General features: G+C 32.9%; 8 protein-coding genes, 2 long non-coding RNA genes and 1 other non-coding gene across 29 annotated transcripts; 4 read left to right on the top strand and 7 right to left on the bottom strand.

Annotated features, from left to right (window-relative positions):
* The first annotated feature begins 12,792 nt into the window (after positions 1-12,792).
* On the top strand, positions 12,793-16,864 carry LOC18104423 (uncharacterized). Its single transcript, XM_006376190.3, has 5 exons — positions 12,793-13,539; positions 14,186-14,647; positions 14,907-15,284; positions 15,365-15,432; positions 16,403-16,864. Exons 1-5 carry the CDS (start codon positions 12,952-12,954, stop codon positions 16,611-16,613), a joined length of 1,707 nt encoding a protein of 568 aa, XP_006376252.3. The 5' UTR covers positions 12,793-12,951; the 3' UTR covers positions 16,614-16,864.
* Positions 16,865-21,815: 4,951 nt separating this feature from the next.
* On the bottom strand, positions 21,816-23,074 carry LOC18104424 (serine acetyltransferase 5). Its single transcript, XM_006376191.3, has 2 exons — positions 22,571-23,074; positions 21,816-22,471 (listed from the first exon to the last, which is right to left on the bottom strand). The coding sequence occupies exons 1-2, from the start codon at positions 22,961-22,963 to the stop codon at positions 21,980-21,982; spliced, it is 885 nt and encodes a 294-aa protein (XP_006376253.2). The 5' UTR covers positions 22,964-23,074; the 3' UTR covers positions 21,816-21,979.
* Positions 23,075-31,786: 8,712 nt separating this feature from the next.
* On the bottom strand, positions 31,787-61,447 carry LOC7494449 (DEAD-box ATP-dependent RNA helicase FANCM). 5 transcript variants are annotated; one of them, XM_052446606.1, is made up of 25 exons: positions 42,088-42,238; positions 41,915-41,990; positions 41,666-41,680; positions 41,352-41,495; positions 41,066-41,104; positions 40,870-40,952; positions 40,653-40,767; positions 40,290-40,381; positions 40,149-40,203; positions 39,943-40,064; positions 39,742-39,855; positions 38,709-38,902; positions 38,034-38,164; positions 36,716-36,776; positions 36,525-36,595; positions 36,276-36,325; positions 36,049-36,214; positions 35,815-35,942; positions 35,396-35,725; positions 35,246-35,312; positions 34,061-34,711; positions 33,491-33,943; positions 33,212-33,263; positions 32,824-32,973; positions 31,787-32,584 (listed from the first exon to the last, which is right to left on the bottom strand). In XM_052446606.1, the coding sequence occupies exons 1-25, from the start codon at positions 42,127-42,129 to the stop codon at positions 32,029-32,031; spliced, it is 3,957 nt and encodes a 1,318-aa protein (XP_052302566.1). In that variant the 5' UTR covers positions 42,130-42,238; the 3' UTR covers positions 31,787-32,028. The 5 variants fall into 5 exon arrangements, with proteins under 5 accessions (XP_052302566.1, XP_024439767.1, XP_024439770.1 ...); XM_024583999.2 differs by having other exon boundaries at positions 41,666-41,990; XM_024584002.2 differs by lacking the exon at positions 41,066-41,104 and having other exon boundaries at positions 41,666-41,990.
* Positions 61,448-64,997: 3,550 nt separating this feature from the next.
* On the bottom strand, positions 64,998-67,643 carry LOC18104430 (DEAD-box ATP-dependent RNA helicase FANCM). Of its 3 annotated transcripts, none has more exons than XM_052446609.1 (10): positions 67,484-67,643; positions 67,061-67,385; positions 66,748-66,891; positions 66,462-66,500; positions 66,266-66,348; positions 66,049-66,163; positions 65,682-65,777; positions 65,541-65,595; positions 65,335-65,408; positions 64,998-65,247 (listed from the first exon to the last, which is right to left on the bottom strand). In XM_052446609.1, exons 1-9 carry the CDS (start codon positions 67,523-67,525, stop codon positions 65,402-65,404), a joined length of 906 nt encoding a protein of 301 aa, XP_052302569.1. In that variant the 5' UTR covers positions 67,526-67,643; the 3' UTR covers positions 64,998-65,247; positions 65,335-65,401. The 3 variants fall into 3 exon arrangements, with proteins under 3 accessions (XP_052302569.1, XP_052302568.1, XP_052302570.1); XM_052446608.1 differs by having other exon boundaries at positions 65,335-65,456; XM_052446610.1 differs by having other exon boundaries at positions 65,504-65,595.
* Positions 67,644-70,680: 3,037 nt separating this feature from the next.
* LOC127904216 (DEAD-box ATP-dependent RNA helicase FANCM-like) lies at positions 70,681-78,010 on the bottom strand. 13 transcript variants are annotated; one of them, XR_008057135.1, is made up of 5 exons: positions 77,849-77,995; positions 77,649-77,762; positions 76,619-76,810; positions 75,975-76,070; positions 70,681-71,090 (listed from the first exon to the last, which is right to left on the bottom strand). XR_008057135.1 is itself a non-coding variant. In XM_052446612.1 (3 exons), the coding sequence occupies exons 1-3, from the start codon at positions 77,990-77,992 to the stop codon at positions 71,799-71,801; spliced, it is 288 nt and encodes a 95-aa protein (XP_052302572.1). In that variant the 5' UTR covers positions 77,993-78,010; the 3' UTR covers positions 71,331-71,798. The 13 variants fall into 13 exon arrangements, 3 of the variants coding, with proteins under 3 accessions (XP_052302572.1, XP_052302573.1, XP_052302571.1); XR_008057134.1 differs by having other exon boundaries at positions 75,960-76,070; XR_008057136.1 differs by lacking the exon at positions 70,681-71,090 and adding an exon at positions 75,583-75,863 and having other exon boundaries at positions 75,991-76,070.
* LOC18104429 (uncharacterized) lies at positions 72,541-74,323 on the bottom strand. Its single transcript, XR_002977429.2, has 4 exons — positions 74,155-74,323; positions 73,482-74,022; positions 73,071-73,215; positions 72,541-72,899 (listed from the first exon to the last, which is right to left on the bottom strand). It is a non-coding gene; the product is annotated as an uncharacterized LOC18104429 (long non-coding RNA).
* Positions 78,011-88,265: 10,255 nt separating the features above from the next.
* On the top strand, positions 88,266-91,112 carry LOC18104435 (uncharacterized). The gene is made up of 2 exons (XM_024583119.2): positions 88,266-88,434; positions 90,675-91,112. The coding sequence occupies exons 1-2, from the start codon at positions 88,362-88,364 to the stop codon at positions 90,896-90,898; spliced, it is 297 nt and encodes a 98-aa protein (XP_024438887.2). The 5' UTR covers positions 88,266-88,361; the 3' UTR covers positions 90,899-91,112.
* Positions 91,113-93,598: 2,486 nt separating this feature from the next.
* Positions 93,599-94,313, top strand: LOC112323901 (uncharacterized). The gene is made up of 2 exons (XR_008057121.1): positions 93,599-93,862; positions 94,019-94,313. It is a non-coding gene; the product is annotated as an uncharacterized LOC112323901 (long non-coding RNA).
* A 254-nt stretch (positions 94,314-94,567) lies between these two features.
* Positions 94,568-96,601, bottom strand: LOC18104436 (transcription factor TCP23). The gene has a single exon (XM_024583962.2). It carries the CDS (start codon positions 96,050-96,052, stop codon positions 94,805-94,807), a length of 1,248 nt encoding a protein of 415 aa, XP_024439730.1. The 5' UTR covers positions 96,053-96,601; the 3' UTR covers positions 94,568-94,804.
* Positions 96,602-104,683: 8,082 nt separating this feature from the next.
* On the top strand, positions 104,684-104,755 carry TRNAE-UUC (transfer RNA glutamic acid (anticodon UUC)). The gene has a single exon. It is a non-coding gene; the product is annotated as a tRNA-Glu (tRNA).
* A 981-nt stretch (positions 104,756-105,736) lies between these two features.
* On the bottom strand, positions 105,737-112,939 carry LOC18104437 (probable alkaline/neutral invertase D). The gene is made up of 5 exons (XM_006376208.3): positions 112,772-112,939; positions 111,519-111,952; positions 109,190-109,621; positions 107,383-107,941; positions 105,737-106,379 (listed from the first exon to the last, which is right to left on the bottom strand). Exons 2-5 carry the CDS (start codon positions 111,903-111,905, stop codon positions 106,084-106,086), a joined length of 1,674 nt encoding a protein of 557 aa, XP_006376270.1. The 5' UTR covers positions 111,906-111,952; positions 112,772-112,939; the 3' UTR covers positions 105,737-106,083.
* Positions 112,940-144,179: the final 31,240 nt, after the last annotated feature.

The following is a 144,179-nucleotide window of genomic DNA, read 5'->3' on the forward strand; positions in this document are numbered from 1 at the left end:
CACACACACATATTTATTAAGAAAATATTTTTCTAGTTATTTAAATATTTATCATGAATAGAACGTGAGTTGTTAGATATAACATGAGTTGTGTGCTGCTCAACTAAGCTTTTTTTTATAACAGTTATTGCATTTTTTTCTAGGAAAAAAAAAATCACGCAAATTGGTAACACTATTATAATATGACTTGTGTAAATAAATGTTGTGCAATCATGATTGGAAAAAAAAATAGTATAGTTTTGTAAGTTTGTGATATTGGAGATAATTGAAACATTTAATAAATAGTATAGTTTTATAAGTTTGGGATATTGGAGATAATTAAAACATTTAATAGAAAATCAGATGGTAAGCTAAATATTGTATTTTTTTTTATTAACATGAATGTTCGGGTTAGTTTGCGTGCATCTCGATTAAATATTATATTTTTTATTAAGTGTTTTGAAGTTCATCAAGAAAATATTCCTAGACATATAATAATTAGAAATAATGCCTTCATGAGTCTGGAATTTTTGATCTTGAATACTTAAATTGTTTACCGAATTAAAATAAAAATTTGACCACACTAACAAATTGTAATCCAACATATAAATCATCCAAAAAGGTCCAAAAACAATTTTTTTCATTGATTAACATATAGTATGTTTTTGCAAATGATAGATTCCAAATTGATCTTTATTTTTTCAAAACACTTCCTATAGCGTTTGGTGCTGATCTTAGTTAACCCATAACATGTTTTTGCAGATGATATGTTCAATGGAAATATTAGTTCTCATTTTGTTGAAGCTGCGAAAGTAGAGGTTGGAGTTCAGAACAATCCTTTTGTAGATTATACAGCACTAAATTATCCTGCTAATGATGTGAAGCAAGATATTAGCCATGGCTGCCATTTCATTGAATTTAAAGAAGTAGCAGCTATTTCTCGGGTGGTGATGTGGATGCTAAAATTGAAGTCCAGAGGCAATGGCTAAAAGTTCCCGAAGATCTTCTGTTTCTATTGACAATTCATGTAGAAAAACCTCTTGTGATTCAACTGAGAATGAATGGATCTGATATAACAATTGAAAATGGAGAACAGCTTATTGATAAAGTTGGGCTTGTAATGAGGTTTGTAAGAATAAAACTCTCAAATCTACCATGGAAGACTCTGAGATTAGTGCTTTCGATGAGCAAAATATTGCTACCGAGGAGAGGAGACTGTCTTTCTACATCGCCAAGTTTCCAAAACATGCTGAAAACAACAGAGAAGGTATAACATGCTGAATTTCAAGTTGGGAAGAAGAGGGCTTCGAGTTGAGAAAAAGAGTAAAAGTCATGGTGCTGTTCAACCTCAAATCCAAATAAAAAAGGCTGGGGACCAAAAGAATTAGCCTGCTGAAACTAAAAGGCATTCAAAACTTGATCCTTCGAAAAATCTGAAAAAAGGTTAAAGGGATTAGAATGAAGAGCTAAGCAAACTAAGATGAAAAATGAGTTGGAGAGGAAGGCCGAGGAATTGAGAAAGGAAAAGAAAGCAGTCATGTTAAAGGAGCAACGGATAAGTTAAAGTTACGTTACATCTATTTATTTTTTCGTTTTAAAAAAATATATCCTGATTTGTTCAACTATATTATTACATTGATTAATATGAAAACAAAATATTTGAATTTTTTTTTTATTAACGTGAGTGTTCGGCTAGTTTGCGTGTACCTCGATTAATCCTACGGGTCCTGAAGTTAATAATCATGTAAATTTACAATGATCCTAAAAAGACTCGAGCTCGTTATCTTTGAGGGTTAAGATATGTGATGTCTTAATCGTAGATAGGAAGGAATAAATGAACCTATTCATATCCCTATAATGGCAATAACAAGAAGTTTTCATCCAATAATAAATTAAAAAATTAATGCTAAGAAAATTGAATGAGGTGGAAAAGACGAATCATGAAAAGAGATAAGAAATATGAAAATACACATTTGATATCAATATTTACATAAAATAATTTATTTATCCTTAATGTAACATCAAGAAAAAATCTAATTAGAATTTCTAATTTCTAATGTGATATTGAGAGACGAGAAAAAATACAAATCATACCAAACATAAAAATGCAAGGGTATTTTACATAAAATTTTATTTTTGTCCTCCCAACCCACACGCTTGAATAGATCACTAATCTTATTCCATCTCCCTCAGAAGACCTTCATAGATAACTAATCTTAACGGATTTATGCTTGCCATGCAACAGTAACACTTTTAATATTTCATCCTAATTGACATAAAAATTAATAATACAATAAAAATTATTTAAAATAAACAAACATTGATTTGGGGTTAAAAAACAACCTTCAGGGGCTCCTGGAATCGGCCAAAATTTGTTGGAATTGAGTTGTGCAGTTCTAGAAAAGGATGGACAAAAAAATTAAAAAGCCGATTAAACCGAGAAAATAAAAAAAATAACTGAAAAATCAAATCGTGAAAAAAAATCGAGTAAATCGATTAAAATTTTCTAATTTTTTTCAGTAGGTAAGGGTTTTTATAATGTTCTCATTGTATATATATCCTAGAACCTAATTTATAGTGTTACATCCCTATCAAAACTAGAACAAAAACTATTAAAACATTTTTATATTCTTTCATTGTTAAATGAGGGTCTAATTTAGAAATTTATGGTAAAAATTAACTTATTTATTTTTCATGACTATACAGGATCTCTTTCTATAATTTTTTTATTTTGCTTGAATCCACATTTATTATTTTTCTCATTTGTGTGATATTTCAATGCTATATTATCTTTGTCTTCCTTTTTCTTCCTTACTTGTCATTTCATTCTCTATTTTTTTTTCATTTTTTCATTATAAAAATTTACAACATAAAAAAAGTGCCAAAAATTATGACATTACATAAAGTGATTGAATTGAATGGAAATAATTTTTTAAAAATTATATATTTTACAGTTTTGAAAATACACTGGAAATTTGAGGGGTTAAAAATAGATTATGATAAAATAAATAATTTTTTTGTGAGAGAATAAACAATGAATGTTGTTTAAGTGAAAATAATGAAACATGTATTTAATGAGTCAAGTTTTACTTAAGTGTTTTTTTTCCTTCACTTTACATGAGATGAGAGTTCCGGGAAGTTTTTTTTTTTATTTCAAATTCATTTTTTGTTTTTTGATGAGTTGTTTGAGTTTTTTAAGATTATAAATGAATTTATCAATATCTCTTAAATGTTTCGATGTATTTGGGATAAAAAAAAAACATAAGACCTGATTTTCTGACAAAGTTATTGAAGATTAGACCAAGTACGTTTTATTTGTGTGTTTTTTTTATAAATTAAAGGGCGAACAAAGCATTTTCCGAGGTAAAAAGTGCTTGAGTAGTGGGCCACATCTTTTTTAAAGGATCTACTTGCGTCAAGTCTTTTTTTTTAGGCCTAACATGTGGATGGTATTTGATTTTTTAAAAATAAAATTATTAAAACACAATCGAATGCATTGTCCATGCTGCGAGATTGTATATCTCAATACATATCTATCTTTTAATTTTTTAAATTAATCTCTAGCTATCATCAACAAAGTTTTTCTACCTTAATGATTCTTAATTTATTTAATTATATATATATATATATATATTGTTTTCAATTATAATTTTTTTTTGGAGTTAAAAAACATGTTGTGAATGCTTGCGCATTCACTATATTTCTAGAAAAAAGATTATTCATCCCGGCAAAATACATATCAAATAGCTAGAATTACCTGGTAAACAATAAATTATTTCATTATTTTTTAGTTCTCGTACAAATTGATTCCAGTATATATCAAATAAGTAAATCCATATACTTAGATTTCATAAACCTTTTGAATGGCCTCCTTTATAATTGTCTAGGGGTATAGATTAATTCATTATATAATTATCTAATTATCAGTACCCAAATAAATTTTGTGGGTGTTGTGGTCTCTACTCCCTATCATCCTTATGCAGCTTCACCCTTGTACTATCCTATTAAAAACTCAACCTGACATGAGGAGTTGAGGACTTTTTATATATAAAAAATTGATGTAAAAATCATTCTTATTAAACATTACCTGGAATGCCATATCAACTTGTGACCCCAGACTTAATCTAATTTATGGTTCAAACTAAATTGGATGCAAGTTGACCCAATTAAGTCCAATCAAACTGGTTGGTGTTACTATAACCAAATTCATCTTGTCAAAATTTAGTTTAATTTATTTTTTTTTAAAATGATGTTGTTTTAACTTTTTTGATAAAAAATATTGAAATAATATATTTTTAAAATCAATTCAAGTTAACCAACTAAATTTATAATATAATTTTTGTACCGGTTACATGGTCCTCTTGTATCGAGTCATCAGGCAAGCTAGTTTTAATAACTTTGGTATATAGAAATTACCTAATTAATTATTTGTACCAAGTTTTACACCTATAAATAGTTAACAGATTTTCATTATATTAGAGTAGAAACATGAAGTGTTTTTACTAATAAAGCTAATTAGATATAAATTAGATAACTAACACTCGTTATTAAATAATACTCTAAAATATATGGGGAAAGTACTGTAACTTTTTTTATATTTTTTTTACATGTTTTTTTTTCTTTTTTCTCCCAAGATTGTCTTCTTCTTCTTCTTTTTTTTTTGTTTTTGTGTTTTTTTTTAAATTATCTTTGTCGTTTTTTTTTAATATTGAACTGGTTGAGAATTTAGTTCTGTAATTTGTTTCTTTAAAACATTATGGATTGCTACAACGTTTCCCTACATGGTTTTTTTTCCAAAATGGTCTTTGTCAATTTTATTTTTTTCATATTGAGCTGGTTGAGAATTTTGCTTTGTAGTTTTTTTCTTTAAAACACTATGGACTACTACAATGTTTCCCCATATGATTTTTGTTTTGCTACGATGTTTCTCCACATGTTTTTTTTCAAAATTATCTTTGTCGAATTTTTTTTTAATATTGAGCTGGTTGAGAATTTAGCTTTAACTTTCCCCACGTGTTTTTTTCCCATTTTTTTCATTTTTTTTGCTTTTTTTTTTCCAAAATTATCTTCTTCTTTTTTTCATTTTTTTGTGTTTTTTTATAGAATTGTTTTTGTCAATTTTATTTTTTTAATATTGAGCTGGTTAAGAATTTAGCTTTGTAGTTTTTTTTTAAACACTGTGGATTGCTACAGTGTTTCCCCACATTGTTTTTTTCTTTTTGTTTGTTTTTTTTAGAATTGTCTTTGTCGATTTTTTTTCATATTAAGCTAGTTGAGAATTTATCTTCGTAGTTTTTTTCTTTAAAACACTGTGGATTGCTATAGTGTTCCCTACATGATTTTTTTTTGTTATGATTTTTTTCAAAATTATCTTTATCGATTTTATTATTTTTAATATTGAGCTGGTTGAGAATTACAACTATAAATTTCCTCATGAAACACTATAAATTGCTACAGTGTTTCTCTGCATGGTTGTTTTTTCCTCTTGTTTTTTTTTGTTATGATTTTTTTCAAAATTATCTTTGTCGATTTTATTTTTTTTAATATTAAGCTTGTTGATAATTTAGCTTTATAGTTTTTTCCTTGAAAACATTGTGGATTGCAACAGTTTGTCTCCATATGATTTTTTTTAATTTTTTATGATTTTTTTCACAAACCGATGAAAACGCACAAGCATGCCACAAGCTCGCGGCATCGCGCGCGCATGGTATTTAGTATTATACTATGAGTCATACTAAAAATTTCTGAACTCAAGAAAAAAAATGTACATGCTGCATAGAACCTTTGATATTGTCTTTAAACTTGGTACAGTGAGTTAAACTTAAAATCATATAGTCCAACTCTTTACCTAACTTGGATTTTGAATTAAATTATATGGGTATTACTTTTACATGACTTGGTCAACTTGACGAGTCCAAATACAATATGAATGACCAAAAATATGGTTTGGCTTTAAAAAAGTTTAAGATGATATTTTAAAAAAATATTAAAATAACAATATATTTGATTGATCTAGGCTTTGCGACTTAACCCGTCAGCCTAACGACCTAGGTTATAGACTCCACTAGTTTTAATACCTTTATTTTTTAAAATACTTTTTACTTAATTATATGATAAAGAAAAATAAATACTCATAAAATTAAGCATTAACCAAATGTTGTGATGCTTATTTGAGATCACAATAACTCGTAGATTACAAATCAAAACAAATTATGAAATTTAATTCTTAATCAACCTAAGTAAACTCGTAAAACATGTGATTTAAGCCAGAGACTTCACTGGGTTTAATAACTTTTTTTTTCCTGAAACTATTTTTTAATTAATTATATTATAACAAAAATAAACGTTATCAAAATTTAGCACAAACTAAACGTTAGGATGTTTGTTTGTAACTACGATAACATCAAAGGAAGCTAACAAAAATAAATTATAAAAACCAATTTGAAATCAACCAAATTTTGAAGGATGAATTTAAGAAAAAAAAAACAATAAAAATCTAATATTAAAAGAAAAAATTAAAAGAAAAAAATTAGGTTAGACTCTTGGGCCTAACAGCCCAGGCCCACCTATTTTTTTTCCCTTAAGGAGCGAATGACATGTCATGTGCTTCAATTTTTTTTTCTTTTTAAGCAAAAGATAGGTCACCTGCAATGGTAGGCTATCAGTTGTTGACTAGGTCTCCTGCCTAAAATCTAGACACCATTATGGGTAACAAAAAATAAAAGGTGGAGAGAGGGGGAGTGTCGTCTAAAAATCCATTTTGCACATTTTAACAAAAAAACAATTTAGTAAACATCCTCAAAACCTTCTTTCAAAACACCTCAAAATCATTCAAAAAATAAAAATCAATCAAATCAAAATAAAAAAAACCTCGATACACTATTCTCGCCATGTTTAGATAGAAAAGGCACATTTATTGAACTCCTCTCGAAAGAAAAATTCATTGATACAAAGATTTTTTTTTTGGCCTAAATACAGCCAACCAATAAATTTATTTGTTTTCAAAAAGTTTTTTTCTTTTCTCTCAAACCCAGGGGATTAAAAAACAGACAAAATGAACTATGGTCTTAAACAAGAATTCTAAATATTTTGAGATTGGCCACATATTTTATAAATATTGTGATCTTTTGTCTTTTAATTTTGTCTTTCTATTATAATTTTAAACTTTATCCCATCAAATTATGTCATTAAAAGATTAACTTTAAAAAAACATTTGGGGATAAAATTAAAAAAAAATTGACAAAAATAATAAAAAAAATATGGCTAGCTACTTCAATGCTTATATAAACATTGAATCTTATCGGGGAAAAACCAAGTTCTTTTAGTAACTTGTACTACTTTTATCATCTGCACTACATGACGAGTAGAATCTCAAGTTAATTTTGAAAATAATAAAATAATATGTTAATGTTGTAGATGCATTTTAAAATATTATGATTTTTTAAATTAAAAAACATAAAATATATTGTTTACATTGCGGGTATGACTTCAAGCCAATTTATAACGTTTGAGAAAATAATATGTTATAGATATGTTTTCTTGTGTTATGTTTTTTAAATTAATAAATAAAGTGAAGTAGTTTATGCTTGTCACACCATGATGTTGACCGCTCTCTAAACTTCTAAAATTAAAGAAAAATAAATAAAAAAATTGGAGTCACACCTAGTAATTTAAGAGAATTAAAAATCTTAAAAATTAGTACTAGTTTTAGAGATTTGGTTAAAAAATTTGTTATGCTTTGGATAAGAACAATAACATCCTTACTGTATTTTTTTAGAAAATATTACCCTTATTATGTAATTTGTTTTTCAAATTTATCATTTATCTTTTTTATTGTTTTTAATTACCCTGATTATTTTTAGTTTATTTTAAATTTATATATTGATTTATTTATAAATATTTGAGAAAAAATCAACTTCGGTCTATCTTAATAGGAATATCACTGATTTGATTATTTGAAAAAACCTGCCGAATTTAATTAAAAAAATATTTTTGGCATCGGTTTTTTTTTTAAAATGAGACTCGACGATTTGATTATTCATTAAAAATTTGACATCATATACGAAATTGAGAGGACAAAAAAGTGAGGTTGCCTCAGTTGGAGGTTGAGCTGGGTCTGTGGTGGCGGATTTAAGGGGGTTTGGCTGTCTGTGATGGAGGTTGCGATTGTCTGCGATGGATATTGGTGGGTAAAGTGGCGGTTGATATTCGGCTGAGATGGGGGGAATTGTTTGATGAGAGGTTACATGTCACATTAATGGAGGCTGAAAAATTTTGTTGTGGAGAGGGAGATTGGGGAAGAATATAGTAATGGTGGCAGTGAGGTTTTGTTGGTTGGAATGTGAAAATGATGGATTTGCCTAGGTAGTGGGTTTGGTTTGACTCGTGGAATGGAGGATACGGTATCTCGTGGGTCTGTGGTGAGGTTTTGGATCCATGGGTTGCTATTTTGATAGAGCTTTGGCCAGTGAAGGAGAAGGATGTCTGAGTTTTGGCTGAATATAGAGGATTGAGAGTAATGGACAGAAGGTCTATGCTGTGGAGATGGGACGATGACGGGGGAAGAAGGAGAAGCTTTCCTGGGTGGTGGGTTGTTAGTGATGGTTCACGGTGGGGATATGAAGGCTAATGAAGCTGGTGGAGGTTGATGAATTGAAGGCTGTGACAATGGGGTTTCTGGACAATGGTCATCTTATTAGAGAAGATGAAAGTAGTAGATGGGTCAGGTGAAGTAGAACGTGGTGCGCGTATTGTCGTTCCTGTGAATTGCTACTCGAAATGGGGGAAAAGAGAATGGATGGGCTTGTGAGAATAATTCTTGGACTTAATCTGAGGGATTGATTGAAGATTTGGGAAGATTTGTAAATGAAGAATTGGGTTTAATTACTGGATGAACTTGGCTGGAAATTGCGTTTGAGGATTTGTAATTGGATTCTGAGTTTAATTGCTTGATTTGGGTTGATTCAATTGGACTTAATTGAACTAAAATATGAATTAAATGGGCTGAATTAAATTAAGTCAATTCAATTAGACTCAATTGGAATTAATTGAACTCAATTATTTGGATTGAAAAAGAATAGGGCCGAAAAAAAGTTAATTAATTTGCCCCTGAATATTTTCTCTTTTTCATTATAGTCTTTGGATTTTGAGTTTTTCCAATATCATTCAATTAGGGTTTTAAATCTTGGGTTTTCTTTCAATTTAATCCTCAATAGCCATTTTTTAATTTTAGTCCTTGGTTTTCTAAAAATTAGGTCACCCGGTGACAAAATTATATTCATGTTTTTGGATTCTAAAAACCTAATTTTCAGTTCATTTTTTTCTAAAAACACCTTCAAAACACAATTAAAATCTCAAAAAACCACTTAACATAGCAAAAAAAAACCCCAAAATCATTCTCAAAAACAAAAAGCAATCAAATTAAAATAAAAAAAAATAGACCTTAATCTATTTTTTCCCATCATGTTGGGAAAAGACACCTCCACTTAACTCTTATTAAAAACAAAAACTTATTGACACAAAAATTGTTCTTTTTATCAACCTGAATATTTTTAATTAACAACTTTTTTGTTTTTCAATAAGGGTGTGTTTATTTCCCGGAAAGTTATTTCTGGAAAACAACTTCAAAATTTTCTTGTGTTTGTTTGCAATTAGAAAAGTTGATCAACGGAAAACATTTTCTGATCAACGAAAAACACTTTCCTATCAAAGGAAAATTTGGCTTGATTTTCAGGAAAGTGTTTTCTTTTATTTTGGACGGAAAACACTTTTCTAGAAGTTGTGAAAAATTTAGAAATATCATATTATTTATAGATTGTGTCAAATTTGGTCCTCAAACTTTTGATTGCTATATATTTTGTTTAAATCTTTTTTTTTTAATTTCATCCCTTAAAATTTGATTTTTATATTAAATTTGGTCCTTATTTTTATAATTGTTATTTACTTTTATCTTATCATTTTTTTAATTGAAATTTTTTATCTATCAAATTTGGTCCTCATTCTTTTGATTATTACTTATTTTATTTAAAATAAATTATGAAATTATTATTATTATTATTTTAATTTCATCATCTTTCAATTTTTTTATCTGTTAGATTTGATCTCTATTATTTTTTTTATTATTTATTTTATTTGAGATAATTTATGAAATTATATTTTTTTCAATTCCATTCTCATTCAACTTTCTAAATTGTAAGATTTATTCCTTATTATTTTAATAAACTTGAAAAAAAAACATTAATAACCTATTTTCCAGCTCATTTTTCATAACATAACCAGACACTGGAAAGTGTTTTTCAACTTATTTTTCTGGAATTCACTTCTCAAGAAAACCATTTTAAAAAAAAAACTACTTTCCTACAAACAAACGGGACCTAAGTTTCTCTCTTTTTTATCAAACACATAGACTAATAAATAAATAAAATAAACTTGTACACCCAAATGAAAATTCTAAAAACTTTGAGATTGACCACATATTTTCTTTGTATTTTGCATTGTGGTCCTCTCATTTTAAATTTTATTTTTCTACTATAATTTAAACTTTATCTCATGGAGTGCGGTCACAAAAGGATTATATTAAAAAAAATAAGGATGAAATTAAATTAAAAAAAGAAGAAGGAGGAAACAAATATTTTAGTGTTTCAATTGTAACCAGGTAATTGACCCGCACTTTGTTACATGTCAGATCAAAAGGAGTTTCAAGCATAAAAAATATGCAAATGTTGCTAATTTATTTTCTATTTGGAAGTAAAATTTTGAATATGAACTAAAAAAATTAATGCAGACAAAGTAAATTATTTTTCAAATATCAATACAATGACATCTTTGATCACTCAGTCCAGCCCAAACCAACTCATTAAACCAGTAACCAGAGTCATAGAATCGCCTTGGCTTCCTAGTATCATGTTTTTTAAAATATTTTTATTTAATTATATGAAAATAAAAATATATACTATCATAAAAGGCAACTAGATGGTTGTAAGACAAAAAAAAACTTGTTAATATCATAAAAAGACTATCATATTTTTATTTAAAAAACTAGGTGACAGGTTGCCTGCAATGACAAGAAACTTGTCGCCTACTAGGCTACAGTATATAATCTAGCCACCACCGTAGTGATTGAATAATCAAAGAGTTAATCTAAAAAATATTTTTTTCATCATTTTTAACCTAAAAATAGTTCAAAAAAATACAAAACATTCATATATCACCTATCAACCCCAATATACTCTAAAATCACTCAAATAAAACAAAAATCATCTAAATAAAAAAAAAATCTAAACAGATTCCAATATATATTTTTAGGCATACTTGTTGAGGACATACACCACCATTGAATTTTTTTTGTTAAATAAAACACTTTAACATCAAGATTTGTCATTTTTGTTGTTAAAATGTGACCAACATATAATTTACTCTCTCCTTTTTTAAATTTAAGGACTATAAAATAAATATAATAAAATTTTAAATTAAAATTAAAATTCTAAAAATTCTGAGATTAATCACACATTTTTTTGTGTTTTATATTATGGTCCCCTCACTTTAATTAATCTTACTATAATTTAAAACTTTGTCTCTGATAAATCCCGGACACTCAGAGATAGAATCTTCTAATAACATAGTGCAATCTTGTGCAAAACAGATAATAATAATAATAATAATAATAATATGGTGCGATCTGCTGCCCAGAATAATGTTCCCATGTTTTAAAAAGGACCACACCATTGTTGAAAAATCTGTCATTCACACTATTCGTATTCCTATTTGCTAGAAAGAAAGAGAAACCTATTACCGTATTACGTGTCATCCCCCCTTGATAAAAAAATCAGGCGTGGGGCTAGATTTCCTGGACCGAGCGCATCTAGGCTTGTTTTTTTTAATTAAATCTAGGGCATATTGAGGTGGCCCATCAACGCCATTTTGTTTTTACCTCGTTTCTATTTAAATATTTATTTATGTATTCTTTCTTATTTCTTGTTTCGTCTTTCATCTTTTTATATATTTTTTAATTGCTTGATACCCTAAAAAAATTAGTTTTATTTGTATTAATTATTTTTTTTTATTTTAAATATTTATATGAATTAGCCGTATTTCTATAAAGATTTTATAAGAACAGAAAATCATTTGTATATTAGCAATATTTAATAAATGAAAATATTTAAAATAAAAAAGATAATTGATGTAAAATATTTATAAGTGTATTTATATTGTATTTTTATTATGAAGATTAGCTTGCCGCTTTACTATTTATTTAGTGTTAATAATTTTATTTATTTATAAATTTATATATTTTTTAGTTTATTTTATGAAGCATAAATAATATCCTTTTATTTTTAATTTTAAAAAATTATGATACATGAAAACATATTCATAATTTCTTTTTTAAAAAACTTGACTTGAAATATTACTCGCAGCATAAACAACGTATTAACGCAAACAATATATTTATGTTTTTTAATTAAAAAAATTATGATATTTAATTATATTTGAAATTAACTTAAAAATTTTACCTAGATCATAAATACCAAAATAAAACAAAAAACATAACCTAATACCAAACAAACCCTAAAATCCCTATTTTTATAGGGTGTTTAGAAATGAGATAGAGATTGTTTTTTTAAAAATTCTTTTATTTAAAAATATATCAAATTTTTTTTTTTATATTTTAAAATTTATTTTTGACATTTACACATTAAAATAATATAAAAATATATATATAAAAAATTTAATTTTAAATTTTTTTATTCTTTTTTATTTGAGTAAACTTCCAAATAAGGGGGCTTCATCTTTGAAGTCAAAACCGAAAAACCCTAAAGTCAAAACCCCCGTAAACAACAACAATTTTTTTTTTTCTTATCTAAAATAACACTCACTAGCAGACCTTCCCGCCTCCCCTGACTCCTCGTCTTCCCTTCACAAATTTATTATGACATAGGAGGAAGTAGTGAACTGAAATGCTTGTTAGGAGGAGGGATGCAGAAGTTGCTACAAAGATACCCTTCAAGCCCCCCCCTCCTCTGCACTCCTGTTTCTACTAGTTTTTTTCTCTTCAAAAACAAACCCTACCCTTCTTTTTCAATGCCAACTGCTACTAATTTCTGCACCAGTACTTCCTTTTTAGCTGCCTTTGTAGCCAAGAAACTCACTATCACACCCACACTGACCTCTCGCTTCTATTCGACTACCTACTGTACTTGTCGTAGCGCTGTTGGGTATAAAACAACTAACCCATTAAGGGCATGGGTGGTGGCACGGCCGGCGTGGCATTGCACGGTGGCTAGTGGGCAGGAAGGGCCTTTTGGGACCGCTGCGGCGGCGGCGGATGCTGAAGGTGTGAGGAGTAGTGGTGATGGAGAAGAGGAAGGAAAAGGTGAAAAGAGTGAAAAGGGGGCGGAAGAAAAGACGGCGAGGTTGAGTAGGAGGCAGAAGAGGACGGGTGGTGATATGGAGGGGAATGCTGATTTGCTGACAATTCCTGGTGTAGGGCCAAAGAATTTGAGAAAATTGGTGGAGAAAGGGTTTACAGGAATGGCTGAGCTTAAGCAGTTTTATAAGGATAAGGTAATGGTATTTTTTTTTTGAGTTGTTGATTTTGGTGTTATCGTGTAAAAATGTGGTTGTTTTGTAACTATTTTCTGGGGGGTTTTCAATTTGTGGTTTGTTTGTTGTGTTTTAAGTGTTTGTTCGGTGGGCTTTTGGTTAGATTGAGGAAAGTTGGAATGGGGTCTTGGTTTTGTTGATGCAAACCAACTCCTTTGGGTGCTGATCTTGCTGAGTACCAGTAGCTTTAGAATTTTATAACTATAGGAGTGAAAGATTCATCAGAAACATGTCCTAATTGAGCTCAATGATCGTCATTGGTCCCATATTTTAACAGCTATGGAGTTGAACAAACAATTTAAGAGATTAAATTTCACTGTCATGTTTTGATGAGAACAGAGGAAATCCTGTTTGCTATATACTAACCGCTGCAAACTGCAATTTAATATTAAAGGTGATCTCTTATGCCTGTTGTATCCAAATTGGCTAGTGCCCAAAACTCTATAATCATGGATTCCAATAAATAGCTCTACAGAGAAGGTTTAATTCTATGTTTGATGTGAATGGAGGAAATTTCACTGGGTGGTTGGATATAGTGTTTCCTTTTTCTCCCCCCTGTTTTTTGTATACCAAGTTACTAACAGGAATTCTGGTTCACCTGTTGTAGTTTCTTGGAAAATCCAGTGAGACAATGGTTGAGTATTTACAGAGTTCTGTGGGAATTATTCACAAAAATCATGCTGAGAGCATAACTTCTTTCATCCAAGAGAGTGTGGATGAAGAGTTAAAGGTTTTAAATCCAGATGCAAGGCCCAAACCTAAGAAGCGACTCACATTTTGTGTCGAGGGAAATATCAGTGTTGGAAAGACAACATTTCTTAAGAGAATAGTTAGTGATACAATTGAGCTGCGAGATCTTGTTGAGGTGGTGCCTGAACCCATTGATAAGTGGCAGGATGTTGGGCCTGACCACTTTAATATACTTGATGCTTTCTATGCTGACCCATCAAGGTATGCTTATACCTTCCAGAATTATGTTTTTGTCACAAGGGTTATGCAGGAAAGAGAATCATCTGATGGGTTGAAGCCACTCAGGTTGATGGAAAGAAGTGTTTTCAGTGACAGAATGGTAAGCATCCTTTAAATCACAGCTTTAAAGTTGGCAAATAGTTATAGACTAATGTATTTCATTTTTACGCTGGTTTTCTTACATCACTAGTGATCTGATTAAAGGACTTTGGATTTTTGTTTAAGTTTGAGCATGATCAAACATGGATTTAAAACCTTGCAGCTCTTTCTCATTTGGTTGATCCCATGCGAGAGGAACAAAACCCTGATTTAAGTGTTTCAAGGCTGATGCATTTTATTCTCACTTTTACTTGATAAAGGTCTTTGTACGAGCTGTGCATGAGGCAAAGTGGATGAATGAAATGGAGATCAGCATTTACGACTCATGGTTTGATCCAGTTGTCTCAGTTTTGCCGGGGCTTATTCCTGATGCTTTCATCTACCTTAGAGCAAGCCCTGATACTTGTCACAAGAGAATGATGCATAGGAAAAGGGCAGAAGAAGGGGGAGTCAGCCTAGATTATCTTTGTGATCTGCATGAGAAACATGAGAGCTGGCTTTTCCCATTTGAAAGTGGTAATCATGGGGTGCTTTCTGTGAGTAAGCTTCCACTAAATCTGGATAATTCACTACATCCTGATATAAAAAACAGGGTGTTTTATTTGGAAGGCGATCATATGCATTCAAGTATTCAAAAGGTATCAAAAGCTTATCTTTTCCTTTGAGATTCATATGATTAAAAAGAAACCCTGGCTTAAAAAGCTTTTGTTCTGAGCAGGTCCCTGCTTTGATTCTTGATTGCGAAGCCAACATTGATTTTAGCAGGGATGTTGAAGCTAAGGAGAAGTAAGATAGCAATCACTTAAATGTCTTATCTTATGAGCAGAGAAATATGGATTTTATCTCATTTTACAACTGTCACACTCACCATTATACATATGATGTTTTAGATAGAGTATAAAAATTAATTAGAAGGAATGATGATGAATTAAAACAAGGAGAATAGACATCCCCTCTAATGTGGGAAATGTCAAAAAACCCTTTAGAGTGGGCATTTCCCCTCTAATGTGGGAAATGTCAAAAAACCCCTTAGAATGGGCATCATGCAATATAGGAACAATAATGAATTAACTTTGAAGGGCATTGGATAAAATAAAATAACTTATCCTGCAAAGTTGCTGTGAAAATAGAGTTGAGCTCCAATTAAGAAACCCCAGACAACTGCAAATTGTGGCTTACCACTACTAAGTGTTAACAATTCTTCCTTCTCTGTAAGAATACAGCAAACACACCTACACAAGTCTTCCCATACACTCAATTTCAGTTTCTTGGCCAAATCTTTTTGAAGCTGGCTGTATTAGCTTTTATCTTCCTAATTAGTTGTTGCACAAGCATGGATCCCAAAATTGTAAGTTCACTGATAATCTTCTTTCTCATATGTCGAGTCTTCAAACATATAGTACAAGCAAGAAGAGCACTTAACATTGCACTCTACAGCTAACACACACTCTTGTGCATGTATACAAAAAAATGAAGACATGTTGATTTTTCATGGGTAGAATATTGACGAGAAGTCTATAAATATAGTTGTTATAATTAGAATTATACTGTTACCTCGTGGTCTGTAGCCCATATGAAAAATGTAGGATGTACCTCCAACTTGGATGGATTCTGCAATCCGTGAGGAAAATCAAACTGCTCTTGTTTCCAGAATGAAGGGTTATCAGTAGCTGTGCTGAAAATTGTTATACATACTTCGATTCATAAAGCCCCATGTGCTGCTGGACTAATTTGTTTAACAATTTCCTTTGTGAAGCTATGCGCGCCAAGTTGCTGAGTTCTTTAAACATGTGAAGCAAATGAAGGAAGTTTCATCAACAAAAGCTGATGAAGGTGGTGTTAACCAGCAAAACGTCATACTTCCTCATGAAGGTGGGTTGATTTTACCAAATGGAACACGCTTCCCTGAGCATGCTCTCAAATCCTTAGATTTTTCTCGAGCCATGTCACTCCTGTCTGATCAGTGATTGTCTGACTGGCCTTCTTTTTTCCTGACCCAAGGATCATGTAAGGGGATACCTGTGTGCCTGTCTGACATGTCTGTGGATGCTGTGCCTGGTTCCTTTGCGTGTAAAAATGTTTTTAACCATTAGGATTTAGAGATGTAGAGATGGTTGTAAGATTGTTGAAGGCTAGAAGCTTTATTTTTCGTTAAAATGCTTCAAGTTCAGAAGGTATTATGGTTAATTTATAATGCTCAACTTCAGTCGTTCTTTAACTACAAGAAGTGAAGGTAATTCAGGCATTTGAGGAGATTGCCAAAAGAATTGTGGCTATATGCCTTTATTAACGTAGACATGTATGTGTTTTGGGTCGCCAGGTGATACGTGCCAAGATGTCCCGAAGGATGTTTTTTTCCAACTTACGTGGTATTTTGGGAGGCAATTTATCAATAATCAAATTCTACATTTTAGACATTTCTATTCTGGATAACATGGCGTCCTGAGATAGCCATGTTATATGCTCAGCCCAGATATGAAAAATCCATCTATTTAGGATGTGGATAACCATGTTATATTTTAATTTATTATTCAAATTTATTCGACATGCTGGCAAGTTTAAATTGCTGACACATTCGATCTCTGGGAAAATTATACCAGAACAGACAAGATCCCATGATCCCCGGTTCCTTGAAGACATTCAGAGGCATTGAAAAACCAAGCTGTCACTTGAACGTTAAGCACATATTCTTACGTGGGAGTATCCTTGTGTGTGCGTGTGTAACTGAGATTGGAAATTTTTTTTTAAATTTTTTTTTTGAGATTATCTTATTATCATTTAATATTTGTTTTATTGTCGAATAAAATTATTAAAACCTTTTAAAAATATTAAATGAATATCTTTTCATAATATTTACAAGGGTTTTTTTTAATTAGTTATTTTTGTTAATTTTTTTTATATAATTATATTATTAAATTAACTTAACTTATTGTGAATTCAATCGAATAATTAACTCAGGTTCCGAATTTTTTTCCTTTTTCCTGAACATCTTTTGTAATGTTAAAAAGACTCAGCACAGATCACCTCGCTGGTAGAAATTCTAGTAGAAATCCGAAGACAGGACATGTTAGCGCTTGGAAGGTGACCGTCCTCCACAACAGTTAAAGCTAAGCATACTTTGAGGCTTGAGTTACAAGGATTATTCTTGGATGGATATTGAACGTCGTCGTTGATTGGGGACTCGGGAACAATTAGTTAATCGAGGGGTTAGCTCAAAATCTTCGAAATCGTTACTGAACTCATCAGCACGCAGAGATGATGCCTGAAGTCACTTACTGGCACAATCCTACCGATTTCCCATGTTCTGTTCTTCTTTGCTTTCAAATTATCGAAGCTGACCTCCTTGTCAGGTCAGATTCATCTTTTGACAGATAATTGTTTCCATATCAGATCCAATGTTTTCTCTTGTGGAGCGAGGATCTAGATGTTGCAGAATGACATTCATTTTGTACCATGTCTCGGAAGTTGTATGGTTCATAAATAGTGTTTAGTAACTTTTTGAAACATGAAAAGGGAAGACAAAAAGGCCAAGTTATTTTTATAGCTTTTATTTTTGAAAATATGCATATTCTCTCTAGAGACACAAATTAGTTTTCTGGAATAATAACCAAACACTATCTAGACGACTCTTTGTCCTCTTGACCTGGAGTACTCCAACGGCTAGAGTTTTGATCTAAACAATTAAGCAATCCCAAAGTGACATAATTAGGACCCTATGGGCAAGCCTGGTTCACTGTCTTAAATGTATGTACATCCACATCAAGTAAAGCAGTCTCTGCAACAGTAAGATTTTCTTTGAAAACTGGTGTCTGAATGGTATTATCATCCTTCACTTTCTTTCCACGAGGAACATATTGTTCAATTGACAGCTCAACAAATTGGACTTTTGGTTTAAAAATATGAGGAATCTGAAATAAATGTAACAGAACTATAGGTTAAGAAGATAAAAGTATTAACAAGAAGGGATACAACCATAGAACTTTCCAACAGGTCTCACCATTCTTGAGCTACAATGGAAACTAAAGCTATTTATCCCCCCATTATGCATGTTCTTCTTTATTGCCCTGCTGTTTGCTTGCTTCCGTATGTAACCCTTCACCTCAGACCCTTCACAAGCTAAAACTAGTTAAACTTTGTCAAGAAAATTTTTCCAGCACTAGGAATATGCAACAAAAGATTAAGAAATATAGACTGAAGCAATACAGCAAAAATGAACACAAGAAAATCTTTTCACCTTGCACTTCCTCTAAAATTGGAGAAAATTATAGTCCTTCAGTTTTGTGGATCCTTAGCTTCTGCTACCACATATTTGGCGATCGTATTCACCAGAAGATAATTAAACTTTCAAGTGTAATGAAATACAAGGCATAAAATTGGAGATTGCAAACCTAGCAATTCATTAGAAAGTTATCAAAGATATGCTGGACAGCTGGCTGTTTTTCTGAACAATTTGCATTTAACATAAGAATTTTCAGATGTCATGGCTACAATTACAACGAACCCAATAAGATTGTCTGTAACTTACATCCTGGAGTCCCAGTCAATGCTAATATTCTCAGTTTCACTGGTATGGCCAACAACTACAAAACAAGACTATTAAATAGAGCATCTCAAACCAGTAACTTATTGCTAGTAACAACAACTAGAAAATAGAGCGATAAACTTCATGAATTGCTACACAGTACGAATAATTTCCTGATGCTTGAGGTCACAATGAACAAACTACCAGTTTCAGCACTAGCATCTGGCTTTTCAGTTACCTTAACAATACTTCTGGGTGTTCAAGTGTTTGGTGTATTTGTCCTCTTGAGTTTTCTCAGGTCTGGTGTAATAAGAAAACAAATAAATCCAGCAATTGAAGTAGTAAATAAAGAGGCTATTAGTATCAGAGAGCAGACTAAATCATGTAGGGAGTGTTTGGTTATATGCTTGCAGGCTTAATTAATCGGGGCTCCAATATGACTAGGTATGCACCTTAGTCCTCAAACTTGAGCCTGGTTTTTTGTATATCTGCCTGTGTGACTGCATGTTTCAACTTCATATTAATGGTGCGATACCTGCCATGCCAGAAAGCCTAAAGAGGTAGAAGGGAGAGGGAGATGGGATAGGACGTCATAGAATATACACTGGACATAGTAACAGAAATAGAACAGAAAAAAATAAGTTATAGCAACAACGAGGATCTATGTTATTCTACTACAATTGCATGTAGGCTTTTAGCACATGGCACACAATGGTGATCAAAGAAGAACCAGCAACAAACCATCGTAACCACAGATACTCTATTCTATGAACTGGGTAGAACCACTAACAATGAAGCATCATTGTAAACAGACTAACAACAGCAAGTTTCAGCAGCACAAACTCAAGCTGTAGCAGGTCTCAAAGCAGAATCATGAAGATCCCAGACAACATTGACACCAGAAACCACTTCAATGCAGCAGATTGAAAAGGACACAAAAAACATACTCAGTAGAGAAAAGGAACAGTATACAGCAGAAGACATGTTATGACGGATAAATCCATCAAGTGTGGAGATCGCACAGGTAGCCCACCTAAATGGCATCATCAAGCGTTGCAACTGGGGCTAATAAGACGCATATTAGAAACTGAAACGGAAACAACCATCCATAGCATCATCACTTGGTCTGTAAGAACAGCAGCAACAAAAAGATCGATGCCATAAGACTCTCTATGGCATATGGAGGCCAGAGGGTTCATGTCAGCTTCAGTATTGCAATAAGGTCAGGAGAGACATGAGCAGCATTGACTTATGCCCATTGACTTAATTCAAGAACCAGCAGCAACAATAGAAACAACCTTCCTCAGATTTTCTTGAAGAGATTCCCTGCAGCAAGGAGAGAGGCTGGTATGGAGCTAAGGAGTTGTATCTCCATAGTTGAAAGGAGATTGATGTTCAACAAGTAGGGTCAACAGCAACTCTTCGTAATTGCTCTAAGACAGGCCTTTGAAGGTCTGTATAAAGCATAAAAGAAGAGTGTGCGTTCACCTTCATTTTTAGTTTTCTATTTTAAAGATCTGTACTTTAATTAAATTTCAATTGTAACTCAAACTTAACGTGCCAATTATACAACAAATCCAAGATAAGGAGGGATGGAATTGGTGACCAGACCAAAGTGAAGGTAACCTTAAAGCCTCCAAAAAATAAAATTTGATAGCATAATCTATGAAAATTTCAAAAGGTGGACCAATTAAACTAAACTGGCTAAGGTGAGAGGGAGTTTCATATGCAAGAAAAATCCCTTGGCCCCTGCACTATACACAAGCAAGCGAACCTTCACAGAAACAAATAAAGCTCAAAGATTTGCATCCAGATCATCAACTAAGATCCTAAGATTGGTTGTAAAGAGATGGTTAGTATTAGTAGGGTCTGATCTTCATTGGATGACACAAGCCTAGGCTTCATTAGATTCCCACATTCCTTCCATGTTTTCTACCATCTGCTCAATACATTTAGATTTCAGAGCTTGTTTCATCTGTTTGAATGAGATCAATGATTTTTTGAGGTCATATTAACCATAAGCATTGGGATTCTACATCAAACCAGAAAGGAATCTTAATTACCAATAATAAAAAATCACTAAGAAAACCAACTACCTTGCCTATGTTCACTGAATAAATTTTTCTCCAGTTGGTCAGGAGACAAAAGTCACTATCCCAGGTAAAAAAAAAACATATAGTTTTTAGTAGAGAATGTAAGAGTGGCAAACACTGGGCCTGCTCAAACAATCCAAAGTCGCATCCAAAGAACTGTTTTCAGCCAGGTTGCTAAAAATATCTAAAGTATAATGAAATGAAAAACATTCAAGAAGGACATTGTATGTTTGGTACTGCAGGTCTGTAGCTAGTTTTATCCATCAAATTATTTTGTTTTGTTTAAAAAGGCCTACTCTTGGCATACTATGTTTAGCAGAACCTTATCAAGATTTTGGATAGTTTAAAGTTTTTTTTGCTGTATAAATTAAAGCTGGAAGTTACATTTCATAGTCCATAGAAGACATACTCTTAGCATGCTATGTTTGGTACTGCAGTTCTATAGCTACTTAAGAATAAAATTGTTAAAAAAATGAACCTGCAATTAGTTGTTACTGAATCTGGATATATCATAGCTAATCTAAAACCACACCAAATAATTGAAGAACTCGAAAGATAAAAATATGACAAGGTTCTTCATTATAGTCGTTGTTCAATACAAACATGCATAATTATAAATACAGAGGCATATCACGCTGCTCAAAACCAACCGAATAAGGAGCATTATTAGTAAAGTAGCTGCAGTAACAAACAAGAGACAAGTATGGAGCAAAACCAATCAAATAATATAATCTGACCAGTCAGAGATAAATGAAGTTTGATCCATGGACTCTCCAGGGCATTCCTCAAGCTTAGCTGGTTTTTCCTTCCCTCCCACTAACCTTGCAGGATTTCCAACTGTAGTGGTTCGAGGGGGCACATCAATTAGCACTACTGAGCCTGCTCCAATCTTTGCTCCTTCCCCAATCTTTACATTCCCCAAAATGGTGGCACCTGCTCCAATCAACACTCCGTCACCAATCTTGGGGTGGCGATCCCCAGAGGCTTTCCCTGTTCCTCCAAGTGTAACATGATGCAAAATGGAGACATTATTACCAATCACTGCTGTTTCACCAATCACCACACCAGTTGCATGATCAAAAAGTATACCCTTGCCAATCTTGGCTGCTGGGTGTATATCAACGGCAAAAACATCAGAGATTCGAGAGTGTAAAGCCAACGCCAGTGGCCTACGAGACTGATTCCACAACTTGTGAGCAACTCGATGAGCCTGACAAAATTATAAAACTAAAATCAATTAAAAGTGAAAGTAAAACAGTATGACTATCAAGAAAAAAGTTATTTAGCTGGTTAGTTAGGAATAGTTTACCTGGCAGGCCAAGAAACCTTTGTAATTGAGGAGGCAGTGAGAGAAAGAAACGCAAGCAGGGTCACGAGCACGTGCGGCTCGAAGGTCAGCAACAGCAGCGACGCGAAGACCAGGGTCTGAAGTGAAAGTGTTGAGGAAGAGATCGTACAAGAGAGTTGAGAGAAGCGTTGAAGAGCAGAGCTTGTTTCCTAAATGAAAGGAGAGCGACCTCTCTAATGATGAGTGAGACAGAATTGTCGAATATAGGTAGCTTGCCAAAGCTGGCTCTGACTCGGCGTCGCGCCTCGCTTCCGCTTTTATCTGGGCCCACACCCAGCCCGCCTCGTCGTCTATTGTGGTGGTGGAATCTGTTAGTGGCGGTGATGGGTATCGGAGCTCCCCTTCCGGCGGCATCTTGTCTGGAATCTGTTGGAGTTGTTGTTCAGAGAAAAAATCAGTGCAGAAATCAACGATTTTGTTTTATTAAAAGTGTATGTGGATAAAAAAAACGCCTTGTAAATTACGAAGTCACAAACCTTTGCCTGCTTAAATTAAATATGAGGCGCAGTGGTATTCAGATTTAGGATTTTTATCTTAATTGTTTTTTTATGAAAATATATTAAAATAATATTTTTATTTTTATAAAAAATATTTTTATATCAATATATTAAAATGATTTAATAACACCTAAAAATAATTTAAAATTAAAAAAATTAATATATTTTAAAAATATAGTGTAACACAATACAAAACAAGCCTTAATCATTAGATTTGTAGAGTAATACTTTCAAACATTTCTTTACGTTTTATTTTGTCTTTTAAACATTTTTTATTCCAGTCCTTAATTTTTTTAATTGCTTCCTTATACACTACATTAGCTGGTATTTTTGGGTGATAATTTGATTTAATTAGTTTTCTATGGGTTTATTGTGATGTCAAAAAAATCTCAATTTTGCAAAAACAAATCCAATTTTATTGCCGATGAAAACTGAAAATGCAGGGACCGAAAATGACAATTAGGCAAAAATACAAGCTTTTTAATATATTCTATCAGATTCCTTTTAAAGAATTTGGCCTCTGGATTTTTGTGATGGATTTGACCGAAAATGACTATATACCAACTATGCAAAAAATAAAAAATAAAAGATTGCACGTGAATATTCAATGAAAATAAAACTTATTTTAAGTTTTTTTGATGGATTTTTTATATTATTTTATAATATTTATTAATTTTTTTCTTTCAATCAAATACCAAATATTAAAAAAATGAATATTTTTTAAAAAGCTTGCTTTTAAGATTATAATATATTTTTATTTAAAAAATAGTGTTTATAATAAAAAAAAAACATGATTTTATTGAAGCAATCAAGACATCATTAACAAGAAAATGGATTCTAGATAGAAAAAATACATTTCTTCTCGATAATTTTATTCATTTTTTTCTTTCAAGTATCTATTTTTGTAATTATTTAATTAAATAAAAAATAAATTTTAAAAAACAAGGTTGTTAAATTCATTAGAGTCATGAGTCTGTCAAATTAACTTAGTTTGATGTGGGTTAATTTAAGACATTGTCATCTTAATATGTTTTTAATAAAAAAATATTAAATTAGTTTTTTTATTTAAATTTTAATCGAATAAACAGAGTCATAGTTGCACCTATAGGTAAGCTAAATTATATTAAGCAACTCTCACTTAATTTATTTTAAAACTCAAGCTAATCACGGGTCAGGAATCAATATATCAAGCTACCTAGCTTGTCAGGAAACTGACTAGGACATAGTCTATTTCTATTATGTCACCCCTATAATATTACGCGCGCGCGCGCGCGTGTGAAACTTATTTTCTCCATGTAAATTAAGCACAAAAATATGCGTTGGATTCGAAATTACCATGTCAAGCAAAATGGTTTGAGAATTCAATAACCAATAGTTTTGAATGAATATAATATAATCAGTTAAGACAAAAGTTCCAAACTTGTGACCGCATTATCTAAACAACTAACGCTAAGAATTGATTTGATTGTTAATATGAACAATAAAAAAAATTAATATTACTCTATACTAAAAGGTATAAGCTTTTTTCCTGTGTTTAGAATACTGTGCACTCTCTCATAATATATTATGTGTTGGAGGAGTGTATTTTTTTTTGATAATTTTCACTTTGATTCTCAAACTTTTATTTTGCATGTTTTGGTTTTTTTTTAATCTAAATTAACCTTCAATTGCATATTTTTATAGGAGAGAGAGCTGAATTGAAAGCTAAGGGATTGAAATGAAACTCTTAGATAACATGGAGGGCAAGAGGAAAGTTTTGTTGAAATATTCATTTTAATTCTTCATATTTTTTTGATATTAGGTGATCAGTCCCATGTATTTAAAGACAATATATTTTAGTACCTAACTTTATTTTTCTTTTTTTTCAATCCCTTTATGTTGGGAGAACTAAGAGAGAGTCGTTGAATTCAGGCTTAAAGAGAGAAAGTGGCCACTAGAGAATATTTTAGCCACCAAAATGATTGATTTTTATGTCAAAAGGTTCTATATGATGAGGGGGTTACATTTAAATGTTTGTTTACCTTGGAAACAAAAACAACATATCTGAGCTCGAGAATAATTTTTGTTTTGGGTAGATTTCGGGTTTTGGGGCAGTTAATTGGCTTTTTGGTGGCCATAAATTGGTTTAACAAGGTCTCTATGGTGTTTTCTAGGTGTTTTGATTAAAAAAGAGGTTGAAAATAAGATTTTGAGTAGAAAAAACAAAGGACCTTGTTTTTTCGGCCACCACAGTGTCCGAATTCTGGGTTTTCCAAGCGACGCGTCCTTTTTTGTTTGAAATATTTAGGGCGGATCACAATGCATCACTCGCCCCATTAAACTTTTTTTTAAATAAAGGCTCATGCTTGGGCTGACCTTGCAGGCCCATGCACAGGTCGTTGCTTTATTGGGTCAGGCCTTGAGTTTGGCTTACCAAGCCCAACAACGCCTGACCTGCTTCTTTTTTTATTTTTTTTTCATTTTCAGTTTTTTTTTTAAATAATGCATTATTTGTGTGTATTTTTTCAAATAAATATTCGGTTTATGTTTTAATTAGATTATGATTATTTCAAAATGATATTAGGTGTGTTTAATTTTTAGAAAGGTAGGTAATTAGATATGATTCATCTGTGATTTTTTCTTAATTTTATATAAATTAAATTTATTTCTTTTTAATATTGATTTTTTATAAGATTTTTCATATGTGCAGTTTTGCATTTTTTTTTTATAATTATTATTCAATAAATTTATATGTGTGTCGATTTCTATTACAAATTTTATGTGTTTTTTTATATTACAAATTTATTTTGATAGAGAAATTCATTAAATATAACCAAGTAAATTACCCGTATTGCGATATTAGATATCTTGATCTTCATTTTTTGCTTGGTTTTCTCAATTTTATTTTTGTTTAATGTTGATGATTTTTTTTTTCATTACTTTACAAAATGGTTATTGGGTTGTTTAATTAGATGTGTGCATAAATTTTTCGATTTATATCTAGGAGTTTTTTTATTGTAAAAAAAAACTTTGAAGAATTCTGTATTTTCATTTTTTTTTATTATGTTTTGATGTTTAGGATTTGATGCTTATTCCTGTGATTTTTATTTTTTTTCTTGAATATTTTATGAAAGTTTTATTATTTTTAGTTTTACCCTTCAATCCAAGTTTATAATGTATTTGTTTTTGTTCTTTTGATTTTTGTCATTTTGTTAATTTTTTTATTCTTTTCAATTAACTCTCCAATGCAAAATTTGTTGTTGCCTTTTTATTTAGTTTTTATTGAAATTTTAACATTCATTATTTTTATTGTATTTTTTTTATTTTGGATTTTTTTGTGTTGTTTTTTTGTGATTTTAACCCATATGATTTTTTTGTATATAGTGCTTTCGATCTTATAACCCGGGTCATGGTTTAAAAAGTTAACAGTAATTGATTTTTTGGTTTTATTTTTTATATTCATGTCTTTTTATTTTTCTTTCTATGAAATTATCATATTATCATTTAATTTTTACTTTGTTAATAAATAAGATCATTGAGATATTTTTGAAATATTGTGAAGATATATTTCCATAATATTAGTAAGTATTCATCTTTTGCATTGAATCGTTGTTTTTTTTTCGCTTTGTTTTTTATCAATATCTTATTTTTTAATGATATTATTAAATTAACAGAGTTTATTAAACTCACTCGAGCTAATTATTTGAATATTATATATTTTTTATTTTTTAAATAATATTTATTTTTTAAATAATTTTTATATCAAAACAAAATTTGGCCTGTAATGTAGTGGAGACCACTAACTAGTAGTATCTAAACAATGAAATTCATCGCACTAATTTTTGTTAAAAAAAACACACATATGCTTTGTCATTAGCATTTTTCTAAAGAAATAGATGAGCCAGGCGCACGCGCCTGGTCTCTTTTAGGCCTACCCCTGACTCTTTAAACCAAGCCTAGTCCAACGTGATTGGATTTTATTTTTAGTTATTTTATATTTTTGAGCTTTTTTTTAAATTTATTATTTAAAGTGGAGTTTCTATTTAATTTTATTTTTTATTGGGTTGATGATAAATTAATTTTTATATTTTTTATTATATAATAAAAAAATTAAATTGACCAACTGAATTTTTTGGCTCTTTTTTATATCTTTTGTTTTTTTTTTAATTTTATTATTAAATTTTATTATTTAATATTGAATTAATAATAAATTTATTTTGATAGTTTCTATCATATAATAAAATAGTTACAAAGTTGGCAAGCTAACTAAATACTAATTGAAAAATCGAGTAGGAATTTTTCACATTTAAACTGTTATATAAAATTTAATAACAATACCAAAAAAATCTTTAACCATCTAAATATGTTTTTTTTTAATGTTTTATGTCCAACTCGAAGAGAAAACACGAGTGAATAAAATAGTTATTTCTAATACCTTACGGGGATTTTTTTTCCTGGTCAACGTGGACAATTTATCTAATTGTATCTGTGCTCTTAATTACAATTATTAAAAAAACTCTGTATCAACTTCTCCAAAACACAATCTAAAATACAGAATTTGCCTCGCCATATTTGTTATTAAATGTTTTAATTATCTTCAATTTCTCAAACTTATAAAACTATACTATTTTTTTTTTCCAATCATGATTGCACAATATTTTTTTTATTAATATGGATGTTCGGGTTAGTTTGTGTGTATCTTAACTAATCCCATGAGTACTGAAGTTAACGACCATGTAAGCCTCTAGTGGCCCTGATGTATGTGAGACTCGAACTAGTGAATTTTAGAGAGCAAATAAAGAATCTGACCAGTTGAGCTATACCCTGATTGATCACACAACATTTATTTACACAAGTCATGTTAACTATTTACCTAATTTCTTTTATTTCTTTAGTTTATATTTTTTTCTGAATAAATTGCTTTGAATTTGTTAAAATTTGTAGAACGTGATGAAAGAGTAATAGAAAAAATAAATATAATAACAGTTATATCCAAGAATTCACGTTCTATACAAGAAAAACATTTAAATCACTAGAAAAATATATTCTAAAAAAATATGTGTATCTGTGGGGTGGGCTTCTCATTTTCTTCTTGGCTCATGTTGACTATCATTCAAGTAGACCCGGTCCAATGTATACACCATCTTTTAATGTTTTCTCGAAATAGTATATAAACTTTAATTTTTTCTGTTTAAGGAGACCAATTTTTTTTTAAAAAAAAAACAGCCAATAAAGTAGTTTTCATTTGATTTTTGTTAATCACCACTAAATTATGATTTTTCCATGGAAGGAACTTCCCATGACAAATTATTTTGTAATTTTTTAATTTTTGGATGCACGACCGTTATGTTGATTTTTGTACCCTTAACAAAAGGTCTAATGCAAAATTTTTTTAAAAAAAAAGATAAAAAAACATAAAGTATAATTTATCAAACTTTAAACATAAAGGTAAGATTGAATAATTGATAAAAAAAAAATAAGAGGTAAATTTAGTATTTTTATACTTGGAAAGATTTTAAATCCTTTAAAAAAATTACATGAATAATGGCTAATAAACCATGAAAATGAAGATTTTTCAAGAAACCTTAGAAATTTACCTCATAAAAAACTAACCCAAATTAGGGTAGACTAATTTAGTTTTTAGTTGAGGTACACTTGATTCTGAGATGGGTGTTATTTGAGGCTAATTTTAGACAAGGATGTGACTAGGTTTTGGCTGGTGAATAGAAATATCTTAACTCTAGATCATACCTTTTATTTTATTTTCACAAGAAAGAATCAAACACCTTTATCCAAACCACTCTAATTAAAGATGTTGACGGCTTCTATCCCTCCATCCTTTGCTTCTAACATTGCAAAATATTCAATTTCTTCTCCTTCATTTATGGTTGTTTCCTTCTCTCTTTGCCTTTTGCCACAATAGTGCAAAAAAAATTGAGAACCATTGATTCTTTTCTCCTAACATGCTTCTAACTTCTCTCTTCAAGTCCCTCTCTCCTCACTCCTCTCTTTTTTTCTCCGTAAAAAAAATACAAGAATAATTGTGGTGTCAAAAAGAAAATAGAGAAGAAAAGTCAGCAAATGAACAAAGTGATGCAAAAACAAAAAAAAAAAAGCCTCCTTAATGTAACCAAGTCTCCCAACAATCAAAGGAAAAAAAACATCACTATGCTATTAACATTCATAGTAGTTTTGAGTCTGCATCCATGGTAAAAATATCTCAACTATTAGTTTTTTATTAATTTTCTTGTGTGCTCTTGAATTATAGTTATTAATGTGATCATTTTATTTAGCTAAGCTAAACATAACAGTAATTTTTGTATCACTTGGTTATTTTATATGGGTCTAAAATATATAATAAATCAATGTCAGTCACAAAGACAAAAAAAAACATAAGAAATAATGCATTATTAGAATCAAAAGTAAAACAAGCATTATAAGAACCTAAATTGCCTGATACAAGACTGCTTATAATTTTTATTTCTCTCAAATAAGAAATTCTTAGTCATGGAATGCAAAGAATCAAGAAAAAAACACATATATTGCAATATATTCACATGATATTCTTAGTAACCTATCTAAGTTGTTTGCAGCTTAATACAACGATAATTTTCTACCTATTTTTTTCTCCACACTTTAAAACTAGAAACCTTTTTATTTGTGTGTGAACTGATACTTGTCAATTTTAAGAAGAGGAACACAACAATAGCTATTTTCTAATGCCAACAAAAACAACAAATATAACTGATGAGAGATAGGCTAGAATAAAATAGATATGTAATAAAATAAAGGCTTGTAAATCATGACTTAACCTAATAGAAGCAATTAAGCATAATACAGGTGGGAACAATCAAGATCCTTAAGAAGAATCATCTCATTATACAAAAACAACACAAAATCAATCAAACAAAACATCAAAATTATTAGCACATTCTATTAAATTCAACAACATCATCCTCGTAACAACGTAGATTTCCTGTCTTGAATCATGATAGAGAAAGGAAGTTGCATACATATCAGACTCATTAGTTTCCACAGATAAACCACACTTGAAAGCAAAAACTGACTCAATAAACAAAAAGACCTAGAAAGCAACTCATCATAGGATTCAAAGGGAATGGAAATGCAAATCCACCAAACTATTAGATAATCTTTATGAAACAATTATAATTAAAGTCATTGTTAGATAATGAACTATTGCAATAAAAAGTTTCTTTAACAATCATCTTATGCAAGCGAACAACAGTTTTGGACACAACAACAAAGACTATGATAATTTTTAAAGCTTTTAAAAAAATCAAAGTAGTTGCCATAAAGGAAAAGAGCCAATAATAATGTCATTTAACCAATTCAATTAACAATTAAGTAATCAAAGCAAAGGAAAATATTTGCTTTGATTAGATAGGATTTTAAAAGAAAATATTGATGTCCAGGGCACTCTTTAGATTTTCCTTTTCTTGGTTGTTAGATGATCGTAACCATCACTGTTTATTTTAGTATGTTCTTTATAGCAAAGGAACTAAATTGGCTGTAAAAAAGTGATTTTTTTAATTACTTATTCAGATTGGAAAAACGACTTTTATTTGTTGGTGCGCACCTCTCTATTGTTCTAGTCAAATTAAAAACCACATTTATCAGTTATCCTTGCAATCTATTGTTTCTCCACGGTCAAAGCCCTATGATAAGCTTTTGAAATTATCCATTTCTAACATATCATTCTTAGCCATTTGTTGATATAAATCATTAGTGTATTCATCTTCTTCCAATCATTAATCTTCTATTTACATTGTCTCTCTTAAGACCTCTTCAATTGTCTCTACCACGTAGAAGCCCAACCTTTCAATTTGATCACAATCAACTTCAGACCCTGTTCTCATAGATCTCTCTCTTCCAATTGATGAGTCAATTCTACAATTTACCTCTACATGTTCTTTATCATGAGCTCCAAGATATTTCTCTTTCAAGAGGGAACCTCTCCTTATCCTTTCCTATCTGATCACATTCTACTCCGTGTCCTTTTCCAACCATGGTTGTTTAGCAACACACAACAAACAAATAACCACTAGGATTGTTGGGTTCTAATACCAACTGACGCAAATAAAAACACAAAAAAACAACAAGATAGAAAGACAAAATTGAAATTGAATAGGATTGCTACACTAAACCCTAACTCATAATTTTATTACCAACGAGGAAAATATAATAAATCTTAAACAATAACTTCTAGATCTTATTTGAACGCATTTCCAAACTCTATGGCTATAAAATTTTAACCCTAAAAAAATAAGACTTTTAAAATCTTCTATCAAAATACTAGTCTAATTCAATAGTTAGATTAAAATTTATGTGTTAGTATAAAATTATACATCATATAAAATATCCTATTATAGATGAAAGCTACAAATAGTTGTTTTAAATTATTTGAGAAAGCTTTCACGTTTTTGGACAGCCATGTTAACTTGGTATACCAAACCATATCAGATAATGACGTCATAAAAAATTAAACGAGAAGGGAGAAAGTGTCTTTTATCTCATCTATCTTAGATGTCAAAAATTGAATGGAGCCAATTTTTAAATAAAAAAAAGTACAAGGATGACTAAGACCAACTCTTTCATGTGTCAAAAGGATAAAGCATACCAAGGGCGAATGAATATTCAGTCAAAGAGTGGTAGAGACGTTCGTCTGTAGGCAAAAACATCATTGGATTAAAATTTGAATTTTTTTATTAATATTTTTTAAAAATATTTTTGAATTGCTGTGATGATAAAAATAAATTTTTAAAAATAAAAATATATTTTAAAACGAACCTATACTACACTTCCAATCAGCCGTATCTCTCGTTGGACTATTTGACAGATCATACCTTTCCAGAGTATTTTCAAAATGCCTGCTTCCGCCAATTCTTTGAAGGTATGAGGCGAACTAGACAGATTTTCACTGCATTACAATATCCCAAGATCAAATGATGGGGAACCTTGTAGGTCTGATTTTAGAATCACATCCTGCTTTTGTACGGACAAGTCTGATCGTTGTTTGGGAAGTAATGTAGCTTGTGCTTCCACAGCATCAAGATCAAGAGTGGCAAAAAAATCATCATAGAATATGTCCTCATTGGCATCAATTTCGTCTGCCGGACCTTGCTGGAATGATGCTTTCTCTGGAACCTCTGACTGCGAAGAGAACTTTTGCTCTAAGTTCAGAACAGGAATAGATGATTGACAAAAACTAAAATTTCCTTTCCTGGTTTCTGATCTTGTCTCGTTCTCTCTCTTAAAATCAGTGGTTGTACAGGGCCTTGCTGCAGAGAACCTCTCTTGGTTGATTTGGAAGGGTCCTAAATCCCTTCCAGCAGACTGATTGGCTGAATCAGTTTGAGGTGTCTTGACCGAGGAGCTCCCACTTCCATTCATTCTACTTGTAGACGCCCCGTAATCAGGAGTAAAGGTGGCACTAGAACTAGATTCCCTTGCCATTGGTGATTGGCTGAGCAAAGAACGCCTGTGGCATGACGACATCAATTAGATTTAACACTCAGCAGTTTCATCCCAATAGAAAGTATATGAAGAGATTATTAAAATAACCATCTAGAAAACGAAATGAACATGCAACTTAGCTTGACAGATAGCTAGAACTTTCAGATTCCAATACTGCAGTTTATATATATATATATATATCTTAGATTAAGCCCTAACACACATGGACATGCGCACGAGATAGACTGACGGGGAGTCAAAAACCTGTAAACTGCCATCATGTCAGCTCTGCTAGCTTTGGAATCAGCACTTGCCACTGTTGGATTTATCCTGTCATCTATGAAACTATCATCATTTGAACTGTTTCCCAGGTCATCTGCCTCGTCATCAGATATTTCAGCTTCCGAAGATACTCTGATCACACCCAAAATGCAGAGAAGGCAGCATGAACATTCAGAAAACAGTAGTGTCTTACAATTTCTAGGAAACAATTACTTCACTCGGCATCTTTGCATGATAGAATCTATATCATAGTATCCATAAATAAATAAAAAGTTTCTGAAAAACAGATAATGGTTATAAATGAAAAATCAGAATTCTGTTCAAGAAACAAGCCTGGCAGCATAAACTTTTCATTCAAACATGAACTTACTCAGCTTCCTCCTCAATGAAGGCCCTGGCACTGCCAACTCGCTTCTTTTTACCTAAACACAGGGAAAGTTTATTAGTATTATTGATAGTAATATTGCGTTTGATTCCAAAACATTTCACAATCATAGAGCTTTAGCATACTCAGGCTTCCATTCAAGACAAACAACAGGCGGACCTACTTTGCTAGATAAATATTTTTCCATGGCCAGAATGGGTAGCTAGATGCAACAGATATGACTACAAGCCCCATCACCATGCTTAACTTGGTTAGGACTAGTACCTGAAAAGGATCTATTAAGGTTTTTGATAGGGATTGTAGAATTTTCTATTGTGCCCTTTGAATTTTTTCTCTCTCCAATATCTCCAACTTTCCGCAGCCTTTTGAACTTGCAAACTCGTTCAACATCTTCTAACTTGTTTCCAGAACTCAAAAGCCAATCTTTACTGTTGCTGCTTTTTGTAAGATTTGCCGAGGGAGAATCAGTTTCCTCAACCACTGGAGAAATTGACATAAATCTACCTTTTCTTGCAACATTCTTCACCTTTAGTAGAGGAGTTTCAATTTCATTATTACTCGGAGAAACTGAAATGTTTTTTTGACAATCATGGCTATTCATGACAGTTTCATTTTTTTGTGAAGTCTGTAATTTTGACGGCAGTTCAGTGCACAGTTTCGTGGGTGAAATGAGGTCCTGAACAATAAATTCATTTGTTCCTTCATCATTTAACAGTCCTGCAAAATCCAAGTCATTGGATAAGTTTATTCATTCTTCACAGCAGTTAAAACTAAGCAAAGTTTTCGATTGTTGAGGTTTGAAGTACAAAGATTATTCTTGGGATAGATACTGACCGTTGTCATTGATTGGAGACTCTGGAACAATACCACTTTGAATCATATTTGTTAATCGGGGGCTCAGCTCAGAATCTTTGAAATTATTATTGAACTCATCAGCCTGCAGAGACGATGCCTTGATTCCCAAAACATCAAGAGACTTGCTGGCACAATCTTCTTCATTTGGTAGATTTCTCTTCAAAATTGGAGCCTCGGGAATTGTTTCCATCAGATCCAATGTTTTCTCTTGCTGGGAAATAGAGTTAGATGATCTAGATATTGCCAGAGTGGCATTCATTTTGTACTGTGTCTCAGAAGTTGTCAGGTCCATAGAGGATTTGTGTGGGGTGGTTAATTCTTTGTCCTTTTGACCTGGAGTCTTCCAACAGCAAGAATTTTGATTTAAGGAACTTTGACCCTTAGAATGTGCTGCTTCTTCGGAAGGAAATAAAGGGACAGACATAATTAGGACCTTCCCAACAGAATCTACAGATACATAATCTGAACCAAACAGATAGGAATGAGCTGGACGACATAGTTTGTTAAGATCCAGCATACTGTGCTCGTTGTCAGTTCTCAAGGTTTGTATGGGTGATTCTTCAGAATCTACTACTTTTTCCTGTGATTTGGTGCTTGGAGGATTGTCCCATGTCACTGGACCTGCAACATCTTTTTAAGAGCTTAAGCATATATACCAGATGAAAAACAAAATTGCAGCTTAGCATGGGCCTTTTAGATATTAGGCATCACAAGTAAAGAAGTTCCCTTCCTAAATTTGAACTTTTTAGAAGTAAAAATTATTTTTAAGACTTGGTAAATTTCCATGCAGAGGAAAAAAAAGGCATATGGTCAGAAAAATGCAGAAACCAGGTAATATATGTACATCCACAGAAAAGGGAATAGTCAAAGCGTGCAAACATACAAACACATATGAGATTTAATTGTGGCCCCCGAATCCATTTCTTATGACACGGTATTGGTTTTGCATGATTAATGTAAATGTCTTGAATGAACATATAAAGATTAAAGATCTCCTTGACTGCATAAACTAAATATATACCTCCTTCGACTGATTAAATTTGTACAATTAACTGCTTCATTGTTTTCTGTACCACTTTGGCCAATATTATATGAATAACTGCAAAAAGCTAATTGACTACCACGTTTGGCGTACAAGCATTTTGAGCTGTAAAAGATGATTACCTTCATTGACATTATCCCCTTCTTGAACAGGGTTAGCTTCCAAGCACTTACGTGAAGAGGCTTCATCCTACAACCATTATACAAACATATAAACAATAGAATCCAACATTAAGGAGAAAAAATGTCAAGAAACCAAGCTTGAAAGGAAACCTCAGCAGAGAAAGCTCCGCATTCCCTAGTAAATGTTAGATCTTGCAAATGTTGCATTGAGTCAATCAGCATCTCTGTACGGTGAGAATGCATTACTCTGTGCACTCTGGATGGAAATGATTGGAAACGAGGAAAGGCAATCAGAGATGGTGTCCAAGTATTTCCGGGGTGGAAATACTTGGCAAGTAAAGCAGTCTCTGCAACAGTTAGATTTTCTTTGAAAACTGGTGTCTGAATGGTATTATCATCCTTCACTTTCTTTCCACGAGGAACATATTGTTCAATTGACAGCTCAACAAATTGGACTTCTGGTTTAAAAATATGAGGAATCTGAAACAAACATAACAGAATTCTAGCTTAAGAAGATAAAAGTATTAACAACAAGGAATACAACCAGAGAACTTTCCAACAGATCTCACCATTCTTGAGCTAGAATGGAAACTGAAGCTATTTATCCCCCCATTATGCATATGCTTCTTTATTGCCCTGCTGTTTGCTTGCTTTCGCATGTAACCCTTCAACTCAGACCCTTCACAAGCTAAAACTAGTGAAACTTTGTCAAGGATCTAATTGAAAGGAACGTAGGGAACTGCAAAAGCAAACAGTTTTACAGTCTTCAGAATGAAAATGAAAATGAAAATGACAAAGGATATCAACTCGTCCATCATGCTTCCTTCCAGTTCTTCCCATGCGTTGAATCATTCTCAATGGTGATACATTAGCATCAAAACATACTACAAGATCAACTTCCATGATATCTAGGCCTTCTTCACCAATTGATGTTGCAACAATTACATTGTATCCCCCGGCTCGAAATTTCTGTGAGCAATTGAAGTAAGTGAATGCAAGCAGCTTAGAAAATACTATGTAACATAAATACCTGCAATACAGCCTGTTGAACTTTCTGTGATTGGCCTTTCAATGCTTTTCCTGCATGACTTTATCAGTAACTAACATCTCATAAATGATTGCCACATAGATTATCATGTTCAATCCAATTCCATAAATCATAAGAAAAAGGAAAGGAACAAAATAAGGCACATTGCAACATTTAAAAGAAGACAGTAGTTCCTTTTGGAAGGAATAAATGAGAAGGAAAATAAAAATAAAAATGAATAGAGCTACAAACCTGAACTTTGACCAATAAACTCAGTTGCTTTAACCAGATCTCCAATGGTTGCTAATGTGTTCATTATATCCCTAAATAACAACATAGTTACCCCGAGGAAAACTTTTCTAAGACGAGGAATGTGCAATAAAAGATTTAGAAATATTGAATAAAGCAATACAGTAAAAATGAACTTAAGAAATTCTTTTCACCTTACACTTCCTCTAAAATTGGAGAAAATTATAACCCTTGAGTTTTGTGGATCCTTAGTTTCTGCAACCACATGTTTGACAATCATATTCACCAGAAGATAATTAAACTTTCAAGTGTAATGAAATACAAGACATAAAATTCAAGATTAAAAACTAGCAATTCATTAGAAAGTAAAATTAACAGCATAAGTATAAATTCGGAACTGAGTCTTGATGATCCTAAAATGACTGGCTCTATATCAATCAACCTTGTTGAGCTTTGGCAACAGAAGAAAAATCTACCGAAACTGTAAAACCATTTCTTCAAAATAGAGACTAACATGGAATTGAGTTGCAATTAACCAGACAATATTGCTGATCCTCCATGGAATAAATACATACAAACATGTGTGAGCATGTTGCTCTACATTTCCTATCCACCGAAGAAGAAAAAACATAAACAAGTTCCACTGCAAACAACGATCTTATTTCATTCAAAATTCCTATCCAACAAACAGGAATGATCATAAACAAGTTTCATTGAAGAAAAAAATAATTATTTTCTTCAAAATCCATATTTACAATCCAACACCAATGCATATAGACATCTAAATGTCCACTTCATCCAAATAATCCTTGCTTGCTCATTTAAGTCAAGTCGCAGCTATTTCAGCTTCAGTACGCAAATTCTTATCCAAAAGATCAAAGGTATACTGGTAGATTCCAGGTTTGCTGGAGAAAGAAGCAACAGATACCCAAAATTTAAAAAGTTAAAGTTATATGTTGTTGCGAAACCTTTCATTTCTAATCTTTGATTTGTTTGTTCAAGTAGTGCAGTTACATTTTCTAGTTAGATGTTGAAGTCAAACCAACAATTAAAAATACTATGCCTCCATGTCAATGTAATGCTTTCAAACAAATAGAATGTCAATTAACAATAATTTTCAGGATGTTTGAAGCTTGAATGAAGGTGTGACAGCCTTCTTGTCCTAGGTGTGATGGCATGAACTTCCTTTTCGTTTCCATGCAGATTTAGATTCTGCAAATGTTTGCAGCATTCGATCTATCAAACAGCAACATAGTTTTATTCCTTTAGACCCAAATTTTGTCCGTAACACCTAAAGTTCCTTTTTTCCACAAAAAACAACCTAAAAGCACAAGTTTTCCAGCTTGATCAGGGACCCCTCCTATTGTGAATCTTAACAGCTGACAATTTAAGTTTCTAAATAATATGTGAAGTTCAACATAGTAAGGCAGAAATGTCAAGGGGGAGTAAAAAGCTGGCATGCAAATCAAAACTGCAATTTTTTTTATGTTCAAGAAAGAGGATGCCACTCACTGAAATGGTCAACAAGTACTTCCAACATTTTTGACAATTTGGGACTGGGTGCACCATGAGACAAGCTTTGTTGCATTAAAAGCTTTATTTTCCTAATATCTTCATTTTTACCCATCAGTCTTGCAAATGACCTGCAGCAATAAAGTTAGATCAGCCCAAGCCATCTGGATAACAAAAGGCAACCTATCAATGACCTTTAATACTGCAGCACCATTAAATATGTTCACATTAAAAAATTTCACCCATCAGCCTAAGCACCGTTTGGTGAAGTTCAGATGATCAAAACAAATGCCATTGCCATTGTCAAATCATCATACAGGGCATCTCTTCTTGGTAACCTGAGGGTATGGGCTTTCAGTTAGAGAAGAACATTAAATATTAAAGGATCTTTTGCAAGGAGAACTCTTTAATTCAAATCCTCAGAGAACCCCAAGTCCATACAAGAAAGCTCGATGGCCTCCCCTCCAATGACAATTTTCAAAAGCTAAACAACATAATCTTCTAGCGTCGAAACATTTCATCGTTACAGATACCACACTTTTAGATTGCTAAGGTCAGAAGATGAAGAACATTTTGATGATGTTTCATATCCAATGAAAAGCAGAAACTGACCAATGGAAACTAATGTTTAAATGATCAAGGCAGTGCTGGAGTGGAGAATGCACAAGAAGATACCATTGTTTCAACTTTTCTTCCAGCATCTCATATGCTGGCCTTATTCCATGACTTGAAAGGAGCTTACGGATGTGGTAAAGAGTAATAAGACCTCCAAAACAAGCTTCAATTTCTCCATATCTGTTCTGGGGAAGGTCCAGAGGAGGTGCTCGGCGAAATTTATCTCTTGAGTTGAGTAAATCAGGTGGGCTTAACTGTCATATTTTGATGTCGAAGTAAGAAAACCAGAAGAAGTTGTGGTTTCATTAAACAATGACCAGAACAAGGTAGATAGCATTGTAGCATAAAATATCATAGGAATTTTTTATTATTAAAAATGAAATATTAGTCCAACATGGAAAAAAAATTATTAAAGTATTTGCTCATTTGGAGTGGAGCAGCAGAGAAAAAAACACAATGGCATGTTGAATTAGCTCAAAGTCAATAATGAGACTTTTTACTTAAGATAAACGAAGTTACCATAGAATCAAGCATGGCACTAAATTATGGAATCTAAACATAACTTTCACTGCATAAATTTGAATAGTTAGCTTCTTTCTGATTTTTATGATATTTGGAGGTATATATTCATGTTGAAAATGGATGTCTAGAAAACATTTGGGGTCAACACCAGTGGATAATATAGTTCATTTGTTTTCTTTTCCCCCTTAATGTACCATGTAGAACTGATCTACATTTCCAAATAGATGCTAATTTTCCCTCTTTTCTAACTGCTCCTATTCATGAAATTGTTGGGCATTTTAATTGCCTATTGTGGCACTTTCAGGGTTGAAAATTTGTTAGATCAATGGCTAAAGTAGCTAATAAAGCCTGAGCAGGCCCTAAAGAGAAACCGTCATCCATACTGTTTACTATAACTCCTTTCAGTCGATAAATAACAGTGATAATAAAGCTACCACACTCTAAAATGTACATTGAAAGAAATGTTATTATTGCCTGAGAATTTATTGAATAAAGGAAAGCAGTAACATTAGCATGCTAGAGCTAACACAATGAAGAAAATTGAACGAATTTGTAATTTATCAAGTCATACTGTTTGATAGTCTCTATTCTGGAGAAGTCCAAGTGTAGAAAGCCTTGCCACATATGGACGTATCACTTCCAATAGCCGTTTGTTAATATCAACAGCTTCTTTCCCCAATGCAACCTAGGAACATTTCATAGAATATGTCAAATTCATTGGTAAATACAAATATCCAACAATAATTTTTTAAAGAGCCACAGCAGACCATACCTCAATTAGTTCAATCTTTCTGTCATGAACATATGGAATAACATCAGGATCACTTTCATTACGATATTCAAGAGCTGATATCTGTAAGTTATCAATGATATGCTGGACAGCCGGCTGTTTTGCTAAACAATTTGCATTTAACATAAGAGTTTTCAGATGTCGTGGCTACTTTTATAATGAACCTAATTAGATTATTTGTAACTTACATCCTGGAGTCGCAGTCAATGCTAATATTCTCAGTTGCACTGGTATGGCCAACAACTACAAAACAAGATTATCAAATAGTATCTCAAACCAGTAATTTATTGCCAGTAACAACAAAAACTAAAGAAAATAGAGCAACAAACCTCGCGAATTGCTACACAGTAAGAATAATTTCCTGATGCTCTATGAGCCTCATCAATTACCAAACAAACCAAGTGTTTTGCCAGACATGTTCCTGAAAGTTGCTCCGTGTGAGAAAACTATTGATGGAATAAACGAAAGAAATACAATGCAACGACAGCTGGAAATCTCAGGACATATATTTTCACATATTCTGTATGAAAAAAAAAAAAAACAAAGTCTTCCATCTTCCTTAACAAAATTCTTATTCACTCGAAAAATTCACATATCATAACCATTTTATGTTCACATAGTTTCCATGTAAAATATATTAAGGTGTAACCTTTTTGTAGTTAGGAGTATTATGGCGTTACTAAGAATATTACCAGATTGAATATCCTTTTCCAGCACTTGTGGAGTAACAAAGAAAACTCGTTTAGTTTTCCAAAAACATGCCCTTTTTGTAGGGCATACCTGGCCGGTCATATCAATTGTCCACTCCTGCAATCAGTTTATTACAATAACCGTGACAAACTAAAGTTCCCAACCGAAAACCAATATGTAAGCAAAGCATTCCATTGACAACTAAATTCAACATCTTACTTGTGGTATCCCCACAATATTATGGCATGCTTCTATTTGTTGCATCACAAGCGGTCGAGAAGGAGCAGCAAAAACTATTTTACCTGCAATGAAATACGAATACACATCATACCTATCAAACATTCAAACCTATCAAACATAGGACGCCCACGGCATTAACTGCTTTCAAGTTAACTCATTGTACTAATTCACTCACCACTAGATTTTTTCCCTAACCCATAGCCTTCCATCAAATCTACAAGATATGATGAAACATCCATGCAATTGATAGTAAAAACCAAATTAAATTGTATTGAATTGACAAAAGATCAATCTGATAACAATTATTTTAATTATAAAATAAACCGAATTAAATTATTTTATTTTAATAATAAACCGAACCCGATTGAATCGATTAACCAACACATTTTATGGTTCAAACTATAGTTGGGTTCTAATAAAAAATTGTGCATTTACTGAAGCATCCGTGTGGAGAGATTTACCATCAGGAAACCATCTGAAGTAGTTATACATAACAACAGCAGCAATAAGCGTCTTTCCGAGCCCAGTTGGCAATGCAACCAATGTGTTTGTAAATAATGCGGTCTTTGTTATAGCTAATTGATATTCCCGGAGAGGTACATTGACTGTAATATAAGAATCGATAGCCATATTTATCATCCAGAAAATAAAATAAAAAAATCTCTAAAAACAATAAAATTATTCCTTCAAAACCCAAAATTTCACAAACACCTTTTTTGCCTAAACCCCCCTAAATTAATAGAAGAAGCATTGAAAGAGAAAAGGTGTTAAAGACCTGGGTAAATCCAAGTTTTAGCTGCCTCGGCATCAATCTCAACGCAACACGGCCTCCCATCACTGTTGAAGATGCCATTACCCTGATGATGTCGGACCTCAACCGTTGGCTTCACCGGCGGATTCGCTCTGCCAATAAACTTATCGAGCGTGGATTGCTTGGAAGTCGCAGTCTTTGTACATGAATAATAAGAAGAATTATTAAGAATATTAACGGGAGGGGTAAAATTGGAAGAAGAAGCTTGATTAATTGTAGTAGATGAAGGGTTATTTGCTCTTTCACAAGCGGAATCGATTTCTCTGACTGCTGCCTCCCAATCAAATTCCTGCAAGCAACAGAGTGAGTGAAGTTAGAGAGAGAGAATTTAGTGAAAGATTGATTGCTGGATTGGAGGTTTAAGGAAACAGAATTGAAGAAGTTACGTCGTCGTCGTCGATTATTTGGAAAGGAACTGTTGATTTCATTTTCAAATTCACAACAATCTTTGTTTTTTTTTTTGGATTTGGATTTGGCAGAGAGATGCAGAGAAAGGGAGGAAGGTGATTGATTGGCGGCAAAACTTGAAAAGTTAATTTTAGCTTCAGCTTGTAGGTGTATGTACGAGATTCTGTTTTATTATAATATTTTTATTTTTAATTTAAATTTATTAAAAAATATTTTTTTGATATTTTTTAAAAGTAAATAAATCATGTTTGAAAATATGTTAAAGTTGTGTTTTGAGTTGTTTTTTTACTCGAAAATATTTAAATAATTTTTTATTTTTTAAAATTTATTTTTTACATCAACACTTTAAAATAATAAAAAAACTAAAAAAATTAATTTTAAACAATTTTTTTTTCAAATTTTAAACTAACAACGTTTTAACTGCATTATCAAACACACCGATAAAAAACACTTTCCTGTGTTTTTGTGTTTAAAAATATTTTTGAAAAAATTTAAACTATTTTTTATTTTTTTTTCTTTGTTTCAAATTAATATTTTTTTAGTGCTTTTAGATCATTTTGATGCGCTGATGTCAAAAATAATTTTTAAAAATAAAAAAAAAATATTTTGATATATTTCCCAATAAAAGCACTTTGAAAAGCAACAGCAACCACACTCTCAAACATACTCAGTTCTAAAGATGATCTTTAGTATATTACAATCCTAAAGATGATCTTTAGTATATCACATAACAGCTAGTTATTTAAGTCCAAGATATATATTTTAATTTATAAAATAAAATTTTTTAAAAATATAAAATTATAATTTTTACGTCAAGCTATAATTTTATAATTTTTCCTATTTGATTCCAAATCACAATGACATAAACCCAAAATCACATGTAAAATATGCAAGAATGTGTGTGTGTTAAAGAGATGCTGATAACCGAAAGATAAGTCTTTTTCCTATTTGTTTTTGTGTCTCTCTCTGAATCAGGAAATATAAAAGTGTTGAAGGTAGGGTTTTGTTCATATGGTCGGCGTATTAATGGGCTTTATATTTCCTGAATAGTTGATTTCAGAACCATAATTATATTTCCTGAATAGTTGATTTAGAACCCTAATTTCTAATTTTTAACACTTTCAGCCAACAACTAGGGTTTGCCCCTATTCTACAACCCCGCCCGAGAGAATACTTTGGAGATTGCAAGTATAAATAAAGTCTGTCTTTATTGGAACTTTTGTTAACTTCTACTTTGTTTATTTAGGTGCCTGAAATCCTATTTTAAATTTACAATGGTCGTGCAGCTGTCAGACGACATGATAATTGAAATTCTATGTCGATTACCAGTAAAGATGGTGATGAGATTGAATGCTGTATCAAAAGCATGGCATCGTCTCATATCTAATGTTTGTGCCTCGCTATTCTCGGCCGCCGCGGCGGCCCATCCTTCAGGCTTTTTGTTCCTCTGTTCTTTTCAAAAAATTGGTGGGTTGGGATACTTTGCTGCGTATGCTAGCTATCCCGATGTTCATGATTGCTTGCGTGGGCCAGACCGATGGATTTGTGGATTCGTATGCTTGTATGTTGCCCTTCATGCTTTCTTCTGATCATTATTTTGATTGTTGTAATGGGTTGCTCTTGTTTGTTAGAAGAGAGCAACGAGAGGCTCTTCCGCATTATTATTTTGTTTGCAACACCACTACCAGACAATGCCTTGCAATTCCTAATCCCCGTCCACGAACTGCTCCATTCGCCGCTGCAATTGCCTATGATCCTGCCAAATCTCCTCACTACAAAGTTGTTCGCTTTATTTATTTTGAAGAAAAAAACTTCTTGCCCGGTAAAGGTGGATATATTTTCTTCCGATACCGGAAAGTGGGTTAGGCGCCGGGTCATGTTATCCACCGAACTTCCTCATGCTGCTGCTGATGCAGATGAGTATGGTTGTATCAGGCGTTCTATTTATTTGGATGGAATGATTTACAAGCTATCCTTTGTCGTCAACTACCTCATCAGGTTTGACTTAAATGCGCCGAGCGATGTGGCTATTGAACTCCCGCACAAGAATGCCGCTGACCGCCATGGATTCATTGGGATGTCTAGAGGAAGCTTGTATTATTCATATCATGACGAGTCTGGATTGATGATCTCCATTTGGCTTTTGGAAGACCGTTGCAAACGTGATCCTTTTTGGAAACTCACACATCGCATCTCAGTGGACTCCTTGACGTCCAAATATCCTGACGTGCGTAATTCAGGCTTTCATTTTCATACATATGCTATTCATCCAGCTTCTGATATTATTTTTCTTGGAAACCCTACCATGGTCATAAGTTACGATCTTAAATCCAACAAATCCGAAGAGGTTTTTACATTGTCTAGCGGATTAAAAATATCATCGGGCCAGCATTTTGTACACCTCTACTCTCCCTGTTATGCTGTTTTGAGTAATTTTGATAATAATTGTGGTTAATAGTCCAGTTGTAAGCAATCTTTTTATAAAAACTATTTATCCGTGCTCTCTGAGATGGCTAGTTATGGAATCCAAAACTTCAGGAAAGCTGTTTTACATTGATGCTCTGTATTCTATTTTTTGAATTGACGTGCTGGTTTGATTAATTTGTTGTAAACTAAAACTGCTAATTCTTTGCTTAATTTGTTGTTTAAGATACAAACTTTTTCGGCATTTGTTTTCTTCTTTCTTTCTTTCTTTGCTTTTTATTTAACAGATTGCTAATGAAAAAGATATGGGGTAAGAACAAGTGTATACTTTTTTAAGGTTGTTGCCGGGATCAGGCCAAATGGGGGATTTTGGGGTTAGTTCTACAAAATCAATGGGATTAATGGAGGCTTGGAAAAAAGTGAGTAATTCTTTAGTACATAGGAAAACAATTTTCACATCTAGTTAATTCTTTCTTGTGATTTGCATAGTCTTTAATTTTTTAATGTTTCTGTTTTTCGTTCTTATTTCCTTTTTTTTTTTAGTTCAAAAATCTTGGGTATCTTAATGGATAACACTATGTTCAAGCATCATTTGTTCCAATAAATGTAAAAAGAAAAAAAACAAGTCATTAACGATAACTAAAGACTAAACTGAAGAAATCAAGAGATATATATAGATTAAGATATTTAATTTAGTAACGCAAGATAACTAATTGAGACAGATGATTGGAATTTCACCATGTCACGTTTTAGAAACATCCTATTTACTAAATGTAGTTATTCATAAAAGCGACAACTATCTTTTCATTGTTCAGAATAGCGATATTTTGTAAATGTCATGCTTTTAAATCGTGACAGGGTGAAAATATACTATTTCATAAAATCTTTTTTGAACGGTGTTATTCGTCATGTTTTTACTATCATTGTGCTAATTGTTTTTTTTTAATAAAAAAAAAAACTTGAAAGGGAAGAAGAGAAGCATAATTGAAAATTCGAACTTCTCGGCGTTCCTTAATATTCCTAGATGCCCCCATTAATCGCCCTTATTGAATGCTATTATGCAAAAATGAATGCATTTATTGTAGCAGGCCAGCCACTCAAGTTAAGTTCCGTGGCAATGAAATTGAGAAATGTATTGGACTCTGCTTTGAAGGGAAAGGATGTTGATCCTCAAATTGTATGGACGGACTTTGAAATAGTGAATGGAAATGCAAGAATCAAAGAGAAGTCAACAGGTGCCAGTAACGAAAAGTCAATAGATGCAGCAGCCTTTTTCCTGTAATCGGCAGTAAAAGGAACTCATAAGCATCAAATAAAAAGCTAAGGGATCGAAATGAAACTCGAACTTTTAGTCTTTTTCATGAAGAGCCACGGGTTTTTAGTCCTTCTCATTTCCCCATCTCAAACTTTTATTTTGCATTGTTTGGTTTTGTTAGTCCAAATTAACCTTCCATTGCATTTTTTTGTCTAGGAGAGAGGGCTGAATTGAAAGCTAAGGGATTGAAATGAAACTCTTAGATAACATGGAGGGCAAGATGAAAATCTTGTTGAAACATTCATTTTAATTCTTTATATTTTTTAAATATTAGATGACCAACCCCTTGAATTTGAAGACAATACATTTCTGTACCTATCTTCATTTTTCTCTTTTTCCAGTCCTTTTTTGTTGGGAGAATAGTGAGAGAGAGTCGTCGGATTCAGGCTTAAACAGAGAAAGTGGTCATCGAGGAAGATTTTGGCCACCATTACGGTTGATTTTTGTGTCAAAATGTTTTATATGATAAGGAGGGTTACGTTTAGGTGTTTGTTTACCTTGAAAACAAAAACAACATATCTGAGCTCGAGAATACTATTTGTTTCGGGTGGATTTCAGGTTTTGGGGCATTTAATTGGCTTTTTGATTGGCATAAATTGGTTTAACAAGGTCTCTAGGGTGTTTTCTAGGTGTTCTGAGTAAAAAATGGGTTAAAAATAAGATTTTGAGTAGGGGTGTGCATTTTCGGTTCGGTCCGGTTTTGAGCCAAAATAAATAACCAAACCAAAATTATTTTTTTTCAAGTTTTTGAACCGAACCGAAAACCGGTTCGAACCAATCATGTTCGGTTCAGTTTGGTTCGGTTTTTTTTCCTTCCAAACCGATTCGTCTTATTTATATTTTCATAGTTTTGTGCCTATTTTCTGATAAATCTTAGCTTTCTCAACAAGCTAAACAAGATAATATCCAGAAATCCAACCCCAATTTTCTTTTTGTTAGGTCCTTGCTCAAAAATTAATCTATGCGCAAAAGATACACAAAACAAAAGGAAAGAAAAGAAGCCATTTGACTGGAAAAAAAAAGTGAAAATCAAAAGATATGAATTATTCAAATGTAAAACCAGAACGAGAGGAAACCAATTGCAAATTTTTACATAGATCCACACCATCTATTGAGTGTGTGGTGTTTTTATGCTCGATTTCTTCAATAAATAACCAAACTTGATGTCCAATCTTCAACTGGTTTGACATAACAATCTTCTCACAATACCAACATCAAGAAAATCAAAGAAAAACCTTTTACTAGTTTGACATAACAATCTTCTTTATGGGTATGAAAAATGACATAACAATTACAAGGTTAAAAACAAATGTAAAAGTAAAGAAAGACGTGCCTGAACCAAAAGAATTAAAATCAGAAGTAAAGAAAGGTGTTATAAGAGGACAGATGAGCATGGAGCAATAGGAGCCTAACAATTCCTAACAATTATGGGATGTGGAGTCCAGAGGAAAATCAGAGAGAAGAGAGAGTGAGAGACGCAGAGAGCAAAGGGAGGGGCGACTATCTTTAAAGAATGTTACTTTAGGTTTAGGGTTACAAAAAAATATCTTATTTATCCTTGTTTTTTTTTTAAGTGCTGGCCTGGTTGAACCGGTTCGGTTCAATCGATTTCAGACTTTGAAAACCGAAACCAAACCGAACCGGATTTTTTTGTGATTTTTTAATCGGTTAATTCGGTTTTTTTTTGTTTTTTCGGTTTAATCGGTTATTCGATTTTTTTGCTCACCCATAATTTTGAGTAGAAAAAACAAAGGACCTTGATTTTTCGGGCACCATAGTGTCTGAATACTGGGTTTCCCAGTCGACGCGTCCTCTTTTTTTGAAATATTTGGGGTGGATCACAATGCAATGCCCGCCCTATTAAACCTTCTTTTAAAAAATAAAGGCTCATGCTTAGGCCTAACTTTGCATGCCCGCCCACAAGCTGTTGCTTTATTGGGTTGGCCTTGGGTTTGGCTTACCAAGCCCAACAACGGCAGACATTTTTCTGTTTTTATTCTTCCTTTTTTTTTTTTAGTTTTTTTATAAAAATAATACATTATTTGTGTATATTTTTTCAAATAAATTTTGGGTTTATGTTTTATTAGACTGTGATTATTTTTAAATGATATTAGGTATGTTTAATTTTTAGAAAGGTAGGTACGATTCATCTGTGATTGTTTCTTAATTTTATATACATTAAAATTGTTTCTTTTTAATATTGATTTTTTTTATAAGATTTTTCATGTGTGCAGCATTGCATTGTTTTTTTTTATTATTATTCAATAAATTTATGTGTGTCGGTTTCTATTACAAATTTTATGTATTTTCATATTACAAATTTATTTTGATAGATAAATTCATTAAATACAACCAAGTAAATTACCCGTATTGCGATATTAGATATCTTGATCTTTATTTTTCGCTTGGTTTTCTCAATTTCATTTTTGTTTAATGTTGATGATTTTTTTTCATTGTTTTACATAAATGATTATTGGGTTGTTTAATTAGATGTGTGTATAAATTTTTCAATTTATATCTAGAAGTTTTTTTATTGTAAAAAACACATTGAGGAATTCTGTATATTCATTTTTTTTATTATGTTTTGATGTTTAGGATTTGATGTTTGTTCCTGTGATTGTTTTTATTTTTTTCCTTGAATATTTTATGAAAGTTTCATTATTTTCAGTTTCACCTTTCCATCCAAATTTATAATGTATTTTTTTTCTTTGTCCTTTTGATTTTTGTCATTTTGTTAATGTTTTTATTCTTTTCAATTTAACTCTTAATTGTAAAATTTGTTGTTGCCTTTTTATTTAGTTTTTATTGCAATTTTAACATTCATTATTTTTCTTATATTTTTTTATTTTGGATTTTTTTGTGTTGTTTTTTTTGTGATTTTAACCCTCACGATTTTTTTATATATAGTGCTTTCAGTATTATAACCTGAGTCATAGTTTAAAAAGTTAACATTAATTGGTCAATTTGTATTCTCGATAGAAATTAGAGGAAAAGATATAAAAAAAAAACCCCTAACATGGCCATCTTAGGGTTTGTATGGGAAAAAAATGGTCATATTACGAACTGAAATGAGGTTTGGTTGAGTTGATGAAGTGTCTTGTTAAAGGAGGTGAGGTGACTATGACGTAAATGAATTTTATTGCTTGAACAAATATGTTGTATTAGATAAATTGTACAAATAAGATAAATCACATATATTAATCGGAAAGATAATTGATTTTTCAAAACTAAAATTGTTAAGTTAGTGGATTATACTCTTGCATAAAAATAAGATGAAACATTGTTCATGTTGTATAAGTGGCGTAATGACTAATACTAACTTGCAAGTGATAGAGATGGGATTAAGGGGGAAAATAAAGTAATTTAAGTGGAAGAACTTAAAGGAATAAAGATAGTATGTTTCAGCCTTTAGTAAGCTTTAAAGAGAACTTGATTGAGAAATGTTATAAATGGGTTCACAAGAAAGAAAATCCACAAAATAGCTATGGTTTAAGGGTAACAAGAGATTATGAGTTGAAAAAGAATTTATATATACACACATTGATAAGTCACGACACATAATTAAAGGAGGACATAACGAAAATAATGACAAGACCTTACTTGAATTCAAATAGAAGTAGGGAACTTATGATAGTGGTTATCAAGTTCATAGATTGAGAACTTGACAGAAATTGTTACTTAACTTCCAGAGGTGATTAGGACTTGAAAATGACTAAATTAGAGATAAGGATCTTCATGAAAGTTGTAGTTTAAGATGTTAGCTTTTCAAAAAAATTGACCTTGCTTAATTTGAAGTTCTATAACTCTAGATATGGATTACAAACTATCAATGGGTGAAATCAAATCTTACTAGACAGAATTGATGACGTGCAGTGATGGGTAATTTTGAATGTGTTCATAACAGAACTAGGTCTTCCACCCTAAAGCAAAGTTGTAGATTTGTATCTTATCTTTTCAAAGAGTTAAGTCATGTTGAAAACTGAAGTCTATAACTTTACTTATGATTAAAATAGTAAGCAGGGCTCTTGAATAATAATAATAATAATAATAATAAAAAAAACAAAAACTGATCTAGAAAATGTTATGAACCAATTGAAGGAATACAATCGGGAAACGAAATTAATACATGGTGATGAATTTATGTGGATGAAATTGGAATGGTATGAGAATGCTCGTCATGGTCAACTTACGAGAGGTTACTAATGGTATCTCTTAATTCCAAACAGGAGAGGCACCTGGAACAGGGACGACTGAAGGTTCATGAACTCGGGTGATTGAAGGAGCAGGTAGGTGTATCACACCTCTTCTTTTCAATTAACATCAAATTAATGCTAGGATATAGATTTTACGAATTGCTAGTTATGACAAGTTTTGTACTTGAATATGGACATATTGTGCACAATGAAACTAGATGGATATGTGATATGCATGATTTGTTACAAAGATGTTGGTTGATGATAAAGAATTGTTAAATTGAAACTAGGAGGAGAAGTGAGAGGAAATTATCATCATAGTGTTAATGATTAAAGCTCTTCTGTGAAGATACTTAGTTCCGTAACTAAAATCGCAATAGGAATAGGGCTTGGCAACCATGGTAACGAGGTTAAAGTCAGATTATGGTTTTGATACTTAATTACTATGATGAGTAACTAAGGAAATGATATAGTTGGATACTTAGTTCCCAAAAGAGGGACAACTAAGGTTATGGTGTTAATACCAAGTCATTGTAAGATTGGTGACTATGGATTCAGCGAAATCGATGCTTCATTATCAAAATATCAATAAGTAAGGAAGTAAATATCGAACAAGAATTATTGGTAATAAAGAAAATAAGCTATGAACATGAATCATCAATGATGAAGGAATTAAATTATGAGTAGGTGTTCTACACCTACATCCTTTTTAAATGTACATAATAGTGAAAGTTTGTTTAATTTTTGGATTATATATATAAATGCTGCAAAAAAGAAAAACATTTAATGAAATAGGTAAGAAATGGAAACATACTTGATTAACTATTCTGGTTAGGAATAGTTAATAATATCAATGGATTCCATTGATATCGGCATTTTCTGGATTTGATTAGTCGGTCCCGAGTACGGGAGGCTAATGGTGTTAGTAGGGTTTACTAACATCGGCATGATCACCCTAAGACATAGGGAGATATTGAACTTGATTAACTATTTCGGGTTAAGAATAGTTAATGATATCGATGGGCTACATCGATATCGGCATTTCCTTGAAACTTGATTAGCTATTCCAAGTATGAAGGCTAATGATGTCAAGGATCCTTGACATCGACATTCCTGAGGATATTTCAAAGTACTATTAGGACTCGACCGACTATTTTATGTTAAGAATAGTTAATAATATCAATGAGTTACATTGATATCAACATTCACGATAAACTTGATTAGTTGGTCCTGGTAAGGGAGACTAATGATACTAACAGGATTCATTAGTATTGGCATTACAATCCCAATGTTTTTGGGAAGAAAAAAAGATTGATTGACTATTCAGTGAAGGATACTTAATGATGCCAATGAATTGGTATTGGCACTTGCTTGAAGAAATTGTCCTTCGATATTAATATATGATATTGGTTGAAAATTAAAACACACAAGTTGTTTTTTCGATAACTTAAGATTTCCCCGGGGAGACTTTGTCAAAATTTTAGTAGAAATTTAGGTGAATTTTTTCAAAAAAAATTATCGTGTTTTTCCCATGTTACAATTGTTATGTTGTCTCGATAATTAGAATGTTACAATTATGAAGATATATTTCTATAATATTAGCAAACATTCATCTTATGTATTGAATTGTTGTTTTTTTTCGCTTTGTTTTTTATCAACATCTTATTTTCTAATGATATTATTAAATTAATATAGTTTATTAAACTCACTCGAGCCAATTATCTTAATATTATATTTTTTTTATTTTAAAAAAATTATCTTTTTTGATATTTTATATCAAAACAAAGTTTGACCCGCATCGTAACGGACCAGCACTATCTAAACAATGAAATTCATTGCATTTTTTTTATAAAAAAAACAAACACATGCTTTGTCATCAGCCTTTTTTCTAAAGGCTATAATACATGATATATATTCATAAAAATTTTCATGCAAGTACATATGACAGCTATAATATATTTCTATGTGAAAAATAATTTTTTTTAAACATGACAATAATTATAAACTCAATACTATTAATGAGTACCCAGGCAATTTTCATTATGACATTTACTCACAAACTTTGCATCTATTAATAACAGCCGTTATATAACATAACAATCATTGTTTAATGAAATTCCAGAATCAGATCTCCTCATAGAATTCCAGCCTTCCTTCGCCCGGGAATGGTGACAGTTGTTGCCTACTTGCCTGCCTTGCGCAGCTTTGCTTTGAGTCCTTTCCTCTCTAGATCTGACCTCGCCCAAGGGAAGGTGTAGGTAGCATAGCGAGATGCTTCACGCAATTGCGCGAAAGACCACCTAAGCTCAAGCAGCAGATACTACCACATACAGGAGAAGAAGTTATAGCTCCAGCTATAGCGCTTATTAGGAATTGTCCAATTCAATGAATTCCAGGGTACAATTGTTTTGGGTCCTGACCGCTTAGAGTTGGGTCCTGCCCCCAGCAGGACCCAACATAGCTTTGGGTACGGTTGCATCCGGACCCATTATTATCGGGTCCTATTCCAGCATGATCCAATAGAGTTTGATTCTTCTCCCAGCAGAATTCAAAATAGCTTTGATCCGGCTGAGAGCAGGACCCATTCGAGTTGGGTGCTGCTGGAAGCAGACCCATTCAAGATGTACGAAGACCAAGCTGCATAGAGCACACTCGCATCAAACCACTTGTTATCCATTAATTGAAGACATGGGATAAAAAGAGAAAACCCATTTGACCATGTACAACAATTTTAAAAAAAATGAAGAACAAAACTCCATATCTCTAATACCAAAAACCAAGAAATTAAACTCACTTGTAACAAGACCTTCAAGAGCTCTGGCCCTGAGTTGCAAGAAAGGAAGAACTGAAATACCCAAAAAAAGAACAGCTCTCTTCTTGCTGAAAACAATGTCCTTTGGAACCTCTTGACCCATACAAGCAGAAACCACTCTCCTCCTCCCGGTCATTTCATTATTATTGCTGTTCTTCTTCACATGAAAAGAAAGAGGTTGGGAAGAAGAAGAAGAAGAAGAAGTGGAGGAAGGAAAGTGAGAGTGTAAAACATAAGAGATTCCCATTGAGAAGCACGTGGTCATGGCTTTGTGTTTGGTTTCTTGATTGAGAATTTGTGATAGAAAGGATCGGTGCTGTGGTTCAGTGGGTTCTCTTCTCTTGCCTCTCTACAGTGTAAGCTTTTGTCTTTCTTCCCGTATCGTGTTATTTTTACTTTCGGCACACACAATGACGTTAATGCCCTTCCAAGTTGAAAAACAATTGCCAAATGTGTATGCGATCGGCTGCCGCTGCTAGTTATGGATGGCACTTGGCAGCATCCGCTCAAAGGAAACAATGTTCGAATTAGTGATAAATAAATAAATAAATATATATATGAAAGGAAACAAAATTTATATTGAAAAAAAAAAGATATGTGTGATATTACAAGAAAAAAAATCAAAATTAATATAAAAAAATTCCTACAATAACAATTCAATTCAAATTTATTAATCTAACTCTTCCATTGTAAACAAGTTCACCAATTAACCTTCTAAACTTAAAAAAATCATAATTATAAAAATTATTACATTTATGATTGATTATTTAGTCAAATAAAAATTATTAAGTAAAAGTAATTTCAAATGTTCATTTTTTAAACTAAAAAAAATTAGAGAGTTGCTTTTAAAAAGAATATTTTCCCTTTTATATGCATGTCAACATTATGTAAAGTGAGCAGTAAAATCCAATAATTAGTACCACTCTATTTGATGAAAGGATATGGCATGATAAAAATATATTATGATCTAATATTAAAAAAAATACATTAACTTTTTAAACAACAAGAGGAAATAAATTATGAAAATTCCAATATGATATTGGTTGTGAATATTGAACTTTATGTCTTGCTTATAAGACACTAGTTCATTGGTTCGCATTACGCCGCGGGCCGGATAAATTTTTTAAAATAAAAAAAAAATATTAAGAGCATGAAGAATTTTTAGGTGTATGCACGAGATTCTGTTTTATTATATTATTTTTATTTAAAAATATATTAAATTAATTTTTAATTTAAATTTAAATTTATTAAAAAATATTATTTTGATATTTTTTAAAAGTAAATACATCATGTTTGAAAATATGTTAAAAGTTGCGTTTTGAGTTGTTTTTTCTCTCGAAAATATATCAAAATAATTTTTTATTTTTAAAAATTTATTTTTTACATTAACACTTTAAAATAATAAAATAAATACAAAAAAATTAATTTTAAAAAATTTTATTTTCAAATTTTAAACTAACAATATTTTAACCGCATTTTCAAACACACTCGTTAAAATCACGTAGAAACCATAGCTACCACAATCCTAAAGATGATCTTAGTATGCTACATAACAGCTAGTTATTCAAGTCCAACTAAATATTAAAGATATATATTTTAATTTATAAAAAAATATAAAAAAATATAAAATTATAATTTTTATGTGAAACTATAATTTTATAATTTTTCCTATTTGATTCCAAAATCACGGGTAAAATGTGCAAGAATGTGCGTGTGTTAAAGAGATGCTGATAACCGAAAGATAAGTCTTTTTCCTATTTGTTTTTGTGTCTCTCTCTGAAACAGGAAATATAAAAGTGTTGAAGGTAGGGTTTTGTTCTCATGGTCGGCGTATTAATGGGCTTTATATTTCCTGAATAGTTGATTTCAGAACCATAATTATATTTCCTGAATAGTTGATTTCAGAACCATAATTATATTTCCTGAATAGTTGATTTCAGAACCATAATTTCTAATTTTTAACACTTTTAGCCAACAACTAGGGTTTGCCCCTATTCGACAACCCCACCCGAGAGAATACATTGGAGATTGCAAGTATAAATAAAGTCTATTTTTATTGGAACTTTTGTAACTTCTACCTGAAATTCTATTTTAAATTTACAATGGCCGTGCAGTTGCCAGACGACATGATAGTTGAAATTCTATGTCGATTACCAGTAAAGGTGGTGATGAGATTGAAGGTTGTTTCAAAAACATGGCATCGTCTCATATCTAATGTTTGTGCCCCGCTATTCTCGGCCGCCGCCGCGGCCCATCCTTCAGGCTTTTTGTTCCTATGTTCTTTTCAAATAATTGGTGGGTTGGGATACTTTGCTGCGTATGCTAGCTATCCCGATGTTCATGATTGCGTGGGCCAGACCGATGGATTTGTGGATTCGTATGCTTGTATGTTGCCCTTCATGCTTTCTTCCGATCATTATTTTGATTGTTGTAATGGGTTGCTCTTGTTTGTTAGAAGAGAGCAACGAGAGGCTCTTCCGCATTATTATTTTGTTTGCAACACCACTACCAGACAATGCGTTGCAATTCCTAATCCCCGTCCACGAACTGCTCCATTCGCCGCTGCAATTGCCTATGATCCTGCCAAATCTCCTCACTACAAAGTTGTTCGCTTTATTTATTTGGAAGAAAAGACTTCTTGCCCGGTAAAGCTGGATATATTTTCTTCCGATACCGGAAAGTGGGTTAGGCGCGGGGTCATGTTATCCACCGAACTTCCTCTTGCTGCTGCTGATGCAGATAAGTATGGTTGTATCAGGCGTTCTATTTATTTGGATGGAATGATTTACAAGCTATCCTTTGTCGTCAACTACCTCATCAGGTTTGACTTAAATGCGCCGAGCGATGTGGCTATTGAACTCCCGCACAAGAATGCCGCTGACCGCCATGGATTCATTGGGATGTCTAGAGGAAGCTTGTATTATTCAAATCAAGACGAGTCTGGATTGATGATCTCCATTTGGCTTTTGGAAGACCGTTGCAAACGTGATCCTTTTTGGAAACTCACACATAACATCTCAGTGGACTCCTTGACGTCCAAATATCCTGACGTGCGTAATTCAGGCTTTCATTTTCATACATATGCTATTCATCCAGCTTCTGATATTATTTTTCTTGGAAACCCTACCATGGTCTTAAGTTACGATCTTAAATCCAACAAATCCGAAGATGTTTTTACATTGTCTAGCGGATTAGAAATATCATCGGGCCAGCATTTTGTACACCTCTACTCTCCCTGTTATGCTGTTTTGAGTAATTTTGATAATAATTGTGGTTAATAGTCCAGTTGCAAGCACTCTTTCTATAAAAACTATTTATCAGAGCTCTCTGACATGGCTAGTTATGGAATCTAAAACTTCAGGAAAGCTGTCTTGCATTGATGCTCTGTATTCTATTTTTTGAATTGACGTGCTGGTTTGATTAATTTGTTGTAAGCTAAAACTGCTAATTCTTCGCTTAATTTGTTGTTTAGGATACAAACTTCTTCGGCATTTGTACTCTATATCAATCAACAGAAGAAAAATCAACCATTTCTTCAAAATATAGACTGACATGGATTTGGGTTGCGATTAACAGACAATATTGATGATCCGCCATGGAATAAATACATACAAACGTGTGTGTGCATGTTGGCCTACGTTTCCTATCCACAGAAGAAGAAAAAACATAAACAAGTTCCACTGCAAACAACAATATTATTTCATTAAAAATTCCTATCCAACAAATAGGAATGATCATAAACAATTAAATGTCCATTTCGTCCAAATAATCCTTGCTTGCTCATTTAAGTCAAGTCGCAGCTATTTCAGCTTCGGTATGCGAATTCTTATCCAAAAGACCAAATGTATAATGGTGGATTCCAGGTTTGCTGGAGAAAGAAGCAGCAGAACCCAAAATTTAAAAAGTCAAAGTTATATGTTGAGGTCAAACCAAGAATTAAAAATGGTATGCCTCTGTGTCAATGTAATGCTTTCAAACAAATAGAATGTCAATTAACAACAATTTTCAGCATGTTCGAAGCTTGAATGAAGGTGTGACTGCCTTCTTGTCCTAGTTGTGTTGGCATAAACTTATCATTTCTTCCCTTGTTTCCATGCAGATTTAGATTCTGCAAATGTTTGCAGCATTCATTCTATCAAACAGCAACATGGTTTAATTCCTTTAGACCCATTTCCCACCAAATTTTAACCTAAAAGCACAGGTTTTCCAGCTTGATCAGGGACCCCTCCTATTGTGAATCTTAACAGTTGAGAATTGAAGTTTCTAAATAGTCTGTGAAGTTCAACATAGCAAGGCAGAAGTGTAAAGGGGGAATAAAAAGACTGGCATGCAAATCAAAACTGCAATTTTTTAATGTTCAGGAAAGAGGATGCCACTCACTGAAATGGTCAACAAGTACTTCCACCATTTTTGACAATTTGGGACTATGTGCACCATGAGACAAGCTTCGTTGCATTAAAAGCTTCACTTTCCTAATATCTTCATTTTTACTCATCAGTCTTGCAAATGACCTGCAGCAATCAAGTTAGATCAGCTCAAGCCATCTGTATAACAAAAGGCAACCTATCAATGACCTTTAATACTGCAGCAACATTAAATATGTTCACATTAAAAAATTTCACCCATCAGCCTAAGCACCATTTGGTGAAATTCAGATGATCAAATCAAATGCCATAGCCATTGTCAAATCATCATACAGGGCATCTCTACTTGGTAACCTGAGGGTATGGGCTTTCAGTTAGAGAAGAACATTAAATCTTAAAGGATCTTTTGCAAGGAGAACTCTTTAATTCAAATCCTCATAGAAATATTATTTTTCTCTTTAATGCAAATATTACTTCTTCTGATTCTACCCTTATTCTTTTAAAGAGCTAAGATATACGAACAGAATTGGTTTTCACTTTGATAACCATCAGTCATGCTTTGCAAAATAATTCTGCCGAGGCAGTTTGCCACATCAGATGAATTGCTACACATCATTTTGCCTCTGTTGTAGTGTTTGAACATATCACACTTTGATAAAAACAACATGGCACTCCGACAGACATGAAGCACCTCACTGCTCGACAATCAGACTTTAGACTGAACACTTGACTGCCATGCAGCCTCCCTGAAGTAAAATTTGTGATGGCAAGCATTTTGATCTGCACAAAGCACACAGGAGGAAACAGGCATATTATGGATTGCTGAAACTATTGTACGCTGATATTGTCTGCTATTCCTCCTAAAGTGGAGGTTTAGTTAAATGCATCAAACTTCAAGTTTAGGAAGTTGCTCTGCACTGCATACAACTAGCTTTGGGTTTGAAATTTTACCCTGCTTTGAACATTCCTAATTCAGTGCTATCGCCTAAGCTCAAGCCTCCTCTGCGCCATCCTCTCCAACAGCTTCAATCTCCTCCTTATCAACATTTTTCCTAGTCTCCTGCTCTTCTTTATTGCCTTCCACAGACTCATCGCACTGCCAAACATATTTATCATAAATAGAGAATCAATGTCATATGAAAAGTGCAGTTACTTATACTTCAATAACCCAACTGACAGGCATAGGGCAGGCATGCATAACGAGCATACCTCGAAGAGGAGAGAGAGATCCTTTGACGAAAGCAAAGAATGATATTAGCTAGTATTTGATGAAGTAAATATGAAAATAAAATGACAGTCCTATAAAAGGTTGGAAAAAAAAAAACAGTTGACGATGCCCTTGGAGTTGGTTAATATATTACCTGAACTAGGGCAAAACTTCTTCAGCAGAAGGACAGTCATCAGGGTTTACAGACATCATGTCCGAGATAAGAGATTTGAGAGGTTTGTACCGCTCATTTTCCCAATCATTCGGAAATTCTATGCTTTTCAATTTATCTAAATTCTATTTTCTTTCTGTGCCGGATATTGTGAGGGTGCAGCAGCATGAACACAATAATTCATAAACTGTATATATCTGCTTTTGCATCGATGGAGCCTTTTAAGTTTTGTTTCCTTGAGCGTCAACTTGAATTTTTTAACTTTTCTTACAAAATACCATTGCCAAAAAAAAATTAATAAGAAATAAACAATCAACTTGGAACAATAAAAGCTAAGATTGATCAAGTTAGATTCACATTCAAATTTAAACTGTTCACTAATTCCGAAATCTTCTATTTTGATCTCCTTCTCGTCCTGGAAAGCTCCCACAAAAATGTATTTTGTGGCAAGGTCTCAGTGAACAAATTGATTTGTATGGATGAAGCGTAATCCTTCAACAATTTGTCTGGCTATCAAGAAGTGTCTTTTGAGATTAGTCTTTGTAGAAAGCAGATCATGAAAAGTCTTGGTGACAAAATGAGATTACTGTAAGCGATTGTATATAAAAAGAAGAAATGCATATCACCTCACATTGGACAGCACTCCATCTGTATAAACAACTCTTCATGACATGCATGGCTCAAGTTCTGCTGGTCTAGATCTTGCAGAGTTTGGTATTCAATATTCTATATCTCTAATCTCTCTTTCTCTGTTTTTTTTTTTTCCAAATGAGTTTAGAAGGCATGTTCTATGTAATCAAACACAACCTCTCTCTGCCCTTCCAAAATACAGCTAAAAGACATGTTCTTGAGGAGATTAAATGTCTAGGTAAAACTTACGTTGTTCTTGTTTTTCATAGTTTGCTTGTTTTTAGAATATTCTTATTTATTTTTTTGTACATAAGCCATGGTACATATGGAACAGTAATGAAATGTAAACATAAACTTGATCATATAAAATATGTTGTAAAGAGAATCAAAGTTGGTTACCACGACATAAAAGTGATATTAAGGTATTAAATCTCTTTTTTTTAATTTTATCTGTGTTATGTTGTGTTGTGCTGTGTTGTTTTATTTTATTTTAAGGTTAGGTTTTATAACTCTTTCCTCTAATGGGTGATTATTACATGTTAAAAGATCTGTTATGTTGTAATGTGCAGAGAAGCATCTACTCATGCTCAAATGCATCACAAAAAATACCTGATGGTAGCGCACAATATTTTTGTGATGCATCTTAGCATGAGTAGATGCTTCTCTACACATTACAACATAACAGATTTTTTTTAGCGTGTAATAATCAACCATCAAATGAAATAAAACAACACAGCACAGCACCACAGCACAGCACAACACACAGCCCAGATAAAATCAAAACAAGAGATATCTTAATATAACTTCTCTGTCATGGTAACTAATTTTGATTTTTTTTACTGCATATTCTATATGATCAAGTTTATGTTTACATTTCATTACTCTTCCATATGTAGCATGGCCTATATAAAAAAAAATAACCAAGAATATTTTAAAAACAAGAAAACTATGAAAAACAAGAAAAGCATAGCACACAGCACAGCGTAAGTTTTACCTAGACATTGAATCTCCTCAAAGTCCTCCTTGTATCGGCGGTCAGAAATCTTTTGCTGAGGACTCTCTGAATCAGAGCTGCTGTCGCTGTCGCTGCCGCTGTCGCCTCCAAAAAACTTCGATGTAAGCTAAAATAACAAGGCCAAAACTCAGTTTAATTAAATGTTTCTAGCTATTTAAAAACAGAGCTACTGCTATTTTATCTTGTTCTCTCTCACCATTGCGCTGTTTTGGACAGTCTCTAATTAGAGAGAAAAGGAAAGAAACAAAAGAGAAAACGATTTAAAACATATGCTCTTCTCACCACTCCACTGTTATAGTGCGAGGAGAGGATTGATTCAGGCCTTTTCATTCAGTTACATAACAGCTGAGAGCGTGCAATGGTCCCCTTCGCCTAGGGAGCTGCTACCTGTACTATAAAAAAAACAGTGTGGTATACGGGACATGTGGAGAATGTTTTTCTTCCCCTTTTCCCTTCATATATGTGATGTGCTTGCTGTTTTTTTAATGTTGTCACCCATAAATTAAATTAATTTTCTTTTGTCTTTCATTTATCATGATTTTACAATTAAAATTTAGTATTAATTAATAGCAACTTAATCCTATTTACAAGAGAAAACTTAAACGATGGGTTTCATTTGACAAGTCAACTAAATACTTAACATCTGCATTTGAACGGAAAGACTTACTCAAGTAACATGAGACAAGTAGAAGGACTAAATTGAAAAATATTAATTGATAAGAAACAATTACGTACGGAAGAAAATATTAACAGGACAAGAACCAAGTAATAATCGACAGCAAGAGCACACTCGCATCAAACCACTTGTTATCCACTAATTGAAGACATGGGATAAAAAGAGAAAACCCATTTGACCATGTACAACAATTTTAAAAAAAATGAAGAACAAAACTCCATATCTCTAATACCAAAAACCAAGAAATTAAACTCACTTGTAACAAGACCTTCAAGAGCTCTGGCCCTGAGTTGCAAGAAAGGAAGAACTGAAATACCCAAAAAAAGAACAGCTCTCTTCTTGCTGAAAACAATGTCCTTTGGATCCTCTTGACCCATACAAGCAGAAACCACTCTCCTCCTCCCGGTCATTTCATTATTATTGCTGTTCTTCTTCACATGAAAAGAAAGAGGTTGGGAAGAAGAAGAAGTGGAGGAAGGAAAGTGAGAGTGTAAAACATAAGAGATTCCCATTGAGAAGCTCGTGGTCATGGCTTTGTGTTTGGTTTCTTGATTGAGAATTTGTGATAGAAAGGATCGGTGCTGTGGTTCAGTGGTTCTCTTCTCTTGCCTCTCTACAGTGTAAGCTTTTGTCCTTCTTCCCGTATCGTGTTATTTTTACTTTCGGCACGCACAATGACGTTAATACCCTTCCAAGTTGAAAAACAATTGCCAAATGTGTATGCGATCGGCTGCCGCTGCTAGTTATGGATGGCACTTGGCAGCATCCGCTCAAAGGAAACAATGTTCGAATTAGTGATAAATAAATAAATAAATATATATATGAAAGGAAACAAAATTTATATTGAAAAAAAAAAGATATGTGTGATATTACAAGAAAAAAAATCAAAATTAATATAAAAAAATTCCTACAATAACAATTCAATTCAAATTTATTAATCTAACTCTTCCATTGTAAACAAGTTCACCAATTAACCTTCTAAACTCAACAAAAATCATAATTATAAAAATTATTACATTTATGATTGATCATTTAGTCAAATAAAAATTGTTAAGTAAAGGTAATTTCAAGTGTTTATTTTTTAAACTAAAAAAAATTACATAGCTACTTTGAAAAGGATTATTTTCTTCTTTTATATGCATGTCAACATTATGTAAAGTTAGCAGTAAAATTTAATAATTAGTATCATCCTCTAAAAGAATATAGCATGAGAAAAACATATTATGAGTTAATATTAAAAAAAAATACATTTACTTTTTAAACAACAAGAGGAAATGGAAATAAAGAGTAACAAATTATGAAAATTCCAATATGATATTGGTTGTGAGCATTGAACTTTATGTCTTGCTTATAAAACACTAGTTTATTGGTTCGCACTACATCGCGGGCCGGATAAATTATTTAAGATATAAAAAGAATATAAAGAGCGTGAAGTGTTTTTTAATTGTTTTATTCAACCTTATGTAATAGGTCAATTTTGAGATCCTTCAATATGACTATTTGCCAAACTCGAGTTTCAAACTAAATTGCGCAGAAGTTAGCCCGAATTAAATTGATTGATTTAATGGATCCAAATGCAATCTTAATAATTGGTAAAAACATGGCCTAACTTTTAAAAAAATTTCAAGATGATAACTTTTTTAACAAAAACTATTGAGACAATGACATATTAAATCAATCTCAGTCCCCCAGCAAATCGTGCCATCGACTCCATTGAGTTTACTAATTTTTTTATAAAATATATATATTTTTAATTATATGATAAAAATATATGGTAACAAAATGAGCACCAACCTAAAAATAAAAATTTATTTAAGACAATGATAACCCTATAAAAAAAATCATGCAGTTTTCTCCCCCAACCAATTCAATATTAAATGATGCCTGGGCCCTAAGTAGTGTGGCATAGATTGCTTATACTGTAGCTTTTTTGGTCCTACACGGTGCTGCACCTAAAACCATTTTGGGTCTTGCGTCCAAAGGTGCTGGGTATGGCTACGCAGCAATACCCAAGGCTATTGAGTATTGCTGTGTTGCCAGACCCAGCAGTGCGCCATACATCCCGGGGGCTGTTCCCTACCATGTTGTTGGTCAAAGCTTGCAGCTAGGGCGTTGCCTTCTCTTTCTAGAGCTGCTAGGAGACTCACCAAAGTGTTTGATCGTGGGTTATTGGGTCCTGCTGACACCAGGACCTCATTTTGTTGGGTGATGCTCAACCCTTTAGAGTTGGGTCCTGCCTCAAGCAGAACCCAAGCGCTGGGGCCGTTGTCTTCTCTGCCAAAAGACCCAACAAAATTAATTTTTTGAATTTGTAATTTTTAAAATAACTTTTGACAAGCAAGACCTGAGAAATTTTAAAAAAATTTAATTAACTTTAAATTAATTTTTTTTGATATTTTTTTGTATTACTTTTAAAATATATTTTTAAAAATATATATTGAGATTGTGTCTTGAAATTTTTAATTATTTTTTTCTTGACTTTAAATTTTGAAGACACAATTTGAATATATTTTTTAAAAGAAAATATTTAAAGAATAATAGAAAAACATCTAAAGCAAAGGAAAAAAATAAAAAGTTTTCAGGATACGATCTCAATATAATTTTTTTTAAAAGCATAATGTTTAAAAAATCAATATAAAAAAATCAATTTCACTTAAAGAAAAAAATAAAAAATTTTCAAAGTTCCTAGCTCTTGCCTCGCAGTTAGACAATCTCAAATTTTTTTTAAAAAATAACACAAAAACATAGAAAAAAAAATAAAATAAAAAAGTAAATCAAAAAATTAAAAATTCTCAAATTTCCATGGTGCTAATGGAAAATTAGTCTTTTTTCAGAAGTGCAAGGCTAAATATATATTACATGGCTTACAAACCTTTATTCATTTCCTCTTTCGATTTGTATCTTCTTCTTCTTCATTTTGATTATTATAATCAAATCAATTATGGCTATTATTGACATGGTGATGGGTCATGGTTTCTACGAACCAACTCCATTTAAAAGGTCATCATCCCATGAATTACAACCCAAAAATGGCATATGGTCAGAGAAAAATACAGAAACCAGGTAATATATGTACATCCACAGAAAGGGAATATAGTCAAAGCGTGCAAACATACAAACACATATGAGATTTAATTGTGGCCCCCGAATCCATTTCTTATGACACGGTATTGGTTTTGCATGATTAATGTAAATGTCTTGAATGAACATATAAAGATTAAAGATCTCCTTGACTGCATAAACTAAATATATACCTCCTTCGACTGATTAAATTTGTACAATTAACTGCTTCATTTTTTTCTGTACCACTTTGGCCAATATTATATGACAAACTGGAGAAAATTATAAAATTTCTGCAACCCTTGAGTTTTGTGGATCCTTAGTTTCTGCAACCACATAAACAAGTTCCTCTGCGAACACCGATATAATTATTCCATTCAAAATTCCTATCCAACGAACAGGAATGATCATAAACAAGTTTCATTGCAGGAAAAAATCATTATTTTCTTCAAAATCCATATTTACAATCCAATTACACCAATGCATTTAGACATTTAAATGTCCACATCATCCAAATAATCCTTGCATGCTCATTTAAGTCAGATCGTAGCTAATTCAGCTTCACTATGCACATTCTTATCCAAAAGACCAAAGGAATAATGGTAGATTCCAGGTTTGCTGGAGAAAGAAGCAACAGAAACTCCAAAAGACCTTTAACACTGCAGCACCATTAAATATGTTCACATTAAAAAATTTCACCCCTCAGCCTAAGCACCATTTGGTGACATTCAGATGATCAAGACAAATGCCATTGCCATTGTCAAATCATCATACAGGGCATCTCTACTCGGTAACCTGAGGGTATGGGCTTTCAGTTAGAGAAGAACATTAAATCTTAAAGGATCTCTTGCCAGGACAACTATTCAATTCAAATCCTCAGAGAACCCCAAGTCCATACAAGAAAGCTCGATGGCCTCCCCCCCAATGAAAACTTTCAAAAGATAAACAACATAATCTTCTTGCGTCGAAACATTTCATCGTTTACTATAACCCCTTCCGGTCGATAGATAACAGTGATAATGGAGCGAAAATGTACATTGAAAGAAATGTTATTATTGCCTGAGAATTTATTGAATAAAGGAAAGCAGTGACATTAACATACTAGAGTTAACACAATGAAGAAAATTGAACGAATTTGTAATTTATCAAGTCATACAGTTTGATAGTCTCTATTATGGAGAAGTCCAAGTGTAGAAAGCCTTGCCACATATGGACGCATCACTTCCAATAGCCGTTTGTTAGTATCGACAGCTTCTTACCCCAGAGCAACCTAGCAACATTTCATACAATATGTCAAATTCATTGGTAAATACAAATACCCAACAATAATTTTTCAAACAGCCATAGCAGACCATACCTCAAGTAGTTCAATCTTTCTGTCATGAACATATGGAATGACATCAGGATCCCTTTCATTACGATATTCAAGAGCTGATAGCTGTAAGTTATCAATGATATGCTGGACAGCCGGCTGTTTTGCTAAACAATTTGAATTTAACATAGGAGTTTTCAGATGGCGTGGCTACCTTTATAATGAACCTAATTAGATTATTTGTGACTTACATCCTGGAGTCGCAGTCAATGCTAATATTCTCAGTTGCACTGGTATGGCCAGCAACTACAAAACAAGATTATCAAATAGTATCTCAAAACAGTAATTTATTGCCAGTAGCAACAAAAACTAAAGAAAATAGAGCAACAAACCTCGCGAATTGCTACACAGTAAGAATAATTTAATTCCTGATGCTCTATGAGCCTCATCAATTACCAAACAAACCAAGTGTTTTGCCGGACATGTTCCTGAAATTCGCTCCGTGTGAGAGAACTATTGATGGAATAAACGAAAGAAATACAATGCAAGTATAGCTGGGAATCGCAGGACATATATTTTCACATATTCTGTATGGAAAAAAAAAAATACAAAGTCTTCCATCTTCCTTAACAAAATTCTTTTTCACTCAAAAAATTCACATATCATAACCATTTTATGTTCGCAAAGTTTCCATGTAAAATATATTAAGGTGTAACCTTTTTGCAGTTAGGAGTCTTATGGCGTTACTACGAATATTACCAGACTGAATATCCTTTTCCAGCACTTGTGGAGTAACAAAGAAAACTCGTTTAGTTTTCCAAAAACATGCCCTTTTTGGAGGGCATACCTGGCCGGTCATATCAATTGTCCACTCCTGCAATCAGTTTATTACAATAACCATGACAAACTAAAGTTCCCAACCGAAAACCAATATGTAAGCAAAGCATTCCATTGACAACTAAATTCAACATCTTACTTGTGGTATCCCCACAATATTATGGCATGCTTCTATTTGTTGCATCACAAGCGGTCGAGAAGGAGCAGCAAAAACTATTTTACCTGCAATGAAATACGAATACACATCATACCTATCAAACATTCAAACCTATCAAACATAGGAGGCCCACGGCATTAACTGCTTTCAAGTTAACTCATTGTACTAATTCACTCACCACTAGATTTTTCCCCTAACCCATAGCCTTCCATCAAATCTTCAAGATATGATGAAACATCCATGCAATTGATAGTAAAAACCAAATTAAATTGTATTGAATTGACAAAAGATCAATCTGATAACAATTATTTTAATAATAAAATAAACCGAATTAAATTATTTTATTTTAATAATAAACCGAACCCGACTGAATCGATTAACCAACACATTTTATGGTTCAAACTATAGTTGGGTTCTAATAAAAAATTGTGCATTTACTGAAGCATTTGTGTAGAGAGATTTACCATCAGGAAACCATCTGAAGTAGTTATACATAACAACAGCAGCACTAAGCGTCTTTCCGAGCCCAGTTGGCAATGCAACCAATGTGTTTGTAAATAACGCGGTCTTTGTAATAGCTAATCGATAGTCTCTGAGAGGTACATTGACTGCAATATAAGAATCGATAGCCCTATTTATCATCCAGAAAATAAAATAAACAAATCTCTAAAAACAATAAATTATTCCTTCAAAACCCAAAATTTCACAAACACCCTTTTTGCCTAAGCCCCCCTAAATTAATAAAAGAAGCATTGAAAGAGAAAAGGTGATAAAGACCTGGGAAAATCCAAGTTTTAGCTGCCTCAGCATCGATCTCAACGCAACACGACCTCCCATCACTGTTGATGATGCCATTACCCTGAGGATGTCGGACCTCAACCGTTGGCTTCACCGGCGGATTCGCTCTGCCAATAAACTTATCGAGCGTGGATTGCTTGCAAGTCCCAGTCTTTGTACATGAAGAATAAGAAGAATTATTAAGAATATTAACGGGAGGGGTAAAATTGGAAGAAGAAGCTTGATTAATTGTAGTAGATGAAGGGTTATTCGCTCTTTCACAAGAGGCATCGATTTCTCTGACTGCTGCCTCCCAATCAAATTCCTGCAAGCAACAGAGTGAAGTGAAGTTAGAGAGAGAGAATTTAGTGAAAGATTGATTGCTGGATTGGAGGTTTAAGGAAACAGAATTGAAGAAGTTACGTCGTCGTCGACGATTATTTGGAAAGGAACTGTTGATGTCATTTTCAAATTCACAACAATCTTCGTGTATTTTTTTTTTTTTGGATTTGGATTTGGCAGAGAGATGCAGAGAAAGAGAGTAGGGTGAATGATTGGCGGCAAAACTTGGAAAGTTAATTTTAGCTTTAGCTTTTAGGTGTATGCACGAGATTCTGTTTTATTATATTATTTTTATTTAAAAATATATTAAAATAATTTTTAATTTTTAATTTTTAATTTAAATTTATTAAAAAATATTATTTTAATATTTTTTAAAAGTAAATACATCATGTTTGAAAATATGTTAAAGCTGCGTTATGGGTTGTTTTTTCTCTCGAAAATATATTAAAATAATTTTTTATTTTTTAAAATTTATTTTTTACATTAATACTTTAAAATAATACAAAAAAATTAATTTTAAACAATTTTTTTTTCAAATTTTAAACGAACAACATTTTAACCGTATTTTCAAACACACTCACTAAAAACACTTAGAAATCATAGTTACTACAATCCTAAAGATGATCTTAGTATGCTACATAACAGCTAGCTATTCAAGTCCAACTAAATATTAAAGATATATATTTTAATTTATAAAACAAATTTAAAAAAAATATAAAATTATAATTTTTATGTGAAACTATAATTTTATAATTTTTCCTATTTGATTCCAAATCACAATCGACATAAATCCAAAATCACGGGTAAAATGTGCAAGAATGTGCGTGTGTTAAAGAGATGCTGATAACCGAAAGATAAGTCTTTTTCCTATTTGTTTTTGTGTCTCTCTCTGAAACAGGAAATATAAAAGTGTTGAAGGTAGGGTTTTGTTCCCATGGTCGGCGTATTAATGAGCTTTATATTTCCTGAATAGTTGATTTCAGAACCATAATTATATTTCCTGAATAGTTGATTTCAGAACCATAATTTCTAATTTTTAACACTTTTAGCCAACAACTAGGGTTTGCCCCTATTCGACAACCCCGCCCGAGAGAATACATTGGAGATTGCAAGTATAAATAAAGTCTATTTTTATTGGAACTTTTGTAACTTCTACCTGAAATCCTATTTTAAATTTACAATGGCCGTGCAGTTGCCAGACGACATGATAGTTGAAATTCTATGTCGATTACCAGTAAAGGTGGTGATGAGATTGAAGGTTGTTTCAAAAGCATGGCATCGTCTCATATCTAATGTTTGTGCCCCGCTATTCTCGGCCGCGGCGGCGGCCCATCCTTCAGGCTTTTTGTTCCTATGTTCTTTTCAAATAATTGGTGGGTTGGGATACTTTGCTGCGTATGCTAGCTATCCCGATGTTCGTGATTGCGTGGGCCAGACCGATGGATTTGTGGATTCGTATGCTTGTATGTTGCCCTTCATGCTTTCTTCCGATCATTATTTTGATTGTTGTAATGGGTTGCTCTTGTTTGTTAGAAGAGAGCAACGGGAGGCTCTTCCGCATTATTATTTTGTTTGCAACACCACTACCAGACAATGCGTTGCAATTCCTAATCCCCGTCCACGAACTGCTCCATTCGCCGCTGCAATTGCCTATGATCCTGCCAAATCTCCTCACTACAAAGTTGTTCGCTTTATTTATTTGGAAGAAAAGACTTCTTGCCCGGTAAAGCTGGATATATTTTCTTCCGATACCGGAAAGTGGGTTAGGCGCGGGGTCATGTTATCCACCGAACTTCCTCTTGCTGCTGCAGATGCAGATAAGTATGGTTGTATCAGGCGTTCTATTTATATGGATGGAATGATTTACAAGCTATCCTTTGTCGTCAACTACCTCATCAGGTTTGACTTAAATGCGCCGAGCGATGTGGCAATTGAACTCCCGCACAAGAATGCCGCTGCCTGCCATGGATTCATTGGGATGTCTAGAGGAAGCTTGTATTATTCAAATCATGACGAGTCTGGATTGATGATCTCCATTTGGCTTTTGGAAGACCGTTGCAAACGTGATCCTTTTTGGAAACTCACACATCGCATCTCAGTGGACTCCTTGACGTCCAAATATCCTGACGGGCGTAATTCAGGCTTGCATTTTCATACATATGCTATTCATCCAGCTTCTGATATTATTTTTCTTGGAAAACCTAACATGGTCTTAAGTTACGATCTTAAATCCAACAAATCCGAAGAGGTTTTTACATTGTCTAGCGGATTAGAAATATCATCGGGCCAGCATTTTGTACACCTCTACTCTCCCTGTTATGCTGTTTTGAGTAATTTTGATAATAATTGTGGTTAATAGTCCAGTTGTAAGCACTCTTTTTATAAAAACTATTTATCCGTGCTAGCTATGGAATCTAAAATTTCATGAAGGCTGTTTTACACTGATGCTCTGTATTCTATTTTTTGAATTGACGTGCTGGTTTGATTAGTTTGTTGTAAACTAGAACTGCTAATTATTGGCTTAATTTGTTGTTTAAGATACAAACTTTTTCGGCATTTGTATTCTATATCAATCAACAGAAGAAAAACCAACCATTTCTTCAAAATATAGACTGACATGGATTTGGGTTACGACTAACCAGGCAATATTAATGATCCGCCATGGAATAAATACATACAAACGTGTGTGTGCATGTTGGCCTCCGTTTCCTATCCACAGAAGAAGAAAAAACATAAACAAGTTCCACTGCAAACAACAATATTATTTCTTTAAAAATTCCTATCCAACAAATAGGAATGATCATAAACAATTAAATGTCCATTTCGTCCAAACAATCCTTGCTTGCTCATTTAAGTCAAGTCGCAGCTATTTCAGCTTCAGTACGCAAATTCTTATCCAAAAGATCAAAGGTATAATGGTAGATTCCAGGTTTGCTGGAGAAAGAAGCAACAGAAACCCAAAATTTTAAAAAAAGTCAAAAGTTATATGCTGTCGCGAAACCTTTCATTTCTGGTCTTTGATTTCTTTGTTGGTGTAGTGCAGTTGCATTTTCCAGTTAGATGTTGAAGTCAATCCAAGAATTAGAAATGCTATGCCTCTGTGTCAATGCAATGCTTTCAAACAAATAGAATGTCAATTAAAATTAATTTTCAGGATGTTTGAAGCTTGAATGAAGGTGTGACTGCCTTCTTGTCCTAGGTGTGATGGCATAAACTCATCATTTCTTTCCTTGTTGTTTCCATGCAGATTTAGATTCTGCAAATGTTTGCAGCATTCATTCTATCAAACAGCAACATAGTTTAATTCCTTGAGACCCAAATTTTATCCGTAACACCTAAAGTTCCTTTTTCCCACAAAATACAACCTAAAAGCACAGGTTTTCCAGCTTGATCAGGGACCCCTCCTCTTGTGAATCTTAATAGCTGACAGATGAAGTTTCTAAATAATATGTGAAGTTCAACATAGTAATGCAGAAGTGTAACGGTGGAGTGAAAAGACTGGCATGCAAATCAAAACTGCAGTTTTTTTTATGTTCAAGAAAGAGGATGCCACTCACTGAAATGGTCAACAAGTACTTCCAACATTTTTGACAATTTGGGACTCGGTGCACCATGAGACAGGCTTTGTTGCGTTGAAGGCTTTATTTTCCTAATATCTTCATTTTTGCTCATCAGTCTTGCAAATGACCTGCAGCAATCAAGTTAGACCAGCTCAAGCCATCTGGATAACAAAAGGCAACCTATCAATGACCTTTGACACTGCAGCAGCATTAAATATGTTCACATGAAAAAATTTCACCCCTCAGCCCAAGCACCATTTGGTGAAATTCAGATGATCAAAACAAATGCCATTGCCATTGTCAAATCATCATACAGGGCATCTCTTCTTGGTAACCTGAGGGTATGGGCTTTTAGTTAGAGAAGAACATTAAATCTTAAAGGATCTTTTGCAACGAGAACTCTTCAATTCAAATCCTCAGAGAACCCCAAGTCCATACAAGAAAGCTCGATGGCCTCCCCTCCAATGACAATTTTCAAAAGCTAAACAACATAATCTTCTAGCGTCGAAACATTTCATCGTTACAAATACCACACTTTTAGATTGCTAAGGTCAGAAGAAGAAGAACATTTTGATGATATTTCATATCCAATGAAAAGCAGAAACTGATCAATGGAAACTAATGTTTGAATGATCAAGGCAGTGCTGGAGTGGAGAATGCACAAGAAGATACCATTGTTTCAACTTCTCTTCCAGCATCTCATATGCCAGCCTTATTCCATGACTTGAAAGGAGCTTACGGATGTGGTAACGAGTAATAAGACCTCCAAAACAAGTTTCAATTTCTCCATATCTGTTCTGGGGAAGGTCCAGAGGAGGTGCTCGGCGAAATTTCTCTCATGAGTTGAGTAGATCAGGTGGGCTTAACTGTCATATTTTGATGTCGAAGTAAGAAAACCAGAAGAAGTTGTGGTTTCATTAAGTAATGACCAGAACAAAGTAGATAGCATTGTAGCATAAAATATCATGGGGACTTTTTATTATAAAAAATGAAATATTAGCCCAACATGGAAAAACAATTATTAAAACACACTTGGTCATAGTATTGCTCATTTGGAGGGGAGCAGAAGAGAAAAAAACACAATGGTATGTTGAGTTAGCTCAAAGTCAATAATGAGACCTTTTACTCAAGATAAACAAAGTTACCATGGAATCAGGCATGAAACTATATATATCATGGAGTTTAAACATAACTTTCACTGTATAAATTTGAATTGTTAGCCTCTTTTTTATTTTTATGATAGTTGGAGGTACATATTCATGTTGAAAATGGATGTCTAGAAAACAGTTGGGGCCATCACCAGTGGATAATATAGTTCATTTGTTTTTTTTTCCCCCCTTAATGTACCATGTAGAACAGATCCACATTTCCACATGGAATCAAGCATTAAATATGTTCACATTAAAAAATTTCACCCATCAGCCTAAGCACCGTTTCGTGAAATTCAGATGATCAAATCAAATGCCATTGCCATTGTCAAATCATCATACAGGGCATCTCTACTTGATACCCTGAGGGTATGGGCTTTCAGTTAGAGAAGAACATTAAATCTTAAAGGATATTTTGCAAGGAGAACTCTTTAATTCAAATCCTCATAGAAATATTATTTCCTCTGATTCGACCCTTATTCTTTTAAAGAGATACACAGATAAGGTTTTAAAGAGCTAAGATATACGAACAGAATTGGTTTTCACTTTGATAACCATCAGTCATGCTTTCCAAAATAATTCTGCTGAGGCAGTTTGCCACATCAGATGAATTGCTACACATCATTTTGCCTCTGTTGTAGTGTTTGAACATATCACACTTTGATAAAAACAACATGGCACTCCGACAGACATGAAGCACCTCACTGCTCGACAATCAGACTTTAGACTGAACACTTGACTGCCATGCAGCCTCCCTGAAGTAAAATTTGTGATGGCAAGCATTTTGATCTGCACAACGCACCCAGGAGGAAACAGACATATTATGGATTGCTGAAACTATTGTAAGCTGATATTGTCTGCTATTCCTCCTAAAATGGAGGTTTAGTTAAATGCATCAAACTTCAAGTTTAGGAAGTTGCTCTGCACTGCATACAACTAGCTTTGGGTTTGAAATTTTACCCTGCTTTGAACATTCCTAATTCAGTGCTATCGCCTAAGCTCAAGCCTCCTCTGCGCCATCCTCTCCAACAGTTTCAATCTCCTCCTTATCAACATTTTTCCTAGTCTCTTGCTCGTCTTTATTGCCTTCCACAGACTCATCGCACTGCCAAACATATTTGTCATAAATAGAGAATCAATGTCATATGAAAAGTGCAGTTACTTATACTTCAATAACCCAACTGACAGGCATAGGGCAGGCATGCATAACGAGCATACCTCGAAGAGGAGAGAGAGATCCTTTGACGAAAGCAAAGAATGATATTAGCTAGTATTTGATGAAGTAAAAATGAAAATAAAATGACAGTCCTATTAAAAGGTTGAAAAAAAAAAAACAGTTGACGATGCCTTTGGAGTTGGTTAATAGATTACCTGAACTCAGGGCAAAACTTCTTCAGCAGAAGGACAGTCATCAGGGTTTACAGACATCATGTCCGAGATAAGAGATTTGAGAGGTTTGTACCGCTCATTTTCCCAATCATTCGGAAATTCTATGCTTTTCAATTTATCTAAATTCTATTTTCTTTCTGTGCCGGATATTGTGAGGGTGCAGCAGCATGAACACAATAATTCACAAACTGTATATATCTGCTTTTGCATCGATGGGTCCTTTTCCCTCAGGAGCCTCTTAACTTTTGTTTCCTTGAGCGTCAACTTGAATTTTTTCACTTTTCTTACATAATACCGTTGCCAAAAAAATATTAATAAGAAATAAACAATCAACTTGGAACAATAAAAGCTAAGATTGATCAAGTTAGATTCACATTCAAATTTAAACTGTTCACTAATTCCGAAATCTTCTATTTTGATCTCCTTCTCGTCCTGGAAAGCTCCCACAAAAATGTATTTTGTGGCAAGGTCTCTGTGAACAAATTGATTTGTATGGATGAAGCGTAATCCTTCAACAATTTGTCTGGCCATCAAGATGCGTCTTTTGAGATTAGTCTTTGTAGAAAGCAGATCATGAAAAGTCTTGGTGACAAAATGAGATTACTGTAAGCGATTGTATATAAAAAGAGAAGCACATAAAAGAAATGCATATCACCTCACATTGGACAGCACTCCATCTGTATAAACAACTCTTCATGACATGCATGGCTCAAGTTCTGCTGGTCTAGATCTTGCAGAGTTTGGTATTCAATATTCTATATCTCTAATCTCTCTCTCTGTTTTTTTTTAAATGAGTTTAGAAGGCATGTTCTATGTAATCAAACACAACCTTTCTTTGCCCTCCCAAAGTACAGCTAAAAGACATGTTCTTGAGGAGATTAAATGTCCAGGTAAACTTACGTTGTTCTTGTTTTTTATAGTTTGCTTGTTTTTAGAATATTCTTGTTTATTTTTTTGTATATAGGTCATGGTACATATGGAACAGTAATGAAGTGTAAACATAAGCTTGATCATATGAAATATGCTGTAAAAAGAATCAAAGTTGGTTACCACGACAGAGAAGTGATATTAAGGTATTAAATCTCTCTTGTTTTAATTTTATCTGTGTTGTGTTGTTTTGTGTTGTTTTGTTTTATTTTAAGGTTAGCCTTTGTAACTCTTTCCTCTTATGAGTGATTATTACACGCTAAAAAATATGTTATGTTTTAATGTGCAGAGAAGCATCTGCTCATGCTCAGATACATCACAAAAAATACCTGATGGTAGCGCACAATATTTTTGTGATGTATCTGAGCTTGAGTAGATGCTTCTCTGCACATTACAGCATAACATATCTTTTAACGTGTAATAATCGTCCATTAGAGGAAAGAGTTATAAAAGCTAACCTTAAAATAAAATAAAACAACATAGCACATCACATCACAACACAAATAAAATTAAAATAAGAGAGATTTAATATCTTAATATCACTTCTCTGTCGTGGTAACCAACTTTGATTCTCTTTACAATAAATTTCATATGATCAAGCTTATGTTTACACTTCATTACTGTTCCATATGTACCATGGTCTATGTACAAAAAAAAAACAAGAATATTCTAAGAACAAACAAACTATAAAAAACAAGAACAGCGTAAGTTTTACCTAGACATTGAATCTCCTCAAAGTCCTCCTTGTATCGGCGGTCAGAAATCTTTTGCCGAAGACTCTCTGAATCAGAGTTGCTGCCGCTGCCGCCGCCGCCGCCGCCTCCAAAAAAGCTTCGATTTAATTCTTAGATGTTGAAGTCAAACCAAGAATTAAAAATGTTATGCCTCTGTGTCAATGTAATGCTTTCAAACATATAGAATGTCAATTAACAACAAATAGACCCAAATGTTTCCATGTTGTGATGGCATAAACTTATCATTTCTTCCCTTGTTTCCATGCAGATTTAGATTCTGCAAATGTTTGCAGCATTCATTCTATCAAACAGCAACATAGTTTAATTCCTTTAGACTCAAATTTTAACCCCTAAAGTTCCTTTTTCCCACCAAATTTTAACCTAAAAGCACAGGTTTTCCAGCTTGATCAGGGACCCCTCCTATTGTGAATCTTAACAGTTGAGAATTGAAGTTTCTAAATAGTCTGTGAAGTTCAACATAGCAAGGCAGAAGTGTAAAGGGGGAATAAAAAGACTGGCATGCAAATCAAAACTGCAATTTTTTTATGTTCAGGAAAGAGGATGCCACTCACTGAAATGGTCAACAAGTACTTCCACCATTTTTGACAATTTGGGACTCGGTGCACCATGAGACAAGCTTCGTTGCATTAAAAGCTTTACTTTCCTAATATCTTCATTTTTACTCATCAGTCTTGCAAATGACCTGCAGCAATCAAGTTAGATCAGCTCAAGCCATCTGGATAACAAAAGGCAACCTATCAATAACCTTTAATACTTCAGCAACATTAAATATGTTCACATTAAAAAATTTCACCCATCAGCCTAAGCACCGTTTGGTGAAGTTCAGATGATCAAAACAAATGCCATTGCCATTGTCAAATCATCATACAGGGCATCTCTTCTTGGTAACCTGAGGGTATGGGCTTTCAGTTAGAGAAGAACATTAAGAACATGTTTGGGAACGCGGTGCAAACCGCATTCCCAAAAAATTTAAATTTTTTTTTGTTAAAATTTAATATGGTTTGTACGTTTTGGATCGTTTTGATGTGCTGGTGTTAAAAATGATTTTTAAAAAATAAAAAAACATCATTGGCATGCATTTCGACACAAAAAGTTATTTGAAAAGCAACCGCTACCACACTGTCAAGCACCCTCTAAATCTTAAAGGATCTTTTGCAAGGAGAACTCTTTAATTCAAATCCTCAGAGAACCCCAAATCCATACAAGAAAGCTCGATGGCCTCCCCTCCAATGACAATTTTCAAAAGCTAAACAACATAATCTTCTAGCGTCGAAACATTTCATCGTTACAGATACCACACTTTTAGATTGCTAAGGTCAGAAGATGAAGAACATTTTGATAATGTTTCATATCCAATGAAAAGCAGAAACTGATCAATGGAAACTAATGTTTAAATGATCAAGGCAGTGCTGGAGTGGAGAATGCACAAGAAGATACCATTGTTTCAACTTTTCTTCCAGCATCTCATATGTTGGCCTTATTCCATGACTTGAAAGGAGCTTACGGATGTGGTAAAGAGTAATAAGACCTCCAAAACAAGCTTTAATTTCTCCATATCTGTTCTGGGGAAGGTCCATAGGAGGTGCTTGGTGAAATTTATCTCGAGTTGAGTAAATCAGGTGGGCTTAACTGTCATATTTTGATGTCGAAGTAAGAAAACCAGAAGAAGTTGTGGTTTCATTAAACAATGACCAGAACAAGGTAGATAGCATTGTAGCATAAAATATCATAGGAACTTTTTATTATTAAAAATGAAATATTAGTCCAACATGGAAAAAAAATTATTAAAGTATTTGCTCATTTGGAGTGGAGCAGCAGAGAAAAAAACACAATGGCATGTTGAATTAGCTCAAAGTCAATAATGAGACTTTTTACTTAAGATAAACGAAGTTACCATAGAATCAAGCATGACACTAAATTATGGAATCTAAACATAACTTTCACTGCATAAATTTGAATAGTTAGCTTCTTTCTGATTTTTATGATATTTGGAGGTATATATTCATATTGAAAATGGATGTCTAGAAAACATTTGGGGTCATCACCAGTGGATGATATAGTTCATTTGTTTTCTTTTCCCCCTTCATGTACCATGTAGAACTGATCTATATTTCCAAATAGATGCTAATTTTCCCTCTTTTCTAACTGCTCCCATTCATGAAATTGTTGGGCATTTTATTGCCCATTGTGGCACTTTCAGGGTTGAAAATTTATTAGATCAATGGCTAAAATAGCTAATAAAGCCTGAGCAGGCCCTAAAGAGAAACTGTCATCCATACTGTTTACAATAACTCCTTTCAGTCGATAAATAGCAGTGATAATAGAGCTACCACACTCTAAAATGTACATTGAAAGAAATGTTATTATTGCCTGAGAATTTATTGAATAAAGAAAAGCAGTAACATTAGCATACTAGAGTTAACACAATGAAGAAAATTGAACGAATTTGTAATTTATCAAGTCATACTATTTGATAGTCTCTATTCTGGAGAAGTCCAAGTGTAGAAAGCCTTGCCACATATGGACGTATCACTTCCAATAGCCGTTTGTTAAGATCAACAGCTTCTTTCCCCAATGCAACCTAGTAACATTTCATAGAATATGTCAAATTCATTGGTAAATACAAATATCCAACAATAATTTTCAAAGAGCCATAGCAGACCATACCTCGATTAGTTCAATCTTTATGTCATGAACATATGGAATGACATCAGGATCCCTTTCATTACGATATTCAAGAGCTGATAGCTGTAAGTTATCAATGATATGCTGGACAACCGGCTGTTTTGCTAAACAATTTGAATTTAACATAGGAGTTTTCAGATGGCGTGGCTAACAATTATTTTAATAATAAAATAAACAGAATTAAATTATTTTATTTTAATAATAAACCGAACCCGACTGAATCGATTAACCAACACATTTTATGGTTCAAACTATAGTTGGGTTCTAATAAAAAAATTGTGCATTTACTGAAGCATTTGTGTAGAAAGATTTACCGTCAGGAAACCATCTGAAGTAGTTATACATAACAACAGCAGCAGTAAGCGTCTTTCCGAGCCCAGTTGGCAATGCAACCAATGTGTTTGTAAACAGAGCTACCTGCTATTTTTTCCAGTTTTTTCTCACCATTGCGCTGTGTTGGACAGTCTCTAGCTAGAGAGAAAAGAAAAGAAACAATAAAGAAAAACAATTTAAAACATATGTTCTTCTCACCATTGTTATAATGTAGTTTGTAGAGGAGAGGATTGATTCAGAGAGTTGGAGGCCTTTTTCTTTCAGTTGCATAACAGCGAGAGTGCAATGGTGCTCTTCGCCTACGCCTAGGGAGCTGCCACCAGTACTATCACAAAAAAAGTGTGGTGTACTGGACGGACCCCACTAGATCATAAGAAGAACGTTTTTCTTCCCCTTTTCCCTTCATTAATAACTATTAACTATTATTAAATTTATTAAGTATTAAGCTACAGCGCGTGGGATTCTCACTGTAGTAATCTACATTGAAAATCCCACTTTGCCCTTCTGTTTTGTGAGGAAGCGGGCAAAGGTGAGATGGTTTGTCTTCTATAAATAAATCCTACAGAGTCTCAGGCGAGTAATTGTACATGTCATTCCAGCTAGATTTAAATTAGAATTTTTTGTGTTTGGATGAGAGGTAGTTTAAATTTATTTTTTTTAATAAAAAACATGTTATTTTAACTATAAAAAATGTGATTTATACTTAAAAGGTGTTTTATTTTTTTAAAAAAAAAACCATCATGCTTTCAAGCCAAACACACGTGAATAATCTGCACTTCCCTGCGAGAACTATCCTAACTAATCAACGATATTTTGTAAAGTAAAATAGTTGCATATAAATGAGAAAATCAACACTGATTTAGCAAAGACATATGAAAGAAAAATTTTAATTAAAGTGGAGTGAGATGCATGTTTCTCCCGTAAAGAAATTGTCAAATTTGCAGCAACTTGTTGTAAAAAGAAAAACAAATAAACAGCAGCAGAAAATAATGTGGTGAAAATCATATTGTTGAATAACATGACATGATTCTTCATCATGCTTGATTGTTTTGGCAATTGTTTTTGCTAAAAGCATGATTGTCATAGCCATTTTGCACCCTATTTTTCTAGCAATGCAAAAGAGGGAAACAAAATGGAGAAAAAGCTAGCAGAAACAGTTAAATATGCAACAACCTGCTGTAGAAAGAACAAGAAATAAATAACTATCTAGTAGGTGTCCAGTGATAAAAGCTTGAGATCAAGAGGTTTGCTTTTTTTATGGTCTCAAATTCGAGCCATGTGGTTGATAATATAATGGCTACTGGAGGCTTACATGGTCGTTAACTTTAGACCCCGTGAAATTAGTTGAGGTGCGCGCAAACTGGCCTGAACACTCACGTTAATAATAATAAAAAAAACAAGAAATAAATAGCAACAAACAATCTCAGTCTCTTATTCTTTTCCTCTTAATGTCAGATCTTTCCAAATCATCTCTTGCGAAACTCGATGCAACCATTTGATATGGCAAGTAGTAGCTTCTCAAACATTCTGACAACATTAAGGCCAGATTTTCTTATCTGTGATTTCTTTCAACCATGAGCTCCACCACTTACATTATCATTGAATATCACAACTGTTCAGTTTGTGGTTATTGGCAATAAGGAAAATTTTGTTGTGGTTCATGCCTTCAAGAGCTCAGGAATATTATTCAAGATTCCGCAAAAGATTTTCTTTCTCTTCAATACTGAATTCTTCAAACACTTGGAACAATCATCTGGAATAATGGTTTTCAGGAGTTTGAGAGAGATTGAGGGCAAATACTTAGATGATCTTTCAGCTGTAACCATGAAGAAGATTTTGTTAGTCGCTACACTTGTTCGAGACCCTATTAAGCCGAACATGATTTTAATGCACTTGAGATAATGACAGGAACTTGATTTTCAAACTGCTATGCTTGCGCATGCTTGAAAAGTTAAAAAGAAATTGTCAAAGCAATTAAACTAACCAAAATTTTCCAACCTCCTAAGCAATAGACTTAGAGTTGGTCAACTAAGGATAGAGCAAACTCAAAAGTTCTTGGACTGCGGCTTGCTGCAAGCTCTCTAAAACTTGTATTCTTGATGAAACAATCCATAAAATAGGAAGCAAGCCCATAAATGCCACTACAACACAATTGGAAAATAAAAATACTTCGTGTGCGTTCAACAAAATTATTGAGAAAGTGGGTGAACAAATTAAGATCAAATAGGTCAGGATTAAAGCACTATATTGATTAACCAAATCAAGTAATTTATTTCAACAACAAATCATCTGCTTTGCCTAAAAGAGTGAGAGCAAAAACAAATCCAAATTTAAAAAAAATATTGATTTGCACCTTTCACCGCATCTTAAATGACTTGGCAACAAAATATATATTTAAAAGCTGTATGAACTTGGAGATAAATCAACAAAAAAACTCTTTCATGTATCACTTACTAACACATCTCTAATGAGTTGCTTTGGTGCTGCGAAAGGAAATATAAAGCATAAGTAAGCACATAATTCAAATAAGAAAAGAAGTAAAGCATGAATGAGACTTCAATCATTTGTTAATTTGATCTTATCGGGCAAACCAGTGAACCTTTTTAACTGTACAAATGCTTGGTCGATGAACATCTCTGACCCTTAAACAATGGTGCTTCCAACCTCCTACCTCCTTTGCTTCTCTTAAGAGAGAAGTTAATTTTGGTGTGTAAATTGTATTGAAGACTAATGAATAGTGTTCAAAAGCTCTCTGTAAGGAGAAATTTAAATAGGATGGTCCAGGCTCAAGTGTGCTAACTAATCATTAATTCCCAAAGAAGTATAACAGCAGAATATGATAATTTTGGTGCAAACCTGCTGCAGGTTAACTGGAAGCCTTGAATAAAGCAAGGGAAGAATGAAGGGGGAAGAGGTTTGAGAAGGGAGAAGAAGGTTATCATGTTCAGAACGTGTTGAGAGAAAGAGAGAACAGGGAATAGAATCTAAGAATTCTGTTATAATTTTCCACACCTTTCTGTTACAATGATTAGGGAATTTAAAGACAATATTGTAAATGCCAGCGTGGCATCACTACGTGGCTGTACCAGCTGGCCTACTAAAATATAAAATGAAGCTGCACAAACGCAGCCGTTTGGTTCCATTTATTTAAATTCAAAATCCTGTTTCAGTTTCCCCCTTGCTCGTTTGTGCCTTCTTTCCTTCTGTTCGTGACAATGCCCCGTCCATGAAATCAACCTTGTCCTCAAGGTGGAATTGAGGGAATCGCCACCCAAACTCCTCAGCATCCTCTCAGGTTGCTTCTGTCAAGGGTAAGTTTTTCCATAGAATCAAAAACTGAGTTGATGTTGTATTTCCCTTTTTGACCATTCGTCTCTCAACAATTTTCTGTGGTTGTAGCAGGGGTTGTGCTGAGACAATGGGGAGATCGGACTGCACCACATGGTTGCCTACATGCTTCTTTAATTGGGAAACGTGAAAGACGGGGTGGATCACGGTAGTAGCAAGTAATTGTAGTTTATATGCCACTGTTCCAATTTTCTTGATGATTGTGTAGGGGCCATAATACTTTGCTGATAATTTGTAAGAGGGTCGCCTGTGAACCGATTTCTGTCGATACGGTTGTAGTTTCAGATAGACTAAGTCACCCTCAGAAAACATCCTTTCGCTTCTTTTCTTGTTGGCTTGCTGTGTCATTCGGTTTTGTGCTTGCAATAAATTGCTCCTGATGAGTTTGAACATGTCTTCTCTTTGGGTTAAATACTGGTCCACAGCCTCCACGGGTGAATCCTTAGGCGTATAGGGAATGTGAACTGGAGGCCCCATTCCATATAAGATCTCGTAGGGTGTCTTCTTAGTAGAGGAGTGGTAGTTTGTATTGTACCACCATTCACAGGAGCTCAGCCAGCGTCCCCATTGTGCAGGGATGGTTCCTGTCATGCATCTTAGGTAGCCCTCGATGCATTTATTGACCACTTCTGTCTGTCCATCAGACTGTGGATGATAGGCTGTAGAGTATTGCAAATTGACCCCCTGCTGTTTGAATAACTCCTTCCAAAACTGGCTGAGAAAAATGCTGTCTCTGTCACTCACAATTGTTGCTGGCATCCCATGCAATTTATACACATTTTCCATAAAAACCTTGGCTACTGTAATGGCAGAGTAGGGGTGGGTGAGGGCCATAAGATGGGCATACTTACTAAACCTGTCGACCACCACAAAAATGACTTCCTTCCCTTCTGATTTTGGCAGTCCATCAATAAAATCCATGCTAATATCTATAAAAGGAGCATGTGGTACTGGTAATGGTTGCAGTAGACCTGGAGGCTTGACATTTTCCCCCTTGTTCTGTTGACAAACTGGACATTCCCTGACGTATTGCCTCACCAGCTTTTGGAGTTTCTTCCAATAGAACACCTGCCCTAATTTTTTTGAAGTAACCGTAGCTCCTGAATGCCCCCCTACTGCAGAGTCATGATAGAGTTTGATAAGTTGATGATGTAAGTTCGGTGCTTGTCCCACTACCACCTTCCCCTTTCGAATGAGAGTGTTATTAACCCATGAGTAGTTGGAGTGTGAGCTAGCATCCTTGGTGAGGTCTACTATAAGCTGTCTCAGGTTGTGATCAGTGTCCCAAGTCTTCTTAATGTCTTCCATGAGAGAGGTGGAAATGGATGAAAGGGTTAATGCACCCAACTCATTGTGAGAAATTCTGGAGAGGGCGTCTGCAGCTAGATTGTCTTTACCCCTTCTATATTCAATTTCATAATCAAAACCCAATAGCTTAGTTAGCCATACCTGTTGGGCAACATGTGTAGTCTTCTGGTCTAGCAGGAATTTGAGGCTGGAGTGGTCTGTCCTGATGAGAAACCTTCTGCCCCATAGGTAGTGCTTCCATTTTGTAACAGCAAAAACAATGGCCAGCAACTCCCTCTCATAAGTGGACAGGGCTAGCTGTCTAGGACCTAAGGCTTTGCTTACAAATGCAATGGGGTGTCCTTCTTGCATTAGTACCCCCCCTATACCCACTCCTGAAGCATCGGTTTCTACTACAAATGTTTTGTCAAAATTAGGCAGGGCTAGCACAGGGGGTTGGGACATTGCGGCTTGGAGCTGTTTGAAGGCCAAGGTGGCTGTGTTTGTCCATTTAAAGGAGTCTTTTTGTAGTAACTGAGTAAGGGGTCTGCAAATAGTTCCATAACCTTGCACAAACTTTCTATAATACCCTGTTAAGCCTAGGAAACTTCTAAGTTGTTTGATGGTTGTAGGTATGGGCCATTGCAAGATAGCAGTAACCTTGTGTGGGTCTGTTGCTACTCCCTCTTTGGTGATTACATGTCCCAAGTATTCCATCTGTCGTGTCCCAAACACACACTTACTTTCCTTGGCTACTAATTGATGGGTACATAGCAATTCAAATACCAATCTAAGGTGTTGTAAGTGGTCGGCCATGGTTTTACTGTAAACTAATATATCATCAAAGAAAACTAAAATAAACTTTCTTAAATGATCTCGAAAAATATCATTCATTAAACTTTAGAAGGTGGCCGGTGCATTAGATAAGCCAAAGGGCATGACTAGGAACTCATAGTGGCCATTATGTGTTCTAAAGGCTGTTTTAAAAACATCTTCTGAGACCATGCGAATCTGATGGTAACCTGCCCTTAGATCAATTTTTGAAAAGATGGCAGCCCCTTCTAGTTCTTCTAGCAGTTCATCTATTATAGGAATAGGGTATTTATCTTTGATAGTGATCTTGTTGAGGGCTCTAAAATCAACACAAAATCGCCAAGTCTGATCCTTTTTTTTCACAAGCACCACTGGAGAGGCAAAGGGACTGTTGCTGGGCTGCACTATGCCTGCCTCCAGCATTTCAGCAACTAGAGTCTCTAGAGTATCCTTTTGTAATCCTGAGTATCTGTAGGATCTCAAATTGACAGCCTGGCTCTCGTCCTTCAGGGGTATTTTGTGATCATGTCTCCTAACTGGGGGCAACCCTCGGGGATCACAAAAAATATGCTGGTAGGCTGTTAGTAGAGTCTGTAATGGTGAGTCCTCATTGTCTTCCCCAGCATGTGGTATTCCCTGAGCAGGGTTTACCAAATCAGCCTTTCCCACCACTCTCAAGTTGCAAAGCCTGACTTCAGATAATAAGGTTTCAGTGCTAAGCAGTCCATTTAGTTCCTCTAGGCGTATAGATTGAGCAATTCTAGGATTTTCTCCTCTTAAAGTTACTTCTCTGTTCTGCCACCAAAAGGATACCCATCTATCTTCATAGTTGGACAATACATTTCCTAGCAGCTTCAACCATTGGATTCCCAAAATCATATCATAGTTTTGTAACTTCATAACATATATGTCTGCCTGGAACTGAACTCCTTGCATCTTCCACTGCAGGTTCTTACATACTGAAGTGCAAGACATGGTGCCACCATTAGCTGCCTCCACCACCATAGGCTTTATGGTTGTCGTGGGGCATTCAAGTTTGTCCATCAGATCAGCATGGATGAAGTTGTGAGTACTGCCCGAATCAATCAAGATTAAGATGGGATATTTGTCTATCTTTCCCCATACCTTGATGGTTTGACATCCTGCTGTGCCATGGATTGCTTGGAGAGATAGATGAGGGGTGAGATTTTCTGTATTCCTTGCCTCCATGGTTTCCTCTTCTTCTGATGAATTATCTCCATCATCCTCTACTATACAGAGGGAATATAGCTTGCGGTTTCTGCATCTATGCCCTGGTACGAACTTATCATCACACCAAAAGCATAGGCCCTTGGCTCTTCTTTCATCCATTTCTTTGGTTCTGATAGGTCTGGCAGGTTTGTGGTTAGGGTATACATTATTATTGTTGAAGGGTGGGTTGGTAGGAGTAGGCAACAAGGCTGGTGGGGAAGGTTTTGAAGGATTGAGGGGGTGACTGGGGTTGGTCTTGTAAGTGTTGGCAGGATATGTAAATTTTGCAGGCTGGGAGTTGGAACTTGCCTGGCTATGTTGTTTTGGGTAATGAGGGGTGATTTTTCGGTATGTGAGGGTATTGTTGTGCAACCTAGCTAGGTTGTAAGCTTGTTTGAGTGATTTTGGCTCGAACATTTTTACTAGGTTCTTGATTTCTACCTCCAAGCCTCCTAGGAAGAACACCAAGGCCTGCTTCTTTGAGATTTGTGCTCTATTCCATAGCATATCAAAGTCCCTGATATAACCTTCCAAGTCTCCTTCCTGCTTGTGCTCAGTGAGTTCTTCTAAGGGGTCCTTTTGACCTCCAAATCGACAGCACAATGCATCCACATATTCTGCCCATGTAACCTCATGTCCTTCTAGGTTTCTGGTATAATTCTGATGCCAGTAAAGTGCCAAGCCATCCAAATAATATGAAGCTAGTTTCAGTTTGTCAGTCTCAGGAATTTCTTCTAAGTCGAAATACTGGTTGCATTTGTACAACCATTTATGCACTTCTTCCCCTTCAAAAGAAAGGAAATCTCGCCGGGGTATGCGTGACCTGTAAGTAGGTGGTCCTTCTCCTGTCCAATCTTGTTTGCTGGCCGGAGCAGGGTGTTGGGGCATTCAAACATGCTGGGAGGAACTTGCTTCACCCGCCAAGGTTTGCAAAGTTTGTTTAATAGAGATTTGTTGATTTGCCATTTCCTTCATCATGGCTTTCAGCTGGGCTAGGTCATCTGACTGAGCGTGCAACTTGACTTCTATTCCATTGACTCTTTGATTAGCAGCTTCCAAAGAATCATCCATTCTTCTTACATCTTGGGATCTAGTTTCTGGTGCCATTTGTTGAATCCAAAGATGAGGGCTCTGATACCAATTTGCTGCAGGTTAACTGGAAGCCTTGAATAAAGCAAGGGAAGAACAAAGAGGGAAGAGGTTTGAGAAGGGAGAAGAAGGTTATCACGTTCAGAACGTGTTGAGAGAAAGAGAAAACAGGGAATAGAATCTAAGAATTCTGTTATAATTTTCCACACCTTTCTATTACAATGATTAGGGAATTTAAAGACAATATTGTAAATGCCAGCGTGGCATCACTACGTGGCTGTACCAGCTGGCCTACTAAAATATAAAATGAAGCTGCACAAAACGCAGCCGTTTGGTTCCATTTATTTAAATTCAAAATCCTGTTTCAGTTTCCCCCTTGCTCGTGTGTGCCTTCTTTCCTTCTGTTCGTGACAAAACCTTAGGAGGGGGTGTATCCCCTTGGTTAATCTTTGGTTCCATTCCAACAGATGTGGTATTTCCAAGGATCATTCCTTTTTTAAGATGAAAATCTTTTAGTTAAGCTAGAGTTATTGCTTGCCCCACCCTCTCCCAACAACCACAAATCAACTGGGTACACTGCAATAATGACAAGCCACAGAAACTCATTGACCACTCACAACCCTGCAACCGCGCATGTGAACAAAAGATTACTAGAAAGGTTGATGGCTCTGGGCAGGGAGATGGAAGAACTGCACACCGATGCCTGCGGGCTGCATCAAAATGATTATGTGTGCCAGAAGAAAGAAAGAAACGATTTCGTGGGTTGCATCAGTAACAGTGGACGCATGCAGGGAAAAAAAAAACGATGTGAAAAAAATGATGGGAAACTCCCGAGCTGTTAAAAAAAAAAGGTGTGTTTAATTTAACGTGTTTATCTATTTTTATTATTGTTTAATTGAATAAAAAATTTATTTTAATAAATATATTCAGTAAATATAATTATGTAAATGTCAATATTGTGAAATCAAATATATTTATTTATATTTGTCTCTTAATTTTTTAAGTGTTGTTTCTAGTTATTATTAATTGCCTTTTTTTCATTTATTTACATAAATTATTTTTTATTTGTTTAATTAGATGATGGCATTGACATTTTGATTTATATTTATAATTTTTTGTGGCGAAAAACACGTTGGTAAAGCCTGTATATTTAAAATATTTATTGAAAAAACATATACAACCTACGGTGTAACTGGTGTATACACACACCACTACACATCGACATGCGCTATGTCATGGAATTGGATTATTACTCTTTTTTTTCATAAAAATGATGTTAAAAAAAGATTAAAAATTAAAAATGACAACATAAAAAGGGTCGAGAGCTTAGGTTAACCCGCAAAACCTGCTGCATATGTCATAAAGTCGAGATAACCTAATAGAAAAGAAAGCGAAGAAAATTACAAAAAAATCATTTTTTAAAAAGATTAATGTCAACTGATGAAATCAAAAAAGAAAAATAAGTAAAAAAAAAAGAATAAGATATCAACTCGCATCAACTTTATAAACCTGTAACCCGGTCATTAAACCAAAATCCACTTGAAAAAACCTTGAAATTCAATCCCCAACCAATTAAATATTAAAGGATAAAGTTGAAAAAAGAAACTAAACTATACAATGGATCCAAAACAACAAATAATAATTAAAAAAATGAGAATCAATATTGAAATAAAAATAAATAAATTAGAGGGTAACTAAATTTTTTTTATTGAAGGGTGAGATTGAACGAATTAAATGTTGAAGGATAAAATTGAAAAAAAAATTAAACTATATAAAAGGATCTAAAACAAAAATAGCAATTAAAATATAAAGATTGGCATGAAAATAAAAAATAAATTAGAGAACAACTAAAGTTTTTTTTATTGAAATGTGAAGTTGAAAAGAAAAACCAGTTTAACAAAAAGACAATTCAAAGAATAAGAATTACAATTAAAAAAATCATCATTTTTATTATTTTTACTATTATCATAACTATAATTTAAACTACAAATTCTATAAGAAGACATGATGGTTCCATATGACAAAATTAGTAAGAAGAATTTAAAACCAAACGAAAAGAATTAATTAAATTTAAAATAACCCAATATAACTCATTTATTAAAACATTAATTATTAGATAATAAATGTTAAATGGAGATCATAAAATAAAAAACCTTAAAACTTAATACGAGCAAAATAAAATGAAAAAAAATGCTTGAAAAACAGGAAAGGGTGGTAAATTTGGGCCAAGCCTAGATACGTAGAGTCCCAAGCCAGCCTACAACCTAGAGCCCATCCATCATCACCCCATGTTTTTTATGCTTGCAAGCAGTGGAAGAGAAAAACCTGAAAAACAAAAGTGAGAGAGGTTTTTTTTTTCCCCTCCATTTATTTCTCTGGTAAAACAGCAGCAGAGATGGCGTTGAACAACGGTCTTAGATCAGCCTCCAAGCTATTCACTGCTTCCGAATCTCTTCTATCCAAGTCAGGTCAGTTACTCTCATCTTTTCAACGACTATGATCTTAAAATTTTGAACCTTTTTGTTATTTATCAGTGAAGGAAAATCTCTTCTGGTCTTTTTGGTTGCTCAGAAACTGAGGGAGAGTAGTGGAAACTGGGATTGTCTGGGTTTTTGGATAGAAATGGAGGGTTCTCTTATGATCTTGATTTAAATTTTAGATAAAAAAATACTAGGTTTTATTATGTGTTTGTGTGTCTTTTTTTTTTAAGATTGGTTTTTGTTTTTGTTTTTATTTTTTTAGGGTTTCTGGTTTTTGCGGTAATGATTGATAGTTTTTTTTTTATCATAAGTTGGTCTGATTGAAGTGAAATTGTGGGTTTTGTCTTAATAATTTCTTAGAGAATTAATGTTTAGTAGATATTGTTTGTAGTCTCTGTTTTTCTTTTCTTTCTTTTTTTTGCTATTCAAGCTTTGTGTTGTTCGTGCTATACATGGTGGAAAAGACTAGAAACTGCAGTTGAAGTGTATTATTGTACCGGGAAACTTGTAATCATCATTCCTTTCATGCCCTATTTTTTGGTTATTAGGTCATGCTCAATGCTGTACCAACAGTTATCATTGCAAATGTGTTAGGGTTTTAATTGAGCTGTTTTGCAACCTTTGTCTTCAATGAAATGTAATGGCAAGTGTAAGGTAATATTTATTTTATGAAAACGAGCTATAGTTTGGGATCGATGATTGGTTTTTGTTGTTTGAAGACAACCTATGGTTTGCGATTGAAGCTTGGTTTTCGTTGTTCGAAGACAAGCTATAGTTTGGGATTGAGGTTTGGTTATCGTAGTCGTGCGAAGATGAGCTGTAGTTTGGATTGAGGTTTGGTTTTTGTTATATGAAGACGAGCTGTTTGGCAAGGCTTTTTTCACCCACTCTGACATAGTATTGCTTTTAATGAAGGGTATTTATTTTTTTCAATAGTAAGAGACTATAATAATTATTATATAGGTGAAATATATAACAAAGGTCATGTAGAACGATAAATGCATGTTATTATAGAAGCATGGTTGCAAATGCTTGATTGGTCTTAATATTAGTTTATAATTTTTTTTATATTAATTTGTGCATTAAAACATATTAAATTGATGATTTAATTGTATCTATATTTTATTTTCACTCTAACTCTTGTTGTTTTTGGGAATAAAGGATCCTGTCTTTTAATTATCTGGTGTATGTAATAACAAAGCTATAGCTCTCAGTACGATTGAGTAAATTCAACTTATTTTCAGTGTTTAATTGATAAATTAAATACTAATCCATTATTTTGCATTTCATTCTTGCTACCAAACCTATCTAGCATCTTTGTTATTGCCAATTATATCAAGTCCCATCTCATACCAGCGTAAGACTGAGGGATTGTGAGTTCTGTTGATGGGTGTGTGAACTATGAGGTTTCAGATAAACTTCATTTTCTTTTCTGTGGTTTCATGTAAAGATGATGATTGGAAGTTGTTGGTTTTTGACACGATAGTGAGAAATGGATTGTTGCCATGGTTTATTGGATTTATTGTGCTAGAAATGTAAGCTTAGTGAGCATTATGCCTTTTAACAGCTAAGTGGAAGTGCAGCATCCACAATTCCCTTCCTTTGCCAGCTATTTCCCCCCACTTTTTTTCAGTTTCTTAGTTTTTGTTGCTCTGCTTCCTTTTCTTTTAATGATCAAAATTAGTTAAGTGAGAGACATGGGAATCATATTAATGAATGTGGTTGGCATGGATGGGATGTCGGTTTATAGGCATCCACATCAGCAGATAAACACCCTTGTGTCCTTTTTTGTTAGGTTTTTCAATTGATTTGAGAAACTACCATGAAAGAGTGCTGGAAGACATAATGAGTTGTGATGCTTTAAGTGTTCGTGCACTTTTTGACCATTTCTCTCTTTTTGTATTGGACTTGCTGAAGTTTCTATAAGATAGTTTTGAGAGTATGATTATGGATTTTGACAAGCATCTTGAATTCCCATGCTAGTTCTTTTACATAATTTGATCCTCAAAGCAGGCTTATCTTTTGAAAAAGTGTTGCTTCTTGTACACTCCCTCCATTTTCTCTCCACTCGACATCTCCCCCAAAGTCAATTTGAATTTTTGAAAGAAACTTATTGAGAAATTTATTCTTTCACGATTGCTTTTGCTCCCAGCCTGTTTGTGGCTGGTTTATGTCAGGATTATTCTCATGATATTAGGACTGAATCAATTTTTCATGTCTAATGACAGTGAATAGATGTATCCACTCGACAGGGGTGAAGAGGATGGGAGGAGGTCATGCACATGGCCATGACGAACCATTCTATCTTCATGCGAAGCACATGTACAATTTGGACAGGATGAAGTATCAGAAAATCAAAATGCCTCTTGCTGTGCTCACTGCCTTCAGCATTGGAGTAATTGTACCTGTCTATGCTGTCATTTTCCAGCAGAAAAAGACCGCTTCTGGCTAAGTCATTTTTCAGAGCTTCTTTTGCAATAACGGGAACAAATTTGTCCTGCCTGGGTTGTGGATTGTTGACATTGGTTCAAGTTGACAGTTTTCCAATTAGGGTTGTTTTTTGTTCACTGGGCAGTGTGTTTTTCACTCTTTAATCTTGGAAAGAGGTTATCGAATACTGCATGTTATAATAATATCCTTTGGCACAGAAACCACTTCCGTCGAAAGGTCTTATTCTTTGCTTTGTTCATCATGCTTAAGATGGATACATTAGAACTCGATTTTCTTTTAGTTGTTGTGATGAGATCATCTGGTCTTCAGGCACATATTAGTGGAATGGGTTATCATTCTAGGAAATTTTTCAGCACTTGATATGTCAGAATAATTTTATATTTTACCCAACTATTTGCCCCTGCCATTTAGCTCTCACCTTTTGCCTCCAGGTATTTACGGCCGCGGGAGCACTTTCCAGTAAACCTGAAATGCTTTTGTATATCCTTGTCTTCTGGGTGATCGAACTTGGCACAAAAGAAAGGGATGGAGCAGCATGGGAGGCTGTTTGAACGGCAGTTCATGATCGCAAAGTGCAGGTTGCAGGCCTGTATTTACAAGATCCATGTGTTTTGATGGTTTAGGGGATTCATCCCTCTTTAACTAAGTATGGGGATTCAAATTTCAGATCAAGCTGTCGCCTGGATAGCTTGCCTTCTACTACTAGCTTAGAGGTTGATTTGATCTTTAGACAGGAAATAAAAAATAAAAAATAATCTGCATAGCAAGGCAGTACGTGTTTTTTCCCCTCTTTCATGGAAGTGCTTGTTGACAACTGTCTTCGTTAGCAGCAAATTCGTCTTTATCCTTTGTCTCTAGCAGCTGTTGATTTACCACACTTCTCTTTTTTATTTGTTGCGTAAAGTAATTACAAGGTAAAGGTGGCCATGGCCAATACATGAAAAGGTGAAGGTGTCTTCTTTTTTTTATTTTTTCCCTTCTTTTTTTCTTGAGCGATGGTGAAGGTGCTTTAAGATATTTGCTTTCTGGGGGAAGAATTAGGAACCTAATAATGCAAATTAGTATATTTAAAATTAAGAAGATTCGAGATATGACGGCCGTGATCATGTTCTTTTGGATAAGCTTTGCTAGGGAGCATCTTGGGTGCTAACTATGGTCAATAATTGCAATTAGGATAATTTGATTTTTAAAGTGTTTTTAAATTAAAAATATATTAAAATAATATATATTTTTTATTTTTTATTTTTTATTTTTAATATTAGTATATCAAAACCATAAAAAAATACTTAAAAAAAATATTAATTTAATATATTTTTCAGGCAAAAAATATTTTAAAAAACAGGAATTATTACAATGTCAAAGAAGCACTTGATGCGTGTTTGGTATTGTAATGTAAGAAGTTTTTTTAAAAAATAATTTTTACTTGAAAATATATTAAAATAATTTTTTATATTTTTATTTTTAACAATAACGCATTAAAATAATTAAAAAATACTAAAAAAAAATCAACCTAAATTTTTTAAGATAAATATACTATTAAAAAGTATTTAAAAATAAAAATTACCACGCTTCCAAACAAGTTGTTAATCACGTTGTAGTCCATAAATTATCATGCTTAATTAAAGAAAATTCAAGTGATGCAACATCTCTATCAATTAAGAGAAACAATGCAATATCTCTTTCAAAAATTATTCGAGGTGCGCGCAAACTTGCCCGAACACCCATATTAATAATAATAAAAAAAGAAGAAATAATGCAATATCTCTTTCAAAAGAAAAAAAAAATATATAATAATTCAGGATTTCATAACAATTTAACATTATTTAAGTCAAGTCAGAGCTTTCAATTCCTTACACCGAAAAAGGCAGTGAAAATAGAGAGTTACTTTTCCGTCAAGAATGTTTTTTTTTTTTTTTTTCCCAACAAAATCCTAAACTCTCTATATATAGTCTACCAATGACCTTTCCATACTTCATCTATCAAGGAAGAGAGCTTCAATTTTGTGATGATCACAAGAGAGCATTAATTAAAAAGTATTTTAAAATCTAGCTAGCTCCCTCTTGACGTTTATTAAGTAGTATTTAACACATGCACAATAATCTCATACTGCCTGCCTGGATAACATAAATTCCTTTTAACCAATGATAGTATACCAAGTTAATTATCGTGCATGGGCAACATTAATTTTATTTATTTATTTTTAATCAATGAAAACTTTTTATTCTATCGTACAATCTTTTGTTTATTTAATTATTTTTTTACTATAAATGAGTTATTTGAATTTTAAAATATATTTTAAAGTTTGCTTAATAAATCATGTATATTAGGTACGAAGAAAAGAAATTCCATTGTCTCAACATCAAGAAATTATTATTATTGTTGTTTTTAATTTATTTTGGTGGTTATTTTTGTAGTAAAAACCAAGTGAATTCAAGGCATTATTGATGCCAAGTCCTTTTATAAAGTGTATTTATTAAAAAAAAAAAAAAAAAAAAAACTCTCATGATCTCCCCTTAGATTCCAAATGGAGACCGTACTCATTGGACCCTGATTTTATTTTTCTAAATTCGAATTTACTCAATTTTGACTGCAATCACATTTGATAATTAGTCAAGAATTTATTTGGAAAAGGAAAAATCTAAAAAATGAAAAACCCAAAAGGATAATAAAAGTGACAAGCTTGTTTGGACAAAACGGGATATGGGAAAGACAAAAGGTAGACGACCAGATTCCCATTATTTGCTCTCCACCATTTGCTTTTATGCTACAAGTGGACAACCAGGCAAACCCTAATCCAACAAATCAAATCATGTATATATAAAAGAAGAAGAAGAAGAAGAAGAAGAAGATGGATCCTCCTCATCCATTGATGGAAGGCCATGTGGAAGCTGGCAAGGCCATCCTCCATCTTACAGCACTCTTTTCGTTTTACAGGCTCCCTATTTCCATGAGAGAATATAATGTGGTAAGAGAGAATCCCATTTTTCAGATCTTTTATATTCTCTCTTAGTTATACTGATTTCTTGTTGTTTTTCCATTTCCTATTTATATAATATTCGCCCCTTACTTGCTCATGACAAAAACCATAAACTTAAAATATAAACAAGCATGATTTCTGCAGGTAGGTTTATCCCATGATTAAAAGATTATCTCCTTGTGCAGATCGATCATGCTAGGACTAGTGCAGGCATGGGACAAAAATGGTTGCAGAAATTAATAACAAAGTTCTCTTGGCTTTTTTATTCTTTTTTTTAATGTATGTATTCAGGAATGTAATTGCCATTGGTGTCTTCAACCCTTGTTTAAGAAGAATCGACAGGCATTAGCACAGGAAAATGAGATCACACAGAAACTTGCATGTCTTTAATATATAATAATTCTAAAGAATAATTCAATAAAGGAAGAAATTAAGGAGATGAACGATGATCTAGGTTGGTTTTCTGGGAAGAAAACAACAATAATCTCTTACCTTCCACCCACCAAAATCTCTCCTTCACAAAAGATGGAAAACTTGAAAACAAAGACCAGATCTTGGTAGGGAAATGGGGCCTTTGGGGGCCAAGTTCAATTCTTGATTCAAAATTGAAACCTCTCAGGATGGCAGGAGAGTGGCCACTGAATCCATGTTGTTACACAAAATTCTAAAGCGAAAATCATTTTTGGCACCAAGTTATGCATAGAATTCCATTTGTTTCATATGAACAGACATGGCTAACAATCAACAATGGCAGCTTCAAAAGGCAACTCTACAATTACAAAGCGAAAATCAAAACAGAAACCCAAATAATTTTAGCTCAAAAACGACTGCTAAAAAGCCATACCAAAGCAAAAAAAAGGGCAGTCGCAAACAAAACCGAATTTAGACTGAAAAAATTGAAGAAAAAAAAACTTGCTTATTTCGACGATATTATTGAGAATCATTAGGGTTTTCATCTCCACTGTCACTGCCTTGTGGTTGATTGTCTTGATTATGATGCTCTAAATTCATGCCCAAACCAACCCTACTACTGCTATAAGGATTCACACCACCCAATATCATCCCCATATTACTCTCTGATATTCCTAATCCAAGTTGCTGATTAGCCCCCACTTGCTGCTGTACTATCATGGACCCAAGTTGAACCGGGCTTGAAACGCGGCCGCCGCCGCCGCCAAAATTCACCCTTTGCATTGATGGCACTCCGGCTGCTGCCGCAGGAAAAGTCCACATCTGGGGTTCTTGAACGGAAGATGTTGGGGTGGCACCACCTCCAACCGGTAACATCCAGAATGTATTTCCTCCATTCGTGGTTGCCGCCGGCGCAACTGCCCACATTGGAGTTGGTAACATGTTTGTTGTTGGCCTAATAGAACCGGCTGTTTCTTGATCTTGAACTCCAGCTCTTGATTTAGCAGAATTACTGGCTTCAATTGTTTCCGTGCTTTGTTGCTGTGTGGTTTCCTTAAAAAGATCTTCTCGAAAAGTCTTCCTCATGTAATTATCATCAGAAACAAGGTTTTGAGGATACAACTGATGGTGGAATCCTAACATCGGAGGGTTAGAAGCCATAGCTCTTCGAGTTTCGCTGGCATTATTGGCATCATAGAAAGCTAATCCACCATGAAAAGAAAGAGGAGCTGATTTTGATGCAGGTGCTGAAATAGTAGCACCACTGCTACGTAATGAAACATTCAAAGTAGAGAAATTGGCCGGAATTGTACCGGTGCCAGTAGTAGCAATTATGGCCGGTTCAGCTTGTTGTAGTAACCACTCAATAGTTTCTCCATCAGATTTATGGCCTAATTCTCTTGTGAGCTGAAACACTCGTGCAGCACACATGGCTGGCATCCGGATGCGTCGGCCGCGGCCATCTACCTTGGTATGGCGGTCCTTTGAGGGCCTTTTTGTGGTGGACTTTGTGACAGCAGAATTGGATGTTGAAGTGGAAGGATGGGTACCAATTTGGCAAGATATGGAGCCCATGGATGGGCCCTGACTAGTGGGTGTAGTAGTAGTAGACCCATGTTGTTGTTGAAGTTGTGATGGTCGACTTTCAAGAGGGACTAACTGCAGTGAAGCTGCTACTGATTCTTGTTTTTGGCCATGGTGATCTTTGTTACCACTACTGTTGCTTTGTTGGTTTGCTGTATTTCTTTGTGATTCCATTAATTCCATCCGGGGCTGAGGCTGGTTTCAACTTGAAGCAAATAATTCTTCAACAAATTCTTCTTCTTCTTCTTCTTCTTCTTCTTCACCACAAAATCAAGTCTTGTTTCAATAATGATTCAAACCCATTATGTCTTCTATCTCCCCATTTTCTTCTCCTTCAGGTCACACCAGTACCACAGAAAACAAAACACCAACACCAAAAAATAAATAAATATATGGAAGACCTTGTGTATTTCTTCAAAAAAAAGTCTTTGTGGATTGTAAATATCCTCTCTTTATCTCTCTAGACACGCAGCACTGATAGTCTGGTAGTGCGTGGGGATCTTCTTTTCTTCCTTGTGATTGACTGCTGTCCCTCTTCAAAGAGAGAGAGAGAGAGAGAGAGGGAGAGAGAGATAAGAGAGGAGTAGTAGGTGAGAGGAGGGCCAATAAAGCTAAGAAAGAATCTGTATAGCTGGGCCTGTAAGATTAATTGCAGTAATAGTGCCCCACTCGTGGGGTCTCTCTCTCTCTCTCTCTAAAATTTGATTGATCATAGAGGAATGTTAATTGGACGAGTAGCAGTAACAGGCTATGCTTCCATGATTTTCATATCTCAAAATCTCTAGTCCTGTAGTATTTTTCTACAATTCATACCTATCCCCGCATTTCCTTTTCAAAATTAAAAAAAATTATAACACTGTTCGAGGAGAGGAGAGGAGTGGCTAAAGACTTTTTGGTGTGAAAGTGTGGAAAAAGAAGAACATCTCCATCAAGATATTAAAAAAAAATTAAGAATAAGACACCACAGATAGGTGTCCTCTTCTCTTCTTGGCTTTAATTAATCAACCTATCATCCATGATGATCCCATCCATCCTCTTTCCTTTTAAGTTTTCTTGTTGATAATGACGATCATGATGACGCTAATGATCAACTCTAACAGCCCTTTTCTCTCTTTCTTACGTATCTCTCCTCTGTGTGTAATTTTGTGCAGTGAAACTGTCAAGGAAGGACATGGATTTTATTTTTTCTCTTACAGGTTGTGTGTGGGCACAGACAAAAGAAACTGCAGAAAAACACAGCCCTTAAATGCTGGTACTTGAAGAATTCAGTCCAGGGTCCCCTACATAGCTGAAGCCCCCTACTACTACTACTGCCCCACTCTTTCCCTCCCTCCCTCCCTCGCAATTTTCTTCGTAATCCTCTTTTATTCATTTTTTGGTTTGAGTTAGTCATTGATGACAAATAACCCTTCCTTAAACCCTATATCGATGAAAACCGTGTCTCTCCAGCCACAGATTTTTTCTAGGTGCTGTATGATAGTACAGTTTTTTTAAAAAAATATATATTAAAAAAATATTTTTTATTTTTAATATTATAAATTAAAACAATTTAAAAATACCAAAAAAATAATTTTTTAAAAACTAAAATTTTATTGAACAAGCGGCCAGCTGCATTGCTAAACATTAATGTTATGCATGCACGATACTATCAAACGGTGTATTAAATTACTTTTTTTTATTAACGTGGATGTCCGGAACAGCTTGAACGCATCTCGACTAATTCTACAGGCCCTGAAGTTAACGACCATGTAAGCCTCTAGTGACTCTGAGATTTGTGAGACTCAAACTGGTGATTTGTAAAGAACAAACTCAGAGCCTAACCAGTTGAGCTACACTTCTCAGGGTTAGTTGAACTGGTCAGGCCCCTAAATTTACTTTCTAAGGTCACCAATTCGAGTTCCACAGTTGAACTGGTCAGGCCCCTATATTTACTTTCTAAAGGTCACCAATTCGAGTTCCATAAATTTTAGGATTAGCATTCTCATTTTTATTTATAAAAATTAAGCAAAATTGTTATTTTTAATATATAGGTAAATTATTACACTAATCTTCTAATGTATTATGACATTGCCAGCACTTTTAAAAGTTCAAACAACCTCCGTTACACGTAATAAATTACTACACATATGTCCTTTTAGATCTGGAGGCTAGAGAGGTTTTGTCAAATTTTTAAAATTGTTAATGGTAATTATGATTTAATTACTCTTGTAAAAAAAATCTTATTCATGGGAAAAATGTCATTATCATGGACCTATTATGTTTCTCGACGTCTAACATGGAACATCTTTGTGCTTTTAAAATGTTTATTGGTGATTTTGTTGGAGATAATATTTTATGGATAAAGAATCTGTTGAAATTTATTTATTAATTATTGGTAGATCTTTCTTGACTTGATAATGTTAAGTTTACTCAGCAGTACCGTATTTGTTAAATATGAAAATTATAAATTTTCTCATCTTAGTTCACTTCATTTTCTTACACCTTTTGTAATTAAAAACAAAAAAAAAAACTTTTGATTGGGTTATATATATCATTCTTAAACATCCTTCAAGAAAACTTGCAAATATTGCTTAAAAATATTAATAAAAAAGTGATGCAACACGTTCATGCAGGAGTGACTCGGTGGAGTTTAGAGTGTGGTAGCGGTTATTTTTTAAGGTGTTTTTATTCGAAAATGTATTAAAATAATATTTTTATTTATTTTTTAAGAATTATTTTTAACATCAGTAAATTAAAACGATCCAAAAATATTAAAAAATTAATTTTAAATAAAAACTATTTTTAATTTTTCATGAAATATTGGAACCGAATTGAAATTGCGCCTTGGTGTCATAATGTTTTTTTTTTAAAAAAAATAAATAAATAAAACAAAAAACATGACCTAAAAGGCTAAAACACGAAGGAGAAAGTTTTCAGTAAAGGAGGTCCATTGGCAGGACAAGCAACATGGCCATAATGGTGTACATTCAAGAGGCAGAAGGCAGACAGCTCAGCCAAGCATCTAGTGGACTTTGACAACTCATCCCAGCACAGCCCCACTCCACAATACACACTACCATTCCTTGTTTCCCCTTTTGCCTTTTCGTTTTTGTTTTTTTTACATTTATTAAATTATATATATATATTCCAACGAAGACTAACAAATCGGCCAGTCAACTCCAACTAGGCCTACTTTTCTTATTGGAATATTTATTTAATTGTGGAGTATATATTTGACAAAGTCAAGTAATCCAAACTCTCCAACTCATGCATCCACCATCCACATCATGCATGGACAGTCTTAGGCCACCATACACAGAATGCAACACAACCCTCCAATTGCGTCGGTCCATTCACAATTAAAGAATTGGACACAGGACCATATGCTAAAATTAATCACATTAATCAACAATTAATATCGTGTTTTGCATCAAATATTTGGTGATTTGGACGAGTATGAGGGAGGGGGCATGAAAAACCTGTCAGAATCCGATGGACTGCTGCTATCTCTATCGACCATGGTGGCTTTACTAGCCCTTGTAGCAGGCAGGCAATTGACATGTGAAAAGTAAACCATAATTTCCTGCATGTCATCAACCTGTTCACGTGGAGTTTATTATTGTGCAACCAAAACTAGCCCAGGTAAGATCAGGCTGGCCCAGCTTGTGTCCCCCATCTGTTCCTAGTCCTTCGGCGTTTATGAGCTCGCCTGACGCCTCCTATATATATATATATATATATATATATATATATTCACAATTAGCAATAGCAGGCGTGTGACTGGCCCTTTTCTCGTGTGTTCATCTTTCTCGAATCCAATGTCATTTTATTTTATTTTGTTCTCGTTAAATCTCTCTTACACAAAAGAAGTTTGAATTCAACACCTCTTTTAAGCAAGGAGGGATACTCGCAAATATCATATCATTTGAGAGTATTGTGGTAATTAATTTTGAAAATATTTTTAACATCAATATTAAGAGGATGTTTGAGAGTGTGATAGCGATTGTTTTTTAAAGTATTTTTTACTCGGAAATGCATCAAAATATTATTTTTTTTATTTTTTAAAAATTATTTTTAACAACAGCACATCAAAACGATCTGAAAACATGAAAATAAATTTAATTTGAAGTAAAAAAAATAAAATATTTTTATTTTTTTAAAAAAACACTTCTAAAATACAAAAATAAACAAAATCAAATTTATATGACTTGATGGATTAGCCTATAACCATCGACCTGATCGAATCCAAGTAAGATATGATAGGGTTAATTTTATGAAATTATTTTTAAAAAAAAACTAAAATAATATTATTTTAAATAAGATATTTGATCTATGACATGTAAGATGACCCACAAGTTAACTCGACGATGACTTGTGTTTTAATCCAACGGTTCAATGTATTGTAAACCAGACAAACCGATCTGGTAACTATCGCTAGTACTAGTTGTCCTCTGCAAACTTTAAGCATGAAGATGTTATATTAGATGTACGGCTTGGCTCCATTGGTGCTTTTGCATGGCTTCTGTTTAGCAACCGTCAAGCAACCGGATTTTACTTCCCCATAGCAAAGTTGCAATCGGACTGATGCTCTTTTTGTGATGATCAATGAAACAAATCGGCAAGAAAAATAAAACAACAGTTTATTTAATTAACAGTAAAAACTGAAATATGTGTATTGTGGAAATATTTTAATTTATTATGGATTAAAACAATAAAATTATTATTTTATCTTAAAAAAATCTTATCCATTAAGAGTAATATGATGTTTTTTCTTGATTCATTAATGATTATAGAATTGATTAAGGACATCTCGATACTTTTATATCTTTTCATATAATATAATTATCTAATTACCTTTACAAATAAAACAAAAAACTATTTAACTTGTATCTAGCTTCTTTTTTTAAATCTCATTTTCACAACATAGCTAATGACTATATTACTTTTAAAATCAAAATATCTTTAACATGCTTTAGGGGCTTATTTGTACTTTCAGCATAGTATTTTCCGAATCGTCGCGACGAGGCCTGCCTCTTTAAACGGCGTGTGTAGTGTAATTTTTTTTTGCTTTTCTTCTTTTATTATCTCTTTTATTCTTGATTTTTGTTCATGGTCTTCTAAAATTTCACAATAGCCCTTTAATTTGTTTTTCCCTTAGATTTGATTTTGGTTTTTTCAATTGAATTTTTTAAAATTAATTTATAGAATTGAAATTTGTTTTCAATTACTCCCTCTTTTATTTTTTATCTGTCAGATTTAGTCCTCATTCTTTTAATAACTATTTATTTTATTTAAGATTATTTTTAAATTGATTTTTTTACGATTTTATCCTCTATTTTTATTGTCGTTTTTTTTTTACTTTGAAAGATTTTTTAAATTGATTTTTTTATTTTATTTTTTTAACATTAAATTGAATTTCTTGATTGAGTCCAAGTATAAAATTTAACGGGTTGCAAATTTAAGAGATTAACCCATGTTTAGGAGATTCACCTAGGTTTTTAAGATCATGTTTTTTTAGTTTTATCTTTCAGCATTTGATTTTATTAGAGATTGAACTCCTTATGTTTTTTATTTGCTTTCTATAGAATCCTTCACCAATTTTAAAAATAGCCCGGGTTATCACTAGTATTTCTTATTTGTCATTCTTTGTTAAATTTATTATTTCTCCAATAAATTTTTTTTAAATTAAATTAAATCAATTACTTAAATATAAACATGATATGCTCACTTCATGATACTTTTGTTTGCTTAAGTATAATTTTTTTTGATTTTTTTTAATTGAATGTTTTCTTTTTCAATTCCAGCCTTGAATATTTAGTTTATTAGAATTGGGCTATTTTATTTTCATTCAAGTCTCATAAGATTATTACGGTCTTATATCCTGAATAACAAGTTTCACAGATTAATAATAGTTGGTTCGGGTCGAGCCTATATATCATTATCTCAATACTTATTTTAAAAAAATATATCATTTAATATATTACCTTTTCAATATTTAAAAATGTTTTGTTCAATGTATATAAAACTTTCTACTTTCTAATATTTTTATAATTTTTCTTATATTATAAAAAATTATTTTACCGATGGTATAGCACAGTTTATGAATCTAGTTTAATACTAAATAATAAAGTTATGGATTAAAGAGCTGGCATATGCTGTCCCCACTTCACATCACATCCAAGAGTTTCTATTTTTTCCACTTGTTGCCGTTATGGTTGTCGATTCTGATTTGATTTTCGTTTCATTTTTTTGAATTGAAATGATAGGTTTTGGTTTTGTATCGTTATACGGTTTAAAATATTAATTTAATAAATATAAGTTAAATTTAAATCTAAAAATTAAACTAACAATAAATTTGAAACTTAAACTTCAAATACCAAAAAATAAAAATTAAATCAATATGACCTGATCAACTCGACGAGTTTTAAAATAATTTAGACGACTAATAAAATTATTATTTAATTAAAAAAAATTAAATTTTTTTTTTAAAATACTAATACGACAATATATTAGATCGATTTAGGTTGATTTAGATTAACTTTTCATATTAATGACTCAGGTCATGAGACCATGATAAATTTTAATTATCAATAAATTTATTGTTGAATAATAAAATTGAAAAAATTCAATCTAAAAATAACACAATAAAATAATCTTTCTAAACAAAATTATAAATTTAAATAAAATTATAAAAATATCATTAGTAATCTTGCAAGTCTTTTATCCCAATTATCCTAAAAGGTTAACGTAAAAGATAACAATAAGTTAGAAAACTCCTTATTAAATCTTATCTTTGTTGAATTAAAAAAATGTAATTGATATTGAAAAAATTAACAGTATTTCAAAAAAAAATACTTTCTAACCGGAACAGAATCGGAATGTTATGGCCAGTGGAACAAGATAAAATTTGTTATAGTTTGTTCCATAGTTTTGAAACCCAGCCCCGCCCAACGGGTCGACCCGAGATCCGGCCGACCCAGGGTTGGAACCAGGTCGAGTTGAAAAAAATAGGAAAATTCATGACCCGGTGTGACCCGGCCGACCCGGAAAAACTCGGTAAAAAACCCGGTTGCAACCCGTTGACTTTTGTTTTTTTTTTTTTACTAAAACGACGCTGTTTTGAATTTTTTTAAATAGAGAATGACCCGACCTGGTGACCCGATCAAAACCTGGAATCCGGGTCTTGGACCGGGTCGGGTTTAAAAACTATGGTTTGTTGTATTTTTTAAACTAAAAAGAGATATACTGATCTTAGAATGGAACAAAATGGTAAACCTTGGTTGCGGCTCTCAAATTGAGCTAAAAAATAATTAGGAGGAGGGATTTACTATTTATAATTTACTATTTATCATTAAGAAATGTGGAAGAATAAATAGCATATGATGATATGATGTTCGACAGTTGGGTTGCTGCCCATAGACAGCAAATTTACTGTGCATGCATCACTCCCTCCATTGTTGGTTGATTCTTGATAGTGACTCCGCCACTGCCTTCTTCCTCCCTCTTGAATTCCCAACCATCACTCACTTATTAATAATTCATTTCACAATAGTTTCTGTCCAAAATCTCTAAAAGCAAACTAAATCACTTTGTGCACACATTCTCTTCACTCAAATATCTGTGGGTTCTTTTAAGCCAGCTCAACTAGTTTATACCGGTTAATGATAAAGGTTAATATTTAATTATTAATTTTAGTGCGTGTTTGAAATTGTGGCTAAAATAAAAATTAATTAAATTTTTTATATTTTTGGATCATTTTAATGTTATGATATTAAAAATAATTTTAAAAAATAAAAAAAAGTATTGTTTTGATACATTTCTAAACGAAAAATATTTTAAAAAACAACCGCTATCACACTACTAAACACGCACTAAACTAATCCAGTATTAAAGTATTAATTTTAATGTAATTGGGCCTCCCCTTGATAAAAAAAAGAAGAAGAAGGAGGTTTTGTTTTCCGGCTTTGAATTGAACTGAGGAGATATTAAGCACCGGTGATTGACCTTATTAGCTCGGAAAAGGATGGTCAATGCTTTTGTCTGCAAACGATCCTTTCCACCACTGAAGATGCTCGTATATCTCGTCTTTGTTTAGATTTATTTTTTTTTAATTTTTTTTAAAGATAATCAGGTTTTACGATTACATTCATCGTATCTTTTAATTCATTAAAATTAAATTAACACAACAATACTGAAATTATATTATTTGATTTGATTTGATAAGTTTTCGGATTGGTTGAATGTTCCTCTCTCAAATCTCTGTCAGAAAGCCATTCATTGTATCCAATCATTTCGGGTACAAAAATATATTGATCATAGCTTTCTTTGATGGCTTTCTGTGCGGCCATGAACTTCAATTATGTTATGAATCTAGGGAATGAGAAGAAAGAGAAAAGGGGAGCTCAGCTTTCCTTAACCATCTTACACACTGAAAAGCCCGTTTGGCAAATTAATTTTTTTTTTATTTAATTTTTTTTTATGTTTTTACATCGTTTTGATGTAATAATATCAAAAATAATTTTTAAAAAATAAAAAAATATTATTTTAATACATTTCTAAACAAAAATTACTTTAAAAAACAATTACCATCAGACTCTCAAACACCCAAATCACTCCCAAACCTTCTTTTATGTTAGAAGACTAATGACACAAGTCATTTAGTTAGAATTCGTACCGATCACTAATTTTAATATGGCTGATAGTTGAAATCCAATTGAACTTATAAGCTAATTTCAGTAGGGTATGTTTGGTCAGGTTTTAATTTACACCACACAAAAATTCTCCATCGTAAACTTTATTAAATATTACTGTTTACCATCGTAACCTCACAATAATTCCGTTGTCGTCCAGCGGTTAGGATATCTGGCTTTCACCCAGGAGACCCGGGTTCGATTCCCGGCAACGGAATTCATTTTTGTATTTACATGCTGTTGGAGATGCATTGTTTCGAGGTGTAAATTTTGGCTCTTAATATATATGTTTTTTGACAAATTGTGTCAAGGATGGTAATTGGGGCATGACCAAAACCTTAAAGAATTAAATAAATGAATATTTTTTTTGATTGCATGAGCTGTGGATTCTGATTCACAGCCAAAATGGACTGCGAAATTCTTCATTTTCTGCAAGATAGTGGAGGAGAGGAGGGGGAGGAATCCTTGATGAAGACTTGGGAGAATGTTTCACGTGGACATGGCACAAGTTTTGTTCTTGTTCTTGGCCCATTCAAGATCACTGGAGGACCATTGGAGTTGCAGGCATAGAAAGGAAAAGGAAAAGCAATTTCAAGTGAATCCAATCCATGAAAAATTCTCCAACTACACTGGGTCCCTTCACCAAGAACTGAACTTACTGAACTTAAGTTTTGAAGTAAAAATAATAAAATATTATGGAATATAAGAAATTTCAATCCAGAAAATCAATCAATCATCCTATCCTAACTTTCAATGATACAAAAACAATATAAACATGGGACTTTTTTTTTTTTTTTTAATCAACACTGATTTCCTATTCTCCAGCATTGTTTCCCAATTTTAATCAACACTGATTTCCTATTCTCCAGCATTGTTTCCCAATTTTATTGTTCGTGGTCCATCAGTAGATGGCATTTTCTTCCTTCGCATCATGTCCTCTTATGGCCACAACATAAAACTTTATTATTCCTTTTGAAGAAAGAAAGAAAGGGATCAAAAGAAAGACATGGTCCCCAACTTGTCTCTGCTAGAAAATTTGGCAGGTTGCCGAGAAATGTTTGGTTACTATTAACAGCATTATAATTATTGTTGTTTTCATCTGGGAAGACATCAAAATAGCTCTAAAATGTTAAAAAAAAAGGGAGATCAATAACTATAAAATGTTAAAAAAAGAAGAAGCTGTTTTGCACAGTAAGGATGCATCAAATTTGAATCCAAAAGTCTGTATTTCATGGAACTTTTTCCAGTCCTTGATCGGCAATTAACACAAATCTTGTTCCATTGCTGGTGTCACAAGCTAATATGAACCGATTACGGCATTTCGAAGATGCCATTCAAAAACTTTTGAAACACAGCAAAATGCATCTCTTATTTGAAAAGCAGGGCATGGTCTTTGCAGAAACTATTGTACACAAAACCAAAAGTCCAATCAAACCTACGAGGACAAACGCCAAAGAATGGTGCTGTAATGAAACCCCGCATTCTCACCTTCCGTGTTCTTTCCCTATTCTTTTCTTTTCTTTTCTTTTTCTATATCATGCCCCCCTAGCAAGTCCAAGAAGATGATCTCCTGAGCACAGGCTTCATTTGCCTGTCCTCTTCCAAAGAAATCATCCCCAAGTGTGAAGGGTCCTCCAGCATCATCTTTGCCACCAAGTATCCAGCAATTGACCATGTCTGGTATTTCCTTGCCTGTTTACCAACATATCTGCCAAGTTTCCCATCATAATATTCTGGCCAGCCGTCTTTCAGAAGACGGGTCTCAGCAAGATCAATCGCTTTTCTTGCAATTTGGGGTCGTCCCGTTTTGATGCATGCAGCAGTCAGCAACCATAAAAGCACTGCATTTCATGTAACAAAAGGGAAAGGAGAAAAAAAAAAAAACATGATGCAAGAGGATAACACATGTTATGAAAATACAAAAAAATATTCATCCACTACATATTGTGTGAAAGACTTTCAAAAGTAGGTTCAGTGAAACAGAAATAACAGATTAAAGAAATTGACACTGCTAAAATTCTTAATGTCAACAATTCAGTATTAGAAAAGGAAGCGATGGAGACATGATCTTTTAGCTCATGAAACTTGACAAGGCACTAGATCGAGCAGTGAAGTTTAAGCTACATTACACTTGTGTCCAAATCAGAACAGTGAATGAGTGAGCAGCTCATCCTACAGTTAGAAATTGGTTTATTGAATACTTATGAACTTACGAATTTATCTAACACGACCAATGCATTCCACTACATAGGCACTGCCCAAATCCTACTACTACTATTCTGGAGACTGCTCTATGTTGCATGGATCAAAAAAGAAAGAATAAACAAACTACCAGTGCATGATAATGCAGCCAGAGCTTCTCGATAATTTACCATTTATGCATGCAAGCTAGTCATGTTATGAATATTCAAAAAGCATCTCTAATGAAATTCATGGATATCCACAAATTAGAGCAATTTGAGGATCGCTGAAAGAAGATAAATCTGGGTCCACCTAAATACCATTCCAGCATCTCATATTAGTTTCCAGCTCCCACTCCAGAACAAAATCTCTGCGTGCATAAGGTCTTGGCTATAACTAAGTTGAACAATAATAATTGAAAGGGGATAATGAAAGCTAAATTTAAAATCTAGACCATATGATTGGTGTTTTCTGTTTACTAGCTTCTCAATTTAAAATACAATTCTATGGTTTCAGATTCAGCCTTGTAACTCCAAATAGTAATCAATGAACCTAATGAAGTGTGGCAGGAAGACTATCCTCATGGAAGGGCATATTTATTAGTTAATCTCTTTTAGTCACAAGAGAAAGTAACCAATTAAACAGACAGAACGAGGAACAAACCTGGCCATGATCCTCCATTATGATAGCTCCATCTGGTATTCTTAGGATCACAACCAGTTACAATTCGCCATTCATGACTTTCTATCGCAGGATAGGCTATTTTCAGAGGCATTTCTCCTACCAGCTCCTCCCAGCGAGCTTCAATGAGATCCATGATAGCCATTGCTTGTTCATGGGTTGCAAGAGAAGACAGAATGGCAATGCAATTACCTAAAGCAAACCATCTGAAATCCATCCTTGCAGGACTAACATTGCCAATAAAGTAGCCTCCACGAATTGGCATGAAATCAAATACCCAATCTGGGATTGAATCAGGAATAACGTTGAACTTATTTACAGCAGTGTGAGAATACTCCTCAGTCTTATATCTGTATATGTCATTCAGTTGTTGAAAGTCAAGCCAGAAGTAACTCCGCATGTGATAGCTCAAGGCATGCAAACGTTTCACAATTCTCTCAATAAATTCGTTTCCTTCTTGATCATGTTTCAACATTGAGCTAGCGCTTCTCAACGCCATGAAAAAAAGTGCTTGAATCTCAATAGGATAACCATAGATACCCTGCAAATAAATCCATCCAATTAGAACATGTAACAAGGTTGAACTTAACAAAACCCTAGGAGGTGATGAGTGGACTGATGCCTAACATTTGAAATGAAGATATATCTCATATCAAACACCTTTTGTAATGCTAAACAGAACCTGCAAGAAAAATTATACAATACTATGCATTTAGTTTACGTGTGCATACACAAGTGTGGTTGAGGGTGAATGGGAGACTTGATTATGATAATTTGGCCTCTATGTGAATTACTGTTAGGTCAAAGTAGCATTTTGTCATAATGACTGGATGCCAGTGATTGAAGCAGAATGGTATTCAATCCTTGGAAATAGTAGAAGAAGCATGCCAATGCTCAATGAGAAAAACTAATCCCCACGTTCTGGCTTTCACATAGAGTTTTAATTTCTTCCTTTAATTTTCATAATTAGTTTTGACATTACTCCATGTTTGTTTATTTGACTGCATTTGTCTATTAAGAGAAAACACAGAAGGATGGCATTATCTGTTGCATTAAAGCAGAGCAAGAAGGAAACAAAGAGTTGATTCCGAAGTACTTCTTAACTGCAAAGGACTTTAATTTACTAAGAAATTGAATATTGTGATATGATAAGCAGGCTACATGATAAATAAAGATTCAACTTTACACGATTGCATGCAGCACTTCACATCAAACAAAACAGGAAAGTTAGACTTGCAACTGCCTAGGCTGCAGGTGCTTACTCAACACCAAGCGAAGCAAGCTCCATTGGCATTTAACCGACATAAAAAAGGCTCAATGTATGTTACAGGGTGTTTAAATTTCACATATGCTCCATATGAATGCATTTGCAGTGTGCTAATTTTCGGTTATGCTTATATCCTTTTATGCTAATCATTTGCAGTTCGCCATAATTCCCCTACTGTTTAAAGAAAGGGGAGGGAAACAAACATGTAACTGATAGCTAAAACAAAGATGTTGTGAACCCCAAGAATCAATTTCATCAATCTGTTCTGTGCCTGATGTCTACTATTTTTTGTTGGTGTTCGCTAGTTAGAAGAGAAATTATGTCAAAGAAGAATGGCTGCTTGGCCTAATGATTACAGTTACAAGAATGAGTTAACTAGAATCTCCACCATTCTTTCAGAAGAAATCAAATCACTTGATCTTTAAAAGCATTTTGTGAGGCATAAATATTAAAATTAACCGCAGCATAGTCACAAACATACACATGGAGAGAGAGGGAGAGTGAGACACGAGAACAGCTTACCATTCTGCGATCAATCATGGAGCATCCATCGGCGCAAAGAAGGGTAGGGAAAGTATCAAACCCCTCCGACAAGCAGAGCGTCAAAATGAGCTTCATTCCCTTCTGACACTCTGGTCTCTCTGCCAGGGATAAATCTCCAGTAGACTTCGTATATGCTCGAAGAAGAATGATCCACCAGAAACCAGAGTCAACTGGAGCAACTCTTCCAATAGCACTCTCACCAAAATCTGCAACAAGAGAGTCTGTTTTCCGAATAGGATCATGGAGAACTTTAAAGCTCGCTGGCATTGCCCCTTCCCCAAGTTTGAATCGATCTATTCTCTTTTCCCACCCTTGGAGATACAGTGTCTTCAACAGGAAGTGCTTGACTATGTCAGGCTCACCATTCATCAGAAAAGCTAGGGCACTGGGTACAAAATCTCGTACAAAAACCTGAACAGAAGAACCTCGAAAAATCAGATAAATGATACTACATTCAGATTCCCTGACAAATGCATATGATCTCATTTACAACTACCTCCTACTTGAAAGTCAAAAGCAAAGGGCTTTATGAAATTTCAAATACATCACCTACAAAAAATTAATGGCTCTTATCAGTAGATTTAATTTTCAATTTATCCAACAATCAAACTCCTGCCTGACTTTATTCCATACGTCCGCTTAGTGCATTCTTCAAATATTATTAACTCATGTGTTTAATGAGTCTCTTCTTTGGTTGACATACAGAGCAAATAAAAATTGATCATTTCCCTACCGTTGAACACAATTTACAATTTCATGACATCCTCAATATCAATGATTCCCAACCCCGAAGGGGATCCATCACCATCAGCTAAAAACAGTTATTTATGCTCATTGCAGCTTAGTAATTAAAGATCCTTCTTCCTTTTTGATGCAAACAATTAACAAGATACAATAACACCATACAAAAACAATCTGTTATGATACGGTTCAGCCTATGGTTACTCGTGATGGGGATTCGGTTGGGAGCTTGGGTTTGAGGGGAAGACCATTCAACCAAGTGGGGGTTTTTCCTTGGGTTTTAGCTTGTATTACATTTAGCCATGTTGGGTTTTCACTTTGGGATGTGTTCAGCCAGATTGGATTTGTTGTTGTTGATGGGTTCGGCCCAATTATGGAGGAGTTAGTTTCGGCCAGATCGGATTTGGACTTTGTGAATGTGCATGGGCTACATGGAGTCTAAAAGTGACTAGGATTAATTAGGGTGTTCGGGTCCTTTTCCTACAAGGATTTGTCAAAAATCCTAGCTGAATTTGAGTTCATGATAGGCAGTTACAAGACTGAATTGGAGAGGGATTATTGTGTTTCCATATTGGACAAGGATTCCATATCTAACATGGAAAACAAGGGTGGCAGCATGTGGGAGTAAATTCCCCTATTTATTTGTCCATTATAAGCAAGGATTCCTTCCCTTACAAGGAGAACAACAGGCGGCTATATTTGGAGGACTTTCATTGTTGCTTTCTTTCATTTCTCTTGCAGGATTTCCTTACTTTAAAGGAGATTATGGAAGGCTTTAAAAATAGAAGAATTTAGCAACTCTCTTCCCTATAGGAAAAAAAATCAAGCATTCAAGGCAGCATGTTCCAAACATGGAAAGAGATTTAACAGGGTCGGCAAGCACACATTATTCCTACGCAAGTCAAACCCGACTACACAAGGAAAAATCAAGCCAGGGATAGTTTTGGGGGCTGATTTTTTCCTTGTATTATTCTGAATATTTTACATGGTTTTATGTTGTTTTAAGTATTATTTGAACCATAATATTTCAATTTAGGTTTTTAAATTCAGTTGGGCTTGTTCTGGCCCAAATTAAGTGTTCTAGGTCTGTTTTAGACATTAGGCTTGTGTTATCTCAAAGCCTAATGGTTTGCGACCCAATATGGATCCATTAGGGTTAATTATCTTAGGACTATATAATGTTTTCCTTGTAGCGAATTTTAGTAGCCTTCAGATTAATAATATTATTGTGTTTTTCTGGAAGCAAACGTGTTCTTTGCTGTGACAAAGAAGAAAACCTGACTTATCAAGATATAACTTGGTGTCAATTTACGAATTCTAATTCTTAGTTACAGCTTAACTATGGGTTAAGATTCTCAAACTTGATTTTCAGCTTTTTTAGAGAAGTATCATCTTTGTTAGGGCTTAACTGACCATGTGATCAAGAAATCCGCGCCATATTAAATCTCGTAACATGTCAACCATTGGACACAAATCAAACCAAGAAGAAACATCCCAATGCCTGATGTTCCATTAATCACACAGAAAACTAGCAATACCGCAAAGAGGATGTTAAAAAAATATTTACCTGGTCATAGTTTAAGACCTCCTCTGAGGCATGGTCATATGCTGCTATAGTACCAACCGGTTGGCCTCTGAAGTAAACTAAAGACCTCCGTAGAGCCTCCCACGCATCAGCCACCATGGGGTGAGGCTCAAACGAGTTGCGAGTTGATGAGGCTGGTGTGTTAAACCCTGACCTTCCACCAGGTGAATATGTGGTCTCAAAGGTATCAATTCCTCTTGCAAGCCCGATCGAGAGCTCGCTTAGAGACCTCTCATCAAACGATCTCTGCCTCTCTATGTTCAACTTTGGCTTGTCAAGGAGGCGAGAGAGATCAAAATCATCCATTTCGGATATTGAACACACTGAGCTCACGTTCCTAAGCCCCCCCATCTCTTTAGTCCCATCCATTTGTTTTTCTCTCTCAATCCTTGAATACTACAGAGAAAGCTTTGTTTCTATCACCAAATGCAAAACAAGAATCACAGCTTTAGAATACAGACATTCAACGGTCAGACAAACAAATAAATTATCTAACACACACACAAATATCATCAACATGAAAGTGAGAACCAGAAATAGAAATTTGGAAAGCTCAAAATAGAAACTGTAACGTGCTATAAACACTATTTATAAGCAAAATTATTAACCTCTTATCCATTAATATATACTCCGTCATTTTACCACTAATTAAAACTTATCTGGTACTATAGCTTTATATACGTTGAATGTGCTAACAACAAGAAGAAGAAAATTCGGACTTGTAAAACTCAACCAGTTCTCTTATCTACCACCTAATTTCATGGGATTTAAAAACAATAAACCAAAAAAAAAAACCCCATTTTTAATTAACTAAAAAAATGAAAACAAAACCATTCAAGAACAGAGTATCAGGGCAAATTAACAAGCTTTACAAATTAAAAAATGAAAAACAAAAATACCATTTTTGTAGGTTTACACAAAAAGATTACACTTAAATTTCAATTACATTTACCATTAAAAACCAAAAAATAAAACTTGAAAGCCAACAACAGCACATCAAGATCCGCAAAAATATCAAAATAACACAAGACATAGACTTTTTTGTTTACTACCCAAACAAATAAAAAGAACACTTTATGGAAAAATGTAAAACAAAAGGTCAAGATTGCGAGTTTCAACAAAGAAAGCAACAAAATTGAGACGCAAAAACCCAGATCTAAAAGCCTTTAAAGAAATGCTTCTTTTTAACATCCACACAGAAAAGGAGAGAGCCAAACAAAGAAGATCAAGAAAACCTTTGCAAAGAGTAAATGACGGATAATGAATCCCTCCGGCGACGGCGATTTCGCCGGCTAATGGTCGGTGAAGAGAAAAAGAAAAGGCAAAGACACAGCAGAGAGAGAGTGTTGAAAGAGAGAAAAAGAGAACGTTGTTGCAAGAGCTGATATTTATAGTTAGAGAGAGAGAGAGAGACCTCCAACGTTTTTTTCTGTAAGAAAGGAGACTGGCAATAGCCGGTTAACGGGGCACGAGGAAAAAATGATTCTGATTTGATGGTCTGACGTGGAGAAAACGACAACGTTTGATACAAGTCATGATTTTGATAAGTCAGTCTTGGATTTTCCACTGGCAACGTGTTTTATCGGTTTCTGTGTGGGGGTCCATATTATTATTACAGTGATGATCATGGATTAAGATTAAATTAAGATCGAGTTGGGGTTAGGTAGGATTAAAAAGGTGATTAGGTAGAGTAATAAATTTGGGGTGAAAAGTGAGAGCTGAAGTTAATCCGTCTCTCTCTAATTTTTTAACTGTCTTGCCGTGTTCATGTTGCAACTTGCAAGGAGAGTTAGGGTTATAAATCCTTTTCACACTTGCTTCGGTTTACCTGTTCTTCTGGGTTATATATATATATATATATATATATTAATAATAATAGTTAAACAGTTGTCCACACGACTGAATTAGATCCATTTGTTTATTTTATTTATTTATTAATAACCTAGATTGATTCACTAAAACAATCCATAACCTTATGGCCATTAGTAATGTGATTTAATTTGTTCGCACATTGAATCCGGTTAATGTAAGATTTAATCTAAATTGGATTTAAAAAAAAAAATTAAGTAACTTTATTAAACTTGAGTAATCTAATACATCAACTCATAATCTTGTTGATCAATCAAGATTTGATTTGATTTTTTTTAATTATAGTTTTAACTCTTTAAAAAAAATTAAAAAAACATCATTTTAATTAAATTATTAATAAGATCAATACACCTAACCAATGGCCCCATCCAAGTGTAATAATATATATATATATATATGATAATCGATTTGATAGATGCTAAAGAATGTTGTAAATTTTTCTTAGAACATTGGTTGAGTTAAGGCTGATGAAATTGGTGCATTCTTAAGAACCAGAAATTACGTAATCTAATAATTAAAATCTTACCTAAAGGTGTCAAATTACAATTTTCTCTCGAATAAATATCAAGTTTAGAGAAATAAATCTTCGGGGCTTAATAAATTAATGTTTAATTTCTTGATATCTTTATTAATATTTCTAGTTATTTTGAATAAAAAATAGAATATTTTTATTCAAAAAAGAGATTTTTTCAGTTACGACAATTAAATTTTAAGAATGAAATTTATGTCCACAAAAAAGGCAATTAATTAGAGTGTAAAATAAGCTAATTAATATGAGAGTGTAAATGTTTTTATTCTTTTATCCAAAAAAAGGAAAAGGTATTTAATTAGGAAAGGGTATTGCATGTTCAAGTAAGATATATTTATATATATATATATATATATATAATTGAAAATCAAATTTTATCCTTTAGAATATTCGAAGTACATAAACATAGCTTTGGAATCAATTTTGTTAACAAAGTTTTTCTCTTTCTAAAACAAAAAAAAAAATCATGAATAAAGTATCTCCAAAACTTTAGGAAGATTCTAGATGAAAGATTCTTTAAGAAATGTGCCCTTTGTACCTTCTTACAAGAATCTTCCCACGGCACTTTTATATGCAAGCAAAGAGATTAAAAACAACATTAAAAAAAAAAAAAAAAAAAGAGGTTAGAAAGAAGTAACATAGCCATTTTACTTGGTACTTTTAGTTTGGTAGGTTGCAAGTCAGATTCTTGAACTGCAGGCAACCAACCACCACATTTGCAACGTGCATACTTGCCCTATAAAAAAAGCAGCCTATGAGTTTCGTAACCATATATGTACCTTGTCTTCTTTGCTAGTTAGAAAAAATCAGATACAGTTTTGAATTACATTTTAAATATTTTTCATGATGTTTTTTTTAAATTTTTTTATATCCTTTTAATATATTAATGTTAAAAATAATTTTTTTAAATAAAAAAATTATTTTAATATATTTATATATTTAAAAAAAATAAAAAAAGATCAAACAATATTGTCATCTAATTAGCAAGTAACAATCCGAAAAGGATTCCAAGTAAACAATCACGTATTTTTTTAACATTCCAACACTTTTTTTTTTTGAAATAAACATTTCGTTTTATAAAGCGAAGGATAAATAAAAAGACATTAAAGAAAGATGTATAAGAAGGCTATTTTTAATTTTTTTAGAATAAATAAGATGGCTATTTAATTGGATTGTTTATAATTAATTAATTAATTAATTAATTGGATTGTTAATAGAACTCTCTTTGTTTAGGAAATCTGATGTGAGAAAACATGAGTTTTTTAGACTTTAGATTGGTTATAAATTATTGTTAAGATACTGTTATATCCCTACAAGAATGAAAATATAAATTTAAATTTTAGAAAATATATTTATTAGAAGGGATAATCACAAACCCCGAATTATATCAGGATATCTAAATAACAAAAAAAGAAAAAGAAAAAAAAGAAAAAGAAGGTGAAAGAGAGATTGTGAATTGCGATGAGGACCATGACCTGCGTGTTTTCGTTGCAATTTCGAAGTAAACTTGACTTGCACGGCAGCATGAATCCAACTCAGATCCGAGCAGACATGTTGATTTTTCTTCTATTCATTGATTAAAATTTTTATAGTTGCTATATACGTATATGTATGAGTTTATGGTCATGGAAATTAGAGCCTTTGAATCATTAATTATTAGATTTATGCATGTAGTTTTGGAGCTCGTTTTGAAAACATTTTCAATTTAAAAAACTGAAAAATATATTTATATTATACTCTTTTTCATTTGAAGAAAAATGATAAAGTAGAAATCGTGGTTTTATATGATTGTTTTTCACACTTTTAGAGAAGTCAATGCTCTTATTATTATTATTTTTAAAAAATAAATGGACACCATTCTAAATGAATGTTAAAAATGTTCACCTACCTCTTTGTTTGATTCCATGACTTAAAATAATTATTACTACTATTACTAGATAAATTCAAACGAGAACACATAGATAAATATCGATCTATTTCACATGCTTTGTTAAATAAAAAAATTCAATAAATCTCAAATATTTAGTTATAAGATCTAAAAAATACAATATACATAAAAGAACCACAAGTTAAAAGTCAAACTTATATAACAAGCATATAATTAAATATAAAAAGAAAAAGTTCACAATACAAGCTTAACATAAACACTCCAAACAAGTAATTTAAATATCAATAATTAACAAGTGTATTCTAATAAAAGACATTTTCATAAAAAAAAAAAAATTCTCTACACTAGATCTTTAATTTTTTCAAGAGCTTTGATGTAAGAAACATTAGACATAATATCAAGATTCTCCAATACATTCATATACTTATCAATTGGTTATGGATTATATAAAAGGCTTGCAACTTTATTGGGCATTTCTTTATACCTTTTGACTTTAGCTAAATCTCTTTTATCTTTAGCACATAAAGAAGATGCTAACATTTCCAAATAAGAATCAAACTCTTTGAGAGACACTTATAGTTAGGGAGAAAGTCATTTTTTAAATGTTTTCCTATAGAACCCTCACCATAAGACTTTTCCCCTTCAGTGACATGAGCCCCTCGGCTAAGAAGATCTTTCTCATTTTGATCTTATTAATTAGAGCTTAGGGGTAATTGACTAAATAATTGATGAATGAGTTCAATTGCCATAGACTTGTTAAATACTTGACAAAACATATCATAACTACGACATCCATTTTATTTGTATATGATAAAGTTCTTGTGTTTCTATAATTTAAACTAGATGTATTATATAAACAAGTTTGAAATAAACAATTATTACTATCAAGGTTTACTAAATAAAATAAAATAAAATAAAATGTTCATTACAATTTTAAATATTTTCCAAACATCTTTAATGGAAAATACTTGATTTGAGCTTGAACAATATGTAACGTCAATATAATTTAACAACTCAAAAAATTGATGATGTTGAGGCTATTTTACTTTTCTTGTAACCTATCTCCTTTATATTTTTGCCATTAGTTAAAAATAACTCCTCATCTATCTTATGTCAGTCCACTAACTGAAAGCCAGATGTACTAATTGGATCCTTTAGAACTCTCTCATATAAAATTGCTAAAAAAAGAGGTATTCTTATTCTTTTCAAACTATTTCATACATTTCCCCGTTTAAACACCAAATAAAATACTATAGTAATGTGAGTTATTATATTATTAATCATATTTATATTTCTTACACTATTAACAATACACCAACATGTGAGTTTCACACCTTTATCTTTCTAACAATACACCAAGGAATCCATGATCGGGTTTGATATGTTGAAGACAAGGGATCCCATAAAAAATAAATAGAAAAATACAAAGATATAGAGGCATTAATTTATGCGGTGATAATAAGTCTTTTTGATGCCGTGAAAATCAAACAACTTACATAAATATTAGTATGATTGTGAGCATGGTTGAATATGAATATGGTTTAATATAGTAATCGTAAGTAAACTTACATGTCTGACCCATGTGTATGTAGATCGGTGTTGGTTTTGCAGGCACAAAATCAAATTATTTATAGGACATGCAACATAATTACTCTCTTCACAGTCCCCTCAATGGTGAACCCATAACTTTACCTCTTATACATATCATGTATCGATGCATTCCTATATGATATATTTGTCAAAGAACAAGCTGTTAATATTCCAAGAGTATAACATTAAATAATAGCAAATAACATTAATATAAAACAATAACAAATGTTTGTATACTATAATATAATAACAATAACATTAATATACAATTGTCTGAAGCCATATATCTGCCATGACATTCTTATGATAATATACAAGTCTGACACAACCATCTATGACGTATCGACAAATGTAATCTAAGAATTATGTTCAGTTATAATTTGTTTCTTTTTTAATCAAAGCATAATACAAAAAAATAATAATCTCATTGTTCATATTAAAACCAACCCCAACCAATAACTTCCCATTAAACTTCTAATATAGGTAAGGGTCGTCAATATTTATCAATGAACGATAATACCTCAACCCTCAATTACAACTCTAAATGAACAAAACACTCTTCTATGTATTATTATGTTACCATCTACCATCTTATGATCTAGTTGGATAATTTTAACAAGATTTAGTTATTGGAGCTTTGATAACAACATTGACAATATTTGAAAAGATGTTTTGTATGAACCAAACAATCATTTTAGTACCTTATGTTACGAGAAATTAAAATCATACTATTTACATATTATTGCTTGAATGGTTATAATATTCATGATTACATCAACACTCATAATTGACAAAACCATATTGGCAATAAACTTTGAATCAAACTGACAACGACATTCCATAACCAATAAATTGATACATATGTGTGGTTCTGATAACTTTAAAGTCTTAAATGAATTATAATTCTTATGAAATCCACATGTAAGTATCATTGAAATTTAGGTGTATACATACATTGTAATTGCATATAAATTATAGTTGAACACTACACCTTTTGTTTTAATGAGTTTGTTATATACACCACTTCACTGCATTAATTAATTTAGATTTAATTTGGAAGGTTTATCTAAAATTTAACTTAATAGTTATGTTTGAATTGCTATGACTCAAAGCTCAATCATTACATACCATTTTACCAGCTCTACTAATATCCTCAAACTCAAGAATGGAAAGTTCCATGAATTGCAGTTGGTTTATTAGCTCACCAAACTCATTTTCTTCATGTGGGTCAACTAAACACAAAATAAGATTAACCTTATTTTTTGCATCAATTGGTTTAAAGTCATTATTAGCCAATACAATGTCAAACATAATTGAATCTTTTCTTTCCACAACATTGGGTTTCCATGTTAGGTTCATTACACCATTAACTATCCTAGATGGACCGATAAATTGTGATGCTTATGCAGTCATTTGAGAATAACTTAGGATTTGAGTATGATCAATATTATAATAGGAGTATACTCATATAGGTCTATTGTTCAAGTAAAGCTCTATATATCTCAATCCTTGCATAGAGGTCAAATCAACCATAAACTTCAAATTGAAGCCACAAGAAATGGGAAAACAACATAATGATTTGGACATTCCCCAGCTTGCATATCCTCCAAGTAATGTAAACTTTGATTTCATTATAATTCCATCAAGTGCTTTCATATATGATTTATTTTAATTTGACTAGTGAAATCTCTAATCTAACACTAAGAATAACATTACTTTCTCTATTGTGTGTGATATTATTATCCCTATCAACAATGATACCACCATAATGGCATAACAATGCCATATTAGAAGACATATTCTATAAGACAACAAAACCCAATGCTATTATATAACAATCTCAAACAATATATATTTTTTAATTTATAACTATTTGAACCATAATAATCTTAAACACTAACCAATTATCTCTAATTAAAAAAAATATAATTGAATAAAACTCAATAATTCTCACCAAAATTTATCTTTTGTAAAAAATTACACAATTCACTTAGATTATAATATCAAAAATTACAAAAATTGATAAAAAAAGTCATTAATTCTCACAAATATCAACTAATTCTCATAACAGAAACAAAGAAAAAAGGAAATAAAGAGAGAGAGAAAATCTTGAAATTATTTTCTTATTGTTTTGTTTCTTATTACTTAGAATTCTACTTTTTATTTAATTTTCCATGATGAATTTTTTTCTTTTCCTTTTAAAGTTTTCTTCTCTCCTTACAACAATATAAGAAATAAGAAAATCATCAATCACGATTACCCTAAATACAAAATGGTGAAGGAATGTCTTCAGGAAAACAAAGTTGAAATACTTTTAGATTAAATACACTTTTTTCGATCCATATTATATGGTTTAAGGTATTTTTCTTTGTTTTTGATGTTCTTAACATGAGATTTATTGGGTTTTGAAGATGTGGATAAGAATTTATATTCTCACTAATTTGATTGTATAAGAATTTGATCAAATCATGTTGAAAATGAAGGTTTTACATTTGAGTAATCAACTAGATCAAGATGATCGGTTTTCTACAAATGGGTGTACTGTTCAAGCATGCTACTAAAGATTGAAGATACAAGATTTATAATTTAATCCTAAATTTTAAGTTTATTCAATTCAGCCCTAGTGATTGTAATTGAAAAATATTAATTTGAACATGTTATATAATTTTTAAACTTAGAAAAATATGATGAAACTCTAAGGAATAAACATATTTTTGAATAACATTAAATCATTTTGCTGATTACCAGACAATATTGACAAGTTCAGACAATTTAAACATGACATGTTACACTGACCCTGTCAAGTTTTATGTCTTCATGACAGTATATAGAATTAGCAAGTGACGTCTTATGCATTATCCTGGCCTGTTCTTCATAAAACGTTGACCAATTACCAAGGTGAGAATATTCCTCAAACCTTAATTGATCATCTGGCAAACGTTGCGAGCAGGCGTGTTCAGAGCTGGAAGCTTGCTTTGTTGACCTACGCCCGGCATTTATGATCGAATTTCGGTTGTACAGAGTTTGCTTGGTTGTCTGTGACTATGACCTTGCTGCTAACCAACCACCTAGAACCAACTTATCTAATACAAAAATAAAGAGGTGTAGAATATATATTTTTATTTTTACAATCAATATATCAAAATAATTTAAAAATATCAAAATAATTTGTTATTACATTTAACATTGCGCTTTCCTTGTTTTATGTATTTTTTTTCTTTATCAAAATTGTGGTTATATATATATATATATTAATTATTTTGCAAAAAGAAGAAGAAGAAAAGACAAGCCTCTCTTATATAAACATTTCTTCTGTAATTAAAAATAATAATAATAAACGTACCCTAATTGCATCAACAAGAAGTTAATTAAATCACATGTGACACACTGTCATCTGATAATACAACCTACCTATAGTATAAGTTGTCAGAAACGGCCACTCCAGCCAATAATCAATTGCTCAATACAACAATTGCATCTCTTGTCATTTTCGATATCATTGACCATAATACTCTTTTAAAGATCATTACTTCCAACTGGGTTTTTTTTACCAAAGATATGCAAGCTTTGCTTCCCATTATTTCCATATTATAAAACTATGGTCTATGGCTCTTTGTGGCCTGATTTCAGGAGCTACGTATTATATTATTGTTAATTAAAAAATTAAATTAAATTAAGCGGGAGAATAGAGCAAGTGAGGAGTGCTGGCATGTTGCACGCTACCACTAATTATTTTTAGAGAAAAAGTATATGAACAGATACGCTTCACCATAAAAGAAATAGTGTTGCTTCTATCGAAAATCATGGAATCATGGTTGTTGTTAGGACTGATTAATTCCAGGAACCGTTTGAACTCATTTGTGATGATAAATTAAGTTGTCAATTATGCAATAAACATTTTAGCATTTGGACAAATTAATTTGGTATGTGGGTAAAGAATGGAAATTAACAAATAACGTGCATAATAATAATTATTTATCCTTTCTACTTAAAAAATAAAAATAAAAGGAGGGGGGGTCTCAAAATAATCTACTAGCTACGAATTGAATCTCAATATAAAAGTTTAATTGAGAAATTTCAATTCTTTGAGAATTGAGAAAAGTTCTATTGAAAAACTAAATTGAGTTGAGTGACTACTTTAAAGTTGAGTGAAGAGTTGTTACTTTCAAAAGCATATGTCCTAATTAAAATCGAAACACATACCCTCTCTCTCTCTCTCTCTCTCTCTCTCTCTCTCTTAAATCTTTTCCTCTCTACCTCACGAGTTCCTGTGATGAGTTAGTAAAAATAGCTTTTTCAGTGAGATAAACCGATGGAATAATTATTATGGTATATCATCGATGGAATAATTGATAGTAAACCCATTGGTAATTATATGTATATTGCCGATGAAATTTATCCGTTAGAGAATTACATTTAATAATGGGCTTAGTGATTATATGCATATTGCCGATGGAATTTACCCGTCAGAGAATTACATTTAATAGTGATAAGCCCAATATTTTTTTCTTAACTCTCTGGAACTCTCTGAAAGACTAAGTTAAACGGTAATTCTGTTGGTATTAAATGTAATTATATTTTTAAATTAAAGCAAACAATACAATTAAAAAATTATATTAAAATAGAAAGCAATTTCTATTATTAATTTTAAGAAATATTATTAAATATAATTTATCTATCTAGATAACAAAGGTTGGAGAAGGAGAAAGACAGATCTTCACCAGAACCAGGAGGGTGATGCGGTGGAGCACATGTACTAGTTAGAGTTGCTAACAACTGCTAGATGATATTCAATTTATCCTTTAGTTTGGTAGTCTTAGCCCTAAGTTAGGTAATCTCAACTTCAACCTATTCTCATACGATCGCCTGGACGACTGACGATTAATGGCTCGATTTGAATTATGAGGCTCCAACGATCGAGACACTACAACCCACCCACATATCCATGGTCGTTGTATTGGAGATACCGTAAACTTAATTGCTATCGGGTCCACCAGTAGATCTAGCCTCTAACCACAAATCTGGATCAAGTTTTGGATGGGTCGAAGGATCATTGTATCTCTCATGCAATCAAATGTTATATGTTTCCTATATATATATATATAAAAGAGTCATCAAATATAAAAAAATAATAACTTTTAAAAAATATTCAATCCTAACCACAAACTTCTTGACTTGGCTATCCACGAGCTGCTATACCCCTTTTTGTTTGTCCTCTTCTGACATTTGAGTTTCAACAAAAAGCTTTATCGGTTTTGGATCACGTCCAAGTACCGTAATCTGTAAAAGAAAGCTACAATTAGTTAATTTTTTTCCCATATAATACAACAATTTTAAAAAAATCATCATATAAAACATTATCTTACTATCCGCTTTGCATATGAAACGAATATAATGAATCTACCAGTGTGCGTGGTCATGGAACAATGAATCCCTTGGTCCGGTTCTCCGAACGGGACTGTGATTGCCTCAAGAAACACTCTGATGCCACGTGTTGGAGATAAGCATCCCATACACCCTTTAAGATGTGCGGAGGTTTGAAATCCTTACACATGGTCACGTCTTCCTAGTCTGGAAAACCTTTATCTTTTTTCACCATCCTTTGCTTTTTTCCAGGCATTGTATCAAAAATCATGTAACTTGTTTCATAAAAAAAAAATCAAATAACATAATGAAAAAAAAAATTTTAATAATTGTTTTTTAAAATATTACAATTTAAATTAAATCCTACCTAATGGCGTTGTGATTCTCTCACAATCTCATGGCCACGCCATTGTTAGCCTCCTAATAAATATTTTTTGCATATCAATTTCATAAAATAATTAGTTTATTAAAATTAAAAAAACTAACCGAATTAAATATTAAAAAAATAGCTGCTTATGTATATACTAACCTTAAACTTTTCAAACCAAACATCAATCATAGGTTTCTATTCAGGATTTTTAGAAACTTGATTTCATTGAAACAAAGACACTTCCATCACCGATGTTATCGCTCCAACCTCAACATTTGTAAACCTGAATTTCAATTTGTTCATTAAAATTAATTATTCAAACTTTATCTATTGTTGTTTAATTTTTTTTATCGTGCAGGAAAGGAAAACAAACTTACATGTTGTGGTCGGACTTCCACTAAGCAATATACTTTCCCATGCAAACATCCTGCTCAGAAAGGACACCTCATTTGTGAGTCACCCTTGCACTTCATGAGCCTCATTGAGAGATGGTGCTCAAGGTGCTTCGTTATGGTCTGCTTAGCAGCTCATGCTTATTTAAAGCGTTGCTAGAAGAACCAACATGGCTTATGTCCATCTCTATTTGTATTAACCTTATCTTCATCATATAAAACAAATTTCATAAAAAAATAATAACATTATCACTATATCTTATTTTAAAAAAAATATTTGGCAGCACTTTGGACCCATCATACTTGTAAATGAAAAGATCAACTTAGGATCCATATATATAAGAAACAAAACAAAAAAAATTAGGATCTATAAAAATGAAAGGATCAACTTATTAATTTGGGATCCATTTAAATGAAAATGAAAGTACAATTTGATTAATATACTTTACTTGAAAGAAGCTTGTCATTAGATTGATAGGCTTCATTTTGAAAGGAATTTTTCATTTGATTGATGAGTTTCACTTGAAATAAAAATATCATTTGAAAAAAATAGGCATTAAATTGATGGGCTTAACTTGAAAAAAATGTCATTTGACAGAAAATTTGCCATCAGATTGATGGGCTTAACTTGAAATAAAAATATCATTCAAAAGACAGTTTCTAGTAGATCGATGGGCTTAACATGAAATAAAAATTCTATTTGAAAGAAAATTATTATCAGATGAATATGCTTAAATTGAAATAAAAATTCTATTTGAAAGAAAGTTCCCATTCGATTGATGGGCGTTTAACATGAAATTTATATAAGTTTAATAGAAAAAAGTACTTTCATAATTGATAGGCTTTTTTTGAAAGGATGACGCTATTGTGGTTAATTAGCTTAAAAGAAAGTGTTATGATAATTGATAGGCTTGAATATGGCTCGATTTAAAGGTGACCAACCTCAACTTGTTGAAGCAAAGTAATGTGAGACTTCATGAATTGATATGAGAAGACTTAAGTTCCTTTTTTTATAGTTGACTTTGATTTTTATCTCTAGATGATATCTCTTAGGGTTAAAGGGAAACATAATTTGTGCTTTTTGAAAGCTCGATCTTCCTTATTGATTTCATTCATAGCTTTGGAGGCTCTAACCTTTCGAAATGTCAAGAACTCGACCCTGACTTGCTTGAATTGTTTAATTGGCTCCAATACCTTTATTACTCATTACCAACTTATTTTTTCATGTTTTCCAATTCTGATCCTTAAAATGAGTATGGTTCATCCATAATTTTAGCTTGACACATATTAACTCTGCTTATTATTACCACCAAGTGTAGTTTGAGAGTATATGTTCATTACTTCTTATTTTTCATCATCATCATGAAAATGTTGTTTCGCTATTTGACTATTGTGATTACCATGGATTCCTTCAAATAAAATTGACATTAGTTAATCTATTTGTGTTTATCTTTTTTAATGGCCATCATTAGGCACATATGCATTATCATCATCATTTTTTTTTAGAAAATTTGTAAATTTAATCTTTTTATTTTATTGTAAAAAATTTATTTTATGAAATCAACATTTGTATTTTATGAAAACATTTTCTCTCTCTAACTTAGGTCTTCTTTTTTTTTGCTTCTCTTTTTTATTTATAGATGAGGATATGGTTTCTTTGATTGAATCCCAACCTTCTATTATAATTGTACCCTTGATCATAGTTATTTTCACTTTTGCAGTGATTTTAGAGGTTTAAAGCACTCTTTTTTTTTCTTAGCATGTAGTACTCATGCAAAGGAGGGGAATGGTGTGTTGTTTGGTGTTTATGGGAGGCATGAGAGAGAAATGTGTGGCCAAAATGGGAAAAAAGACATGAAAAAAAAAACAAAGAAAGAAAAATCGAGTTGTAGAGTTGCATGCAAGAAAAAGAAAAAAAAGACTATTTTAGTTTATGCACTAAAATGATGTTGTTTTGATGCTTTACTCTTTTTTGTTTTTTTTTTAAGTGAAACGCACAATTTCATCTAAAGCTGGAACACACCATTTCATTTAAGAAAAACCAAGTTGTTTTGACGTAAACAAGATTTTCAATTTCTTTACCTTTTTGAATTTGGTAATTGGTTCATTTTTTTTTAGTTTTCATCTAATTTCAATATTTTTCTCTATATATTTTTATTAATTTCATCATTGATTGCATTAAATAATCCTTTAATTTCTCTGTCTTTTCCAATTTAATTCGTGACTTTTAAATTTTCAATTATCTATGCAATTTCAAATTTTTTCTCAATATTACTTTATTGATTGCATCAAAATAGTCCTTGTATTTTATTGTCTTTTCTAGCTAGTCATTTGTTTTTCAATTATTTAGCCAATTTCAACCATTTCTCAATGTTTCTTCTTAATTTCATCCATGATTGTATATTTTTCATTTTTTTTCATTTAAAGGTGACCAACCTCAACTTGTTGAAGCAAAGTAATGTGAGACTTCATAAATCGATATGAGGAGATTTAAGTTCCTTTTTTATAGCTGACTTTGATTTTTATTTCTAGATGATATATCTTAGGGTTAAAGGGAAACATTATTTGTGCTTTTGAAAGCTCGATCTTCCTTATTGATTTCATTCATAGATTTGGAGGCTCTAACCTTTTGAAATGTCAAGAACTCGACCCTGACTTGCTTGAATTTTTTAATTGGCTCCAATACCTTTATTACTCATTACCAACTTATTTTTTCATGTTTTTCAATTCTGATCCTTAAAATGAGTATGGTTCATCCATCATTTTAGCTTGACATATATTAACTCTGCTTATTATTACCACCAAGTGTAGTTTGAGAGTATATGTTCATTACTTCTTATTTTTCATCATCATCAAGAAGATATTGTTTCACTATTTGGCTATTGCGATTACCATGGATTCCTTCAAACAAAATTGACATTAGTTGATCTATTTGTGTTTATCTTTTTTAATGGCCATCATTAGGCACACATGCATCATCATCATCATCATTTTTTTTTTAGAAAATTTGTAAATTTAATCAATAATTTTTATTTTATTGTAAAAAATTTATTTTATGAAATCAACATTTGTATTTTATGAAAACACTTTCTCTCTCTAACTTAGATCCTCCTTTTTCTTGCTTCTCCTTTTTATTTATAGATGAGGATATGGTTTCTTTGATTGAATCACAACCTTCCATTATAATTGTACCCTTGATCATAGTTGTTTTCATTTTTGCAGTGATTTTAGAGGGTTAGAGCACTCTTTTGCCCCCCCTTAACATGTAGTACTCATACAAAGGAGGGGAATGGTGTGTTGTTTGGTGTTTTTAGGAGGCGTGAGAGAGAAATGTGTGGCCGAAACGGGAAAAAAGACATGAAAAAAAAAACAAAGAAAGAAAAACCAAGTTGTAGAGTTGCATGCAAGAAAAAGAAAAAAAGACTATTTTAGTTTATGCACTAAAATGATGTTGTTTTGGTACTTTACTCTTTTCTGTTTTTTTAAGTGAAATGTAACATTTATTTAAAGCTGAAATACACCGTTTCATTTAAGAAAAAGCAAGTTGTTTTGACGTAAACACGATTTTTAATTTCTTTATCTTTTTGAATTGGGTAATTGGTTCAATTTTTTTAGTTTTCATCTAATTTCAATATTTTTCTCTATATTTTTTTTTATTAATTTCATAATTGATTGCATTAAATGATCCTTTAATTTCCCTGCCTTTTTCAATTTAATTCATGACCTTTAAATTTTCAATTATCTATGCAATTTCAAATTTTTTCTCAATATTACTTTATTGATTGCATCAAAATAGTCCTTGTATTTTACTGTCTTTTCTAGCTAGTCATTTGTTTTTCAATTATTTAGCCAATTTCAACCATTTCTCAATGTTTCTTCTTAATTTCATCCATGATTGTATATTTTTCAATTTTTTTTTCATTTTTTAATTGAAAATGTATTTTTTAAATTGTTTTTTTTTATTAGAAATATTTTTGCCTTTTTTTAGGGATTTTTGAAAGTGGTCCAAAATCAAGTTATGAAAAACCTAAAAGTGAAGTGGTGTGAAGTTAAGTAAGAGGAATGGAAGAGAAAATTATCCTAAGGATACCAATGAAGGTGATGACGATAAAAAAAGGTTTAAATGAACTTACTTCATTTGCAACGAGTCAAAACACCATACTAAGAACTGTCATCATCATGAAGGGAAAAAAAAAATGCTAAAGCCATGTTAATAAGAATGTTGATTAAAAAACTATAGAGCTCGCTGCTTTGAAGTCAAAAGTAACTTGGTGGACAACTATAAAACGTGTGGTGGGTTGATACTGAAGCCACATATAATCCATGTTTTGACATGAATAGTTTTTCCAAGTATATAATAGTTTTTACTTAGAAATATATTAAAATAATATTTTTTTATTTTCTAAAAATTATTTTTAAATTAGCATATCAAAATAATCTAAAAACATAAAAAATAATAATTTAAAACTAAAATAAAACTTTTTAAAAACACTTCTAAAACATAAAAACAAACCTTCTGTTGATCCTCCCAATAAAATTCTTAATTGCGTCACTTAGGATATGTTTGGCACGTTGGATGGGAAACGACAAAATTATATAGTGTTTGGTGTGGAAATTCGACAAGATAAAGATTAATTTTTGTTCTATCCAAAGTCTCAAAAGCAAGATTTTTATCGTGCCATGTTGAGAATAGGGCATGCAAAAACTGATGCAGCAGACATATCTCGTAATTATATTCATTACTATTACTTTGCGTGCTGCAAAGACTGGCTATAAATGACTCCATTGTTCATTTACTAGAGGTTAGGTCGTCAAGTCTGAACATAATTTATTAACTATTTGCCGATGGCGACCCGATATTTCTTGGAGCAACCGAAGGCTTTACATGAAGGGATTCAGCTTTACATGAAGGGAAGTTTGCATATATATATATATATATGCATGCGCGCGCGCTGGTTTATCGAATGGATCAAACTTGCACATTGTGATCCAGTTGTTTTTAGTGCTGCGTGACTCACAGATACGAATATTTAGGTTCAAGCATTATAGTCCAAGACTAGATAATTGGATATTCATTTTTGAAATGAAAAAAAAATTTAGACATTGCTAATGTTTTTTTAATAAAAATTTCAAACCGTGTGAGAATTGATCAAATATGGCTCAATCGTCTTGACGGGTCCAAAAACAACCTGAATGACCGGTGCAAATATAGTTTGAGTCAAAATAAATATTTAAGAGTGATGAATCCTTTCTTGCTCATTTAAGTACTTTCATATAGTTCATGATATACCCAATATCTATTCCTTCGTTACCTTGATCGATTAAGATAACATGCAATAAGATCAAAGTATAATATTCTTTATATAAAATAACTTAGTGATCTCAAGTTTAAGGATCACTTACACAACCGTCATGTGTGCCTTTCTATAAAAATAAGTGATATCTCCATATAAAATTCTTATACGAGCCGGTTCAGTGTAAATGTCTTATGACAAGAACCTACATATTAGTTCTAAGTATCCCTTATACCTTAACTTATAAGAACAATTACTTTCTTTCATAAAAAAAAGAACATAATATATACCGATCTCTACGGCTCTAATAAATATCAAGTATTTAAGAGATCATCAACCAAGAAAATTTTAGAAACAATGCTTTGATGCAATAAAAATTTCATAATTATAACAACTTTATAATTTTCTTTGCAGAATATTTTTATCATATGGACTTTATCTTTGCTTTAGATTCATTATTCTAATATTACATGAATATTAAAGATAAATTAAACCTTTATTAATACTAAATATGTATTTACATGAATATAATAATACTACATGTAACCATCTGATTAACTACAATGCATATTAAACTAACAAGAAAAACAACTTGAGTCAACATGTTAAACCCGTGGTTTTGATCATGAGTTTGAGATAATTTCATAAAAAGCAAATTGAAAAAAATTACAAAACTTGATCCTTAGTAAATTTAATATTAAAGTATAAAATTGAAATTAGAAAAAATATAAATAAAAAAACAAAATAAAAAAAATATTATTCTATTAAATAATATGGCATGAGGATAGATGGGCCCAATGAAAACTCCATTTCCTTTAGTTTTTTTTTTCTTAATTAATAAGGCACAGTATCTTGACCAAAAACTAGAAAGAAGAACACGGCAAAGCATGTAAGATGAGTACATAAATAATAGAGAGGTACATAAATAATAGAGAGGTAAGAACACGGCAAAGCATGTCTCATGTCAACTTTCCATTATTTAGAGCGTGTGTGGCAGTTTGGCAGTGTGGTTGTGGATGCTTTTTAAATAACTTTTCGTGTCAAAATACATGTCAATGATGTTTTTTTATTTTTTAAAAATTATTTTTAACATCAGCACATCAAAACGATCCAAAACATACAAATCATATTAAATTTTAGCAAAAATAAAAATTCAAATTTTTTAGAAACGCCGCCGCAGCCGCGTTCCCAAATATTCCCTTAGTTTCTGAACATCCATATGCCTGTAACCCTTATTTTAAACAGTTCTACTAGAGGTAAAGGGACATATCATTGGTATGCAAAGAACGTCCTCCATGAGCTACTTCACGGTATAGATATAAAACCCGACTAGACAGGTTAACTCGATACTCCAAATCTTCCCTCAGAGATTTGCCTTGGAAAATTAAATTACTTTCTATTTCCAAGTGGCATATTCTTTCAATTTTATGTGACGATCTAAATTGATCATAACAAATAATTAACACTTAACATATTTGTCCTCGTTAACGAGACTTTAGGAAAAAAAATATTAGAATAGTTAACCTCAAAGAAGTAATAAATCCCATATCAATTCTTTAATTTAATTAATCTCGCAATATTTTTAATATTATTTCTTGAACGTAGTCTTTTTTTTTTTCCCATATGTTTCGCAATCTATATATATTCAATAAGATCATCATTCAAAGTTCAAAATCTTTTTATATATTCTGTCGACTTTATTAAAAAAATATCATTCCAAGTTCAAAATCTTCAAATTATAAGGAGAAAACCATGCAAGAAATATTTCACACAAAGCTCTCCCATTGCAGTACATTTAATTTCAAGAATATTGAAATGCTTTACTAGTCGTATTATATCAAATATTGGACAACCAAATTCAAAGGGTTATAGCCATAACGAGGAAAGTGACAGCCATTTTTGGGATCAAATGCCGTGTTCTTGCTACCAAAATACAGTGGAAGAGTTCAAATTAAGATTAATGGATGATTCTGGCCATCCATGTCAAATAATGAATAAATGCACGCATGCAGGGGTCAACGTACAAAGATGATTAATTTGATGGACATTTTTGAACTTGCCGTCTAGGGAAGTATACATGCATTTATTTTTATTTCTTCAATCATTCAATACTTTCGGGAAAGTATGCATGCACGGATCATCCTTTAATATTTTTTTTCTTAAAAAAAAAAGGAAAAACAACACTATAATTAAAAAAAGAAAAAAGAAGTAAAAAACTAACCTTTGTAACCAAAAAAAAAAAACTATAACCTCACGCTAAGTTTTCTTGGTAATCTACTGCAATTTTTAGGGGTGATTATTTTCGGTTCGGTTCGGTTTTTATCCAAAAAAAGTAACCAAACTGAATTTTTTTTTAAAAAAAAACCGAAACCAAACCGAAACCGAGTCAAACCGACCTGTTTCGGTTCGGTTCGGTTCGATTTTTTAGGGAAAAAACCGGTTCAAACCGGTTTGACTCGGTTTTCTCGGTTTTTTTCCGGTTTTTTTCGGTTTCGGTTCGGTTTTTTCGGTTTTCTTCTTATAAAACCGAAACCGAACCGAACCGGCCGGTTTTTTCAAAATTTTAATCGGTTTTTTTGTTTTGTTGGAGAATTTATTTATAGTGTTGTAAATAATAAAGACTATTTCAAAAGGTTTTTATTTAATATTTATATAGTGAATTTTAATATGAGTACGACGATCTCGATAGACATAAAACCTTTGGATTTAGAAATCATGCTAGACCCAAGAAAATATGGGTATGGTGAATGTGCCAGATCCAAAATACTTGGGTTTGACGATCAACCTAATCCAAGACAAACATGGGTCTGGAAAATTTAAAGATTATGATGTTTTATAACTGTGTCAAACCCAAGATAATAATATCCTAGATTAAAAATATTGAAGACATGATGTAGCGTCATGCCTCTCCTTAGAATTATTTTTTTAACAGTCACAAAATCCTAACAACTCTTTTATTTCTTTAATTGTTATAATAACTCTTTAATTTTTTAATTTTTTTTTGTCTAGCTGTTATACATCTTACACTTTTACAGTCATAAGGAGCTGGAAAAAAACTCGTAGCATTATTTTTCTGTGTTTGCAAGGTTTGTTGATATTTTCATTATATCTTGGTCATTATTTCTGTAATCCTCGTTTTTTGAGGGGAAATTTTGTTGGATCCTGGAGGATAGCCTTGTGTTGAGAAAATATCCTTGAGGATAGTGTCTGTACACACCTCACGTTTCTGTCCATTGTATTTTAATTACAACATATAGAAGATTCTATTCAATAAATCGAGATTATTCATAGAATGATGTTTCTTATTAAAAATGATAAATATAAAAAAAATTCCTATATATTAAAAATTAAGCACATGTTTATTGAGGAAACCTTAAAAGAATTTTTTTAAAAATGTATTTTTTATGGAAAAGTTATAAAAGATTTCATTCAATAAGACCATTAATGGAATGGATTATCTTATTAAAAAGAATAAATGATACTAATTCATGTTTATTAAAAATTAAACACTTGTATGTTGAGGAGTCCAAAAAAAATAGTTTTTTTTTTATATAAAAAACCTAATTTGGTTGAAGAGATATTTTTTCGTATAAAAGTTATAAAAGATTATATTCAATAAAGTAAAACCATTAATGAAATGATATATGTTATTAAAAAATATAAACGAAACTAATTAATGCTTATTAAAAATTAAACACTTGTTTGTCCAAAAAACCATAAAAGGTGTAATTAATACCTTTTTTTTTTTTTCGTGTAGAAGTTATACACAATTCCATTCAATAAATTAAACCGTTAATAAAATAATACATCTTATAAAAAAAGATAAATAAAACTGATTTATATTTATTAAAAATTAAACAACAGTTTGTCTAGAAAACTCTAAAAGGGATAATTAAAAAAAACATTTTTTAGTTAAAAACATACTTATTTGTGTAGAAGTTATAAAAAATCTATTCAATCAATTAAAACCATTAGTGGAATGATATGTCTTATTAGAAAAAGATAAATGTAACTGATTCATATTTATTAAAAATTAGACACTTGTTTGTCGAGAAAATTCTAAGAAGGGTAATTATAAAAAAACCACATATTTTGGTTTAAAAGTTATTTTTTAAAATAATATTTTAAAAAACTTATATGGTTAAAAAAATACCTATTAATTTGGATATAAAAAAACTACTAAAATGCCTATAGAGCTTCTAAAAGACTCACAATTTAAATATCATATAAATTATTATTTTTAGGGAAACACTACAGTGTGGGCTGAACAAGATTTTTGTTAGAAAAAAAAAAAAATTCAAGCGACGCAAGTGTTCTCCAAAGAAGTACAAAAAATATTTGTATCTATAAAAAAATAGACAATAACTATATATAGACCAAATCAAACAAATTGTTTTTTTTCCATAAGAACCTGAAAAAAAAATCAACATAAAAGAAAAAAAAGTGATGGAGCTTAGCTCCAACCCAACCCAATATAGAAGATCAAAATTGGAGGAAAAAAAGTAACCCAACTGAACTTAAGTAGCATGCAAAGTATGCAAGTTGATTAATTAGATCGGGATAAGCCAAAAGAAATAAAATAAAAAAAATGATGGAGCTTAATTCCCAACAAATTCAATATAGGAGGAAGAAATTAAAAGGAAATCAATTTAAAAAAATGATAAAAAAAGAAACACAAATAAATTAGGTAAGCTTACCAAACCTCATGACTCAGATTATATGAATGAGATAACCTAAATGAAGGCAAACCGAAAAAAATTCCGAAGCTCAATTCTAAAACAACCAAACATTGAAGGACAAATATGAAAATATATTAAATTAAAAAAGCAAAGACCCATAAAAAGTCCTAAGTCAACCTTGGCTAACCCGCTGAACTCGTGGTCTTGGTAATGAAATTGTGATAATTGAATTGAAAGGAAATCAAAGAAAATCACGAATTCCAATAAAAAAACCTAACCTGGAACGATGAAAATGAAAAATAAAGTTACTGTAAAAAAATTAAATCCTCATAGATAAGAACAATGTTAACCTGGGTTAAGTTTTTAAATCTATGACTTGACTCATGATACTAAAACCTACCCATTAAGAAAAAAACATAGAGCCCAATTCCTAACCAACACCATGCTAAATGATGAAATTGAAAAAAAAAAAAAAATTCATGGTGAGCCTTTTCTCATTATTGTGGGATGTGCAATAATTATGAATCCTGTCGTTTCGCACTAGAATACTCAAGCTCCCTGGAGCCTAGTAGATAAAGGACCAAAAAACGGTCGACTTTTGAGCACATTTAAGAAGATACCTATAGATCATATCAAGTACAGGGCTGTCGCTTGTCTTAGTAAGTTTTGAATATCCGAATTCCTCGAGATTATAACTCCACAAAAAATAAGCTTGGATAACTATAATGGTCTTGTCGATTCGAGAGAACACATCCAAAATATACGTAGTAGCTTGAAGTTGGTAATTTAAAGGTGATACAACATACAAGATTCTCCCTACAACCTTCAAAGGGTCTATGCATGCTTGATATAACAACATGGAATCAAGCTCTATTGGAGGGTTCGAAGATCTTTGTGCTAAGTAAGTTGCATGTTTCAGTATAAATATACCCGCTAACCGGAGATGCTCAAAGTGAAAGAGTTGTTTAAGCTAGAGGACTTAATTAGCTGGGTGAGGGAGCATGCTCCATGAAGAGAACTTTATGCCCTACTAAAAAAAAAGTCTGCTTAAGGTGAATAAGTCATAGAGAATCATATACGGGTGGAAGATGCAAGTGTGTTGCGATATGAACCTCCCTGTTTTTATAAGGATAGTCAACATGGGGTACCCTTCTAGGCATAATCATTCCCTTATTCAGAACCCAAGCTCAAGAAACAACAGGAAGGGTTATCTCGTGAATGTTCCACATACCCTGAGAGGTTATCTACTCCCTTGAAAATCACTATCATCAAAGTCTATACTACCATTAAAGGTAAAAAAAATTTATCTAGTACCCCCCGTCGATAAAAACCACTCCCTATACACGCACCTCCAATTAGTATTGCATGTTTCACCAAGACAAGGGACATGATACCGAACAATGTTATGCCTTGAAGAAGGTGATTGGATGGTTGATAACTAAAGGCTATATCTAATAGTTTGTAAAAAGGGATACTCACACTAAATTAGGCAGAGAAGAGTCTAGTCAACCAACCAAGTATTGCTAGAGATCAATTTAATTTTTGATGGAACCTCGATAGGAGGTGATAAGGGAAATAGAAATAGAAAATATACGAAGTAAGTCTTTACTACTACCCGTCTTCCAAACATGTGGCATGAACCTATCATATTTACCTCTGTAGATGGGAAGGGAGTAACTTTTCCATATGAGGATGCTCTGGTCATCTCAACATTCTTGGCTAATCACCATATCCATAGGGTATTAGTGGATGATGATAGTGTAGTCAATATTCTCTATAGCTATACGGTGGCACAAATAGGAATAGACCCTTTGAGATTGACTCCTGTAAAGACTCCTCTTATTGGGATTGTAGGTACAGACATACTGATTAAGGGTGCCTTGGAGATCCTTATCACCATCTGTACTTTTCTCAAATGTTTATCTCTTTAACAGACCTTAATGGTCATTAACATGTGTTTGACTTACTACATCATTCTATGAAGACCTCTTCTCTATCAAATCATCATAATTGTCAATACTAGGTATTTGACCTTAATCCCTCACTCATAAAGGGGTGGCCATGGTGTAGGGAAACCAAACATCTTCTAGACAATGTGTTTTTTCATGTCTAAAAGGAAAGAAGGCCTTGGTAGTGGACCAACGAGGTCTCAGGAAGGAATAAATGAAAGTACGGTAGAGGGAGCGGCCACGAAGACGAGATCCACTTTAGAGACAAGTCAGAAGCAAGCCTCGATAGAGCTTATCACCATCCAAAAACTAATTTTGCTTTTAGACACTCAAACATGCCTGGGATCAGTCCTAGGGTGGCCACACATCAACTAAAGGTTAACCTAGCCTTTTCCCCTATTCGTCAAAAGAAAAGAAGTTTTAAGGGTGAAATACAAAGGGCAATAATAACAGAGTTGAAAAAGTTACTCATCGTTGGATTTAACTGTGAAGTGATGTACCCTGATTGGATGACAAACATGGTAATGATAAGGAAAAACATTAGCAAATGATAGATATATATGACTTTATAGATTTAAACAAGGTCTGCCTAAATGATAGTTTTCCTCCTTCCAAGATTGGTAGATTGATGGATTCCACAATAGGTTTTGAATTCCTTAGTTCTCTTAATGCTAACTCCGGGTATCATCAAATCTTTATGCACCCGGATGATGAAGAAAAGACATCGTTCATAACCTGGGAATAGACATATTATTACAGGGCCATGCCCTTCATACTAAAGAATGTCAGAGCCACCTACAAGTGAATGGTGAACAAAGTATTCAAGCATTAACTTGGGAGGATCATGAAAGGTTAAATGGATGATATGTTGATGATGAGCAATATCTTCTAGACCTAGAAGAATTTTTTTATGTGCCGAATCAGTATCAAATAAAGCTCAATCCCTTAAAGTATGTGTTTTCTATTAGGGGAGGGAGGTTTTTGGGGTTTCTGGTAAGTAGCAAGGGGATAAATGACTCCCTTGCAATCAGTAAAAAAAGTTTAGTGTCTCACATGAAGGTTGGCTACCCTTAATAGATTTATTTCCTGTTTTGGGGAATATAACTCACTGTTCTTTAAAACCTTGAGAAATACCTTTAACTTTGAATGGACATCCAAGTGTTAAGAAGCTTTCGAAAAAATCAAATTCTACCTCTCATCTCCCAAAAGAGTATAAGAACCTCTTACTCTACTTAGGCATAACAGATATTGCTGTTAATGTAGTGTTAATAAGAGAGGAGAACAAAAATTAGTGCCTAGTTTACTACTATAGCAAAACCTTTTAAGATGTTGAAACAAGATACTTGAAAAAAGAGAAGATAACCCTGAATTTGGTTAATGCTTGTAGAAATCATAGTCTTGACATATCAACCCTTTTGACAAATTCTTCACAAGCCTGATATATCAGGATGCCTAATGAGGTGGGTAACTGAGTTAGGAGAGTTTGGTCTCCAATACTAGCCGAGATCAGCTATAAAGGAATAAACTCTAGCAAACTTCATTGTTAAGTGTTCCATTAAGGAGTCCATAATAGATGAATCCAAATCCCCATCAAGCTTTGAAACACCACTCATTGGGTTATTAGCTTCATCGAAACCCACCATGTTAACCCTCATATGATAGTTATACATGGATGAGTCCTCCAATGCTGAAGGAAGTAGAGAAAGAATAATTCTCACTAGTCTAGAGGGACATGATTATACATATGAAGTTTGTTTAGAATTCCCAATCACTAATAATATAACAGGGTATAAAGCTTTTTTAGGAGGATTGGGGATTATAAAAGCCTTAAATGCTTATCCTTTTTATATCCATATTGATTTCAATTAGTTGTTGGCTAATGTCAAGGACTATATTAGGCTAGGGAGATCACTTCTCTGAAAAACATGAAGGAATCGTCTATATACCGAAGGAAACCAACCACTGATAAGACTTTTTATCCAAACTTGTAAGCTTCAACTCAATAGAGCTCCCTCTAAACGTATAGGTTGAAACTTTAGAGAAGCCAGGTACGGGTGAAGAAGGACTAGTGATCTCCCTAGTCACTCTTGTGGAGGATTGGAGAACCCCTATCAGGCTTTACTTGTTCACTAGGGAAATACATTCTGACAAAACCAAGGCCATTCAACAAATTAGGCGAGGAGCTGGGTATTGTTTAATTAATGATTTCATGTATCGAAAATCCACCTCATCTCCCCTCTTGAAATTCATGTCACTTAAAGAAAGCACATATGTTTTGAATGAACTTCATGAAGAGATATATGGGCTCTATGTGAGCTCAAGAGCTCTCGCTGCCGAAACAACCCGAGAAGATTTCTACTAGGCAACCATAATCCATAATGCACTGGTTTGACTAGAAGATGCGATAAATACCAAAGATATGCTTTGGTTTCCTTCCAACCCTCTACAAAGATGAAAATTATAGCCTCTTTATGGCTTTTTTTTTTTCCAGTGAGAGATGAATGTCTTGAGTCCTTTTCCCAAGGCCACGAGTAACAAACAATTTCTTTTTGTAACAATTGACTACTTCACTAAATGGGTAAAGGTTGGGGCCTTGGAAAACATAACTAGTAACAAGATGATCTATTTCATTTAGAAGAATAATAACTACTAGTTTGGACTTTTTAAAGTCTTGATAATCAACAATAGAATACAATTTGACAATCATAAAATGAAATAACAAAATGAGAGACTCCATATAAACTATAGGTTTTCTTCAACATCACATCCCTAAACAAATGGCCAAGTCGAGCTCACCATTGGAGTCCTACTCAATGAGATACAATAAGTCAAGTGAGAATAAACAGAGCTATTGAAAGAAATTTTATGGCCTATCAATTGACCTAAAAAATATCATCTGAGGAAACTTTTTTCGTACTAACGTATCCAAGTCCTAAGTAATGAGTAAGGATTGAGAGCCAATCTAGATCTTCTAGAAGAATCTTGGTTGACTGCAGTAGTAAGGAACACGACTTATCAATATTAAATCACCTGGTATCATAATGTCAAGGTAAAAACAAGAGGTTTAAGTTTGGAGACCTATTATTTAGAAAGCTAGAAGCAACCAGTAATATAAAGAGTAAGGGAAAACTAGCATCAAAGTGAGATGGTCATTTTACAATGATTAGGTAGTCAAAGCAAACATTTACCACCTTCAAGATATGAAAGGAAAAAATCTCCTTTATGCTTGACACTCAGATCATCTCAAAATGTATTATAGATAAAAATGTATTATATATATATATATATATATATTGTATTTTTATTATATGTTCACTCTTATTCTCCAGTGCATTCTCAGAGTGACATAACTCTCTAGTGGAGCTTTCGGGTCCCACGCTATCGTCATGGGTAGCCTCTGCCCTCCTACTCTCCAGTGCAATATTGGATTACCATAAGTTTCTAGTAGGGCTTTCAGGCCTCATGCTATTGCCATGGATGGTCTTAGGCTTTCCACTTTTTAGTGCAGTCTTAGACTAACACAACTCATCAATGAGGGGCTTCTAAACCCTACACTACTGCCAAGGAGGCCATATACCTCTCACTATGGCAAGACTACTCTCGAGGGGGGGTACTCCCACACTTTATGACAATGCTAGGAAGGCCACATGCCCCCCATTCTCCAATGTAACCACTATTCAACTAAAAGAATCCCAAGCCCCACGCAATAACTAGGCTACATCAAAGGTCAACTACAATCAAGATTCTTCTCTAAGTTCTATTTGGGGGGGCTCATATGAGTACAATAAGAATTTTTAACTCATTACAAAGAAATTTAAATTAAAAAACTTCTTAGCAATTCTCATGGAAAAACTTTTAAATAATGGTTTTACATATCTTGGGCTAAAACTATACATGAATATATTCAACCTCTCTATATAATTTTTCTAAGCACAATTTCTACCACTGAGTGAGAATAGGGATTACCTCCCTACGTGGAAAGATATAAGACCTTGGTTATACATAGGGCTTTGGACCCCTATAAATCTAAACACAACAAACATGAAAATATATTTAAAATAGGGAATCACAAACATATATTAATGCAATCAGTCAATGTATTCAAATATAAATATAAAAATCATACAACACTAGGGATAATAACTCCTAGAAACTACTGCCTAACCAAGAGACTTACACCACTCGTTAGGCTCCTCAGCCAAGTACTCATTGTTGGCAGTAACAACCGCTTGTGTAGGATAGATATCAGAAAAATCAAGAATAGGATTGGGGTTGAATTCCATTTAGAAATCCAATGTTATTCTCATTGATAGATGATAAAAGTGAAGGTTAGATAGAGCTTGGAATATCGTATCTATAATAAATACATCCAAGGCTTGAGATCTCCTAAACACTATTAAAAACTTAGTAGATGAGTCCCTTTATGCCTTTAGACGAGCACACTCCTTTCTAGAAGCCTTCGCCCTAGCCTTGGTTGTTGTTGGCTTAGGCTTTAAGGCTACCACTTCAGCCTTGAAAGCTTTTTAGGATTTTATTATAGAGGATGACATATCCTCAGAAAAACAAAAAACTCTTTCTAGGGCAGTGCTCAACTTGGAAGCCTGGTGATTTTTATCCTCTGTCAACTTTCTATATGCTTTTTGGGATTCATAGATATAAAGATCATAAGCCTCCTTGATCTCCCTCAACTGAGATTTGAGCTGTGAGTTTTCCCCTTAAAGGCTTTATACCTCTTTCTGGTCTTCTCTTAGTTAATCTAGGGGTACCTTTATTTGAGCCTTTTTGGCAGTCTAATGTCTTTAAAAATAGGCATTCATCAGAAAAGTCTAAATAAAACAATGTTATTAATAAAAAAACAAAATCAAAGTATAAATAACATGTTATACTAGATAAAATACTCACATGAATTAGAAGTTATCCAATAAGACTAAGTTGACAAGTAAAACTCCGATTAGATAACTGATCAACATATAAAGAGAGATCTAGTAACCTTTCTATCATGTCCTCTCCTCTTCAAACAAAGATAGTGGAGGAGGAATTGTAAAGCCAATCTATGGCCTAACATAAGAAGAACTTGCATCAGGATCAAACGATTCAACCTGAGGTGTCACTTGGGGTGTAGAACCCTCAGCAAAGGCCCTGTTAACTCTGGCCATTAGATAAGGTGTTAGAGATGGGGACATGGTCACAAGTGTAGGTGTTACTTCCCCACTAACAACATAAGGCCTTTGTGAAGTACACATTCTCTTTATATTAGCTTTAACTCTTCTAGTTACTTCTAAAAAGATATCAAGAGAAACATTTTCCCTTCTTCCCCTAGAGATAGGTGATCGACTCCCCCCAAAAGTGGTAGGCTCAGATATGGGCTCAATATTAAGAGTGATATTCATCTCTTAGAGACTCTCTTACATCTCTTCAACCTAGGAGCAAAATGTCCCCTCAACTTCTACATATCCTTCACTAGCATTCTTATGGTATTCCTCTTCTAAAGATAAATCTGCAATAAAAAATAATTAAGATAAGATAAATATATCAAATTATACCAAGTATAATGTTTTACGTACCTTATCTCTTTACCCAGTATTTGACCCTTAGCCATTCATTTGATGTAATAGCGAAGGGAAAACCTCGCCATGTTCAAACACACATCGTAGTTAAAGGTACTAAGACTTGTTTTTTCAATGGCATCTGACTGAGGAGTTTGCTAAAAATAAGGGCAACCCTATAACTATTACACTTAGCTTAAGATAAGATCTTTTTTATTCTTTATAATGAACCATTTCCCATGCCACCCCTTCATGTTAGAGGTCTTACCCTCTAACATGTTCTTTATAGGATTTTTAGGGCGAGTAGAAAAGGTGAAGAACCAACGAGCATCATGGCCACCTTGGGGGGACAACCATTTAATGTATACTAGAACCCTATGGTTTAGCTTTACCCCTGTGGTTACAAAATATCTCCCCAAAAGCCTTGATTTAAACCCATCTATTGGGATGTAGTTGGTTGGCGCAAATATTGTAGTGGAAAAACCCCTAGTCTTTGTTCAATCCCAACTGATCTTGGTCCCCTACTAGAACCCCTAGTTTCAGGTGGTTCTAGCTTAAACATAAAGTTATTATTAGAAGCTACTTGTTTCCCTTTCATTGCGACCACTTTTAAAGGAAAATACTAAGTATGAATAGGTTACCTTGAGATGATTCCTTATACTCTGTTCTAGGAAATAGTTACCACGCTCCACACAAAGGCTAAATGTTCCACGTAATAACTCCCCTTTAAAAACATTCTCAACCTTTTAGAATACCTCAACAAAATGGTTCAAAGAGAAATTTCTTAAAAAAGATTTCAAATGAATTGAAATGAAAGAAGTTCTTATATAGTAAGAGGCACTATAATAGGTTTTTCAAGTCTCTTTGATAAAGATATCGCATAAACTTGGAGGGCTATTGATGGACCAATATTCATTGATTTTTTAAAATATTTGTTAGAAAAAATTTCATTTATGACACAAACTTTTAATGGGTTTTGAGAACGTGTTTTGACCCTGATCATAATCATGGGCCCAAATTACTAGGCCCAGATTTAACATCCTTTGGGATGGGCAATGCGCCCGAGCCCATATGCTCAGCGAGTGCCCAGCACCCTATGGGCTCGGGTAGCACCGCCGAACCCAGGTGCTGGGCATATGCCAGGCATGTGCCCAGCTCCCATAGGCTCTAGCCTCGATTTCAAACCCAATAACATGGCCTAATGTTCATAGGCTTTACGAGCATCCTGAACACATTCACTTTTGTTCCCTGACTAATGCATGTATAAGGGATATTTGTTTTTTTCTTAATGCTACCAAAGAAAAATAACTCTTCAGCTCCTTCACGCAAGCAAAAAAACAAAGTTCATGGGCTATAAATACTCTTGAACTACCTAGCTAAAAACTTCACAATTTACATTAAAAAAACAAACATATATCCAAAACAAGAACAAACTGCTTTGTTATTAGAATTTAATGTTCTTTAGCATATTTATTACTCTTTTCTTCTATAAAACTATTGACGTTATCATTTGAGAGTCCTCGAATCCTCGAAAAAAGGATTTTTTGTAGGTATCAAGAGTCATTCAACAATGAATATTTTCCTTTACTATTGGAGAGTAGAGTTATTTGAATGAATATTTGATTAACCCATAATTCAACCACCAAAAAACCCTATTTCTAAGCATATTGAGATTTGGAACATCATCAATTAGTTTTGGGTATAACTATACCATAAAATTGTTTTTGTTAAATTACTATCTTTTATTAAAAAACACTTTCCCAAAATCTTTAATATATAAACTCTTTTACTAAGAGGCTTTTTTGTCTATTAGAAGTAAACTTCGTATACTTCCAAGAAGATCACATGTTTAATTTAAAAAATACCTTATAGCAAAAGTAGTGTTAGTACTTCAATTATGGTAATATTACTTTTCGGATCTACCATCTACTTCCTACTAATACAAATTCCCTCTAATTATAAATGATAGCATCCTATCTATGACAAAAAAAAAAAAAAACGTATGAAATCTTCTGTACGTAGACCATCTTCTTTCATTGATATTTCGTGGATGAATCCTCATATGTTGCACTCACCAGGTTATATCATTTCATTAGTAGACCTTAAATCATGTTTCTGGTGTTCCGTCCATTAAAAAGCTTTTCTCTTTTCTTTATGTAGTGGCAACCAGGACATTATCGTATATGCTTGTGATTGTAGCAGTGAGACTCTTGAGAGGGCTAAAAAGATTGTTCATTCCACTAATATATTCGCAGTCCAAAATCGTTTCCACCCATTCTTCTGTGACTTTGCTTTTACTGGGTTCCCGAAATGGTTGGTTTGTGATTCTTGCGTAGAAAGTTTTTCACTGAAACAGCAAGAATACTCCTCAGGTTGGTACTTCTTCCCTGTTTGCTTTTTCATCCTTGACTACTGTAACCACAGGTACATTTCAATCTGGTTAATTCTGCTCACTTACTATGAACAATTAATGATGTGAGACGCAATGAATTATTGGGGGTCGACTTTCTGAATGAACTAGTATAATAATCGGTTTCTGATTTGGGTTTCAACATCATCTTGCCTTCAATGAAAGGAAAGGGAAATATTTGCGTGAGGACTGGGGAATTTGGTTGCTTGTATGGTGAGACTCGGGCCGGCCACTTAACTGCATTAATCTTTGAGTTGGTGGCAATAAATACCAAGGAGTAAGTAAAGGCAAACTAACCAGTTAACGTTGGTGCGGGCTGGTAAGCTGGGTGGAGTGAAGGGTTAATCTCCATATTGATCGAGATCTCCGTTTTCAATATTTCTTTAGTAGAATGAATATTTAATTTTTCCAGCCAATTAAAGTTCACGAACTTAGAAAAAAATGGACTCAATATCTCTTTACAAAATACTATAACTTAAGCTCTAGAACAAAAGAAAAAGAGAGCAACAACAAAGGTATAGTAGCTGGAAAAAAGAGAGGCAAAAGAGCTATTGTAAATTATATGGAATGCCTTCTCTTTAACCCCTTTTTATCTTGGAATATGAAACCAAAACTATTGCAGTGTTAATTCTGGTACCAAAATTATTCTCGCCATTTATTAGTTTTAATTAATCTGACAGTTTTTTACCTTTAAAATATATGTTTTTCCATTAAAAAAAATATTCAAATAAAGAATAATAATTGTTTAGACAATTTATTCATA

Source organism: Populus trichocarpa, chromosome 13 (genome assembly GCF_000002775.5).
Source record: "Populus trichocarpa isolate Nisqually-1 chromosome 13, P.trichocarpa_v4.1, whole genome shotgun sequence".
NCBI lineage: Eukaryota > Viridiplantae > Streptophyta > Magnoliopsida > Malpighiales > Salicaceae > Populus > Populus trichocarpa.

What these genes read in the sequence shown, in the direction of transcription:
- LOC18104424 (XM_006376191.3), bottom strand. Translation starts at nt 22,963, where the DNA reads ATGCCGCCGGAAGGGGAGCTCCGATACCCATCACCGCCACTAACAGAT. An exon ending in AAGGTTTCTTGGCCTGCCAG is followed by an intron (nt 22,472 to 22,570) that starts GTAAACTATTCC and finishes TAATTTTGTCAG; the next exon opens with GCTCATCGAGTTGCTCACAA.
- LOC7494449 (XM_024583999.2), bottom strand. Translation starts at nt 42,129, where the DNA reads ATGAAATCAACAGTTCCTTTCCAAATAATCGACGACGACGAC. An exon ending in GTTAGGGAAAAAATCTAGTG is followed by an intron (nt 40,953 to 41,065) that starts GTGAGTGAATTA and finishes ATTTCATTGCAG; the next exon opens with GTAAAATAGTTTTTGCTGCT. An exon ending in GAAGAAAAGTTGAAACAATG is followed by an intron (nt 38,165 to 38,708) that starts GTATCTTCTTGT and finishes TTATTGCTGCAG; the next exon opens with GTCATTTGCAAGACTGATGG.
- LOC18104430 (XM_052446608.1), bottom strand. Translation starts at nt 67,525, where the DNA reads ATGACATCAACAGTTCCTTTCCAAATAATCGTCGACGACGAC. An exon ending in TAAAACTTGGATTTTCCCAG is followed by an intron (nt 66,892 to 67,060) that starts GTCTTTATCACC and finishes CTTATATTGCAG; the next exon opens with TCAATGTACCTCTCAGAGAC. An exon ending in CTTCAGATGGTTTCCTGATG is followed by an intron (nt 66,501 to 66,747) that starts GTAAATCTCTCT and finishes CATATCTTGAAG; the next exon opens with ATTTGATGGAAGGCTATGGG.
- LOC127904216 (XM_052446611.1), bottom strand. Translation starts at nt 77,992, where the DNA reads ATGTTAAATTCAAATTGTTTAGCAAAACAGCCGGTTGTCCAGCATATC. An exon ending in TAAAGATTGAACTAATCGAG is followed by an intron (nt 77,763 to 77,848) that starts GTATGGTCTGCT and finishes AAATGTTACTAG; the next exon opens with GTTGCATTGGGGAAAGAAGC. An exon ending in AGAATAGAGACTATCAAATA is followed by an intron (nt 76,811 to 77,648) that starts GTATGACTTGAT and finishes AAAATATGACAG; the next exon opens with TTAAGCCCACCTGATTTACT.
- LOC18104437 (XM_006376208.3), bottom strand. Translation starts at nt 111,905, where the DNA reads ATGGATGGGACTAAAGAGATGGGGGGGCTTAGGAACGTGAGCTCAGTG. An exon ending in AGGTCTTAAACTATGACCAG is followed by an intron (nt 109,622 to 111,518) that starts GTAAATATTTTT and finishes TCTTCTGTTCAG; the next exon opens with GTTTTTGTACGAGATTTTGT. An exon ending in TAATGGAGGATCATGGCCAG is followed by an intron (nt 106,380 to 107,382) that starts GTTTGTTCCTCG and finishes CATGAAATGCAG; the next exon opens with TGCTTTTATGGTTGCTGACT.
- LOC18104435 (XM_024583119.2), top strand. Translation starts at nt 88,362, where the DNA reads ATGGCGTTGAACAACGGTCTTAGATCAGCCTCCAAGCTATTCACTGCT. An exon ending in ATCTCTTCTATCCAAGTCAG is followed by an intron (nt 88,435 to 90,674) that starts GTCAGTTACTCT and finishes GTCTAATGACAG; the next exon opens with TGAATAGATGTATCCACTCG.
- LOC18104423 (XM_006376190.3), top strand. Translation starts at nt 12,952, where the DNA reads ATGCAGAAGTTGCTACAAAGATACCCTTCAAGCCCCCCCCTCCTCTGC. An exon ending in AGCAGTTTTATAAGGATAAG is followed by an intron (nt 13,540 to 14,185) that starts GTAATGGTATTT and finishes CACCTGTTGTAG; the next exon opens with TTTCTTGGAAAATCCAGTGA. An exon ending in GATGTTGAAGCTAAGGAGAA is followed by an intron (nt 15,433 to 16,402) that starts GTAAGATAGCAA and finishes TCCTTTGTGAAG; the next exon opens with CTATGCGCGCCAAGTTGCTG.
- LOC18104436 (XM_024583962.2), bottom strand. Translation starts at nt 96,052, where the DNA reads ATGGAATTAATGGAATCACAAAGAAATACAGCAAACCAACAAAGCAAC.